General features: G+C 47.9%; 3 protein-coding genes and 2 non-coding genes across 8 annotated transcripts; 3 read left to right on the top strand and 2 right to left on the bottom strand.

Moving 5' to 3' along the window:
* Positions 1 to 2,381: 2,381 nt before the first annotated feature.
* On the bottom strand, positions 2,382 to 36,136 carry MDM4 (MDM4 regulator of p53). Of its 2 annotated transcripts, none has more exons than XM_038380366.1 (11): positions 35,915 to 36,136; positions 28,163 to 28,269; positions 23,402 to 23,476; positions 20,500 to 20,633; positions 17,836 to 17,885; positions 14,684 to 14,751; positions 13,794 to 13,893; positions 12,204 to 12,364; positions 11,183 to 11,320; positions 10,534 to 10,614; positions 2,382 to 8,648 (listed from the first exon to the last, which is right to left on the bottom strand). In XM_038380366.1, exons 2-11 carry the CDS (start codon positions 28,235 to 28,237, stop codon positions 8,094 to 8,096), a joined length of 1,437 nt encoding a protein of 478 aa, XP_038236294.1. In that variant the 5' UTR covers positions 28,238 to 28,269; positions 35,915 to 36,136; the 3' UTR covers positions 2,382 to 8,093. The 2 variants fall into 2 exon arrangements, with proteins under 2 accessions (XP_038236294.1, XP_038236296.1); XM_038380368.2 differs by having other exon boundaries at positions 13,794 to 13,890; positions 35,915 to 36,072.
* Positions 36,137 to 39,031: 2,895 nt separating this feature from the next.
* Positions 39,032 to 39,104, top strand: TRNAK-UUU. Its single transcript has one exon. It is a non-coding gene; the product is annotated as a tRNA-Lys (tRNA).
* A 250-nt stretch (positions 39,105 to 39,354) lies between these two features.
* PIK3C2B (phosphatidylinositol-4-phosphate 3-kinase catalytic subunit type 2 beta) lies at positions 39,355 to 120,073 on the top strand. 3 transcript variants are annotated; one of them, XM_038380010.2, is made up of 34 exons: positions 39,355 to 39,495; positions 43,651 to 43,943; positions 67,130 to 68,152; positions 73,464 to 73,564; positions 74,912 to 75,066; positions 76,005 to 76,125; positions 85,547 to 85,658; positions 86,539 to 86,618; positions 86,854 to 86,917; positions 91,084 to 91,230; positions 92,120 to 92,153; positions 92,675 to 92,870; positions 95,963 to 96,085; positions 99,875 to 100,042; positions 100,683 to 100,794; positions 103,573 to 103,715; positions 107,232 to 107,420; positions 108,102 to 108,195; positions 108,310 to 108,404; positions 108,652 to 108,832; positions 109,453 to 109,560; positions 110,273 to 110,365; positions 111,225 to 111,354; positions 111,846 to 111,982; positions 112,691 to 112,860; positions 113,217 to 113,373; positions 114,003 to 114,112; positions 114,374 to 114,575; positions 115,162 to 115,286; positions 115,921 to 116,038; positions 116,520 to 116,601; positions 117,002 to 117,108; positions 117,213 to 117,341; positions 117,813 to 120,073. In XM_038380010.2, the coding sequence occupies exons 3-34, from the start codon at positions 67,220 to 67,222 to the stop codon at positions 117,999 to 118,001; spliced, it is 4,905 nt and encodes a 1,634-aa protein (XP_038235938.1). In that variant the 5' UTR covers positions 39,355 to 39,495; positions 43,651 to 43,943; positions 67,130 to 67,219; the 3' UTR covers positions 118,002 to 120,073. The 3 variants fall into 3 exon arrangements, with proteins under 3 accessions (XP_038235938.1, XP_043356291.1, XP_038235942.1); XM_043500356.1 differs by lacking the exon at positions 39,355 to 39,495 and having other exon boundaries at positions 43,554 to 43,943; XM_038380014.2 differs by lacking the exons at positions 39,355 to 39,495; positions 43,651 to 43,943; positions 67,130 to 68,152; positions 73,464 to 73,564 and adding an exon at positions 74,511 to 74,742.
* Positions 39,388 to 39,460, bottom strand: TRNAK-UUU. Its single transcript has one exon. It is a non-coding gene; the product is annotated as a tRNA-Lys (tRNA).
* An 8,659-nt stretch (positions 120,074 to 128,732) lies between the features above and the next one.
* Positions 128,733 to 136,693, top strand: PPP1R15B (protein phosphatase 1 regulatory subunit 15B). The gene is made up of 2 exons (XM_038379976.2): positions 128,733 to 130,619; positions 135,718 to 136,693. The coding sequence occupies exons 1-2, from the start codon at positions 129,039 to 129,041 to the stop codon at positions 135,922 to 135,924; spliced, it is 1,788 nt and encodes a 595-aa protein (XP_038235904.1). The 5' UTR covers positions 128,733 to 129,038; the 3' UTR covers positions 135,925 to 136,693.
* Positions 136,694 to 142,314: the final 5,621 nt, after the last annotated feature.

Here is a 142,314-nt window from a genome sequence, read left to right on the forward strand (position 1 = left end):
GAACGTAGCTTATGGGGAACAGAACTGACGCAAGTTCTCTGAAATCAATTCTATCTGCCTCTGGCCAGCCTGCTCTAAACATCTGGACAGCTGTAGACATGAGGCGAGAGTGCTGCTGCACAGCTCCTCGTCAGGGAAAGCTGACAGATCTAGGGGTAACAGGTATGCTAAGGACTATTCAGGGTATTGTTTACAAGTGACAGAGATCACTGGTGGCAGGTGTGTAGGGTCCACAGTAATGGCAGAGTGAACGGGCAAGAGAACACGACACAGGCACACAGGAGAAGTGGTTAGTTGTCCAATGTGATTTGCCTGGCAAAGAGAGGTGCAGAAGCAATAGCAGATGGGAAGGGCAATTCTACTTAAGGATGGTTCCATTCTCTTTTATCACACACCGACCGGAACCCGCATGCAGAAATGTCAACGGCAGCTCTGCAAACAGGGTAAGAGCAGCGCCCCACTCTCTGTGTGCAGGTGCCAGCAATGCTGGGGGGAGTGTGCGTGTGCAGGGGGCACGTAAGAAAGAACTGAGAAGTTTCTGCCATCCTGTAAAATGACAATTTCTCTTGACCAGACATGCACATGGGGCTGTGAGGAGTCCTCCGGAGATAGGCAGGAAGGCCCCTTGCAGAGCTTGGGTTTTTATCTTCCCACTGAAGGTCCTGCTTTACGCTGCAAGCACAGGCTTATGAAATTCTTGGCAGAGTGCAGAAAAAGCTGCATTAGGTAGAAGACCGTGCAAGTGGATTGAATATGGAGATCCGGAGGCTCTCCCATGTAAATCGCTGGTTTGTGAGCACAATTACTGCTCTCCGACAGCTGTTTGGCATCTGAAATGGTTGGTGGTCATAGCCCAGTTGTTAACCAACAAGCGTTCACTAGGAAAGCATCACTGCAGAGCTCCCTTCCTGGCAACGGTCAATGACTAAATGGCAGTGTGGCATCTGAACTATATTTTTACTCCCAGGAAGTGGTCCTTTTAAGAGAAGACAGAGCACAGTACGATATGAGCAAGCTTCCACTGTCCCATCCTTGTGCTATGGCTAAAGAACTCAGTCTCCAGTTCTTTTATTCTGCCACCTTTCACCAACACCAGTTGCATTTATTTATTTTTCTTAGGGAGCTTTCCATCTGCTGTTTATTATGAAGCTGCATCTCCTTCTGGGCCAGTGACTAGTGATAAATCACCCCCATGAGTTTCTGACACAACACATATAGTTGAGAATATTTACATATATATATTAGTGCATCTGGTTAATTTGTATAGAGTTCCTCTTACTTTTCCCCTTCCCTGACACCTATCTGCCTGTCCTTAGGCTGAGCTCCTCCAACAGGGACTGTCTTTTCCTGAATGTCTGGAAAAGTACAGCAGGGAAGCTACCACAAATCATAATCATGTCACAATGAAAGCACAGTGGTGCTATTATAGCTGTGTCCATCCCAGGTTATTAGAAAGATGGGGGGGGGGGGTTAACATCTTTTATTGGACCAACTTCTGTTGTTGAGAGAGAAGCTTTCGAGTTACACAAGCTCTTTTTGAAAGCTTGTCTCTCTCCCCAACAGAAGGTGGTCCAATAAAATGTTACCTCACCCCTCCCTTGTCTCTCTACTAAACCCACATTACAGCTACCAGTGTCTATCGTTTTACCGAGTGACACTCACAGGAATAGGAGATAACCCTAATCAAGTGGACTGCATGTCCCACAAACAGTTACATTTTACTCACGCCAATGTAAATGCTACACAGGTACATACCCACATACCTCAGTGACGCCAGCTTTGCTGCACAGTTGGAAGCAGAGATTTCCTAACACTATGACTGAGTAGCTGGTGCCCTCTAGCAAGCAGCTCCCGATACCTAGTTAGGTGAAATGTACATTGCCATGCTCTATAGAGGAGTACGTTTCTTTTCAGATACCTAAGCTTCCTCCATGCCCATCCATTTACAATGGGACAGCGCTCCTAACATCTCAGGTTAGGCAAACCTCTCTCCCCATTCCATTCTGTCACAGAAGATTCAGGACCAGACTCTGATCCGAGATACACTGGTATAAATCTGGTCTAACCCCACAGTATTCAACGAAGTTACCAATTTGAGATGTCAATCTGGCCCATACCTCCTGCCCTAACCAGCAATAATCACCTCAGTTATCTAAATGGTACTCTGTACCATACAAGGCAATACAAAGTCTCAGGGTACTTTTTCTATACTTTGCTCTAGTCCAGTCCAATTGTTTCCAAGATCTTCTCATTCAGTCTCCTACAGTCACAAGCAAGTAAGTTACTCATAGGAAACAAGGTCTTGAGCTGCAGAGGATTTCTTATTGATCTGTTAAGCTGCACATGTACACACACACAAAGTGAAATAAATGAGGCTGCTATACTGGTAACAAAGGTTTTATTTAAGCTTTGCGGAAACTCAGTACAAATTAAAAACTAAACCTTCTAAGTTACCCTATCACCAGGTTTCAAATGTCAATTTTATTTTGCATGGGGAACAAACAAGTCATGAATTTACTCCAATCAAAGCATTGTAAAATAGTGCAAATACAAATAGAAGTATTTTGGTGAGCTTTATGCTACAAGTAGGGAGCATGTATGCCATAGATATTTCACTTTTCCTGGATGAAAATATATTTAGGTGCAAAACAGAGGAAGGGTGCTTAGGGGATTTAGTAAGAAATTACCTTTTGTGGAAGGGAATCCGTCTTTCTATTGTTATTCAAGAGCATAAAACATTCCTGCTACCTACACAATATTTCAGCCACCTTCAAGCACCTTCTCAGATAGGTACACGGGGTGTTGGAAGGATTCCTGCTTGCACAGCACCTTAGTTCTTATAGCACTTTATTAAGTATTATTACAGGATGACCAGATAGTAAATGTGAAAAATCGGGACAGCAGGTAGGGGGTAATACATGCCTACATAAGAAAAAGTCCCAAATATCGGGACTGTCCCTGTAATATCAGAACATCTGGTCACCCTATATTATTAGAAAGAAAGGTCATCACAAATAATTTGTAAACTGTCTGAATACAAAGAGTTAAGAATGAACGAGGAAACTGCCACCTTGAAAGCTGAATGACCATTTGGGACACAGGGGATGTATGGAAGCAGGAGGCATTTTCAAAGCAGTTGTGTTATTTTAAAATGTATTAACAGTCATTTAACATGCGTAAGATTCACCAATTATTTTTTAGTAACAGGACCTCAGGCAACTGTACTGCTTCTCATATGTTCAGCTATCCTCCCTGGCCAACGCTTTCCAGCCTGGGCTCCAAAAGGGGGCACCGCTATAAATAATCAGAGTTTCAGAGATGTTGAGTAGCTTAAAACTGACACTCAAGTGAACAAGAGATCCAGGTGTTCAACCGCTCCGAAAAATCAGGGCACTGATTTAAGGTGCCTAATTCTGGATTTAGGCGGCTAACTTTCTGGTGCCTGTATTAGCTTCCCATCTGTAAAATGCTGACTTCATTTGTAATGCGCATTGAGATCTACAGATCAAAAGAGCTATACAAGAGCTAGGTATTTTATTGAAATACTTTGGGTCCTGTCTGCAACTAAGGCATGAGAACAGACTTCCTGCTGGGAAATGTCAATAAAACGGCAGCTGTGATTGAATTAGGGCTTGTCTATACAGAAAGGTTGTACCACTCTAACTATTAAGACATATAGCTATACAACCCTCTTAGGCCTTGTCTACATGGCCACTTTACAGTGCTGAAACTTTCTCGCTCAGGGGTGTGAAAAGACACCTCCCTGAGCGCTGCAAGTTTCAGCGCTGTAATGTGGCAGTGTAGACAGTGCCCCAGCGCTGGGAGCCGCGGTTGCTACTCCCCTCATGGGGGTGGTTTTTCCTCTCTCCCAGCGCTGGTGCTGCAACTACACAGCCACGTTAAAGCACTGCTGCGGCAGCAGTTTGACGTTGGTAGTAAAGATGTACCCCTAGTGTGGACACAGTTACACTGGTGTAAGCATCAATGAGAAGGGGAATAAGCTACATCAGCCTAAGGTACCTTTATACTGGTATACCTGCATCGACACTAGGCATTACACCAGTATAACTATTTCAGGGGGAAAAAAATCATATCCTTAAGCAAAATAGTTATACTGGTAAGAAAAAGAAGCTGATGCTTCTGAAATACCACTTTTATATTTGCTACATAATAAAAATAAATCTCCAAACTGTCTAATGTTCATTGTGGCTTTCCTTTGACACAAGGGGATTTCCACTTAGACTCCTTATAACTCTTAGTCACTGAGTAGAGGCAAGTATCTCAAGCTTTGTATATATTACACATCTTAATAGGGTTTCAGTAAGGATATTATATCCCCACCTGACCCAATACATTGTACTTTCAGGCTTTTTTGATCAACATGGACTATACACTTCACAACATGTTGGGTCTGAAAACTATTCAAACAGAACACTTAACAAAATGCACTTTTTTTTGAGGCACCTGGGAAAACAAAATTCACAGTGTCCAGAAGACGTGCTTTCAGGTCTACGTCCAAGCATCCACCTTGCCGAGCGCACAAACATCCAAAGAAAGGAAAGGCAGCTAGCTGGTAACCAACAGTTCCCACTTATATACTATTGTAAGGAAACCCTGCTAAATCTATAACAGCCCAAAGGAAGGCTAAGGTGCATCAGCTTCATTTTAGTGACCCTTCAGCAAGAAAGCAACAAGTGCACTTCAGATATGGGGCCAGAACCCCCAACGGTGTAAGTCAGCATAATGCCACTGATTTCACTAGAGCTATGCTGATTTACATCAGTCGGTGAACTGGCCTGTTTGCAAAACAATATTGTGAAACTGCAATTTGGTGCACTGCAGCTTAACTTGTGATTTAAAAACAAAATTCATTCCATTTATACATGTACAGCAAACAAAAACAGACAGTAATCATCACACAGTAAAACAACATCAAGTCAATACAGCGGCAGAATCACCAACAGGTTTGGTGAGCTTTTGGCAGTGATAGCTCTGATCCCACACATCCCATCTCCTCCTACAGAAGAAGGATAAGCTTAACGTGGTTTGGGTGCTGCTGGGTTTTGTGACCCTCCCCGGCAGATGCAGACACACAGCTGGCTTGTTATGAATGGGTTGAACACATGGTAAAAACTGGACAGTCTTTTGACACAGATTTTGACTTGAGAGGGAGTGAAAAAAGGAAGGAAAAAGTTGCTGAAAGAGTATCAAGTATTTAGTGGCATGGAATGGTTCCCATTTCTGCTTAGACTTGCTCACTCATAGCTCCTGATGCACTGCTAGTCAGCTAGCACATCCAGTACTGGCGCTGTGCTGGTCAGTCTATGCCAAGTAGAAGCACTTTCTAACTAAAAGCCACTAATCAATAGGGAGAGAGGAAAAGCCTGGATTATAACCATGGAAAAGAGATCCGTTCCTCTCTCCTCCTCCCAAGGTCAAGATTAAACCAGAGGAGAGCCAATGCCCTCTCTGCATACAACATAGCTAAGAGGGTACTGATCAATCAATGCTATATATTCTCTCTTTCCTTCCCATTTGAAGCTTTGGAGATAGAGCTGCTTCAGCAGCAGTGCGCTAAGCGCTGCTCTAAGGAACCTTGTGGGGGGCCTGTACCTGCTTTGTCTCTCTACCAGGGAGATGAAGGGAGTTAGAGAGACTACAATAAAAATACTAGATCAAAAAGGAATGTCGCTAGAGAGGAAACTACAGTTCTCTGTGAATATGTAAAGCCTCCTGTAGCTTTTCAGGACCAGTTGAACTGTACACCCTCAGGAACTCTGGGCAATAAGGCTATGATGTACAGCACAAGCTGCAATGACTGGCAGTGATGGTTCAGAAGGGGGAGGCAAAATCTTCCCCAAACCACATGCTAGAGACAGGGCAAGTAATAGGAATCCCCACCCAACTTGCACTGGATAGACACTTTACAGCAGAAGGCAGGTATGTAGATCTTAACAGCTAGAGGGTAAACACCTGCTAGATCAAATAATCCACTTCTTTGGAGGAGAGCATAGTCTTCACAGCAGAAGATGCAGCACTTCAATGTGTATTCTATGGACACAGAACTATGGCTTCCCAGTGTATTGAGACGCTACACAGAATGCACATTTCTTGGTATTTAAAACAGAGAAGTGACAAAGAGTCCATCCTAGAGCTATTTTAAACAGGCCTGGACAAAGTCTTGGATAATACATTGTTGAGAGCAACCCTGTGATGGCCAAGGAGTGCTGGGCTAAATGGTACCCAACAGGTGTTGGCCATCTTTATTTTTCTAGGTTTTTATTTATTTAAAATAAGTAGGAAATAAAACAAAGGTGCTAAAAGGAGTGTGTGTTTTGAGGAGGGACGGGAGTAAGTAAATTCACTCTACATAGTGAGCTGTATTTGTGGCTCTGGCTCTACAGGAAAGAAGGGAAAGTGCAGCAGGAGAAGGGCTATATACCTGCTTTACAGCCAACTGATATGCATAGATTTATCGGGGAATGATCTAACCTGAAGGAGACCCTGCACTTGGTAAGATCGCGTGCTTCCATAGCACAGTCTCTTCCCCTTGGATCCTGCAGATGCCTCTGCACATGGTCCGAGGTCTGTGCCGCACAGTGATTCTCCACCTGCCCAGTGGAAGTTACTCAAACCCTAAGGGGTCCCCAGGGTAGCTGTGGCTGCAGGCGGGAGTCTCCGGTAGTGTGGGTCCAGTGGAATGTGAATGACTCTGATCCCCTACAGATCCCCCAGGCTTGAGGACAGGCACCCCACAGCCGTCTCCATGTGGGCAAACCCTGACCAATCTCCACAAGGGACAATAGAGGATGCTCTCTGAGGCATTCTTCACAGATTTCCAATCCCTGGAGCTCCTTCCTGCAGATGGGGGTTGAGAAAGATCTGGGCAGATACTAGGATGTGCTCTTTAAGAAAGAATTTAACAACAGTTTAAAATTACAAATTCTAGCTGAGTTCTGATGGCCAATGGACCCTCTATTGCACTGTGCAGATAAGAATACCGCAGAAGGATTCTGAGAAGCGTTAAAACCTGTAAGAAACTACATCAAATTGAAGAGGGTCCAAATGTGACTAACACCATGCAACAGAGTTCCTTAGATAAACTAGCTCTTATGTGGCACACTAAGAAGGAGGCCTTATTTTTCAAAATTGCACATTAGTAAATCTCTCCAGCACTTTAATTTCTCAAATGATCAGCCAGCTTAAAAAAGGCAGGTATGCAGTTAACACAGCTGTTGGTGTGAGGAGCTAATTATGAGCATTAGAATGCTCATATATACACACTCAACTGCTGCAAGTACACACCTCACCTAAGGGCCAAATCCTCAGCTGGTGTCAATTAGCATGGAGTTGACTGAACTATGCCAATTGACAGCAGCCAAGGAACTGGCCCCCAACACTATATCTTAATTAAAAGGGATCCAGTAAGAAAGCAAGACATGACACCTTGCTGTTGCATGATTGCTAAATCATACAGGGTTGTTTACATATTGATTAAAAGCTGGGGAGGTTTGTTTTTCATTAAGGATTTTGGGGAGTCTCTCAACCTGATCTTACAAAATACTGCAGAGAGTTAGAAGTCTTGTAACCCCCGTTCACCATTACTCTTCTGAGAGCTGATCCTTGGAGAATTCAGCATACATATATGTACACACAGACACACGCTCCTCCAACCCTGTGCTTTCTATTTTCAGGCACTGCACAGAGTTTAGCTTACTGCAGAACATACAACCAACCAGAGTTACATATTTATTCATTAACCATCTGGCTTCTGCAAGGATCAGTTATGAAAACAAGACCATCCGGGTGAAATCATCATCTCTAGACCTTGGAAAGTAAAGGATTTAGAAATTCTAAAACCCGGGGCAGATCAGTCAGGCCCTAGGAACGTAAACTGACACTAAAAACTGAACATTGTTTAATTTCATTATGGGGATTCCGCAACTTCCTTAGTCAGTTTGGGACCCCTGTTCTTTAGCTGAGTTATATGGTTAGCTTCCCTTGCAGCACCATAGACACCAACGTAAACCTTGTGGCAGCTGTCCCCTGACTAGCGACCATTTAAATCCCTGAAGCACCTTGCAGCAGCACAGCTATCCCATGAAGATTCTGATCACCATCTGGATCTGTTTCTTGCACACTGGACATGGCAATCTCCCTTTCTTCAACATTTTTGCACATTTGAAGCAAGCCACTAGGTGAGCAGACCTTCCATGGACAATATTCCCATCCCGCGGCCTCTTCTGGCATAGAAGGCAAGGATTCAACAAATTTTTTATATTCTCTTGGCATTCTACTTTTTCCTCCTTTTTGTGTTCACCAAAATGCATCTGTGGCTCCTGGTCCTTGCATTCCTGTGCCAAACCCAGGGACTCCATGGAGCTGCCAGGGTCTACATGGGACTCACAGTCCTCTGTGTACAGATCTTTGGGTCGGCAAACTGGAGCAGACACGGTCCTTCTGCAGTCTGGGACATCGATTCCCTCATCATCCTTTTTGCCTTGAATAGTATCAATGGTGGACAGAGAGAGAGAATGAGCTAGTTTGGGGCAATCAGAGTACCAGTCCTTTCGTAAGGCCCAACAGCGGTAACAGTACCGTTTGACTGGAGAGTTAAACTTCTTGCATTTGGTGCATTGCCAGCAGTCCTGAAGAATGAACGGAGTAGACAAAAACAAGAGCAAGTCAGTGCATTCTTGCTAAGGCTGCTTTCCTTTATGTGTGGGAAGCAGCAAAGAAGAGTCATCAAAAATGGCAGCGTGTCAAGGCTCCCAGATGCACGATACACAATGGCAACTTGGAGAGCCTAAGAAACATTTCACCGTGCTCATAACACCTACAGACTCACGCCCTCTGCTTAGAAGTTTACTTTGTCTTTTCCCACCTCTCAACCTTCATATCTTTGGAGGAAAGTAAAGTTCTCATTCTGTGCAGTTTATTGAAATTTAAGTGTCCCACTCTAAATTCAAGGATAAATAGCTCCTTGAATTGGTTAGAAGTGTATTTCTCAGAATCATTAATTATTTAGCATCTACTGGATCTACACAATTGATAGTGGCTTACTTGATTACCCTATATTCCAAGTGCAATGGCTACTCAAGTTTAGAGCTATAATTCAGCTGTCCTATGCCAGAGGGACAATCCGATTTGTCAAGCCAGCATAGTCTAGAAAAGCGTGCTCAAAATTTTTTTGGCTCTGCAAGCTGCAAGGAACAGTGTGACATATTTTTTCTGACATACAGCAAAACCCTCAAAAGAAAGCCTGCAAGGACTGGGGGAAAAAAGAGCACAGATGATAGAACATAGATCTGGTGTCAGTTAAGATACACTGGGAAGGATGCCTCTTGGGGAAGAGTCAAAAGGTACAATTCTTTTCCACATTGTTCAGAAACTGAAGGGGGAAATGCGGAAGAAGGATGGATCTGTAGTTCAAGTGCTAAGTAGGCTGTGAGTGACCCAGGTTCAATTCTTGCTCCACCACAAACACCTTTTGTCACCCTGCACAAGTCACTTCATCTCTCTCTGCCTCAGTTCCCCATCTGTAACATAGTGATAACAGCACTGCCCTACCTTCGTGGGGTATTGAGGATAAATACACTAACGATAGTGAGGCACCCAGATGCTACTGTGACAGGAGCCATGTGTGTAACTAACAGATTAGAGTGACAATTGGATTCTCTCTCCATCTGAGGACCACCTTGAAGCAACCAGCAGTTTAGTAGCTGGTTTGGAGCTCCCACGATACAGTGGAACTCTGATTGGAATACAAAATATTGCAGCAGCATGTTTTCTGATATGACTAACTCTGATCTGGCTATTTCACTGGCTACCGGGGACTTAGTTTATACTTCTGAATTTTCATCAAGGATAATATCCCAGATTTCCTTTCAGACTGCAATATAGACCTGGCCCTAGAAAAGTGTGCAAACACATCCATATTTACATTTTTCGTCTCTCATAACAAAACCAGGGTTTTTGGGTTTTTTTTTTCATTCTAATTAATTTAATGCTGGCTAGACAGCGCCAGACGCTGAGGGTCTGATTCCCATTTACACAATTCTGGCAGCGTAAAGAGGCCTTAGCATAACACAGAATAAAGCCCTGAATCGTCTAGCCAGGGAACAGCTACAGCATTGGCAGGTGCAAACTCTTCCACACTGCCCAGCAAAATTGCCTAAACCTGCACCTGAAGGGACTATTCTGTTGCGAGTAGTGTGTTCCATCTCCATGGCCCATTCAATGCTTGACTACTCTTCAGGCTGCCAACAAGGGGGCCATTTCGTGCCAATCCTGGTGTTAGTATTTAAACTGACACCTTTTCAAAACAAACTGGACTGAGAGACACTCCTAAACTTCATACAGTTGACTAAGCAAAGGGAATGTACTTTTTTTTTTTTTGCTACAGAGCACTTATCATGGCTTTTGAAAGGGATATAGTAAACATTCTCCTAGTACAACAAATAGTGTACATTTTAGTCAGACGAGCTGGCACAGCACACTCAGAGCATGGGATGCTGAGCTAAAGATGAATACCTCAGAGGCAGCTTCTACATCTGTGTCGTCACTTAGGCACTGAGAATCCTCGAGGTCATCAGTACACGTAACCTCAATCAACTGGGAAGAGTAAATAAGTTATTAGAATTGTATGCAAAACTCACTAATGACTTTTCTAAAATGTATTTGTGGATTTTTCTTCATCCTTCAAACATGCATGTGGGTAACTTTACTCATGTGACTGGTCTTGCTGATCATCGACACAGTTTGCAGGATCAGGCCTAAATCGTTAAACTGATTGTGCACAAAGTGCTCGCAAAAAAGTACAAGAAAAATATTTTTCAGTGCTGAAACTTAAAGTAATGGCTGTAGTAATGGTAGAGAAAAAATTCAGAAGTGTGATTTTCAGCTGATTGTGTGCCTTGAAAAATGACTTCAACGGGTCAAAACGAGCTGAGATGGAGGACTCCCAACAGCTGATACCTTCTTAGAAAAATGGTTCTAATGGACATCCCATCAAGACTATTGAGGGGGTTCCTTTATTAAGGAAGGCTTACAAAGTTGGCTGGTCATTGGACTGTCTGTTCCCAATACAGAAGCAGAACAGGAGAAGAGAAATGAATGGCAAAGGTTTGCAACATAAATTAGATCAGCTAACACAGCCGTACTGTGTATCACTAGGAGATACCTTTTTCTCACTCTCTTTCCCCACTTCTTCACAGTCCACTGTCTCCACTTTGACGGCAACATTGAATTGATCAGACGCAGATTCATTGAGGAACCACAAGTCATCAGTAGTATCTGAAACAATGGCAGTGTCTATGTCCTAGTAGAAAGGAGATGGGGGAAAATATACATGCATTAGGATATTAGTGATTCAACAGGTCTGGGTATACAGAATTCCAGTGCTCTCAACAAGAGTGAGGGGGCATAACTGCAGCCCTAATGTATGCTCTCCTCTTCTTTTATACCAGACTTCTCCCCACTCAAACTCTCTCAGCGACTCTTGGGATGACAAGCAATGCAGTAGAACACGCTGAAAAATGGAGACATTTTTCACAAGTGTCCATTTTCTGACCAGCTCTACAATTCAGTCCCCTTGTTAACAGCTGACACAGGCTAGCCAGCATGCTACATATATCTTCATTATATATTAGGTTTCAGAGTAGCAGCCTTGTTAATCTGTATTCGCAAAAAGAAAAGGAGTACTTGTGGTACCGTAGAGACTAACAAATTTATTTGAGCATAAGCTTTCGTGAGCTACAGCTCACTTCATCGGATGCAGTTCCACTGAATGCATCCGATGAAGTGAGCTGTAGCTCATGAAAGCTTATGCTCAAATAAATTTGTTAGTCTCTAAGGTGCCATAAGTACTCCTTTTCTTTTCATTATATATTAGTGACTTTTATCCCAAAGGATCCCAATGACTTTCACAGGATATATGCACACGGCACCACTGAAATACAATCAACACTTTGGCATGGAGAAGAAAACACTGGGGAGCAGGGACATTTTGTCCAGACACACCAAAGCAAACCTTGCATTCATGAAAAGACTTAACAGGGTAGACAGAAGGGAGAAGTTGCAAGTCTTGGAGAGACTCTGACCTGTGGGGAAAAAAATGACTACAGGAACGTTTACTTGACCCACACAAGAATGGATAGGAAGAGAATACACTGCATTTTTAGCTGTTTAAAGTATTCATTTACCTGGTTGGTCTGTATGTCTGTTGACCCGTTACTTCTGGACTTGTAGTTGTTTCTCAAATTTCCTAAAAACCACCATGGAAGGCCAGCTACATCCCACTCCTCAAATACCAGATCCAGTTTGGGCTTCTTGCTTTTTGAGAGGTTTTCTATTAAATCTTTGTCTGCCAAAGCCAAGTAGAATCTAGGTCATGACAGGCATATGCGGCTTGTGACACCAGCAAAAGCAGAACCCATCCAAGTCTAATACATTGTGTATTATAGGATCTTTAATTCCATACCTTTCTGCCTGAGCTAGGTTAACAAGCCCTTGGCTGTATTTATTACAGCATCACACTGGCATGTTGCACCTCCTTTACTTTTGGATGCTCATGTTGCTTAGCAGAGCAGTCATATGCATTATTTACAGGTTGCGCATATGAGCGCATGCACACAGAGTACAGCCCTGCTGATTCCCTTGAATACCACCACTACACTGCAGATTTGAAGTGACACTCCCTACAGGGAGATGCTTGTGAAACCTGGTGCACAAATAAAACTCGTACAATACACGGGGGCCAAATTTAGCTTTCGATAAACTGGGCACAGTGACACTTAAACTGATGAGTTAGATCTGGTCACACCAGGTTTGGATTTGGCCCCAGTTTCCAGCAATGAGTGCTCCTTGATTCCATGAGAAGGCTCCCAGCCAGAAACTCTTCAAAATGAAGGGAATCTGTCAGTCTTCTCACTCGTCTCACTTAGCCCACAGAATTCAACCTTTGTTGCCAAATACATGGGGGCCTCATTTCCAAAGAACTTTCACTCCAGCTCTTTATTCAGGCCTGCCATTTTGCAGGCACACACGAGGAGCACCTCTACCTGCAATCAGGTAAATATCTACCCATCCTCATTTGGGCTAACCAATAATCGAGCCTGTGAACAGAGAAGCCAGTTTTTAAACATCAGACCCTTTGATATCAGGGTGGAGTTGGGAGCAATGAGCGAAAAGGAAACAAACCCTCCATATCCCATAATACGCATGCCACTGAACTAGCAAGAAAGCCCCAAGAGACATTAAAACAAATTTTAAGAGAGGAATTTTCTAGTTATGAGGATGGATGAAAAATACAGCAAAACTTAACACTATTGTTATTCAGTTTTCTGACAGGGTCGCGGGTACTGACTGCAGACAGCTCCGTCTGTATTCCAATTAATTAGAAGATAAAATCCCCATGGAAAATAAATTGATACAAGTATAATTTCAGCATTTAAAATACCATTCTAAGATTTTTGGTGGCGTTGCTTAGTGATGGATGTCCTGTTTGGTGTTAACCTGTCATTTCCTCCAAGTGTTTGTTTATTTATGAGGCCAAGTATCCGGGCTAAAAAGCGTGTACATTATGCAATACCTACGGCAGATATTTATGGTTCTCTAAATCTTTGCACGTAAAATCATGACTTTGGAAGATTACTTTCCACAAGAGGATTTTTATTAGTCTCCCAGCATCCTACTCTGATCGGCTCCCGCCATCCAGAGTACCATGTGCAGTATTCACAAATGTGTAGGTGGGCTTGTGCTTGCCCCTCAATGTGGAAACAACTTGCACTCACCTTCGTAGTTTCCATAGTTGAGCTGTGAGGTAGACAAAGCAGGAGCACCACTTTTGTCCTCCGCTCCCTCAGTGTCAGAGCTTCCCTCTGTGCTAGTCTGCTTGAAGGAAGGTAGAAAAGACACCCATTAGCCCATCAGAGCTTATAGGGACAAGGGGATGTAGCACTTCCACTCTGAGTCACCAGCTGCAGTGCAACACCAAGGAGTTCCATAGAAGAATAAAGGTTTTTTGAGCACAACTCACAGTATTAACCTTTCCAGAAGGCTGCTATGGATCTATTATCAGCACATGAAGAGTACTTTCAACCCAGGAAAAATCTCAAGATTGGCAAGAAACCAAAAGTTGCCATCTTTAATGCAGTAATATTGTGATATTCATCCCCCACCACCCCCACACTCTAGACTGCATAGGCACTTCCCATACCAAACTGTATTAATCCCCATGTATAGGCCCAAAACAAGTTAGGACTAGACAAAGATTTTTCCCAGGTTTCCAGATTCTGCCTGGAAGCTTTCGAAAATGATCCCACTGAGCAAAACCAGTTTACGCTTTTAGGAAGTTCAATCTGTTGTTTGAAGAATGGGAGAAACAAAACAACACACACACACACACACACACTCACAAAAAAAAATCCAAACGCAGTGCAAGCTGGAGGGACTGAGGACAGGAAGTGTTACATCCCAGAGAAACGCGCCCAGAGAATGGAACTCTGTTATGAAGAGAACAGAGAAGGGTCACTCTGTCCCTGGTCTGTGGACTCCCAAGAACTTTTAAGGAAGGCGAAGACCTACCAGTCAAGCAGTAAAAAGTTCTGGCAGTCCACCATGCACAGGTACAGAGAAGGGGCCGCTCTGTACAACAAAAGAAACCACCAGGCAGTGGGTTTACCTTCAGCTGGTCTTGGCTTGGATTATCGACGCTCTGATCCTTTGCGAGAGCAAGAGTCTGTGCAGCATCTATATGGCAAGTAAAACAAAAGAAAAAACCTTCCCTGGTAATAACCATTCTCACAACACAGAGGGCCCTCAGCAAGCAACCAACGAACCAGGCTTGGCAGACAGGTGTGTAGCACTTTACAAAAGAAAGGATTCTAGTTATTTAGGCAGCTGGCCAATTCCCAGATGGCTATTACAGAGGGACTGCTTATTCCCTTGTTCTTATTATGGATGTAGAGTGCACTGGACTAGGGAAATGTCTGTGGCCACTGGGAGACCTTACCTCATTGCAGGTAAGAATCCTGACACCCCGCACATGGCCTGCCCTCCCTCTGCAAGCTGCCAGGTTGTGGGCAGGGAAGCTCAATGCAGCAGCAGAGGTGGCGATTCTAGCATGGAGCCTAGAGCAGCTCCATGCTGAAAAACAAGGCCACGAAGAAAATGCCCGATGGATACACTCTCTGTCACTGGCCACAGAGACTAGCTGTGGGGAGATGTCATTCTGAAGAAAGAAGAAACCAGACCAAATAGGGGAAGGTCCACGTCCTAGCAGACTCCTCCCTAGGCATTCACAGTCAGTGTACATGTCCTCAATACAATTTAATGCAGACAAATACACAGGCCCCAAAGGTTCATCAAAACTCCCCCACCCCCCAAAAACCTTACAGTCTAAGCTAAAAGCCAAAGCAACCAGGTTAACAAAAACGACTGTAACTAAACCGAAGATCTGTATTTTAGAAAAGGCTAAATGAGCGGAATGGCTCATAGGGACTGCTCCTGCTCCCTTTTAATTCCATGGCAACGCTGACTTCTAGGAGAGCAGGACTGGGTTTCTATGCCTGTTGTACTTCACAACACAAACAGGAAGACATAGTGAAGTGCAGTTACAGATAGAAAAGTGACTGTAAAACTACACTGCTGGATCCCATATTCTCTCCCACTTACGTCCCTATGAAATATACTCTATTTACAAGCCCATGGTTGATTTTTCTAATGCCCAACAAAGCAAATCTGAAAATCCAGCCTTTTCTTCTGCCTCTTCCATCATCATCAGCGGTAAGGATTCTGCAATCAGAGATTAGCTGATGTTGCCTAAAGCAAAAGAGACTTCAACTCACTCATCCATATTTGCTTTGGCTCCACAGTGTCAGAAGAGGAAGAATGGCTTTATGATGAAGTCTAACTCTGTCTGAACATATTATACATAGAACACACTATTCTTACAATGGTGGGAAAAACATCTTTCATATTGGAAAATGTCTCTGCCATAAATAAAAACACTGAATGTAAAATTTCAAGAAAGCAGATAGGCTGAATACGGAGATCTACTGATGAAAAGTACTACATGAGAGCTAGGTGTTATTAAGGAGATATGTTCTTATCCCACAGTAACTTTTCCTTCTATAAGTGCACTTTATAGAAGTGGCCTCAATAATTTGCAGAGTGAGGCACTGAAGCAGAAATCTGGCCGGCGAATATTGTTTGCTCTCCCCGAACATGAAGTATGAGAGGCTATGAAGTATGACAGGCAATGAAATCCTATTTCCAGTTGTCCTGTTCTAAGAAAAAATTAAATCCACAAGCACCCTTCCTAGACACTTGTGAATTCTCAATTGGGTGTACAAAATAAGGGATCTGTCTGCCAAGCTTGTTTCATTTTGTCCCCCCCCCTCTCTCTCACACACACACACACACACACACACACTGATATAACTTGGTGACCTACTCTCTTAAGAAACATTAAGCTCATGAAAGCTTATGCTCAAATAAATTTGTTAGTCTCTAAGGTGCCACAAGTACTCCTTTTCTTTTTGCGAATACAGACTAACATGACTGCTACTCTGAAACCTGTCATTATTTCCTCTGGCAAGTTTAAAAATAGTTACACCATGACCGGAATGAACAAATGCAAGCTCACCCACATGAACGCACACACACACCTCCAGCAGAGGGGAGGTTGCTAGCAGGAGAAAATGTTTCCCTAGGGTTCTTTGCTTTCCACATATGCTGCTTGTGGGTAAGCCAGGGAATCACCACCATAGAAAGTAGCACTCACACAGTTATTCTGCAGATACAGGTAGGCGGCTAGACAAGACAGTGCTCAGGCAGGTTCTCCATTACAGACGGGAATGGGTGATCTCCAGAAGCACTGATGCACACTAACCATGTCTGAAAAGCGGAAAACTACACAGTATTTGGCCACAGTTTCTGAAATGGGCTCTAAATTTGCATGCACCACTACTTGTTAGTGCAAAAAATAGACTAGGCCCCTCTGAAAACTGTGTCATGGGTATTAAACTGCTTAGAGCCTTAGGAAGTATGGCATGTGACCTCACAATTCTAACAATGCACCTTGCTAACGATTCACATGCTTGCTATTTCAGTATGAATTCTTTACTGAGTAGACGCTAACAGCTTTACTAATTGAATGGTAGATTGTGACATGGGGGAAAACAAACACAAGGGACTAGGTTAACAACAACAACAACATTTGTTTCAACTTGTGACTGAATTTCTTTTCATGTGGATGGATTTGACAGCTTTCCCCATGAGCTGACAGAGTAACAGTGATGCTGAGCAGGTAAGTCGGGTATTCAGACCTCTGACACTGGACTGGATTATTTAAGGGAATAGGTCATCATGTCAGATTTCCAATACCTCTATGCGTAGTCCTAATTAAGATCACAAAGTATAGACGCAAGCGATAGTCGGGAGCCAGGTGGAGATCACTCAACATTTTGTAGCTTAGCAAAGGTTGAGAAAAGGTTTCAGTGGGGTATTTTTAGCCAAGCCAGTTCACTCACACCTAGCATTTAACCCTGTCAGTTTCCTGGATGTGCCTCTGCATGTAAACTGTCTTCTATTTTTTGAGGTGTAGCTCCAGCCATACACTGGCAAATCAGGCAAAGGGCTAATTGGTTTCCAACCACGTGAACTGTTTGCAGACACACATGTGATTTGAATGTACTCTCAGAGTGTGTCCCCACAAAGCCTCCACAAGCAGTTTTCCACTCCAGAAACATTTCTCTTTCCTTCATGTCATTACTTACCCAAATTAAATTAACATTGTACTAAATGCACTTGGCTGTACTAGGACAAACCTACCTGTAATAGTAACAGAAGTCAGGTTCCTTTTCAGCATGTCATAAACTGGGCTGCAAGAAAAAGAGGACTCGTGAGTGCAACCACAGCAAAAAATAAGATAGCTTTTCTCATCTCTACTTTGTTCTCCCAGTTGCCCCATGCCTCCTAACATCCTTTCCATTCCAGCCACTATGCAACAACAGAAAGCTGCAAGAACCTCCTTGCTCGCAGCCAGTGCAGCTCTCTAAATGGGCAATACTGGCCAGGGGAAGGCACGGTAAGGGAAGTACTGAAACACCTTCTCCTAACGTAACTCTTATGAACCGTAATTTAAAAGTGCTCCCCTCTGGCAGAGCTCCCAAGGTGGGGAAAACATTACCAGCCCAGATTCGCCCATGGTATACAGCAGGCCTTCATCTGATATAATATATATCATCTGATATAATCACTGTGAAAAACACACTGACTTTTCCCCTCCCCTAGCCACTTCTCCCCTTTAGGAGACTGTCGGAATTATCTGAAAGATAACCTCTTCTTGGTCATTTGTTTTCATATCAAGATATGGGTCTTTTGAATTCAAAAGTTCTCGCTTAAGCAGTTGTAATCTGTCAACCCTAGTAGTCGTCTGCTGTCTTACATCAGTCATTTTGCTATCACAGAAATTGAGACACTCTATACCTTGGGGGAGTACCCTGTAATCCCCATATTCCTCACTGATATATAAATTGTAATACTGCATATAAAAGCATGCCATGTGAGGTATGAGGAGAAAGAACAATGACTTTCAGCAGATCATAACCCATCTCAGTATGTATTTCATTAGTGCATATGAAGTTATGAGATTGTGTTGTATGGTTTCAGAGTAGCAGCTGTGTTAGTCTGTATTCGCAAAAAAGAAAAGGAGTACTTGTGGCACCTTAGAGACTAACAAATTTATTTGACCATAAGCTTTCGTATGCATCCGATGAAGTGAGCTGTAGCTCACGAAAGCTTATGGTCAAATAAATTTGTTAGTCTCTAAGGTGCCACAAGTACTCCTTTTCTTTTTTGTTGTATGGTTGTCACTAAAACATGCTGTAAGTTGGGGAATCAGCAGATCCCCAGTGACAACAGCAAGGAAAAATAACCAACGCCCGGGTGGGTTTCAAACAACTATCAACAGCCATTGTCCAGCAAGGGAGCTACAATGCAATGACTCATTTGCACAAGGCGACACCAGGCCAATTGCTCAACCTTGCCTGGTGACTCAGCAATGCCCCCAGACATGCCTGGACTTGTGTTCTCCAAGCACATGGACTTAGGGTATGTCTACACTGGAAACTTCAAAGCGCTGCCGTGGGAACACTCCCACGGCAGCAATTTGAAGTGCGAGTGTGATTGCGTGCAAGCGCTGGGAGAGAGCCCTCCCAGTGCTCCTGGTAATCCACTTCCACGAGGAGATTAGCTCTCAGCCTATCTACACTAACGCTTTAAAGCGCTCAGACTTGCTGCACTCGGGGGGGGGGGGGATTTTTCACACCCCTGGACCAGCACATTAGAGCGCTATAAAATGTAAGTGTAGACATACCCTAAAGTATAAAACAGAACATAGTGGCCCCATGCTTCGCCTTTTCTCCTCCCTCCCACCTATGCTGCAACTAGCAACAAGGACACTGAGAAGACTGAAGACGCTAAGAGGAGATTGGCCCAGGTTTCAAGGGTGAAACCTGCATACTATGAACTGCAATATCCAGTGGGGTGAGAAAAACTGCTTAATCTAGATGTTGCCCAGTCTAATAGGGTTGAGAGTTTAGACTGCATGCTTATTTTCTTTTATTTTGGTAACTAACTCTGATGTTTTGCCTATCACTTATAACGTATCTCTTCTGTAGTAAATAAACTTGTGTTACTGTTTATCTTTACCAGTAAGTTTGCCTAAAGTATTTGGTAAATCTGCTCAGATTTACAAAAGCTGGTGTATATACACTTTCCATTGATGAAGTGGTGAACCAATTAAATTTGCACAGTTCGTCTTGAGCAGTGCAAGACAGTATATTCCTGAGGTACAAGGCTGGGAGCTGGGGGATTTGGCTTGTGCCTTTCTCTGTTTGATTCATGAGAGGCTCTGGGAGCATTCATCCAATCTAGCTAGGTGTGGGGCTGCACCCGGGGATCCCGTCACAGAAATGAATTCATGCCATAAGTTTAGCATTAGGCCTTCAAAAGATCAGAGATGCTGGGCTGGCAAAGAACAGGCAAAGCTTTTGACAAAACACACAAATATCTCTGCAAACGAACAAGCACGGCAAGGTAAAGTTTCCCTTCAGTAAAACCCTGAGAGATTGTGACTATGAAACTTGAGCCCTCTCCCCTACATTCAGAGAAGCGGAAGATACTGCCTCCACAGCAATCCAAGTCCCTGCTGAACTGAGAAACAAGGGACTGGGAATTACAGAAGTTAGAGCCAGAAAGACCTGTTACACCAACTAGTCCACCACCCAGACAGTGCAGAATTGTTCCTTACAATCAAATTCAGGCATGCCCAATGACACTCGAGAGCACTAACAATAAGCAGGTGGATCATCGAGGTCTCATCTACATCACAGAAAGGAATAATGTTGTAGCTGGGTCCCCTGCCTCAGCAATACCTAAGCACGGTGAACCACCCCCCCAGTGAGTACATTGCAAAGCCGCATCTCTTCCTACCTTGGATCTTTCACAGAGAAGCTCTCCAGTCCCAGCAATTCTCCCAGCTGATCCCCTCCACAATACACCATGTGCTGCTGCCGCTTATCATATAGCTGCCTCACCATTATATACTGTCCCAGATAATGCATGACCTGTGGGTAAGTAAGATAGTATTAGTTACATCTGCAGTTGATACTAAACCAGCAAGGACTCCAGGGCTTTGTGTTCCATTTCCTTCTCCCACTTTACACTTCCTTTAGCTGACATGGCACGGTGCCAGTGAAGAACCACCTCTTTATCTAGGACAGACGTCACCCTTCTACAGAGCCTTCCATCCATACATCTCAAGCACTGGAGATATTGACACTTCTACAAATGGGGAAACCGAGACACAGAGAGGTGATGTGACAATGCAACAATGTGAGACAAACAGTGAGTCAGTGGTAGAGCCAGGACTTGAATCCAGATTTCCCAAATCCCAGTAAACCACTAGGCTACACGTGTTCTATGTATCAGGGTGTACTTTGGTTATTATCTAAGCCAGGTTCATGATCCAAGCAGGTTTTTTTAAAAAAAAGTTTGGCCACAGTCACTTGGCAAGTTCTTCTGAGGAGAGGCCCTTTTGAATGTTTCAAGAAATACAATCTATAAAACACAAGTAAAGATCACATTCTATTCCCCATTTTCCCTCTGCACCATCGAAGTCTCTAGCAAGATGGTGCCACAGAGTTTCCCAAAATGAGATGCCGTTTTCTGTACTATATAAGAACCAATATTCCAGTAACTTCAAGTGCAGTTTATTTGGCTCTGGCATTTAATCAAAGCATAAGGTTCCATGTGATCCATCAAAAAAGGGAAGTGTAGTCTTGGCCAATTTACAAGAACTCCAACATCAGTATTGAATTAAATGGAAAGATTTTACCTACTGCCTTGCCTTCATTAATCCCAGCCACTTAAAATGTCAGCAAACAAAACAGAAACCTCTTGGCAGTCTCAGATTACAGCAGGGACCATGACAAGGTTGAAGTTATTTATAATCTATGCAAAGGACTCCTTCTCAGCCAAATGGAACCCAGCTGGCTGGGTCAAAGGCTCAGCTGACGTCCTACACGGTAACAACAGCTATTCAGAAGGACCCTAAGATTGTTCTCTGGTGGCAATGCAGCAGACCCATGCTACATAGTTGGTACTTCTCTGTAACCACCAAAGTGTGTCTTCAACTGTCCTCTCTCCAAAGTGGGAGGGCAAGAAAATATGGTGACAACATGAAGGAAGGCTGAAGTTAAGTGGGAGGAGTCCACTTGCTTGGCACAGGTAGAAAGCAAAGATCACAGATGCAAGATGCTTTGCATTAGAACCACACAGAAGTGCGGGGAGAAAAATCATTCCTCTGCTATAGAAAATGTCCCTTGAGGACTAAGGCCACAGAACTGGCGACAAAGAGGATATTTAGGTGAACTCAAGTTAGAATCCAAGAGGTAAACAGCTAATTGTTTATGCATAACACAAGCAGGACTAGACACCTGATTAGAAGCAAAAGAGGGCTCCCTGAACAAAGATAAATGCAACCGAAGAATTTGCTAACAGTATTTCTATTCACTCAAAAGGACTGACTACTGAAGCTGGCTGCGTTTAATATTGAAACACCCCTCCCCCCCTCATTCAAAGCATTCAACTTGTTTTTGCAAAAAAATTTAGACTCTAAATAAGTTGTTTAAATGCATAAGAGTTTAAAATAAGTCACACAGCTCTGCGGGAGTATCTGACACATTCATAATGAAAAACCGCAGCATTTAATTCTTTGCTGACAGAATATCCCTGTAAATCACAGACAGTGTCATTTTTTAAATCTTGTATACATTTTGCATTTTAATCTTAAATGAATTCACAATGTGTCTTAGGTTTAGCTGACAAGACCTTTCAAAAGAAACTTAAGAGAAAATATCAACTGAAGTACAATTTAAGAACTTTCAAGCAATGAATGATGGTAAAATAATTGCAAAGCATTTCTGACAATCTCTCAAGAGTGCAGCTATCCATTACATTTCTCCTAAAGCTGTTTCTGGATTCTCAAGATATATAATAATTTACATTAATATTTTGCACTCTTATAGGGATTGCATCAGAGGATCTTAAAGCACTTTTGTGATCCACAAGGTATTAAGGCACCTAACTCCCACTGATTTCAACAGGAATTAGGAGCCTAAACACTTTTGAGGATCTGAGCCATTATGCTCAAAAAAGTCTCCATATCCCCATATAATAAAGTAGCCCTATTTTACAGATAGAGGCACTAAGGCACAGGAGTTCAAGGACCCGATTCAGTGCCCACTGATTTCCAGGCCCTATGGTCCCAATCCTGCAAGATGATTTACCTGAATGGGTCTCAGTGGAGCCCCACTGACTTCAGTGAGGCTACACTCCCACCAATCAGCTTGCAGGAACCAGGACTCAGTGAGGATATCCTGACCACAACACAAATCTGTGGCAGAACTACTAAGAAAATCCAGCTCTCCCAATTCCTAATCCAGTGCATTTTAGCTACTAGCGTATTTTATACATAGCCTCAGGGTTATCTCTAACCTAACAGAAATTTCAGAAAAAAGCATCCGATGAAGTGAGCTGTAGCTCACGAAAGCTTATGCTCTAATAAATTTGTTAGTCTCTAAGGTGCCACAAGTACTCCTTTTCTTTTTGCTAACAGAGATTGTGTTTATACAGTATCTAGAACAATGGGGCCCTGGTCCATGATTGGGGCCCCTAGACACTACCTTAACACAAGTAATTCATAATAAAATAATTTTCCATTTTCAAGGTCCTGGATGTAAAATTCACAAGGTGGCACATTAATCATCTGTTAACTGGCCATTATTACAGCTCCTTTCTTGGTTTAACCATCAAAGTAGAGTCCTGGGCTCACCTCCTTCAATGTGAAGGTTTCACCTTGTGCACCTGCTGCTTGCAGAATCTTCAGGAGTGGCAGTTTCGGTTGTACCTAAAATACAGAACACATAGTTTTGGATTGGCTACATAATGTGGTGAGCTTCTGAGAAGAACTGTGTCCATGGGCATCAGTTACGTAGCTAATAAATGCTGGGGGTACACCTCGTGGCAAGGCTGTCATACAATCATTATAGCAAGTCCAGACAAGTGGTTCTACAGCGAGTTGTTGCCCAAGGGGGACATCGCTAGTCTTTGAGGTACCCTCCTAAGGGCTCATGACCTGCATTTGAGATATGCTTGAAGAGAAGACAATCCTGTCTGGGGCAATGAGCTTTGTGCAGCTGGACCCTTGCGTCTGTTCAGAGCCCTGCTGAAATAAATATGGGCCGACCCAAGCAGAGCTAATTGTAGGATCAGGATCTGTAACGGTAAGCTTCTCTAGTCGGAATTAAAAAAGTCAGGCAATGAAACTTCTCTACCATATTGATCCTAATACAAGATGAGCACAGCCAGTAAAGTAGGAGGCCCAACCCGGCAGACCGTAGCCAACTGCACTGTGCCATTAACTTGCATGGGATTGGTCATGTGAGCAAGGAGTGGATAATTAGTCCTTAGGTGAGGGGAATCCTAGAGGCTGATTAGCTAGACATGTGAGGAATAATGCAATGGTCACACCACTAACTTCAACTGGACCAGGTTTAAATCTGGCTCACTGAATGGGAAGAACAGAATAGGTCCCCTCAGCACAGCCCATAGGTGATGTTTGGCTATTAAAAACTTCTGAATAGAGATAAAAAAATTACAAGAAGAGGACGCAGCATATAAAAGTTTATTTTAAGGAGCATTAAAGGACTGATCCTGCATTCCCCACGGACCCCAAACTTCCACCCAATCTCTCACCAGAGTTATGAATTTTGTATTAATAGGTCACATAGTGGGGCTCTCTTGTCATGGGCGCACACTCACACAAGAAGTGTGAATATGAAGCAACTTTATGGTCGTTTCCCTTTAGTTACTTCCACACTATACACCTGAGCAAATCTCAATAGCAGATGAGACAGCTAATGTAGTACGAATGTTACAAAAAAAAAAAAAAAAAAAAAAAAGTAGTGGCCAGTTTTAGCTGTAGCTCATGAAAGCTTATGCTCAAATAAATTTGTTAGTCTCTAAGGTGCCACAAGTCCTCCTTTTCTTTTTTTGTGAATACAGATTAACACGGCTACTACACTGAAACAAGTTTTAAATAGTTATCAGTCCCCAACTGCCCTACTCAAGTCCACCCGCACAAATCCTGAAAGAGTAACATCCTAGGGAGATATGCCACAGCATAGACCAGTATCGTTCGCCACAAAACCATCAAACCTGATTGCTCAAATTAGCAACCTGATTGCTCAAATTAGTAGCTGAATGTTATGGTGTTTTAAAAATACAATCAATATTGCTACATTAAACCTTTCCCCCATTTGCCTCTTGCATCCTTCAGGACTTAATACCAGCAGGCCAGAGGGGATGGATGTAAAATGTGGCGTGTTTTGGGAGGGATATATGCAAAAGCAGTGGCATTTTTCTGAACATACATTGATTAACTTTAGGATAAAATCCTGATGTTGGATAAACACTACGTATTGCTGCATCTCCAAAGAAAAAGTCATCTGTGTGTTCAGGGAGACAGTGGCAACGTATTTGCACTCAGAACCTGGCCCTCAGCATGTAAGCTGCAGCTTTCACAATTTTAGCTCTGTCTGTCAGAGCCTTCTTCTCCCTGTCCCCTTCTCATTTCAGCGTTAACAAAACCCAATTAGGGCTACAATAATGCTAAAGCAACTACAAGTGAAGTCTTTAGAAGACTGTGGACAATTTCACCTGTCACTTCTGAAATGGCTTCATAAGGCTGGAAAAAACAGAAGTTCTGAAAAACAATGGCAGGGAACAGCTTTTTCTAGCCTGGCCTAATTATTTCTGCTCAAATAAATCAGCTGGAAGCAATTATTCTGTCAGGCTAATGTTATTTTTGAAAGAAAACAGGATTTATGGATTAAGAGAACCAATGATCTAGTCCAATCCTTTCATTAGTGGAATCTTGCTATTCCATAAGCATATAGAAGTAGGTATGAGCTCTCCGTACTCACTGTACACACATGCTCTATTCCACACTACGGATGGGTAAGAGATCATACACTGGTTAAAATACAAGCAGCAAGATGCTTCCACTGGCTGTGTGGTGGGAAGGGTTTTTGTACACAACACTCTTTACTGTTCTCAGAACACTTATCAGAGGCTTGTTCTACTAAAGCACGCCTCTGAACCTCTTTCCTGCTGTAACTGGCCCTTTATAAAAAGAAAAGGAGTACTTGTGGCACCTTAGAGACAAACAAATTTATTTGAGCATAAGCTTTCGTGAGCTACAGCTCACTTCATCGGAATGCATCCGATGAAGTGAGCTGTAGCTCACGAAAGCTTATGCTCAAATAAATTTGTTTGTCTCTAAGGTGCCACAAGTACTCCTTTTCTTTTTGCGAATACAGACTAACACGGCTGCTACTCTGAAACCTGGCCCTTTATATCTTCTCTCCAGCAAAGATGAGCTCAGCTGTGTCTAGATAGCTCAGATCTCTCCATATATACATGCAATTGCAAAAAGCCCTCGCTTCCTGAAAGGAGGGGGAGGAGGACAACTCAAAATTCCCAAGCCCACTATACCCTAGCCTCCAGGGACAGTGGGAACCACCAAGCTCCTGCCTGAGGTAAGAGGAGCTTTGTTACTTTCTGTCCCCAACTAACTGGTCAAGAACTCAGCTGCCAGACAATACTCAGGCAGGAATTCATCCCATTGTGCACACTGTTTTCAAATCTAAGAATGTATTTATCTTCGCCTTAAACTAAGCTGAGCTATCTATTCCCACATCCTTATCATTGCTAGATTCACTCTTAAAAAAACCTTTCATCTTTTAACACCAAATCAAATGGAGCAAGGAATGTCCAAACTCGTGCCACAATTCTTCTTTCCAACACCAGCCATTTTGCTAGGACATAACAAATTAAGCTCAATGAAAGTAAAAGCATGTGCCAGTATATATACAATGTTCTTATGAGCACAATTAATGCAAGTAGAAGACAGTTTTACTTCTCCAAGCTAAAGACCACTGGCATGGATTTTTCTTCATTTTAAATAACTATCTCCTCACCCTCCCCTTTGTGTGTTTAAAAAAAATTGCCTAAATTAATTTGAATATTGAAAAGAGCACCTTAGCTACCACAATGAAGCCAAATTGGAGACGAGAATGTTCGTTCATTCCATATTCCCCAAGATAATGGGTGTAGGCAGCCAATATTTCTGTACTAACATCAAAGTCTGCTTATTTATTTATAATTTTTTCAGTAGAATGAGCTGAATAAAGAAGCATGTTAATCAATTCTGCATGGGACTCAGATGGATGTTATCATTTATAAATTAAGCATATAGGGGAGTCTGAGTCCCTTCAGAGCCTAATTTACACTCACCACCCCCAGCCAGACACATGCTCTTACCAATGAAACATTCTTGTCTTGGAGAACCCACTCATCATAGTTTGTAGACTGCATTTTTCTAACCATAGCTCACACTGCAGATTTTTCTCTTTGACTGGCAGCCAACATATTGATGCAGTGCCAGTTTTCCAAATTCCCACACTCTATGCTAAAGAATTGCCACGCTGGCTTTGGATAGCTTTCCTAAAGCAGTAAGGCTATGACATATTGGCATTCATTCCACCAATGCCCTGGGAATAGATTGGTATGGGGAACAGTACATGTTCAGTGTTCACTCAAGGTAGCTCCAAGAGAGAGAGATGTTATTGGTTTTATAAACTAGGTCACACAGAGGAGTGTCTTTTCATATTCTGGGGAACTGCATAATTTAACAGTTTCATGTAGTCCAGAGTTTTTAAAAAGGAACTCTGTGTGGTCCCATGTAAGGCTAGGTCTACACTACCACTTATGTCAGCAAAATTTATATTGCTCAGAGATACGAATAGCCCACTCCCCTGAGCAACATAAATTATAAGAACGGCCCTACTGGGTCAGGCCAAAGGTCCATCCAGCCCAGTATCCTGTCTTCTGATAGTGGCCAATGCCAGGTGCCCCAGAGGGAATGAACAGAATAGGTAATCATCAAGTGATCCATCCCCTGTCGCTCATTCCCAGCTTCTGGCAAACAGAGGTTAGGGACACTGTGCCAGCATAAACGCTAGTGCACACAGTGCTATGTCAGCAGGAGAAGCTCCTGCCGACATAGCTACCAATACTCGTTGAGGGTGAATTAATTATGTTGATGGGAGAACTCTCTCATGTGGACATTGAGTGGCTACACGAGAGATCTTACAGCAGTGTAGCTGCACTAGTACAGTTGTGCCGCAGTAAGCTTGCTAATGTAGGCATAGCCTAAATAAGGTATGAAGCCTGGAAATACAAACATTATGCACTTTCCTGTGTGGCCAGTTTAACCCACCTCACTTTTCCCCCACTGTTTCAAATGTCAGTCCAATATTACCGATCTATCATCCATACCAGCAGCACTGCTAGTTAATGTTCACAAACCATTGACTTGATGGAAGACTATTCATTCCACCCTGTACGAAAGGCCACATGCCTCGAAGTCAAAGCTGCTCTAGTATGGCTTCACTGGCCTTATTTTTAACAAGGAGAGAGGAAAGCCAAGAGTGTGTGACTGGGGGAGGGTAGAGTGGGAAGGGGAGATTACCTGATTAGCTTGTCCAAGTGCGATTCTGCAGGCATTCTCAGATGCTGGATACTGTTCAGAGGTCGAAGATGTCATTTTGGCAGTGAAGTAGCTGTCTACAGTATAAACTAAAACAACAACAAGGTTATGTTTAGTAGCAAGTCAGAAGCAGCAGGTCCTGAGTTTAACCACTTCCGTTTCTTAGAAGCTTTAGGAAATCAATCTTCCCCGCATGTACATCCTAAAATGTAGCACAAAAAAAATCTAAAGTTACTGCATCAGCCCATGCAATTGTTTTATAGTTTGCCAATAAACCTGAGCAATCCAAAACCAATTCTCTCCTAGGTAAGTTAAACCCAGCTGCTCAGCTACCTAAACAGGCAGCCTTCTAAAAGCAGCTGGGACAGAAATCCTTCAGCAACCAAGAAGCAGGTCTTCAATTTGCTTTTATGAAATTTACAATTTCTGTTCACTAACCATCTCAGGCTGATCTGCACTGGTGACACTCCCACCCCTTCCCCCACCTTCACTATGCTCTAGAAAAATCTTGCTCACTGGGAGACGAATGCTAGGATAAAATATTCCCACGCTCATCTGCAAATCCCAGACAGTTCTTCTTTCTGTTGTGACCTGCCTGTTCAAAGACACAGAGTCTTCTGTGACATGTTGAGGCAAGTTCTTAATGAGTCAGAGTGGACAGTAACAGCTAAGTCACAGTTTTACCCCACTGGAAAGCCCTACAGACAACAGCAGCTTCATGAGTCAGCAAGGGCAGGTACACAGTGGGTGGAAGAACTAAATGCTAGTGATTAAACACCCACCCTTCAAATTGATGGGATCAACTTAACAAAGAGCCCCAAAGATCACTGGAGCCCCCATCCCCCTCACTCCAAATGAGACCCAAGTTCTAAACAAGTTCTATATTGCACAGATGATAAAGAAACCTGGTAGGGGAAGACTTTGACCAAAGCAACAGTTCCCTTTTTGGTGCCTTCAGACATGTATGGAGCTATGAAGTTAGACTCTGACAGCCCATCTGTTTAGGCATAGTTAGGATTATTAACGTTTACAGGAGACAAGCAAGAAGCAACTGTCCAAGGTCACTGACACACCTGGTCTCCTGAGTCCCAGTCCATACTCAACGCTTCTCCTGCTGACATAGCTTATACCGCTCGCAGAGGTGGTTTTTTTTTTTTTTTTGGTTTTTTTTTATAACACCAATAGGCATAGAGCGTCTTCACAAGACTGTACATATAGATACAGCCTCACTCTGCAATGGAGACACATACCCTTTGGCCTGGTCTACACTAAAAAGTAAACTTGATCCAGTTCAGCGGTGTGAAAAATCCACAACCCTGTAGACAATGCTAGGTCGCTGAAAGAAGGAGAGTCACAGTGTTTAAGTGTTTACATCCAGCTTCTGAGTACCATGGTTGAAAGGCATCTATCTGCAAGTGCAAAGACGCCTAAACTCTCGAAATTTAATGTCTTGCCATCTGATAATATTTTGATGAATCAGATTCAGGAACACTATTTTAAAACCTGTGCCGTCCACAAAACCAAACACTTGTCACTCCACCCTACCAACATAATAGATAGAGCCCTGCAAATCCCCGGATATCTGTGAATGCGGATAGGCACAGACCATTTTTGCGGATGGATGCAGATTCAAATTTTATTAAGATAATGTTGAAGTAAAAAGAAAACGGTACAGAGTTTAGGCATAGAAGTTTCTGGTTATCAGGGAATAAGGTACAGATTATCAAGGGGTGCGAAGTTCAGTTTAGGAGCGGGTGGCATAAGGAATACATAATCTGCAATCTCCCCGATTGGGGGTAAAAGTTTAACGGGTCAAAGTACAGACATTGAGATATGGGGGTATGCTGTCCATATAATGGACATGTTCAGGTGTGAAGTATAATGAGCGGGTACGATGATGAGGATGGATCTACCCTCATTTGGTGGGATTTAATGTTCAGTGAGTTTATGGTTCCAGTTCATATGGTCCAATGAAAAAAAAGAAGTCTCTCAGTCCCTTTCCCATGGTTGATGCACGATGTTGTACTGGCTCACACCTCCTGGTACTGTCGGTGGACGGTGATGTGTTCGATGTAGATGTCCCTGGACCATCGAATTGTGTCCGAGACCATCAGGCGCCGCATGAGCCGTACGTACCGTCGACCGATCCCGCAGGTCCGCAGCACACGCTCGTTGCAGGGGTCCCAAGCGCCCAGGGCTCCGACAATCAGGGCATCCATCTGCACCTCGTACCCTTCGCTCTCAGGGTGTCGGCCAGGGGGGCACATTTTTCCAACTTACGAGCTCGGGATTCGCGAAAGGCCGGGGTCCTGTTCTCAAAGGAGACTGTGATGTCGATGAGGATGATCTTTTTCTGGTCCTGGTCGGTGATTACCACGTCAGGTCACAACTGGCTGTCCGTCCTGGGTATGGTGGAGTTCACGGTGACCTCCCCCAGGCATGGTGCGATGGCTTTCACCAGGCGATTCTGGATGGTGTTGTGGCGCAGCTGCCAGGCTCTAGAGTAGGGCTTGCAGCTGCACAGGATGTGGTAGCTAAAGCCCTGCCAATCTGCGGACATCAGAGGGTCATTTTTGCCAATTGAGGATCAGATGCAGACAGAAAATTTGTATCCGCATAGGGTCTAATAATAGATTTTAGCAGTGCATGTGAGACTTTTGCTGTAAGGTACTAACACACACAAAAAACCCTGCTTTATCTGCTCTTGTATACACATCTTTGTAAGATGACTGCAGAACATGGTACCAGGTTACAGGCATTTGGAGGAGAGAGGGTAAGCTTTTCTACTCTACCCAGCCACAATGTATCCTCAAGGGTTTCAAGTGGTACAGCACTGATATAAAGTTATGCAACAATATGAAGTGATCTTTCATTTTGTATAACCTATGTGACTTTAAATTAGTTAATTTTTGCTGGCCTACTCTCATTTAGAGTTGCATGCTTTTTATTCTTTGCTTTGATGAAGATTTATAACATTCCTCCAAGAACCGTGAAGAGAGAGATTTTATTGCACAAGAGTTATGTAATATATTACTTACCGTAACACAGGCAGTGACACCGCATTTAAGACTTATTTGATTTAATTTTTTTTAAAGTACTGTAAGGTAAATTCAGATCTGCCATTTTTTTTTAAAAAAATCTATTTTAAGGGGTCAGAGCTTCGTTTGCAGAAGTTTTTTTTCAAGTCATGATATATCTGCCACATGGTAGGAATTTTGAGTTTATCAAGACACATGAAGGACTGCCAGTAAAGAACCAAACAAAGCTAATCTTTGATAGATAACAATAATTAAAACAAGAAGGAGTCCGGTGGCATGTTAAAGACTAACAGATTTATGTTGATATAAATAAATCTGTTAGTCTTTAACATGCCACCGGACTCCTCATTTTTTTGTGGATGCAGACTAACACGGCTACGCCTCTGATAATTAATAATTAAGATTTGCAAAAAATGATGCAACATTCTTTTATTGCAAAACCATTTTTTGGGGGGGGAGGAAGAGGGAAATCTAGATTTATTTTCAAGATGATTATTCCAATTAAAAAAAATAAAAACTGAAGCACTGGCAAATGGCTCTGCAAATCTTCCTAAATCAATCACCACCAACAGTATTTGTCACTGGTGATACATCTAGAAATCTACTGTAGACAAACATGTTTGCAGTAATCCTATCCTAATGGGCTTTTTTTCCCCTTTGAAAGCACAGGGCTGTGAGTGATTACTTTTTGTAAGTCCTTTGAGTCTCTACACTACTTGATGAACAAGAGAAATCCTAGTAAACTGATTTGGATTCAGACAGTCAAAGGGGAAAAAAAAATACATGGTACCATAATCTTTGATTGTATAACCCCGCCACCACTGTATTCTCAGAACACCTCTTTCTACAAAACAAGCAGGGACCTGTAGGGACTAAATTTATGCAAGTAGTATCAGCAAAGATCTGCTTTTTTCTCTGTCCTAAACCAAAAGCTTCTATATGCTGAAGAAATTGATCATATATATTACTGTACCTTAATATGAATTGGTGATGGGTTTCTCATTTAAGGTTTATTTTTTGCTTGTCCCTATCGTCCCTAGAATACCCTGATTACAGCCTGTAAAATAACCTTTGACACCCTACTTCATATATACGAAGTACATATATATGAAGTCAGTGGAACTTTTGCATAGGCAAGGGCTTCACTCGCAGGAAGCAGTTGCAAGATCATGGTTTTGAAGTTATTATTCGTAGTTATAGTAGCTTCTAAAAGACCCAACTGAGAGCAGAACCCCATTGTGCCAAGAGCTGTACAGACAAAAAACCCAGACAGTCCCTGCCCTGATCTATTTTCAATCCAAATAGACAAAGAGACAAGGTTGGGAGGAAAGACACACAGAGGGGAAGTGACTTGTCCACTGTCAGCACACGGCAGAGAAGTGGCCAAGCTGGGAGTAGAACCCAGGTGTCCTGACTCCCTGCTCAGTGCCCTGTCCACTAGACAGTATTTCTCAACAACCGGTCCGTGGACCAGTCCCAGCCCCTGAGATCTCCCTGACCAGTTTAGGAAGGCAGCAAGCCAGTCCCTGGTATCAAAGAGTTGAGAAACACTGCACTAGACCACACAACCTTCATACTTGCAACAACAGTAAATAGTTTCCCCCCACACTCTCATCCAAGTGAAGAATGATTTTTTTAAATTGATGTTGACCTACTCACTTGACTTGACAGAGGTCAGATAGCTAGTCAGTGGCAGAGCAAGCAGGAACCAACTAGTGGTCTCTCTGACTTACAGTCCTGTGCTTTAAACACTACATCTTGCTTCCTCCATTTTGGGGGATGGAAAACAAGGCATGCTAAGATTATCCCCATTTCTTTCACTTTTACAAGTCACATTTTAGCTGAGGGTTTTTGCAGCTACAAAATAGAGATGGTTTTCTGGGCCTGGCATTAACATTTCTATTTGCTCTGGGGTTATTTTTCTAGTATCTTTCAAAAGATGCTCAGAGGAACATGTCCCCAAAATCACTTCTTCCTTGCTCTAAGGCTCTTAATTTCTCTCCTTTTGCTATTCATAGAATATCAGGGGTGGAAGTGACCTCAGGAGGTCATATTATTTATGTCCATAACAGTATAACTCTAAAACATTTGGAGATCTGTTTTGCATAGTATCTCTTACACAAAATGTTTCAATCACCACTGAGATTTCCAAACAGAAATTTAAAATAAGGAGCAGAAAATCTAGATTTTAAAAATAGGTCCTTCTTTTATCAGGTGTGCATATCAAAGTGATCATATTTGTATCACACATGTCACATATCTTATCAGGTATAGCTTTCTAACTGATGTAACCAGTGCTGTGCCAGATGCATTCTACTAGTCATTTAACAGACATTGAAAAAGCAACTGAGGCTGAGAACCACATATGTTCCAGCAGCAGTGACATAGTAAAGGGAATCCCCATATACTGAAGTCATGGAGAACTTGACTGTAAGCAGGTACCGGTGTATTAGAGCAGAAGTTTAAGTGAGCTGTAGCTCACGAAAGCTTATGCTCAAATAAATTTGTTAGTCTCTAAGGTGCCACAAGTCCTCCTTTTCTTTTTGCGAATACAGACTAACACGGCTGCTACTCTGATACTACAAATAGATACCTTTGTTCCAATTCTAGAACAGTGTTTTAATATCAGCTTTACAATATCATAATTTCAGCAGACCAGGCTCTGCTGTATATCTGTCTGCCAGTCTAACTCCACACACACTCACCCAAAACATGGTCACTCACGCTGTCTAGACCAGAAATTTTTACTAAGAATTCCCCCAGTTCAACTTCCACCCATGCAGCTTCAGTGGGGGCAGCTCTATTGCAGGACAGTCACTGTCTAACCCTGCTCCAACCAGGTCTAGACTGAAGAGGCTAAAATGCCAGCTGAACCATCTCTGCATTAGCATTTCTACAACTGCTACCCCAAATGGGCAGTTTAAATGCTTATTTATAGACAAGTGAACTTGACTCCCTATAGGCAGCATATTAGTGAGACAAGGTGGGTATCAGGGACCAAAGGTCTTGAACCCTAATCCACAGGGTTCTCAAGAGATAAGTAGTCCTGACCTGCCACCCAGTGACCTTGGGGCTGCACAGCCAGTAATACAACACGGAAACACTAATGAATGCTAGCACAAACAAAATTAGTCCAAAATCTACACAATGTAGTAACAACACTTCACTCCCACAGATACAAAAAGGACCTCAAATCTGTCTAGAGCTCATCCTCATTTAACATCACACTCCCTACTTCCCTCCACTATCTGCCCCAACTCCCTTTCCGAAAAAGATCTGAACTTCACATTTTTCTTCCGTTAAACTCAATCTGATGTATTTAGAAGCTGCTTCATCAACCCAAGTCACAATTAACCAGACATTTGCAATACAGCTCATTTTAATGTAGCTTTTAAATAAGCCCGATGAGCATAACATCTTTTCAAAAACTCGGCACCAGGCTGGCAGTAACTGTTTCTGATGATCATTTTGGAAGATACGGACAACACTCCAGGAAGCGCAAAAAAGCACACTTTAAAAACGGACACACACACTTTACAAGATAGTTACGAAACTGCATGCTTTTCGGTCTCTTTTTTTTTTTTTTTTTTAAATCCTTACTAATCCCTTCCTAAAATGCTTCCTTGTTTTTAAGTTGCACTTAGCAGAGTGGCTAGTTCCTAAACTACAGATGGGCTTTTGCCAGCGTTCATTTCTGGGCAGGCGTGCCAGCATCCAACGTCAAAATTACGGCGCACCCGATGACGTACAAATTTGCGCGCGCCCCCGCCTTAATTTTCCCTCCTAATCAGGCAGCAACATGCTCCTATCAGCAGTTCCTCCAAAGGCTGTCAAAGGTACCAAGTCATGCTTTAGGTAACTGTTAGGCATGTGACAGCTTAGGGGGAAAAAAGGGGAAAAAAGAGAAAACGGTAACCACAGAAACACTTGCCAAGTGCTCCTTTTATTGATGGACCAGGTATAACAAACATCAGCTAACAGCAAACCATGCATCGTCAGGCAACTGTCAGAGCTCCCTAAAACTGATCGTTGGAAAAGGAATCTAACCGTATAAATATTTTAAAAAAGTGTTCAGAAACACACACTAATTTCTGAATGGCACAACTGCAGCTCTCCTGGCCCAGGCGCTATTTTCACAAAGTCGCGTTGAGTGGATCATCACTGCAAAACAAACGTCAAGCAGCAGCAGGGTGCCATCCACAGCTGTCTAACGCGAAACCAAACCTGAATGTGGGCGCTCTGGGAACCAGGATGATTCCGGCCAGAGGGGAGATTTTTCTTTGACATGAAGGGACGGATGTCCCCCACACACGCGCGCACCGCACACCCCCCCCCAAGGTGGAGCAGAAATACATCAAAGCGAAAGCCCACCACTTAAAACTTTCCATTAGCAGCAGCAGCTGTGCCAGGCTCTGCGACGGCCAGCGCCCTCTGCAAGGTGTCTCGACGGCCAGACCGGTCCAGCCCCTACACGGCCTCCCACTCCCACGGCCCTGGCCTTGCCACAACCTGCGTCCCCTGCATGCACCTATCCCCGCCGCAGGGCCTGTCTCCCAGGCGGATATCCCCGCCCCGCCCCCGCACACCTGCTGCCCCCCGCCCCCGCCTGGGCCCTCTGACCCCCAAGCCAGCAGGCTGGGAGCAGGGCCCAGGCCTCAGGGCCTCCCCGCCCCTCCAGGCAGGTCCCCGGGCTCACCCTAGCGCTGCTCCATGGGCCCCAGCTCGCCCTGCGGCCTGAGGGGGCCCTAGGCCCCCAGTTGGCTCCTCTCCTCCATCTTAGTGGGGGGCCAGGCCTCCACTTCCCCTCCCAGCCAACATGGCGGCGCGGCCACTTCCGCTGGGACTGCGTGGGGAGAGTCCTCCGGGATGGACTGCGACCATAGAGGGCACCGGAAGCCAGGCCTAGAAAGGCGGCGTCGGGGAAGCTCGGCCAGCGAGGCGCCTACGATAGAGATGGCAGGGGGCGGGGGGGAGAGAAGGCGTGTCCCAGGGCTGCTGGAGGACGGTGAGGGGGCAAGGGCACTGGGGCAGAAACCGAGCTGGAGGAAGGAAAACAACGACCAGAACTGGGCACAACTTAAGCAGTGCAGCCCGCCCTGCAGGATGTGCAGGGATCTGTGCCCCCCACAGTCCCTGTGCAAGGCAAGGCACCCCCAGTGTGTGATCAGCACCCCACACAGTCACTGAGCAATGCACCAGCAGTGTGTGATCTGTGCCCCCCCACGGCCACTGAGCAATGCAATGCATCCCCAGTGTGCGATGTGTGCCCCCCACGGCCACTGAGCAATGCAATGCATCCCCAGTGTGCAATCTGTGCCCCCCACAGCCACTGTGCAATGCAAGGCACCCCCAGTGTGTGATCAGCGCCCCACACAGTCACTGAGCAATGCAATGCACCAGCAGTGTGTGATCTGTGCCCCCCCGGGCACTGAGCAATGCAAGGCACCAGCAGTGTGTGATCTGTGCCCCCCACGGCCACTAAGCAATGCAATGCATCCCCAGTGTGCAATCTGTGCCCCCCACAGCCACTGTGCAATGCAAGGCACCCCCAGTGTGTGATCAGCGCCCCACACAGTCACTGAGCAATGCAATGCACCAGCAGTGTGTGATCTGTGCCCCATACGGTCACTGAGCAATGCAATGCACCCCCAGTATGTGATCTGTGCCCCACACAGTCACTTTGCAACGCAAGGCACCCCCAGTGTGTGATCTGTGCCCCCCACAGTCACTGAGCAATGCAATGCACCATCAGTGTGTGATCTGTGCCCCACACGGTCACTTTGCAATGCAATGCACCATCAGTGTGTGATCTGTGCCCCCCACAGCCACTGTGCAATACAAGGCACCCCCAGTGTGTGATCAGCGCCCCAAACAGTCACTGAGCAATGCAATGCATCATCAGTGTGTGATCTGTGCCCCACACGGTCACTTTGCAATGCAATGCATCCCCAGTGTGCGATGTGTGCCCCCCCCAGCCACTGTGCAATGCAATGCATCCCCAGTGTGCGATCTGTGCCCCCCACAGCCACTGTGCAATGCAAGGCACCCCCAGTATGTGATCAGCGCCCCACACAGTCACTGAGCAATGCAATGCACCAGCAGTGTGTGATCTGTGCCCCCCACAGCCACTGTGCAATGCAAGGCACCCCCAGTGTGTGATCTGTGCCCCCCACAGTCACTGAGCAATGCAATGCACCATCAGTGTGTGATCTGTGCCCCACACGGTCACTCTGCAATGCAATGCATCCCCAGTGTGTGATCTGTGCCCCCCACAGCCACTGTGCAATGCAAGGCACCCCCAGTATGTGATCAGCGCCCCACACAGTCACTGAGCAATGCAATGCACCAGCAGTGTGTGATCTGTACCCCATACTGTCACTGAGCAATGCAATGCACCAGCAGTGTGTGATCTGTGCTCCCCACAGCTACTGTGCAGTGTAAGACACCCCCAGTGTGTGATCTGTGCCCCCTACAGTCACTGTGCAATGCAATGCACCCCCAGTGTGTGATCAGTGCCCCACACGGTCACTGAGCAATGCAATGCACCATCAATGTGTGATCTGTGCCCCACACGGTCACTGAGCAATGCAATGCACCATCAGTGTGTGATCTGTGCCCCACACGGTCACTGAGCAATGCAATGCACCATCAGTGTGTGATCTGTGCCCCACACGGTCACTGAGCAATGCAATGCACCATCAGTGTGTGATCTGTGCCCCCCACAGCCACTGTGCAATGCAAGGCACCCCCAGTGTGTGATCTGTGCCCCCCCACAGTCTCTGTGCAATGCAATGCACCCATCAGTGTGTGATCTGTGCCCCATACGGTAACTGAACAATGCAATGCACCCCCAGTGTGTGATCAGTGCCCCACACGGTCACTGAGCAATGCAATGCACCATCAATGTGTGATCTGTGCCCCACACGGTCACTGAGCAATGCAATGCACCATCAGTGTGTGATCTGTGCCCCACACGGTCACTGAGCAATGCAATGCACCATCAGTGTGTGATCTGTGCCCCACACGGTCACTGAGCAATGCAATGCACCATCAGTGTGTGATCTGTGCCCCCCACAGCCACTGTGCAATGCAAGGCACCCCCAGTGTGTGATCTGTGCCCCCCCACAGCCTCTGTGCAATGCAATGCACCCATCAGTGTGTGATCTGTGCCCCATACGGTAACTGAACAATGCAATGCACCCCCAGTGTGTGATCTGTGCCCCACACGGTCACTTTGCAATGCAATGCATCCCCAGTGTGCGATCTGTGCCCCCCACAGCCACTGTGCAATGCAAGGCACCCCCAGTGTGTGATCAGCGCCCCACACAGTCACTGAGCAATGCAATGCACCAGCAGTGTGTGATCTGTGCCCCATACGGTCACTGAGCAATGCAATGCACCCCCAGTGTGTTCAGAGACCTGTGCCCTCCACAGCCACTGTGCAAAGTAATGTCCCAAAATGTGCCACCATACCCTCTGTGGACACGCAGCTTGTTCTCTCTGCACAAATCCGTTATGAATCTGACAGATCTGTCCTGACCACACACTTGAGCTACAGAGACCCCTAGATGCTCCCACTCCACGTGCAGCACAGCCGACGAGGTGGGGGCTCGCAAAGGCATTTTCGGGGACGCCGTGGGGCCCCGCCTGGCCCAGGCCACGCCTTCCCGCACAGCCTTTGCTCGGGCGAGTGGTGCCCCTCCTCGCTGCGCACAGCCGCTGCTCACGCCCCCTTTTCTCCCTCGCTTCCTTGCTCAGCCCCCGCCTCCCGCTCAGCGCTTTTAGCTCTGCCGGCGGCCCGGTGCCGCAAGGAGCCCGGATAGCTCAGTCGGCAGAGCATCAGACTTTTAATCTGAGGGTCCAGGGTTCAAGTCCCTGTTCGGGCGAGTCCCGCCAGCTTTTTTTTTTTTTCTCCCCCCCCCCCCTTCTTCCTTTATTTTTCAGTCTCTTTTCCCCCCCTGTCCCGCCTTCGCCTAACTTGTTCCTTCCGCAGCAGCCGCTGCAAAGCCCCCTCCGCCCGCAGAGAGGGGGGGGGAGCAGCGCCGGGCTCGTGCGGGGGAGGTGACGCAGGTCGCGTGCTCGGGGAAAAGACTCGCGGCGGGGGGGTTTTAAAAACGCGGCGCGCGGAGTCCGCCCCCCGCCCGCGGCTTCCTCCTGAAAAAGCTTCTACGCCCGAACAGGGACTTGAACCCTGGACCCTCAGATTAAAAGTCTGATGCTCTGCCGACTGAGCTATCCGGGCGCTCTTGTGGACAGCCTTCTTCTGCCCTATACATGGTGAGTGGCAAACACGGCCCCGCCTTGCCCCAGCCCTTCCAGGGATGCCACCCTGGGCACTGCTTCATGGCTGGCCCGCGAGAGGGCTGGGGGGACGGTGCCGCTAAAGCCTTGAGCCTGCAATGCCTTATTGGGAGGGATCCTTGCACCCACCCGACTGGCCCCCCCACTGGAAAGAAATAAGACCATGGCTGGGCTCAGGGGTCTGCCTGGCAGGATGGGGATCTAAACTGGCCCAGCGCTGGGAGGGTGAAAATTGGTGCTTACCATTCATTAACTTTAATTAACATGAAGTAATTATGGCCGTTCTAGCCTCTTCTGCATTTTCATGCCCCTTGAAAATAAGTGGGTCTAGGCACCTAGGAATCAGGTTTCAGAGTCGCAGCCGTGCTAGTCTGTGTTCGCAAAAAAGAACAACAAATTTATTTTGCTCTAATAAATTTGTGAGTCTTTAAGGTGCCACAAGTACGGCTTTTCTTTTTGCGAATACAGACTAACACGGCTGCTACTCTGAAAAAAGAACAGGAGGACTTGTGGCACCCTAGAGACTGACACATGTATTTGAGCATAAGGTTTCGTGAGCTACAGCTCACTTCATCGGAGGCCTGGTTAGTTCATCAGCATGCCTCCGATGAAGTGAGCTGTAGCTCACGAAAGCTTATGCTCAAATAAATTGGCTAGTCTCTAAAGTGCCACAAGTACTCCTTTTCTTTTTGCACCTAGGAATGACCATCTCAGCTCAGTCCAGGGGCTGTCTAGCCCAGTATCCCAACTCCAACAGTGGCCAGCACCAACTGCTCTAGAAGAAGGTGTAAGAAACCCTGCAGTGGCAGATGCAGGATAATCCCAGGAAAAGATCTCCCTAATCCCTTATGAAGATTGGTTGAAACCCTGAAATGTGAGGTTTTTTAATCTCTCCCAGAAGTCTTTGTCTGCTTTAACTTTTATAGCTGGCTGTTCTTGTCATTTGTATAACCTGTCCCCTTTTGTTAATGTCCTGATGCACTGCTCCCCACCCACCCCAGTCCTTGGTGCCTGATCCTGGGAGCCTTGGGGATGAGAAGTGCTGTATAATTGTAAAGCATCAATATACAGTTGATGATTATACAGATCTGCCTCCTAATCCAGCAACTGGTTCTATTTAAGGAGAAAGGATGGGGCCTGGCAGCTAGGGAAGGGGAGGTTTTTTTTCGTGTGATTAAATCATGAAGCATCAGTAAAGGCAGGGGGGAGCTGGCCAGCTGGAATGCCATTGGGTTTGGAGTGCCTCAGATTAGGAGACAGGGTTATTGTGAGGTGCAAGGGAACACAGTGAGGTGCCTTTGCCTGGAATCCAATCAAGTGAGTCATGGACGTTTAGTATCATTGTGGTCATACTGATGCTTTATATGTATACAGCACTTTTCTTCTCCAAAACTCCCAGAATCAGGAATCCAGGACTGGGGTGGGTGGTGAGCTGTGCACCAGGAAATTAACAAAAGGGGACATGGTATGTGGATGACAGGAACATTAGCTGGAATAATTCTCCTTTGTTTTTGTCTGGCTTCCTCCAGGCCAAATAGGGCTATCACAGGGAGCCTGGCAGAAGGAAATGAATCGAGCAAAGGAAAAATTAGACTGAATATGTGAAAGAGGAGATCTGTTACACAAAGACATCATTTCCCCAAGGGTAGGAGTGGAAGCCACATCATTTGTGATATTTCAAACTATTCTGGATAAAGTGCTAGGAAATAAACTGCAGAAAACCATCCCACCCTGGGGAAAGGACGGGTAACTAGACCATTTCTAATGGGTCTGATGTCTCCAGCATCTCTGGCCTCAGCAATAAGAATACTGACCTCGGGAGCTTTAACAGTACCATGCTATAACTAATCAGCTTCAGTGTGGTGTAGTGGGAGGGCTAAAGTCAGGCACAGATTAAGTGCTTCTTTTCCAACATTTGCATTTCTTTCCTCCAATGCAATTGTTATCTTTCTCCATTGGGGGGCAGATTTTACCAGCAATTTTTTTGGATTATTAGCTGCATGGAAGTAAACACCTTTTATTTAAAAAAGTCACTAAGGCAACGACTTGATGTGCAAACCTCAAGGTTGGGTGTAAGGTCCGGGGTATAAAATTATGACATTCACTATGGGCTTCTATGATTTAGTTTTCTCCCACACCTTTTAGAACTGTCTGTAAATGGCCTTTGTGAGGGAAAACTCTGCTGCACGGCTGGTTAGTTCATGAAAGATTCTTTCTTATGTGAAGAATCCGTCATTATTGTTAATCCCCAGAGTGCTGTAGGGTTAACATGGTGTTTGACCAAGTGCTTAAAAAGACAAGGCGGCAGATTTGCAAAAGTGCTCAGCTCCCAGTTAGGAATCTAAATCTAGTGAACAGATTTCCAAAAGGGCTCAGCAGCTCCCACTCAGAACAACAACTCAGGGTACTGTGCCCTTTTCAGAATCTTCCCATTTAGATGCCCAACTGGGAGCTGTGGTCTTTGGAGAATCTGGTCCCACTTTTGGGTGCTGAACTTTTTTGAAAATCTGAGCCAAGGTTCCAACCATTTTATTGTCTAACTAGGAGAGTGGCCCAAGTTTTAAAAGTACTGAGCCACCACAAACTCCACTGCAGTCAATGAGAGCTGCCGGTGCCTTTGAAAATCAGGCCATTGCAACTCGGGAAGGGGGGACAAAATCAAACACAAGGAGGTACAGAGGCAGCACAGATGATGAGCAGCGTGTGGGAAGGTGTCTTGGGAGACTGGAGGAGGAGCAAGGCGCTTGGAATAACCAGATGGTGATGTGCTGACCTCAACAAACCCATAAATCAAAGAGGCTTGTCACAGTAACCTCAGCTGGCCTGGTGGTGAGCTCAGTGGAATAAATGTCCAATTTGTTATGATCTCATAGGGTGAGTTTAATTCCTGATGTTTGAAATATATATTTTTGAAATTAATTTCTGGTGAAAGGTCCCAGATTGACAACCCTGGAGTAAGGCCCATCTCTTAGTAATACACACAGCATGTCCGGCACAAGCAGCTGCAAGGCAGGTATCCTCCAAGCTTCTCTATCATGTGCTTCTAGGCTCCCCAAACCTGGGAATCCTCTCTAGCTCTGAATGGCAAAGTTGGGTCTCCATGTTCTTGGCCTTGCTGCTGAGACTGAGGTTGGCAGTTTTGCCCCATGGGTACCATTCAGCTAGAACTGGACAATACTTTTATTATATGAAATTACAAATATTTATTGTAGTTTCTAACATCAGTGGGGAGCACTTTGAAAATTAGCATGATAGTTTGGACTCTAAAAATGTTGTAATTCTCCAAGCCTCAAGGGAAAAGACAGAACTTCCATCGTACCTCTGGAACGGTTGCCTGTGTGTCAGTGAAACAAAGGACAAGTGCATGTTAAATATAGGGACATAGTTTGTTCCTGAGAGACAGCAACCCACAATGTGTTATTCATGCTGCAAAATCATGCACCCTACTAAAAGCACAGATTTGTGTCACAAGGCAGGATCCTGTGCATGGTTACTGCTGAAATACAGAACAAACTGAGAGCTCTTAGTCATGTCACATAATGGAAGGTGCTCGGATACTACCGTGGTGTGGGCAATATAAGAACCTGTACAGAATGCAATAGAAAGTACACTCCACAGTGTTGCCAACTCTCACTATTTTGTCATGAGTCTCACAATATTTGGTGTTTTTCTTAAAGCCCTAGTTCCTGGATTCATGTGAATAGGTGAGAATCTCAGCTTTTATTTTTTAAAAAAATTAAGTTTAATGGATATGACCCGAGTGCACTCTAAGGGCTCAGAAACAAATGAAATGAACCCAAAACTTAAAAAAAAAAAAGATTTGTAAACTAATCTCATAATTTTTTGAGACCAGATTCATGATTTTTTAACTCTGGGGTTGACTCTAAGACCCCCATTACCCATGGAGAAGGGGGTGGGAAAGAGAGGAAGGGAGGCACTGGGCTTAGGGAGCTGATTTGCCTTTGGTTGCTTCAGGGAGCAAACAGTGTACTTGTGGCTGGCTCTTTCAAAGCAAGCTTTCAGGGTTGCAATGCTTGAGATCTCCAGGAGATGGCACATCCCTTTTCTTCTCTGCTCTATTGTCTTCCCCTGGCTGCATCGCTTTCTCTCTCTCTCTCTTTCTGTGCCTAGTTCGCTTTGCTCTGTGGGGATTTTGCAGTCTGATGGCTTCACCCCTTCCTGCCATCTACCATCCGAGGAGGGACGCTTTTCTGCATTTACTCCTTTGATTTGATCGTCCCACAGACGCACAAGCATTATTCTGGACAAGATCACACTGAGGATTTTTGGAAGAACCATCCACAGGAGGAAAAGGGGGGGGGTGTGTGTGAAAGACCCAGAGGGAGGAAGAGTAAGAGGGAGCCGCACAAAATAATACACTTGCAATATTTTCACAGCCCAGGAAATCGCAGTGCAAACATCAGGTAAGAAACTGACCAGCGGCTGCTCTCGGGAGTGGAACTGGGCTGGAGGGGGGACGTGAAATTGACTAGGAGCTGTTTGACATTGATTAGGCAGAGCCTGGGATTAACATGGGGAAGGAAATTCCCGTTTGAAAAAATGGAAACATTGAAGGTGCAGCAATACAGGGAGAAGGAAAAGGTTCTTCCACTACAGTCCCAGCCCTGGATATAATGTAGCAGCAAAAGCCAGAAGTCAGTAGCAGGTTGCTGGAGGAGGAGGGCTGTTGACTGATCCCAACTGCAGGGGAATGTTTGTGGGGGTGGAAGGCAAATCCCTGGTTTATTTTAACCTCCTTTCCTAGCTGCAGGGCGTTCTGAGATGGTTATTTCAAATAAGTGAAACCAGTTTTTATTTTAATCTCCCCCCACCTCTCCCCTTTTGGAGTAGCGGGGAGCGGGTCTTCCCGTGGATTTAACATGTGACTAAATGGCCAGGATCTCCTTGGAGACATTTGTTTTGCATTCCAGCCTCCTTCCAAGGCTCTTTTTGCTCCCAGCAGAAAGAAGGGAGACCGGGCCACAAAAAATAAATACATTTCACAACAAAGCAGAGCGGATCCTGCACCTCTTACACAAGCAGCAGTATCTTCCCCTCTGCTGTGACTTTTCCAGTTGGCAGGATTGAGAAAATGTTTCTCCCTTTGTTAAGATTTCTCTTTTTCCTACTTGCAAGCAATAAAACAAGCCTCCAAGGAGTGGGAAAATGCATGGCAGCCTTGAAAGAGGTTTAGGATTTGGGATCTGTTCCTGTACGTGATTATATTTTTTAAAAGGTGATGTGCAAACACCAGGGGAATTTGGCCCCCAGTAGGGAATTTGTAGAGTTCCACTCCTTCTTGAAGTCTCCCATTAGTTAACTACACTCGTTTCTGTGTTTATTTTCATTCTGGTCCCCTGTTGGGTGACAAGACTGTTTGTATATTACATTTAAGGGAGACATAAGGAACTTATTTATGCATTGTATGTATAGATTGCTTTATCCATAATGTATCTGTAATGTAAGCCTGGTTAAAATGATAATCAGCATAGCAAAATCCATAATGAAAGAGACACTCTTGCTTTTTTCCTTGTAAAAAAAAATCATACCTGACCTATTAAGAGAAAGTTTTGGTGCTAAATTGGATCATATACAGAGTTATTGTGATTCATTTCCTGTGCGCAGTCCAAAAAAGTCAAGCCCAGGCTCCCCCCCACACCCCCCTAGAACTGTAAACCCTAAAAATAATAGCAAAATGAAACAGGATTTTGGGAAAGCTGGATAGTGCACTAAATAATCAAATCGAATGAAAACAAAATGTTGGAACTTGACCATTAAGTGTACAGTCATCCTGAAAAAAGTTGCATTATTTTTATTAGCCAGACAATACAACAATCTGCATCAAATTATAAAGTTGCCTGTCAGCAAAGTCTTAGTGGGAGAGAGATCAAGCTCTAGATTTTCTGTTCTATTCCATGATGTCAAACTCCCCTGCTGCTCCAGATTTCTGCTGGGTTGGAGCAGGGTGTATATATGTGTTTCTCCTAACTCACAAGGGGCATAGATCAGATTCCTTGTGCTGCTCGACAGGGCTCCTGTTCTTAGCATGCATGTGTGTGTGTGTTAGATATTGCATTTTAAAAAAGAAGGCACTTGTCATGGTATTGATCATGTCACAGTAAACTGAGATGTTATCCTGCTTTTGGAATGGAATATCCTAGGCCCTGCTCTTGCAAATTCTTATGTATCTGCTTAATGGTAAGCACCAGGGTTTAATGAGGCTATTCACGTGCAGAAAGGTAAGCATGCGCTTAACTGTTTGCAGGAGCTATGCTATAGCAAGCTGATATCAGTGTGATCTGATAAATTCAGCCTTGCTTTTTAATGTCAACCGCAGTGTAGCTATTCGAGAGAGAAAAAATGTGATTGGCAAACCAGGCTTTCTAGCCCCACCAATATAACAGGGCAGATGAACACTCATTAGCCACCTTACTGTGAATGGATAATGTTAAACAGAAGGCAAAGTGGGATCAGGCAGAGCATCAGCAGAGCTTCTGGGTCCTAAAAGTATCTTCCTTTGTCCTTGTACTTCTGTGGGCAGCCAGTAGAACAGCACCCCCTGTCATGCGTTTATAGATGAATAGATCAGGTTTGTGTGTATAATATGAAAACCGGTAATGGATACATTTGTGTGTGTGTGTGTGTGTGTGTCACTGTAAGGTGTGCTCCCATCAGCTCATACATGTAGTGGGCCAGATATTCCCAGGGTGTTGTGCAGAGTTCCTGGGGCAGCAGGTAGGGGTAGGGGTAGGGGTAGGGATGGGGGCTGTCACAGTAGATAGCCAGGCAGCCTCACTCTCCTTACGGGGAGCATGGAGTATGCTAATGCACTGTACCATCTCAACAGCCGCCCCTGGTGGGATAGGCAGGGTTCTATGGGGCACTAGCTGTGAGCTAATGATCTCCCTGGCAGAAGCCCAGAGGCTGGGGGTAGTAGGGTCCTGCCCTCCTTTTGAATGAAGCCCCCTGTAATTTACCTATGTCAGCATCAGTGCATCTGGCCCTGTGTGCACATATAATACAGAGTCCCTCTAGGCCTGCTCTCCTCTCACACCAGTCTTGATCAGGAGTAACCAGTTTGAAACTGAGATGAAAATCCTCACTATTATACAAGGAGTGGGCCTGAAAGTGTTAGGAGATGGTCCCACTTACAGACCGGAAGGCGGATTTTCCTCTCATTTACCCTTGATGTCAATTGGGTATAGCTGCATCAAAGCCACGGAGTTACTGGTGTAAATGAAAGGAGAACGACCCCCCTATTGGTTTCTAGCAGCTCCCTTTGACCTGCACTTGACGCAGCATTGCTGATGCATAACAATGTGTATCCAGACCTTGGCCAGGTTGTTTGGTCTGACTTAGGCCTGGGATGTCTGAAGGCACGTGGGGATCGTGCAAGGTCCTTGCCCCTGCAGCCACCATCAAACCCAAGAGAATCATGAATGATTTAATTGTTGAGAGTTCTCCAGCTGATTTCTGCTGCAAGAATGAATGTGCCAGAGAGAGATTGACTAGCGCTGTACAAGCAGGAAATGTGCCTGAAGAAGGAGATTGGAGAACAGCTGAAAGGACTGTCTCTGTAACTGTGGTTTAAACTTGGCTTCAGCTGATTTTTCTCACACTCTTGCCATGACTAGTTCTGTCTGGGTCTAGCTGGGCCACCCAGCTTCGAAATTCACTTTCCCAGGCCCTTACCCTGGCACCGTGCTAACCACGCAAGCCTTTCCCCATGGCTGCAGAGGGGTGATGGTATTTGCAGAAACGTGGAAAGGGGTGAGGAGAGCGGAGAGGGAAGGAAGGAGTACTGGCCAACTCCTACATCACTTTCAGTGCTGCCCAGCGGTAGTTCCCCTGTGTGATGCCACAGGCTGCTCTGTGAGGTGACTCTATAACCCAGGCAGAGAGGATAAAACAATCATTTCATTGGCAATGGGCTTGTGTTACGGGGGGGGGGGGGCAAGATTTTGCAGGTACCTTTTTCTTCAAGGGATGTGGGATGCTCTATTTCGGAGAAAGAACTCCACTTGCATAAGATTCACCTTACAGGGGTGATCCAGGAGGATCCACCAGATAGTGACTTCCAATGCAAGCTCCCTTCACAGGATACATCATCCTTGCTAGAAGTGTGTAGGAAAGGATCAGACATCCAAAGGCAAGGAGGCACAGCGAGCTCCAGAGGGAAGCCAGAGAGATAGAGGTTATGTTTATAAAGGGGAGAGAATTCACTCCCATTTGTGCTCGGGGAGAGGGAGGAGCAGGCCTGAGAAGCATAAAGCACCAGCCTTCGCTTTGTGGGCTGCAGGTTCCATCCATCCTACAGCACCAAGTCTGAGTAGCCTCATTCCCAGCAGCAGACAGTAAACGCTGTCCCAGGGCCTGGTACTGGCAGAGTCAGTAACTGCAAGTGCACCAGAGTCCAGGCATGAGTCAGTCCCGTCTTGCTCAGAGCTGCCAAGGTTTCAAATGCCTTGTAGGGGAGGGAACAGTCCTGCAAGGTGCACCCAGTTTGCAGCTGCTGCTTGTGTCAGGTGAGCTCTTCTGGCTCTTCCTTGTTCCCTGTTCTTAACCGGCATCTGTTACCGCGTGGTGCTGGATCAGCTATGTAAACATACTTCTGGAGGGGGGTGTAGCCCAGATAGCTAATGCAACTGCTTGGGAGCTGCTTACAGTTCAACGGCTAATAGCCTTTCTGTCGTAAGCACCTCCTGAACATTCAAGGACTCGGCTCTATCAAAATCCAGAGGGGCTCTGAGAAGGGATACAAGACTGCTGAGGGCTGCAGAGAGTGGAAATACCATTGGGGTATGTGTATGTGTGCAGATAGCCACACGTAGATCTGATTTATTAAGAGTAATTAGGGGTAAGGGTGACTACTGATGTATCAGAACCCAGCAGCCAACGTGCTGAGCTCCTCTGACAATCTGTCCATACACATCACAATCACAGCTGAGTTGTCTTGAAAATCCCAACCTGATTTTGAGTGCTGATCACTTGAGAATCTGGCCCAGAGCTCTTTTGAGCCTCTGCCCCCCGGATGTGCCCTTTGCCCGAGGCCATGGTTGAGGGAAGGGGCCTTCCCCAGCTGTATGAAATCACATATGCCATGGAGCTACAAATCAAACTGAAACTCTTGCACAGGAAATGGAAGTGGGTGCGTTGCAGAAGGTTCCGGCTTATCGTGGGCTTTCAGACACCAAGTGGCATTGCAGCACCAGCGCACTTGAGGACAGAGATGAGAGACCACCAATGTATAGAAAACATGGAAAGGGGGAGAAGGCCCCGTTTCTGCTGATTCTAGCTAGACCTGCCCTGTGACAGATTGGACACCTTTGAGGTCTTGACCTGTCACATTGCACAATGTGCCACCAGGCTCCTGGGGCTGATGTACCCCAGTGTAAATGGAGGCTACGTAAGTTAAGGTGAAGGTCTAGGCCAGGCAAGTCACAGCTCCTCTTTTGCACTTGCTCCCTTCCTTATAAGAGTGCAGAGTCAAACTGGGAGGAAGGGAGGTGCAGAGGGAAATGGGCGTAGCCTGATCCCCATCGTACTAATGAGGGACTTGACGAATGGTCCCCTCCTCGGCACTCTCTCCTAGGCTGCAGTAACCTGATCGCTATGCAGCAGCATCTCCCTAATGCAAGTTTAGGTTTCCCCCTGCTTCCCAACCTGCTCAGTACATTGTACTTTGCACCTATCTGTGCAGCATTCTGCACCTGTGCAGCGCAGAACTGACCTTACTGGGGCTGAGTGGGTGGACAGAACATCCAACATTCCTAGGAAGCCCCACCCCACCCACCGAACAGTAGATGAGATGGCCCTCTGTCTAGAGTTACAGGTTTGAAGGCCAGAAGGGATCTTTCTGATAATCTAGTCTGACTTCCCGCATAACCCAGACCAGAGAACCTCCCGTAGTGACTCTCACATCCAGCCCACACCTTGTGATTGAGTTAGAGCATGTTTTTTGAGAAAGGCATCTTGTCTTGACTGAAAGCCTTCAAGCGATGGGGCCCGGAAGTTGTATCGTCTATTAGTTACAGGGGTAGGTGGCCTAAGCCCCCATCTGTGCTACAAAATTGAGAGACCTCGTAGTTAGAACTTAGTCGGGCCTCCCCTGAGGAGACTGACCTAAACCATGTGATGGAACCTCACAACAGCAGAAGGTGAGAGAGAGACTTGGGGCCCATATAAAAAGTGGCCGAACGTGGGGCTATATATAAATATAAACCCTGTTCCACCTGCCTAGTCACAATGCCCCCTCACTCTGCTTTCAGGCTTGTTTGGCTTTGATTACAGGGAGCTGCTCAGTTGCAAGGCCACTGGGCGATGCAGAGTCCAATCCAGATGTGCTGGAAGCTTCCCATCTCTGTCTATCCATCGCTCAGGGGTTTCCCGTCCTGTCCTCACCAGCTACCCACCTTCCCACAGCAGGATTTCCTCCCGAGGTGGAAATGCGTAGAGAAATGATTGAAGAGCCTGTGTCATCAGCAGCTCCACATCCTGCCTGCCTGATCCAGAGGGCCTCGGACTGAATTGGACTCAGCACCGCAATTCGTAGGAAACATAGTGCCTTAAAGAGGAAGAAACACATAATGCTCCAGATTGGAGGCAAACTGCTCTCTATTCCCAGGGCACCTTCCTGTCAGTGTGCATATATAGTGCAATGCAGGAGAATATCTGGATGGCTTTAGCATAGCACTGTTCCCAATGGAAAGGTCTGATCCTGCTCGATGTCAGCACCCACAGTGCCTCGTGGCTTCAGAGGGAGCTCTACACCTTGCTGTATATCACTCAAAGGCCTCCAGCTCATGGCAGGGGAGACTAAAGCCATGGGCCAAGATTTCCAAAGGGCAGCTAGTGATTTTGGGTGCTCCACCTGAGACCATTTTAAGGAGCCTGATTTTCAAGGTGCTGAGTACCTGCCCTCTGCAAATCCGGTCTGTTGTAAGGTGTCACAAGTGGGGCCCTGAAAATCCCTGGTCACTTTTGAAAAGTAGGCCAGAGTATGTAGGGCAGAGGGAAAAAGTGTCAGGGACATGGGTGAGTCAGGGGATGGCTGCTAAGGCTGGATCTATTCCGCACTTACGTGAGCCTCTGAAATGTTGTCGTTATTCATCGATTCAGAAGGTTTCCTGTAGTCCGCAGAGAGCTGTTGCCACACTGGCAATTAGCACCTAGATAGCTGCAGTGATCAGTGCTGTTTAAATAGCTCTGATAGAAACTGACATGAGGCAGGTGGCCCTGTTGCAGATCCTGTTCGTTTCACTGTTGGAGAGGGATTGTGCTGGGCAGGGCCATTAGAAATCTACAACCATGCATTCATTGATCAGTGGACACAGTCAGAATAATTGAAGCCAGAGCACTGTCCAGTACCATGGGCCTCACACACCAACTGGGGAAAAATGGTTTGTACAACTGGTCATTGGGGTGTACAAAATCTAAGTTCTATTGTATGTACCAACAGCCATCTTATGCGTTTTCAGTGTAATGGCGCTCGTCTCAGAGAAATAGCTCTGTGTAGCGAAGCCCGTTGGCAACAATCCTACTTAACCCCAGCTGCAGGCAGGCCCATCTCTGACCCAGTTTTGAGCAGGGGCTTACCACTGAGATGTTCTGGGGTGTAGCTGGCCCCGAGGGGTGGTCAGGAGGGTACGATTTGTTGGGAGGAGAGCTGCTCGGAATTTCTTTTTGCTGCCAAAAATCTGGACCGGAAGGAAAATTCTTTCCTCTCCACTGACATTTTTCTCTCACATTTTGGTGTTTTCATTGAAAACTGATTTGTATTTTTTGTTTAAAATTTTGGTTGCCAGAAGGGAAATGTTTCTATATTTGGGTTTTTGTTTTTTAAAAAATTGGAAGACTTGAAAAATGTCAGTGAAAACCCAAGAATGGACAATTTTTAGGGTGAAATTCTCCCTTTTTTCCAAGAGCCATTTTCTGTTCAATATTCGGATGGAGAATTTTTGACCAGCTCCACCCCCAAATCCTCCAGATGCTGTTTTTATTCTCCGGAGCCCCCTTCATGTAGTTCAAATCAGTCCTTATACTGGATGTTCCTTAGACTCCCTCTCTTTGCTCTCCCCATTCAGGGCCTGACCCAAAGCCCATCAATGGGAATTTTTCTTTTGCCCTCCATGGTTTTTGGGTCAGGCCCTCATTTCCTCTCTCCTTCCTGCCCCTCCCCCCGACTCCCTCTGGCTCTCTCCCTCCCACCCCATTCTCACAGTACACCTCTTTTTGAGCAAGTGGTGCAACTTTTCCATGTGTTACCAATACATAGGGTGACCAGATAGCAACTGTGAAAAAACAGGACAAGGGGTGGGGGGTAATTGGTGCCTATATAAGAAAAAGTCCCAAAGAACGGGACTATCCCTTTAAAAACGGGACATCTGGTCACCCTACCAATACATGCATCCCACTCTCGGTTGCAGATGAAATGCAGGGAGTATGTAAGCAAAGGCCGCCTGGGCACTGAGTGCTTGCCCTGCTAAACCACACTCACATTAAACTACGGGCTTGGATACATCTCTTCCTTGAAAGCTCCTGCTATTTATTTGGTTATTTCCTTGCTTGAGGGAACATTCCAGCAGGAGGTCTGTGAGCTGCTCCTAGGGTGATCAGATGTCCTGATTTTATAGGGAGAATCCCGATTTTTGAGTCTTTTTCTTATTAGGCTCCTATTATCCCCCACCCCCTGTCCCGATGTTTCACATTTGCTGTCTGGTCACTCTAGCTGCTCTGGCTGTAGCAGGTTGCTCTGTACAAGTCAGATCCCCCTCTCAAGGTGCTGTCCCTGTCTTGTGGCTTTTCCCACAGAGCTTCGTCTTTGATCCATGCTTAAGGCACCAAGCTAGGTCTCAGGAAATCTGTGGTCACTTCCTGGCTCTGCCTGTGTGACATTGGCCAGTTAGTCTTTGCTTCAGTTCCCCATTTGCAGAATGGGGAGAATTACTCTTCTTTTCTCCCAGCCTGTGTCCAGTCTGATTCTAAGCTGTGGGACAGGGACTGCTTCTTACTATGCATTTGTGCAGTGCCTAGCACAATGGGGCCCTTTTCTCAGTTGGGGTCTTTACACGCTACACCACTACTGTAATACAAATACTGTATAAATACAAAAACACTACTGTAATACAAATAAATACAAATACAAATCCACTACTAGGATCTGTCCCGCGTGAACCGAAGGTTATCTCGCATTCCCAAGCCCCAGAGATGCTGAATCAGATCCGGAGCAGGAAGGTATGGGAAATACTGCCTATGCCAAAGGAGCAAATCCCAGCAGGTTTAGCTGGGTCCTTCGCTTCGGGTACAGATGGTCGTGGATCTAAACACCCTCCGCCTTGGAGGGAGTTTGGAGCTGCTCTTTGGCCTACAGCCCCATCACTAACTCTGAGTCTCTACCACACGATAGGGTTCTCTGGCTGGTGGAGAGGCGTTGTGTTCCTGCTTGCTCTGCTCCTACGCCATTCTCCAGTTATTCATATTATAAGAGACTCTAGAGCCTGGAGCCCCGTTGTGCAAGGTGCTGTACATGCACACAGTAAGAGGCCGTCCCTGCTCTGAACAGCTTACAATCTAAATAGACGAGCCAGACCAAGGAAGCATTCCCTCTACACACACGATGTCACAGGTTAGGTACCGAGAGGTGAAGTGACTTGTCCAAGGTCACAAAGTGAGCAAGTGGCAGAGCTGGGACTAGACTGTAGCTCTGCTGCCTCCCAGCCTGGTGCTCTGTCCACTGGGCCATACTGCCTGTGAGAGGCCTGCCCTGGGAGTGACCCTTATAGATGCAGTAGTCAAGGCAGAACGCAGCCAGCGCCAAGCTGCTGGCTGGGATTGAGGCTGCACGGATGCAGTTCAGGAGGGTGTTGTAGGATGGCTGGAAGCTGGAGCCTGACGGAAAAAGCACTGGCCTTCACCTTTTTCAGGCTTGCTCCTCCCTCTGTCTGGTTATAAATGGGTGTAAATTGTCCCCTCTTTATAGGCATAGCCTCCATCTCCCTGGCTCCTACAGCCCTCCCTCCAGGGCCTGCTCTGCCTCCTTGACCTTGGACGTTTGATGCCTTCTCAGATGCTTCAAACATTTCTGCCTCTGAACAGCAGCTGTGGGAGAGGGGAAAGCCCACGTTGCACATCGCTCTGCAAGCATCCAGGGGCTCTCTCCAGACAGATGTGCCTGCATTGACTCCCCCTTCCTAACTAAGCCAACATGAGCATCATCTCCCAGTCCCTACACCAGGGCCTGTCCTTGCATCCGCTGTATGTGCTGCATCTGCTCCAGGGCTGAGCAAGGGGGGTGGGGACTCGCTAGAGAGTTCACTCTGCTGTGAATTCCCACAGACTTTCACACAATTTTCTGCTTGGTTTCCCTTGTCCCTCCCCAGAGTGGAGCAGGTGGTGCTCAGCTGCTGGGAGCGGAGCGGGCACACAGCAGGCTGTTCGCATTTGGGCTGGTTTAACCCTTAACGTGTGCAGATGCATGTCTCTGTACCAGATGGGTGACACCCATCCTCATCCCCCGCCCTCTCTGATGCTCATCTCTTTGGACAGGATTAAACTCCTCCTCCCTGGTTCTGTGCTGTCTGACCAGGAGCTGGGTTGCTTGGTAAACTGGATAATGTCACTCCGGTTGCAATCCCACCTCTGCCCTTCTGGCTTTGTTGCTATTCCAGGGATGCAGCTATGTGTTCCCCCCCACCCCCCCTCCCCTCCGTGGCATCTCCGTAATCCCCACTGGAAGGCAGACATGCCATGGCATACAATGGGATCACTAATGCAGCAGGTGCAGCTAGCAGGGTGTAAAGAAAGATCTGAAAGAGAACAAAAGTGTCTCTCCAGTCCTTTTAAAATTGTACCTGCCATTGACCTGGCCCCATGTGCTTGGATATTATAGGTAGGGAGGGAATAGAAAGTCCTGAAATAAAGAGCGTGAACACAATATCTTTGGTGGGATAACAGCTCCTAATGCTTTGTTACGATGCACCCACATTCCAACCACAGACAGCGACTATGAGGGGGGAAAGCGGCTCCTGGTTGGGCTGATTGCAAGCGAAAGGGAGCATCAGAGGAAAATCAAAGTGAACGTCAAACAGGCCATAGGTCTAAAGAAATGGGGTGATTCTGGACTGTGGTGATGGGGATTTAGAGCCATTTACCAGTAGGTCGCTGGTTTGAATCCAGGATCATGTTGGTGGCAAGCAAAATTATTTCCATCGGATAACTGTGGGGTGAGCCATCTGGAATGAGCTTGGCAGGTGTCGGTCCAATTCTCATCTTCACAACTCCCCTGCCCCCGAATTTCTAATAAGTACATTATGGAAACAAAGCCACTGCCATGGCTGCTGGCCGCGGAGGGGGCATGTCTCTCTTGGTCATTTTCCCCTGCAGTGCAAGGCGCAGGTGTATTGGCAGAGGGCAGTGTGGGGGAAGATTGCCTTGCAGCCATCTGTGCTGTATCTGAGGATAGCTAAGCAATGGTTCTCAACCAGGGGTAAGTGTACCCCTGGGATACACAGAGGTCTTCTGGGGGTACATCAACTCCTCATCTAGGTATTTGCCTAGTTTTACAACAGGCTACATAAAAAGCACTAGCGAAGTCAGTACAAACAAACATTTCATACAGACAATGACTTGTTTATACTGCTCTATATACTATACACTGCAATGTAAGTACAATATTTATATTCCAGTTGATTTATTTTGTAATTACATGGTAAAAATGAGCAGGTCAGCAATTTTGCAGTACTAGCATGCTGTGACACTTTTGTATTTTTATGTCTGATTTTGTAAGCAAGTAGTTTTTTATGTGAGGTGAAACTTGGGGGGTACGCAAGACAAATCAGATTCCAGAAAGGGGTACAGTCGTCTGGAAAGGTTGAGAGCCACTGGTCTAGAGGATGTCAGTACCCAGGGCTGCAGGCCTCTAATCAGCATGAAATGATCTCTCTGTAAATCTCCTTGCAGGACGTGTGGGAGAGGACCGACTCTTTTGAGACACCCAAGATGTAGAAAGGAAATGCTCCTGTTGGAGCGTGTGTGTGTGTGTGTGTGAGAGAGAGAGAGAGAGAGAGAGGAGTGGGGTGGGGTGTGAACTTTCTCCACCGTGTGTCTGAAAGGCCTGCTGCTCCAAGCCATAGGGCTGCCCCCTTGTGCACCACATCAGCTGTGCCAAGCGATCAGTTCAGCCATGCATAGCAAAGAGAAAAGGGGACTGGGCCTTTCTCCCCCCGCTCGGCCCCCCCTTAGATTTTCAGCATGGTTCTGTCTGCCTCACTGCCTCCCCACCAAGCCCCTCTGCCTATGGCCTTGATCAACCCTTGAGGGTATCTGCCTGTTAATTTACAGTATCATGTGTGTTAGGAGGAATCCATCTGCACGCCAGGGAATTGGGGGTGGGGTCTGGATGGTCCTCTGTGATGCGGAGCTGCATGGCCAAACATAGTTGTAGATCTGGGTGAACTATGAGCAGCGAACAGTTCATTAGACAATTCTGCAGCCCTTTTCTCCATTTGCTAATTACCTACAAACAGACTTAGGGTCAGATTTTCAAAAGGGCTCAGCCCCCCAGCAGCTCCCGCCGAGGACAATGGAGAATCCGCCCGCCCCCCTGACCCGTGTACAGCGGGAACAATGCAGGCTGCTGAGGGCTGCGCTCTTTGAAAAATCTAACCACTTGCTTTTGATGCCACGAATGGTTTATGCCGATGGGTTTCAGTCTCGGAGTCACTATTCGCTGCCTAAATCTCATGGTATGGTCTCTGCTCCCTGGATTAGACATTTCTACCAATAATAGCAACCTCCCCAGTTGCAATGGATAGGATAAAAAACAGATACCTTCATGCTTCAGGGCTAAACTGACCACTAACCAAGTGGGGTCAGGAAGAAACTTCCCATCTGGGCAGTCTATTCCCTAATACTCCATGAAGAGGTTTCATGAACAGCTGGTGCTGGGCACTATCAGAGGCAGATACTGGACTGCATGAACCATGGGCCTGATCCAGCATGGCAATGTTATGGGCCTGATCCAAAGCTTGTTGATGTTAATGGAAAGACTTCATTGGATCACTTAATCAGGTCCTATTTATGTAGCAGTCCTGTTGTGGGGAAGTTCACTTGTAATAGAAAGGCCAGTAATAATAAACACATCCCTGCCCTGTGCATTCTGTGGCAGGCCTGTAATAGGCCAGATGGGAGGGCTGAGTTTGTATTCTCTGATTGGCAGACAGTTTTCATTTTTAGGGGATCCCTTGGGCTAGAAAGGAAAAGTCTCCATTAACTGCACTTCGGCAGCAGCATCCACTTTGCTTTCAGTGCCCTTGGTTTTTGCCTCTCAACCTGTTGTTGTGTTCAGCAGAGGCTGGTGCTGGAAAGGAAATTTCCCTTCCCTTGAGCAAAAAACCGTCAAATACTTAGGTCTCTATCCTTCTCTATTAAAATCAGTGAGAGGGTTGGTTGTTTTTTCCCTTTGACTCAAATGAGATGAGGATCAAGCCCTCATTTTTCTAGTCTGGCAGCAGGTCCACTTCGTCTGAAGGATACTAAGTACGGTTATCGGCCCAGCGCTTAGGTGTGTTTCAGTTATTGTATATGAGATAATCGTAATACCTACTGCTTGCCAAGCATTTTTCATCCATAGATCTCAAAGCACATTAGTATCAATATCCCCATTGTATAGCTGGGGAAATTAGCTGTAAGCTCTTCCGGGCACGGACTGGTCCTAGCGTGATGGTGCCCCAGTGCTGAGTGGGGTGTTTGTTATGTGTTATTTTGTATTGCACTCAATCAGGGAATTGTAAGTGACACCAGTTCATTCCAGTTTAACAACCCGCTCATAAATATAAATGTTCAGTAGCTTTGAAACCTCAGTAAACATGTTATTCTTCATAATCAGCTGGTACTTAGCAAACAACTGCCTTTTATAGCATAACAAAGAGCCTTACCCCTGCTCTCCATACAGATTTTGTACTGGTAGAACTATTAGCGAGGAAGATTTTTATTTAGTTAGTTAGTTTTTTTAACTGGAATAGTTATCAGTACAGCCCCTAGGGAGGACGCAGCTACACGATTAGAAAGATGCCTCATACCAGCATAGCTCATTCCCCTTCCTGTACAGGAATAAGCTATACTGGTATATGCATTTTTATGCCAGTAGAATTGCATCCACCCTCAGGGAGTTGTATTGCTTTAACTACACCAGCGTAGTTGAAGCAGTACAACTTCTGCGTGCCGACAAGCTATGATAGACTTAGTTTAAAGCTCCAATGAGTAATTCCTCCCCACTGCCCCCACCACCCCGGTGGCCCAGAGCAGTTGCATTTGAATTGCAATAAGACTTCTAAACATGAAGGGCCAAATTCATCCTAGCTACAAATGAACAGAACTCCATTAATGTCCCTGGAGTTGCAGTAGTTCACTAGGACTGGATTTGATCCAAAATGTTTAAAACCCAAATCAACGTAAACATGTTTTACAATTTTTCAGAAGGGTTTTATTGTTATCATTGTTCAATTAAAATCCCATATGTTTGTTTTCAGACTCAGTGCTGCTGTTGAAAACCACCAAAATCCAGGCCTTGAAAGATGGGATTTTGAAACCCCACACTAAGTGTCCCATTCCTCTCCCTTTTCCTGAGCCTGATCTGTTTAACCATGTCACTTTCCAGAGGTTAAATCTACCTATGGGTCTCTTTAAAAATGCCATTGGCCACTCTGACATGGTTACACAGGAAAGTGCATTTTAAGCTCTTTTTATTGGCCTTCTGGGCTTTGAGCCTTTAGGGTTAATGTTTTCAAGATCTTCCTCACAACCAGGAGGGCTAGGAGCTCCCCTTTCCCCTAAATGATAGCTGAGATTCTCACCTAAATCACATGACTCTGGGCACTGGGGATTTAAGAGAAATACCAACTATTGCAGGAGTCATGATAAAATTGTGAGAGTTGGCAGCACTAAATTTGGAGACCTTCGACCGGGGTCCTAAGATGCTGAACTTGCAAAGCACTTGGGCGTGCGCTTAATTTTAAGCAGGCAAGTAATTCTAATGAAGCCCAATCTGACCCCTCATTGCTATGCTTTGTGGGCTCAGGGCCTTGCTCCTGTTAACAGGTTTGGTTTGTTCCACACCATCTTAATGAATATTTGCAACATGCTTTGTTCATGTGAAGAGCTGGATAGCAGCATGGGCTATTTTGTCTTTATTTCCCAGTAATCTTTGGTCAGTGAAAGTTTAGGAATAGACCCCCATGGGGCATCTCAATAACGCTGTGCTTGTACTGCTGATATGAGATTCAAATGTAGTCGTTGGGCTTGGCTCTGAGCTGCCGGATGCCAAGAGAAGGAAATGGGATTAAACTTTAACCATAAGGCGTGGGAGGGATTTCAGTGCACAGGAGTGAATTTCACCCTAAGTACCTATCCCTTCTCAGCCATGCCACAGGCCTGCATGGTAATATGCAAGCACTGGGGAGCAATTCTTTGGCAGGGGGCACAGAAAGTGTTGATTTAAAGACTCTCCTAGATCTGACGTGACCCTGACAAATGCTAGGAAATTCAAAGTCAGAAATCTAGTCCTTTATTATTATTTTTTATGGAGGAAAAAATTGTTCTTCTCTGTTCCTTTGCAGTTTGATTCCAGCTCCTTTCACTCCTAGGCTGAGACATCACCAGCCAAATTTCAGATCTATGTAATTTTTTAAATAGCTTTTTGGGAGGAGAGAGAGTTTCTGATGGAAATGCAGACGGATGCTTGCCTAACTGGCAAAGAATAAGCAAGGCAAATGACAGGCTTTTTCAGCAGAGCTGAGACTTGGAGAGAACAAATGGAAATGGGAGGTGGAAAAAGACCTATTAGATTTTCTAGTCCATCACTTTGGCAGTGCAGAACTTGCTTGAATCTCTTAGGCATTGGCTTTCCATGGGGGGCAAACAGGGGAGTTAGTGGAGGAGGAGCCAGCTCCCATGTCTAATGGAAGCCTATCTAGGGCCACCTTCTTTTAAACGATGAGATCTATCCCTATGCAGAGGGCTTTGCTCGCACAAGACTGAAGCACCACTATGCTGAACGCTTTACTGGTACTTAGGCCTCACTCTGGCCCTCTGTGCAGGGGTGAATTTCACTGGTTCATGGTTGGTTTTTGAAAGCAGCCCTCAAATACTTCATTCTGCTGTCTGTGCTTTGGAAATCTGGGGGAAAAAACAACCCCAAACCCTTCAGTTTGGGTCCATAGAAATGTTTCTGTAATTTTGAAATGTTTCATTTCATTCGATAACTTTTTATTTAGATTTTTTGGATGTTATAATTACCTTAAATTTCAAAACAAAAAGTCATTTGGAGCCAGAAGCCTGGACTGTTTCATTCTATGCATAGATTCCAGGGCCTGGAGGGACTGGTGTCATCATCTCATCAGATTCCCTGTAGAACACAGGCCAGGGGACTTGCTCAAAACAATCCCTTTTTGAACTAAATAATTCCAAACTGAAACACTTGGACAATTTCAAAATGTTTTGCAAAAACATTTTCAAGTCAAAAAATTCACCAGAACTGACCCTTTCCTGTGAAAAGTTTCGGTTTTGATGAATCGGCATTTTCGGATGAAAAACGTGGGGTCAAAAAATTCCCAACTAGCTCTGCCCCAGAGCGATGTACTGAAACGGGAGAGGAGGCCATATGTTTCTGCTGTAAGGGCAGGTGTGACTGGGTTGAACCCACCTTGTTTCTTTCAGCAGCGTCTCCTCTCTTGATTCTTTTTGTGAGATCTCACCGGGCCTGATCTGAAGGCCACTGAAGCCGCTGGGAGTTTTTTCCACAGAGTGCAGTGGGCTTTGGATCACTCGTCGCAGTTTTGTCCCATATTGCTATGCTTGTGCCAGGCGTCTTCAGATAAATACTAAGCACTGCTTTAGCTGCGGTCTGGAGGGTGACCAGGAAAGACGCTGAGGCAACCAGAACACAGATGGTGTTAGAACAATTTTTTGTGTGGCTTTTCAGTTCCCTTTATCCTCCGCTGTTGCCCACACACATGTGCATGTTGCCTTATACAGGGCTCCTGCCTCCCACAGAAAGGCAGACACTCTTACATTGATCTTACTAACCCGGCTCTTATGACTCGGCAGCAGAGGGAAGCTGCTACACAAACTATTTTAAGAAGGAATCCGTAGAAAGCCACTGGAGTCTGAGGAGCTGGGGGGTACGGTCATGGTTGTGTCACTTCCCACACGATCCTCTTTATGGCCAGGTTACTGGCTGCAGGAGGGAGTTTATTCTGCATGGGGCATGGCCTAGCTTTGTGATTTCAAGTGGATTTCTCGAGGGGTTGCTGTTCTCTCCCCTGCTTCAACACCAAGTCAAAGTGCAGGCAGTTCATCGCTGCACCTGGCTGTGACTCAGAGGACCGCTCCAGGAAAATTTTAACCCCGTCTTTCTGACCACCGTATCCCACTGTCCCCTGCATAGTCATTCACACTGTGCTTTGCTTGTAGCATATGTGCCTGATTGGTGCCACAGCCTGGGAGGAGGGCGGGCCGCATGTGTAATGAGATCATGCTTGTCCTCCAGGAGCCCTTACCTGACAACTCTACAACTATTTGCATGAAGAGACTACCTGTAGTCAGTGCTCAATTTGTAAGGAAAGAGGTGCCAGGGCTCAAGCAATTAGGTGCTGGGGCTCAAGTCATTTTTTTACATTCATAACTGATGCTGCAAGCCCAGAGGTGCTGGGGCTCTGAACTGCCAAGCCTAGAGATGCCCGGGCTCAGCCCTGGCACAAATGAGGCACTGCTGATAGTGTAACATCTCCCTCTCTGCTACACACCAATTATGATGGTTCCTTTACCTCCCCGCTCATCCAGGATACAACTGATAGTGAAAGCTGATGGAGTTTTGCCCATCTCTCATTCAGATCAGCATCCAGACTCTTGGCTGCTCATCTGACACTTCTGAGCCTGGCCCGCTTGCTGTTTCAGAAATGTTCAACTACAGTTGGCTGGGAAGATGTTTTTTTCCTGTGAAAAACAGGGACAAAACAGACTTTTTTTGGTCAACATTTTTCTTTGATTTTTTTCAGGTTTTCACCCAAAAACTCAAAAGCCGAATTGTTCTTCGCTATAAAATTAAAAAAAGGTTTCAGTTGCCAAAGCCCCAGAATGTTCAGTATTCAGGAGCTGGCAGTGGTACAACCGCGACTGGACTCCTGTGTCCAGTTCTGGTGCCCACAACTGAAGAAGGAGGTTGATAAATTGGAGAGGGGTCAGAGAAGAGCCATGAGAATGATTATAGGATTAGAAAACCTGCCTTACAGTGATGGCCTCAAAGCGCTCAATCAGTTTAGCTTAACAAAAAGAAGGTTTAAGGAGTCACTTGATTAGTCTATGAATATCTGCCTGGGGAACAAATATTTCATAATGGGCTCTTCGATCTAGTAGAGGAAAGTACAACATGAACCAGTGGTGGGAAATGGAAGCTAGACATGTTCAGACTGGAAATAAGGCATACATTTTTAACGGGGAGAGTAATTAACCATTGAAACAATTTACAAAGAGTTGTGGTGGATTCTCCCTCGCCGGCAATTTTAAAATCAAGATTGGAGGTTTTTCTAAAAGTTCTGCTCTTGGTATTATTGTGGGGCAGGTCTCTGGCCTGTGTCCTGCAGGTCAGACTATATGACCACAATGGTTCCTGCTGGCCTTGGCATCTAGGAATCTGTGATTTCGGTTTTTGACAACCCCCTCCCTCCCCAAATTGGCAACCGACTAGCTCGCTTCGCCTGTGCAGCCCACTCCCATGCTGGCAAAGGTGTTGGGGTTTCAATATCGCTGTTGTCATCGGTTCTCATTACCCACCTGATTTTGATAGACCTCTTCGGTGGCACGGCGTTACCACAGGCCTGGGCAGGCTGTGGAAACTGAACTCCGCTCTGACACCCTGAGGGGGTCCTTCCGGCTCAGGGCTGAGCCGCACAGGACAGGCCCCGCACGTCGGGGAGGCTCGCAGTACCCAAACTCTGGATAAATGACAGTTGCGGAGGCTGAATGCCCCTCGGCACCCCTTAGCTGTCCTCACAGTAGGGGTGACCTGCGAAGGGCAGCCCAGGCAGGGCTTCACAGCGGCGTTGGAGCCTCTCATGCTGTAGTCATGCGTCTGTGGGCTTCTTTGTTTAGGCCACAAGGAAGCCTGGCCAACCGGGGTCAGCTTAACGCGGTGCCGGCTGGCCACCGATAACTCAGTGGAAATCCTGCTAGAGCATCACTCACCACAGCAAGGGATCTTGTGGGGACAGGGCAGGCTTGTCTGCCACCCAGGGAAGGCTTAAGTATGTGCCCAGGAAGCTGCTTTGCTCAGTCCGCGTCCGTTGCAGGGCACTGAGAAGCAGGGTCCAGGAAGGGAAATGAGGCTGGGTGTGTGTATTTTACCTGGGAGTCTGCACATGCTCTTTCTTTTTTTTCTCCCTCTCTTTATAAGGTCTTCTCTACTTCTCTTCTTCTCTCGTCTCGGTGCACCCGCCTTCCTCATAGGACAGCACAGACGACACTGAACTGCCACCAGGACGGGTTCTCCCCGCACCCCCACACCCATTCCATTTTCTTTGCTGCAACTCTCTTCATTCCAAGCTTCCCCCTGACCAGAGTTTGCAGCGCCTGAAATTCAGACCATGTCCCCGGACTGCTCCCAAGTATCCCTGATACCTTGGGCATATGGTCGCTGCCATTGCCAGATTTCCTCTCCTCCACCTCTGGTTGCTTTTCAGGAGCTCTAAGAGGAGTACTTCCAAGATGTGACTTCACTGCTGTACTGGTGCGTCCAGAGGGAGACCTCTCCTAACCTCGCCCTCCCCGTCTGACGCAGGGTGTGAGATCATTTCAGTCACTGCTTTATATTTTTCGTTGGTTTTGTCTCCTGCTGACGTTTGGCCCCCTCTTCCCATTGCTGCTAATCGCTGGCTGGCTGGGTTTCTCTGGGCAGAGGGAGGGGTGCTGTGTTACTGCCTCCTATTCATATCCTCCAAGCTTGCCACCCACAGAACGATGGCCGCTTTGTTTCCGATGCAGACGGCAGCCAGCCCCTTTTCTCAATGCAGTCTGTTCAAGTTAAAGTGTGTGGTGCTCTGGTTGGCTATTGGGGAGCAGGCTTGGGAGCGGACCCCTCTCATTGAGAAGGGCATCCTGCACTGGAACGTTGGATCCTTTGAGCCTGATTCTCGTAGGAGTGGGTGGGTGAGATTCTGTGGCCTGCGTTGTGCAGGAGGTCGGACTAGATGATCAGAATGGTCCCTTCTGACCTTAGTATCTATGAATCTATGATTCTCTTCTTAAATCATGAGTAACTCCACTGAAGTCAATGTAGTTATACCTACTGGAAGTGAAAGGAGAATTGGGCTTCTGTTCCTCCTAGAAATCCCATCAGCCTGAAAGGAACTGACATTGTGACTCCATGATGCTGCCCTCTTCTCTTTCAGAGGGTGGGTCACATTTGCAGCAATGGAAAGCTGAGGTCCAGGTGTAAGACATGTGCATGCAATTAGCAAGATTGCACATGCAAGTGGCTCAGGTGCCTAATGCCCTACCTGCCTGTCGTCTCTGTTGTCTGATGTGTGTGTGGAATTGCATGTACATTTTTATGTGCGTGAGCTCGGAACAGGCCTTTGCTCTCTGAAGTGGAGACGCTGGTATTTGATTTTACTGAATTATGCTGCAATGAGATTTTCAAGAAAATTTTTCCTCATGACCCTGAGGAGACCCAGGGAACAAAACATCAACCCTATGGGGTATGTAGTTGTGAGAAAGTGTCTTCCATACTATGGAACCATGGATTTGGAGATGGGGACCTGCTGGGCTTGCAACTGGGGAAGCTGTAGGTGCTATTCCCTCTATGCTGGGCTTAATTAGCACCTCCAAAATGAAACTCATTGCTGTGGTGGTACACTGCGTGCCAATTTATACACAGCAGAAATGGGATGTAGTTAAAACTTGGATGATAGTGATGTAGAATGAAAACTCAGTATTGTTCCCATGCTTCTGATGGGCACATTGCAATAAGAAGGCTGTCTGTCTGTCTGTCTGTCTCCAAAGTGGTCAGGGATTGGTCTCTTTTCATATGACTTGCAGTGCTCTCTCACCCCATAATGAGCACCTGCACCTTCCAGTGGTCCCATCACCATGTCCTCGGAAAGGTGCTGGGGTGGTGTGGCAGGGACAGGGTGACACACGGGGGAATGCTCTCTCATCAGAACATGCCCATCCCATGTTACCATCCAACTATCCAGTTCCCATTGGGTGGGGTGCAGAGTGACCATCCTGTGACTCACTGGCACACCCAGCCTTGAAAACGATGGTTAGCCATGTGGCATCCCAGCAGGAAAAGGGGCATAAGATGTGCACGGATTTTATTCACTGGAGTGACTCATTCAGAGGCTCAGAGCGTTCAGTGATATGGTTTCCTATAATCCATGACAAAATAGTGTAACGTCCTAATGGTCCACGTACTCTACACCTTCATGGAAGCAGTGGAGACAGAACTCAGATCTCCTTTTCCAAAAGTACAGGGCCCTACTGCTTTCACAAACGGAGAATCTCTGTTAGCTAGCAGCAGTGTAAGGTTTATGACACACAATTGAGCATCTCTGATTCCATCCAGTAGAAGTTGTGTGGGCACACACACACATTCTCTCTCACTCACTCACACACACACTCACTCTCTCCCAGTTGTAATGTATTATCTGCTTCTCTCCATGCTCCAGAAATCAGGATAAAGGGAAAAATATCCAACTCTCCCTTTTCAAAACTGTACTAACCTACCCGCAAATGCTGTTCCTTGCAGAGCTGTGAGTGTGTGGATAAAGAGCAGCTCTATTTCATAGCAGTCTCTCTGTTAATGATCCTCTGCCTTTCCCCTTATGGAAATCAAGAGCTAGATTCCCTCAACCGGAGAGTGAAAATACTGACCTGGCTGTCAGCTCCAGGGATTAAAAAAGCCGGACGCCTGTGTCTCCTGAGGTTTGGTTTCACTCCATTCTGCTGTTTAACATCCATGTAGTTATTTATTTTGCTAAGAAAGGAAGAGGAGGTGAAATATCCTTCCTCTGAGCAACATTGTGTTGGCCAGCAGAGACCTCAGCGGTCTGCACTTCTGAGAGCAGAGCTCCAGGGCATCAGATGAGTTGGAGGAAAAGGGGAATCTGGCACCGTGCTATAGAGTTCTGTGGTCACTGTGGTTTAGATGTTTTGGGCTGGGGCCAAGAAGGAGGAAGGAGGTTTGCATCTGACTCCCCCCGCCCCGCTCTTTCGCCTCCTTCTTTCACATCTGAACTTGGGAAAGTAACTTGTGTTTTCAAGGCTCTACGATCCAAGGAGCACCTCATGCAAACTGCTCAGCAAACTTGGGAGCAGCCTGCATTAGGGATTGGCTTTGATTAGTCTTGGTTGACACAGAGCGCCGCAAGTGTGCTAGGTAGATTCCAGCCAATACAGAGCCAACAAGCTGAGATCATTCAACCTGCCCTTAAAAAAAGTGGCACTGAGTACAGCTGGGAACTGAGTGTCCAAATCCCACAGGTGGTTTTGAACAATCTCAGCCATGAGATTTCCCCCAGGCCGAAGGGTTTAGGTTAAATCTAAAGTTACAGGACAGGATTCCCTGAGTGACCGTTGTGACTTGGTAGCAATATACAGGGTGATGCAGGGGAAATTCAGGCCCACGTTGTACATCGATTATAATGACTAATAGAAACCCTGCCAACTCAGAATCTCCTGTGGCCTTGTTACGTTTCCCTTCCATTGTAACGGGTTTCTGTAACTGTGGGAGATCTGTGATTATCTAAGATGCTCAGGTAGCCTTCTACTCAGCCATTTCATCATTATTTGTATGGGGGGAGTGCGTGGGGGCCAAGTCTTCACTGCACAACAGGTGTGTTTTTACATCCAGGTAAAGAAGACCATGGCTCTGGTAGTTTTTACCTCGATGTAGCTAGTTGAAGTCACCCCTATACCCTCCATCTGGAGTTGGCCTCAGCTACCTTCGGTGAGAAAGAAACTACCTGTGCCTTGTCCCCACAGTAGGATTTTACATCGAGAGAGCGATCACAGTGTAATAACACACAGCCTGAGATCAGGCTGCCTCATGCTGGGCACTGTGCAGAGTCATGGACCGATCCTGCCCCAAGGAGCTTGCAGTGGAGATGGAAATCCATTTGCAGTGGATAACCAATAATACTTCTGTCTGAGTCAAAGTTTTGAACCCCTAGTGTTTGAGGGTTAGAATGTATTAGGCCTCTCCTCCACTCAGCAATCCCTCCATCTAGAATCAACACTATGGTTTGTGGGATCAGTTAATTTGGACAGCACTTTAGGAGGCAAGGGGAAGTGAGTGCCATTAAGTAACCCGGAGATTCTGCTTAATTCCCTTACTGCCACGGGGCAGTCAACGCTATAGGTTCCAAGACTACAGGGGCTTGATTTCCAGACGTGCTGGGTACCTGGCTGTCCCCTTGTCTCTAATCAGAGTTGTGGTTAGTACTTGTCAAAGTCAGGCTCTATATAAATGCGACATCCTTGTTATAGCTAAGCCTTCAGTGAAGCAGTAGCCAGTGTGCTGGTACGCTGACCCTGTCTTTGTTGCTCTCTCCTGCAGGTCATACTGGTGGTGCAGTATGTCTTTGTTCCTAACCCCTGAGCCCAGCAAGAAGTAGCAGCTGGTCCCTGGCACTTGTTCCCCTGAGAGATGTCTGCGACCAGAGGCAATGGAGAGCACTGGACGTCTTTGGAGTCAGTGGGGATCAGCTCGAAGGAGCTGGCTCTGGCTGAAGCCCTGCAGATGGAGTATGACGCTCTGTCCCGCCTGAGGCAGGACAAGGAGGAGAATCAGGCCAAGCAAAACACTGACCGCTCCCTCATTTCCTGGGATGACCCGGCTCTGGATTATAATAAACCTGCTGTCAGGAATGACTGCCACAGCATCAAATTAATGCGAGGTCTCTCTGGCTCGGACCCCACCCTCAACTACAACTCCCTCTCAGTTCAAGGGAGCTCGAGAGCTCCTGGCACCAACAACACTACCTCATCTGTCCCGCCACCTGAGCCGGAGAACCAGCCTTGGCTGAAGGGCCCTCTTGCCAGTGACTACTTGTACATCTTTGATGGCTCAGGGGAAGACTTCCTCAGCGAGCCACTCAACGGGACCACGGGCCAAGATGGGTCCCCCAAGAAGCTCTCCCCTCCCCCACTGCCCCCTCGCCTCTCCATCTGGAGCTCCTCTGAGGTGAATCACTCTTCCCTCAAAAGCTCCTCACTGTCCTACAAAGGGCCCCAGCCCAGAGACATCAACATGTTCTCCTCGGCACACGAGCTGGCTGATGGAAAGCTGTTGGCCCGCAGGATTTCGGAGGAAGACCCCTACGGTGCCATGGACTACGACGGCATCAATGACGCCATCACCCGCCTCAACCTGAAGTCCACCTATGACACCGATCTGCTGAGAGAGGCCACCTGGGGCTGGAAGGAAGGCAGGAGCATCTTTGAGAAGGAGACCACTGGAAAGCCAGTGGCTCGGAGCAAGACCATGCCACCCCAGGTCCCTCCCAGGACCTACGTCTCTAAATTCAGCAACCGGAAGAACGTGGCGCCCAACAAGAACTGCAGGATCTCGGTGGATCCGGTAAGAGGCTTTTGGCTTTCTCCTTAGAGGCTGGGCTGAGAGAAACAGGTGTGAATCCCACCCCAATCCTAGGCTGCTCCTATTCACAACTGCCCTTTCTAAACTTGACCTCTAGGATTCAACTGGGAGTGGGTTACACCTCCATTAGTGGCCTTACAGGGTTATTTTCATTGCATTGTACACCTGGGTCTGAGAGACCCATGCTTGTGGGCTCGATGTTTCCAAGCATGTTTGAGAGTCCACACTGCACTGTAAACCTGGGTTGGCAATTGCTGGACGCATCTCTCAGCCATGAACACATCCTTACTGCACCACTTCTGACTCGGATCTGCCACTTGACCTGCATCCACAATGCAAAATGAGTGCTTGCTGATGTTAGTCAGACTGATTTGTGTGCGGGCGGAAGGCGGGCTTGGTCTCAAACCCAAGTCAGAGCCCAGGCTTAGTGCCTAGTGTAGACATACCCGTAAAGGGCCCTCACCCCTTCCACCACCGCTTTAGAGGGGGGCTGGGCTATGTGCAAGGGAGGCCTCGCTAGAAGAACTGGAGAGAACAGAACAGAAGTGAGATCTGGCGAGTAGACCCCCAAACAGTAGGGACAGGGGGCAGGACAGGAGGTGGAGAGGAGTCCAAGCCCCGAAGGATTTGATCGGGCTCCCTTTGCAGGGGTCAATGGGGGAAGGAGGTGCTGGCTCAGCAGGGCAGGGCTCATGGCATGACTGTGAACTAGCACTGTGCACAGCTGAGGCCAGGCCTGCTGCTGGAGGATGGTCTGCTAGAATAGATAGCCAGGGAGCAGATGTAATGACAGCGAGGCAGCAAGAGCCAGGAAAGTGATGCATACCAGAGGAGCCGGGATGTGGCCTTGCACAGAGACAGCCTGACCTCCTCAGGCTTTTCTCTGCATGCAAATAATCTGTGTGTGTATCTCTCTCTCCCCTCTCTTTGTCCCCTGACTACTGTAGGGAAACCAGCTTGACTCTGGCTCCCGGTATCATTCTGTGTTGTCCAATGTGTTGTTTACTCATCTTTATTAAGGATTTCTGTGCACTGGCTCAGGCCCCTTTCCCTGGGGGCGTCAATAGGATCTCTTTCCTGAAAGCACATTGCCCAAGAGGTGCTGGATCATGAGGCTGATCAGCCTCTTGTGGCATCAGGGGAGAATAAATGCAAATCCTGTGACAGCAGCTGGTTGTGATATTGCTATGAAATGATTTGCCCGGATGCTAGAGACCTCGTGCACATTCCCCTCTTTCCAAGCCCCAATTCCCTCTCTCCTTTCAGTTCAGGCAACGTCTGGGCCTCACTGTGCAGTTCTGGGTGTGGCCACAGCCACCAAGTAAATTTGTGGGGCTAGGAAAGGCTTCTCAAACTCTTCCCTAGTGTGAACCGCAGGTAAACCAAGGGATGGTCTCATGATTCCCTCCCCCCATCACATCACCCACTTCCCTTGCCATTCCCACTTGCATAACTTTCCTGGGGCAACTACAGCCATTGCTGGCATCAGAAAGCAATAGGGGGAAGTGTTCCTGTACTTATGGCAGCTGGAAAGAAGGATGAGGAACTGGCACCTTCTGATCAACTGGGTCTTTGTAGACCCTGAGCAAAGTGCTCCGCATGCCGAAGTTTGACAAGCATTGGTCTAGGGGAGAGTCTGGTCTGAGAGTCCTTTCCCCCCATCTGCACCTGCTTTTCCCCCCACCAGGTACACCATGCTCGGTGGTGATAAACCTTTTGTCACAGAATGCCAGGATCCTTATTGTTGCAAAATTGCCATGGGGCCTTGATGGGCCATTGACCACCAGGGTTCAGAACCTTGATTTTAAGACTCAGCTGCAGGTCTCTAGCACCCAGACCTACAATGCCTTTTAAAATCTACCCAGGATCATTCGGGAATCCATCCCTATTGATTTGGGTTACTACCCCAACAAACAAAGCTTCTGACCGGGGCACTTTGGCACTGCGCGTACATTGCTGCTGGCCAGTGACCTGTTGTGACACAGACGTCTATGTCCTTCCTTGAACTGTGGCCCTGGAGATTACAACTGTTTGTGCTATTTATAAGGTCCGGGGGAAAGTCCAAGCTAAAAGTGTCCAGCAAAAGCCTTCCCCCAGCCAGGCAGGATCTGCGTCTCCAGCCCTGACTGTTCTATCTGCTCTTCCCAGTAGCGAGGCTAACAGTTTGTGAAATGTCACAAGATCCTCAGGAAAGAGACTGGAGTCTTCTTGTAAGCAGCAGTGTGACTGCTTTCCTGCCAGGGGTGGAGGAGGGTACCAAAATATCCTTTGGATCCAACCTTGCTTTCTTCCCCTGCCCTCCCCTTTAAAATATATATATTCCCGGCCCCTTCCCGGTGCTGTCCTAGCTGGATTCCTGCTGGAAAGGGGGCTGCAGTACATTCCTTCCCAAGACTCTGTGGCTGGGATATCCCCTCCACACCCCAGCACAGGGTATCAGCAGGCAGCTAATCAGGGAATGTGTGTGTGGGAGGGGGTGGGGGTGAGGATCCTTCTGAGATGTGATGCGAAGGACTATGCCTCCAGGACCCGAGGGATATAAATACAAGTAAAGTTGCTTTCTCTGTTAAGTCTTGCAGGACCCCTCTATCCTCAGTCAGTGAAAGATGCAGCTGGGGGCCGCTGGTGGGGGTTATGTAAGTCGCTCTCTGTTTAATCGGAGCCAGAAACTAATCATGAAAGAGTATTAAAATTGTCTTTAGCGGCGGTTGTCTTCTCTCCCTTTCTCTCCCTCTCTTTCGCTATTTGGTGGGTTAATTGCTCTGACAGTGAGCCCATTGTTTGCTCAGAAAGAGCGAGCGAGGCTCTGAGACCCGTGCACACACACTCACGCATGGCGCGAGACTGAGCGTGGCACTCGACAGGCTGCTGCATGCCCAGCTGGCATTCAGGAGGGAGTGGGAGAGAGATTTTAAACAGGTGGTAAGGGAATGGGGGCCGCTGCTGGAACTGAAACCCCTTTGGGGGATGTTCCTTGTGGTTCATGGTTCGAAGCACCAGGAAGTTTCTTCGTTAGCTTTTGATTTTTGGATATGCTTTGTTTCTATGGAGAGGCAACGTAGTCCAGAGGGGAGGGCACCAGGCTATTTGTGGTCTATTCGTGCCTCTGCCTTGCTGCATCACCCTGGGCAAATCACTTTGCCTCGTTCCCCCATCTTGTCTATTTAGATGATAAGTTTTTGAAAGTAGGGACTGTTTCTTATTATGTGTATGTACAACGCCTACTGTAAAGGGGCTCTGATCTTAGTTGGGGCTGCTAGGCTTTACAGTAGTACAAATACTAATATGGGACTGTGAAATAGTCACCACTAGGAAAGCGGTGGAAGCATCATTGCTTGGCTCTTTTACAAGTAGACGTAAAGATCTGCTCTAGTTCAAAGGAATGATTTAGGGGCAGTTCTCTTGCCTGTGTTATACAGGAGGTCAGACTGGATGATCACAGTGGTCTTTTCTGGCCTTGGACTCTATGAATCTATGACTAGCTGTTGTGCTGAAAATGCTCCTTGAGGAACTGTCCTGCACTGGTCAGATGGGACCTGCCAGAACTTTTCTATCCCTAGTTGCTGTGACTCTGATTCTCTTCCCCTTCTCTGTCTTTGTATTAACACGACCGTGAAAATAATTGTGAAGCCACTTGTAGCATTCACTGTACTGGTGCACAGGGTGGGATGAACTGCTTACTTCATAGGCTTATATCTGAAGTGTAAAGCCCAGTCCAAGGCTCTAGGGCACTTGGGGAGTCATCGATGGCTTTGTGCCAGCAAACTTGCCCTTTCCCAGCTGGTTGGGCTGCTGGAGACTAAACTGCCCTGCAGCACAAGTGAGAGTAGCTTGAGAACTGTTCTAACTTATGCCAGCAGTGAGCATCTCCATCCGCTGGCCAGGAGTGCTGGGGTGCTGGTCCTAGGCCAGCTGAAGATTCCCTTAAGGAAAGACAGGTTTTAATCCCCTCTATGCTGATCCAGGAACACACAGGAGCGTTTGTGAGGTCTGAGGATCTAGCCTCTTGTGTGTTAGCTACATAACTCTATGTAGTAGATGCCCTGTGTGTTCAGTAGTAATAACATTCTGCGTTTCTCTAGCATCCTCCAGCTGAGCATCTCCAAAGCCTGCGGGTGGGAGCATAGTCTTGTAGCAAAACTGAAAGACGGGCATTCCTGAGCTCCTGGGTTCCCTCCTCAGCTTGGCCACTGATTCACTGTGTGAGCTTGGCCAAGACCTATAAGCGTAGATTTTCAAGTGCCCTCAGTTTTTGGGTGCCCAACATGAGAGAACTTGGGCCTGATTTTCAGAGGTGATGGACCTGCAATGAAGCCAGTGGGAGCAGTGGGTGCTTAGCACCTCTTCAGTTCAGGCCAATGTGTCTCCAGCTGGGCACCCGAAACTAACAGGCACATTTGAAAATCCACCCTAAATGCTGTACCCAAACTACTGTCAGGAATAGAATCCAAGAGTCCTGACTCTATTTCTTGCTCCACTTTGCCCCTAGAATATATGTGAGTGGGAGCACTTTTCAGTTCCCCTCCTCCCCTGGTCACTTTTGTTTCCACTGGAAAATCGGGATAACCAGGGGGAAAAGGGATGGGTGTGGGAATACTTTTTTACTGCAAAAACCCTAGAATTTCAATACAAATGAAAATTTCCTGCAGAAACTTTAATTTTGGTTGGAAAGCCATTTTTTAAAAAAATTATACCATGAAAACATTTCAACCCACTCTAATTGCTGTACTCCTCCTTGACATGCTGCGTCTTACCTTGCTCCCTAGTCAAAGGAGAAATCCCTAGGAATTTCCATGAAATGCGTTAGCCCCTCTCTTCAGTTTGTAACAGCGATGCTCAGAGTGGAACAGTCTCGGCAAAGTGGCTGTAACACCACACCACCTTGTGTCTGGCTGGGAGATGAATTTCCCAGGCCTCTACCACTTTTGCCCGCAATCCCTCATGGGGCCAGCCAAGTTGTCCCACAATGCTCAGCGAAAGCAAGCCCAGAGTGACCAAGTGAGCTGTGGTGCTATGAACCATACGATGCGCACCCAGAAATCTTTGCATCTCTCACAACTGGATCCAGCAAAAGGGAGAGGAACCATGTCTTTGTCGCCCAACTTGAGGGTAGACTGCAATGAAGACATAGCCTATGCATGTTATGGGGGGGAAGGGAGTAAGAAGCATCCCACAATGACTTGAAAATGAACTCAGCGGAGTGGAAAATTGGAGCCCTTCCACTCCATTGGCTGCTGTTTGCATGAGCCTTGTTGCTACTATCTCTTTATCTCTTGCTCTCTTTCCCTGTTAGGTTGCCTCCCGACCGCACTCCTTAGCTAATGGCTATGAGCTGTTTGAGGTCTCCGAGGAGAGAGATGAAGAGGTGGCTGCTTTCTGCCACATGCTAGATGTGTAAGTACCTGGGAGGGATTGAGACGCGTTCAAGCTGTCAAGGGGTCTCCATTAGTTAACCTGTCCTACAGCACAGGCCATAACTCAGAGGTCTCTCAGTGCATTGGTGGCTGAAATGCCCTGGGGATTTAATTACTGTGGCTTAATTAATCTTGGGAGAAGGAAGACATGCTTTTTGTTGTCTCTGCTGTTTATGCTGCGTGGTAGCTAAGCAGTGGCGCCGAGGAAGGGTCATTCCCGGGGTGCGAGTGATGAGACAACAAGCCCATTTGTGCTGGGCTCTGATTGGAATCTTTGGCACAATTCCGTGCAGAGCGGCGCAGGGGAGGCGGGTGGGGGTGGCGCCTAGTGGTGTTTGAAAGCTATAAAAGAGGCATTCAGGGAGACAGCATAAAGATGCCCCTTTCCGCTCTCTTCAACACTTTGGGGCTGGGAGAGCTTTATAGAGGGACAGCATGGGGAGATGGTAAATATCTTCTTAACATTCAGGGCTCTCCTCCCTAACAAGGGAGATTGCCGCATGTGCATGAGGGAAGGAGGGGGAAGCAAGAGGGGGAACTAAGACCATTTAGGACTCTCTTAGGTGGATGGTTTCCCGACATAAGGAACTGAATGCACCAAGGCAAGCAAACAGAGGCCTGCTGTCTGGCTACCTGCACTATCAGTTGGTTTCAAGTATGATATCTGTGATCCCAGCTGGCCACATGCGTAGCTTAGTCATTGCCAACTGGCAATTTCCCAGAGGTGTTGCAGCCTCAGTTCTGGAGTGGGAGGTGGCTTTGCAGATTAGTTTGGAAAGGGTGTTCCATGCATAAGGAGTGGCTTGCAAGGATGCACAATGGCTCATGGGAGAAATGAAAAACAGGTGATAGAGGCAGATATCTCAGCTAGAGAGAGAGGGTGGAGTCCAAGACACACCACTCCCAAGCTACAGGCCTGAACCACTTGGAGGAAGGTGGTGCTGATGGTGACAAAGAAAGAGGGGAGCAGGAGGACTTAGCTGGCATGGGCCTGAAGAGATGGAGCTCAGTTTGGGCCAGGTCAAGCTCAGTTTGGCCATGAGACACCTGCGAGGAGATATCGAAGAGTCAGGCCGAGATGCAGCACTGCGTGGAGGGAGGCGAGTTGGAGAGAGAGCGGTAGATGGTGGGAGTCACTGGTGTCGGCCCTGTGAGCTGGTGAGATCGCTTGGAGCTAGGTTGTACAGGGAGGAGAAGAGGCCAGGAGAGAGTCCTCTGGTGCCTCTATGGAAACGGGGAGAGAGGATGGGGAGAATCCACCACACAGTGAGGGATAAAGCCCTTTGTGGGATGGGGCAGGGATCTCTAACTTCTCTTCTGCCTGCAGCTTGAGATCTGGCTACAGCACCAAGGACTATTCCCTCACCGGCTTTGTCTGGAGCATGGTCAACCTCAGTCCCGAGCACCTGGGCCACGGCATCAGCCTGAAGGTGACCGTGGTGTGCGACAGCGTGCAGGAACCGCTCACTTTCACCTGTGACTGTAAGTCCCTGCTTGGGTGGTCAATATGGTGCTATGCTGACCCCATGTCCACCTGTGAACACGGTATCCTCGTGCGGCAAGAAACCCACACCTCCGCCGGTCCCCACAGCAATGAGGGGGCTAAGATGGCTGCCATTAGCAGCTAAAGCGGTGGTGTCTTCTGCCTCGTCCTACAAATTCATCTTCCAGCTCCTATGGGACAGACATGATCCTGGTGACAGTGGCTCTTCTCCCAGAGGAGAGCGTGTCTGTGTTGCTCCCATGGGCAGATATGTGCTAGAGATGGGGCCCCCGCATCTAAACCCTGGGTTCTGAATTTCTCAGTGTCCCCCTGTGATGGACAGCACCAAATGCTGAGTCCGAGAAGGCCAGAGGGGGTTTGAGATCCAGGTGCAGATGTCTCAGCTCGTTTTCACTCCCCATCACTGCATGTGCACCAAGGTCTCTGGTCCTCTTTTGGATGTGGGGATACGACTAAGGCAGGATAAGCCTTCAATTACAGGGCTGATCCGAAGCCCACTGAAGTTAATAGGAGTGTCGCCACTGACTTGTGGCCCAATCAGCACGCAGCTGCGGCCCATGTGACATCTTCAGGGCCATACGAGTATTATATATATTGTGTGGATGTGGCCCACATAACACACAGAGAGCTGCATATGCAGTTTGCAATGATAAACAGGTTGAGAACCACTGCCCTAGGTGGTGGCTTGCTGCATGGGTTAGACGCTGCCCGGTGTCTCGCCATGCAGGAATGGGGGAATTGTGGAGGCAGCGTGCACTTCCTCACGTGACTCCACCTCCAGCCGGGCGCAGAGAGGGATTGTGGGGAGCAGAGTCTCAGTCACTGATCAGAGAGAAGCAGATGGGATGGGGAGCCCCAGAGAATCGTGGCCTGAGGCTCTCACCCTGCTGGGTTTGTTCCCTCCCCACGCCCACAGGCTCCTCCACAGTGGACCTGCTCATCTACCAGACACTGTGCTACACGTACGACGAGCTGCTCGGCATTGATGTGAACGACTTCGTGCTCAAGCTCTGTGGCCTGGAGGAGTTCTTGCAAAAGTGAGTGAGCAAGCAGTGGCCAGCCGGCCACACGTAGGGACCTCAGCAAGCCTGCCCTGGTGCACCCAGAACACTCCCTGGTGTCCGGGGGAGCGGTGGGTGGTAGAGAGCTGTTGAATCCTTGCTGTGCTAGGGGCAGGGAAAGGGGAGCGAGCCTCCAAACATCTTCCTCTGTCCCCTCTTTCATTTGTCCTTCCTTTCATGTTCCTTTGCACGTTCACATGACAAGCCCTGTGGTTGCTCTTGAGCCCAGCCCCTCCCACTTTCCCTGGGGCAGTGCGTCACCTGAATAGGTCGGGGCTGTGCGACAGCTGGGTTTATCAGAACACAAGTCAGGAGTCCCCTGGATTATTCCGTTTCCTGCCTCCCAACATCACTGGGGACTCTCCTGCCAAGAAAGGCAAGAGCCTTATCCTCTTGCTGCCGGATATAAGTAACTCCCCTTGACCCCATGCGCTGGGGAGCTCACGTTTGGAGAATATGAGAGTGGCCAAGAAAAGCTCTTGAAATACTTATAAAAATACTGATGATACTCTGCAAAGTGGCTGGGGCAGGCAATCAAGTTGAGAGCTTAATTTTTGGTATTCATTTTTAAGTGGCTGGCAAAGGGCTACCAGCTGGAGCCAGCTGAACAGGGTACAAAGAAATTTGAAGGGGGAAGGGGATTTTGAAAAAGGTTTGCCAAATTTTCCTGCTGACAATGTTTTGTTTTTATGATGAAAACCCCCAAATGTGCTGGTGCTTCCTCCCAGTTGGGAAGCTGAAAAATGTCAAACAAAATGCAACTTTTTGTTTAAAGAAGAAGAATCCTTGGAGGGGAAATTTTAATGGAATATGTTTGCCCAGCTGTGGTGTGAGCCTGTTTAACCTTTGTGGAAGGCCTGGGACACCTGAAACGATCCCAAAGCCTCCCTCTTCATTAGAGACGAGGGCCCACAAAAAAATAGAGGCCAGCAAAACACGTGGACAAATAAAGTGTAGGGGTGGGTCTGAGGTAAAACGAAAGGGGGGACCAGTGGGGATTGAGGAACAAAGAGATTGTAAGTTCTTTGGGCAGGGACCGTCTGTTCTGTATTTTTACAGCACCTAGCACAATGGGGCCTGGTCTATGACTGGGTTTCCTAGGTGCTACAGCAACACAGGTAATAAATAATCCTGTGGGGAAAGGTGACATGGTGACTGACATCTTCTGCATAGCCACAGGACAAGTGTGAATGCAAGATTTCCCATGGTGCCCTGTGACGTGTCTCACCCGGTGGGACCACGTCTAGGAGGGAAGAGATTTTGTTCAGTCTCCATGGCTCGTTCTGTCCTTCTTGGGGTAGCTAGTTAGTTCTAGTGGCTAGTTTTTGTGATGTGGACACATATCCTTTGGGAACTAGACTGAGACCCACCTTCTTGATTTCACATGGGCCACCAAACAGCCTGCAGGTACTAGCCTGAGCTGGTAGTGAAAGCCTTCTTGCCCCCGAGCCATCTGCGGTCTCCCACTTTGGCTTTTTCCTTTACTAACTCTCATTTTGCTCCTGTGTGTTCCTAGCATCCCTAGCAAAACAAGGATGCTCAGGGGGACACTGGAGCACTGGCTGGCCAGTGACTGAGGTCACCCCTCTTGTCATTCATAACCATTAAGCGTCAGTCTCTCCATGACGGAGTTACTCACAGTTGGGACTTTAAAGTTGGCTTTAGTTTTGCTTCTTCAGAGCTTGTGGCCCAGTAACGATGCCGGAGAATGCGAGCTGGCAAGCGAAACCCCCTATTATCCTGGCTGGGCTGTCAGTGAACAGACTTTTAAACCACATGGAGTCCTCAGCAGAGGATGGCTTGGAGCGTGCAAGAGACCAGATCCAAGGGAATAAACCACCCAGACCAGTTTGCTGTCCAGCATAGAAAGCAATAAAAGCTTTCTAGTCTCAGGGCTACTTCCTGTTCCTCTGCAGCCCTGGCAGGCTGTACCGTAGCTTTAACCACAGGCTGGCTTTCTCTGCAGTAGTGGAGGGAAGAGTCTGTATATAAATGGCTTAGAGAGCGAAGTCTCAGGTTTGGCATTACTAGACTCCCTGAAACTATAGGTTTTAGCCCAGCAGGGGCAGCTCCGCCTTTCATATTTCCCAGGTAGAAGGGTTGAGTACTACTGAGGTCCTTGACTGCTGCACATGGGCATTAAAGATCGCCTGGTGTTTTTTGTTATTGCAGCTGTTTGCCCTGATGCAAACTTCCCCACCCTGCTTTTTGACATTGCCTCCACCCCAGAGGTTGTTGCATTTCATGGGTGGAGGACATTTTTTTCTGTATTAAGCTATCTGTAAAGCTCCTTAGGATGAAAGATGTTCTCTGGGTGCAAAATCATACTGATGTAACATACATGGTCATATGGGCAAATAAAGTATCTCCTGGTAATTACATACAATAAACGAGAACAAGCTGCCCTAAGGACCTGACTCTGCTTCAACAAAGTCATTGGGAGCTTTGCTATTGACTTGACTGGCCACAGAATTAGGCCCTAAAGGGGCAGTTGGGAAGTCTCCTTGTGCAGGGGCATCTCTTGGTTGGCTCCATTCCAGCCATTCCCCACCCTCTGCAGAAAGGGCGTGATTAGGATTGGACACGGGGTGAAGCCGTGCTCCTTGTGCGCCAGCAAATCTTGCCTGGCTGGCAGAATGGCCCTAGTTGCTGCAGCCCTTTAAAGCAGCCCTTCGTCTTAGAATCACCTTTGCCCTCTTTTCCATCTGCCCTGAGCTCATGCGTGGCTGAGGAATCAGCCCAATATCTTAGAAAGGGCCGTGTGCAAACCATATATATTAAATAGCCATATTTACCAAAGCAAATAGAAATATGACCTATATAGAAAATCTCTTTGGATGATTGCCATTGCAACTGCAGTGGATTGCTGGAAATGCCTCTCTCCAGGCAGAGTTTGGCCAGCCTTGAGGGGAAAACTTGCCAGTTGAGAACTGACAAGATCATTCCAGCCTCCGAGCTAAGAGACCAAGACGAGCTGCAAATTCCCCTCATTAGCCGCTGGGCTTTTTCTACTGATGCTGTCAGCGTCAGCAGAAAAATTGTCTTCCTTTGTGTATAATGAGCCTTAACCAGAAGCAGCCTCCCTCTGAAAAAGTAATTTACATCAGATGAGGGAATGATGCTCCCGACTTGTCATCTGCAGGCTCCTCTGGGACTTTTTTTTTTTTTCTTAAAAGGATCTAGTGTACGATTACAAAGAGAGAAGACAGCTTTTCTCTCATCCTTGCATCCAAAGCACAAACTGACTGCAGAGGGTGGCAGAGAAAGGCGATGTTGAAATTTTTTGCATAGGCACAAGAGGATGTCTGATGTCAGGTTTGCTTCAGGGAGGGAGGAAAGCTGGTCTTGTGGTTAAGGCACTGAGCTGGAACTCAGGAGAGCGGGATTCCAATCCTGGCTCTGACACAGACGCACTCCCTGTGTAACCTTGGGCAAGTCACTTCATCCCTCTCTGTACTTCAGTTCCCTATCTATAAAAGAGGTTGTAATATTTTCTTTCTCCTACCCATTGTCTGTTTAGATTGTGAACTCTTCAAGACAGGGACTGTATCTTATGTGTATGTACAGCACCTAGCACCATGGGGAGCTGATCTCGGCCCAGGCATGTTGAGGCTAGAGGAATACAAATAAGTCCTTTTTTCCAGCTATCTAATCGACATGCCCAGCTCATCACTGCGAGTCTTTGCATGCATTTGGCAACGACACGTCTCGTCTTTGCTATGGGCTGTGTCCCCTCTTGGCAGGGAACAGCACGTCTTGGGGATAGAGCAAAGATGTTCCCCATCATCCCCCCCCATACCCCCACACACACACTGAAAGGTCCATAATGAGCTAGGGTGGGAATGCTGTGGTCTATCTCACTGGTCTCCTGGAAAGACCTTGGAGGAAGGCCCATGAACAAAGCCACATTGTTTCTGATCCCCCTGCCCCTCCTTCTCTAAATACAGTAGACGCCAGGAGTGCTCAAAGCCTCCCCTAGCTGTTTTGGCCAACCAGGCTGCTCAGCAATCAGAAAACATCCTACACTGACATGTCAGTTTCTGGAATCTCTGGGCTCGATTCTTCTCTCACTGACGCCCAGTGCAAAGCAGGAGCAAGTCCACTGAAGTCAGTGGAGCTGTACTGGTGTAGACAAAAGGGACATAGAGCCCACAGTGTTCAGTGGGAGGGAAGGGTGCCTAGCTGAAGACTGAAGTCCCTTCTCCAGCAGATATAACATAAGCTTCCCCTGCTCCGGCCTCACCAACGTCCTTTGCCCCTGATCCGGAGAGATGAGAGGGGAACTCCTTCTCCACGGCCTGTTCAAACTTTGCCACTTTCAATGGTGGCTTTTGTGAAGGAGGCACCAGGCTGACCGAGACTCGGCAAACTCACTTCACTCCCGTCAGCACTCACCAGTGCTCGGTTGGAGTCAGTGATACTGAACCAAAAGGCCCCATAACCATTAGCCCCTTCACTATGCTAGATATAGGCTGTGCTGAAATCCATACCTAGTTACCATGCTGGATGCCCCAAAAATGCCTAGATTAGATGGCAGATTTGTCGTCAGGCTGCTGCAAACATGCAGAGCCTGTGACTATTTCTGGTCCTATGCTACTAAGTAACTATCTATCTAAAATTCTTTTATGAGCCCCATTACTATAGCATCTGAGCACTTCAGAATCTTCAGTGTATTTGTCCTGCCCCTCTGAGGAAGGGCAGGGTAATCATGCCTTTTCTATAGGTGGGGAACGGAGGCACAAAGAGGCTAAGTGACTTGCCCAAAGTCACACAGGGACTCAGTGGCAGAGCTGGGTATTGACCCACGATCTATAGAGTCCCAGGGTCATGCCCGAACCACTGGACCACCCTTCCTTCCTAACTAGTTTCTATTTTTTTTGTCATCAACAACCTGTTGAAATAATAACACACAAACCAGAACCCAGTGTGCTACCAATGTGCTAGCTCCCCCGATGGGTCTGCAGTTAATTAACAAGCTGTTCACAAAGCCACACACACACACCAGTTACCAGGGTGTCCAGTCCCCTACACCAAGGCAGCACTAAGTATTATCTAGCCCGTGCCTGACAGGTGTTTGTCTAACCTGCTCTTAAAAACCTCCAAGGACAGAGATTCCACAGCCTCCCTAGGCAATCTGTTCCACTGCTTAACTACCCTGACCATTAGGAAGTTTTTTCGACGGTCTAACCTAAATCTGCTTTGCTGCAATTTAAGCCCATCACTTGTTATCCAGTCCTCAGTGGTTAAGGAGAACAATTTATCACCCTCCCCTTATAACAACCTTTTACGTACTTGAAGACTGTTATCATGTTCCCCCCCAATCTTCTCTTCTCCAGACTAATCAAATTCAATTTTTTCAGTCTTTCCTCATAAATAATGTTTTCTAGACCTTTAATCATTTTGTTTCTCACCTCTTGACTTTGTCCAATTTGTCCACATCTTTCCCAAAGTGTGGTGCCCAGAACGGGACACAGCACTCCAGTGGAGGCCTTATGAGGACTGTGTAGAGTGGAAGAATTACTTCTTGTGTCTTGCTTACAACACTCCTGCTAATACATCCTAGAATGACATTCACTTTTTCTGCAACAGCGTTACACTGTTGACTCATATTTAGTTTTTGATCCACAATCACCCCCACATCCTTTTCTGCAGTACTCTTTATTAGTACTCTTTAGGATTCTTCATTTGCCATTTCCCATTTTGTATTTGTGCAATTGATTATTCCTTCATAAGCGGAGTACTTTGCATTTGTCCTTGTTGATTTTCATCCTGTTTATTTCAGACCATTCCTTGAGTTTGTCAAGACCATTTTGAATTCTAATTCAGTCCTCAAAAGCATTTGCAACCCCTCCCAGCTTGGTATAGCCCACAAACTTTATAAGTGTACTCTCTATGCCATTATCCAAATCATTGATGCTAGAACCAGACCTAGCACAGATATGTCCTTCCAGCTTGCCTGTGAAACATTGACAACTGCTCTCTGATTATGGTTTTCCAGCCAGTTGGAACCTTACAGTAGTTTCATCTAAGTTGTATTTCCCTAGTTTGTTTATGAGAAGGTCATGTGAGACAGTATCAAAAGCCTTACTAAAATTGAGATATATCACATCTACTGCTTCCCTCTTATCCACAAGGCTTGTTACACCGTTAAAGAAGGAAATTAGGTTGGTTTGACATGATTTATTCTTGACAAATCGATATTGACTGTTCCTTATCACCATATTATCTTTTAGGTGCTTACAAATTGATTGTTTGATTATTTGCTCCATTATCTTTCTGGGCAGCAAAGTTAAGCTGACTGGTCTATGATTTTATAGTTAGGTAGTATATTTGCCCTTTTCCAGTCCTCTGGGATCTCTCCTGTCCACCACGAGTTCTCAGAGATAATCTCTTATGGCTCCAAGATCTCTTTAGCCAGTTCCTTAAGTATTCTAGGATGTATTTCACAAGGCCCTGCTGACTTGAAGACATCTAACTTGTCTAAGTAATTCTTAACTTGTTCTTTCCTGATTTTAGACTCAGATCCTACCTCATTTACACTGATGTTAGTTATCTGATCTCCGCTAACCTTTTTGGTGAAAACGGAATCAACCAATGATCTATTGTTGTAGGGCAGAGTGCAGGCAAGAGGTATGTTGGAAGTGCTGAGGATGTGGAGAAAATCAGAGAACCTGAATTAAAAATCCTCTTACTATGACCAGAGTCTGGGCACTTCTGCCCCAGCGACCCCACTCGCAACCCCCCTCCAGGCCTTGGGATATCACTGTGTACTTCATCCCACCACCTCAAAGTCCCACCTCTTCCCCACTCCTGACCTTGCCTGGTTATGTTATGGTAGTTGCACCAGCTGTGTGTGGGGTGCAGGTCAGGATGCAGGCTGTGCTGAGATAAGAACCAGCCATTCCTGCTGGAGCAGCCTGGGAGAGGCAGGGCTTCCTGCTGCAGCTTCCCCCCACTCCTGCATTGTTCCCTCTGTCAGAGGAGTTTGAGGCAAGGGCCAGCCCAGCTCGGTCTCTGGTTCCCATTCATTTTAATAGGAACTGGGCATCCGTGTTCCCTGCGCAGCTCTGAAAGCCTCAGCGTAAAACTTTGAAAGGAGCTGGGACACGATCCTCCTGCTCCCATCCCATCTGTAGCTCTGTTCCCTGTTCTCTGAGTGCCATATTTTCATCTCCCAGCATGCTGTCCCCAGCCCCCCTTGGTCTGTACCAGCACTGCCCCCATGTGCTTCCATCTCTCCTACTCCACATTCCTTCCTACACCCTGCTATTTCCAGGCCATCCTGCCCGTGAGCTTGCAGGTGTTTTAACTCTGTCTCCCCTTCCCTGGGCACCTTGCACTCTGCTTTCGAGGGGCACCAGTGAAAGCCGTGCTAAGTGATTCTCTGCTGCAGCTGACAGAGAGAGATTCTGTATTGCAAGCTGCCTCCAGAGCACTTCAGCTCCTGTCGCTTCCAGATAAGGCCCTACAGACGGCCAGGCTGGACCCAGAGTTTGGTTTTACCTGAGTTTGGTCTTTACTGAGTTTGTACATGACAGTCGCCACTTGGGCTTCTTGTCTCGTAGGGCTTTGCCCAGCCTCCACAGTAAGTTAGTGAAAGCTCCAGGCTGCTCTTATTTATGCTGTGCATCCCTTGGCTGCCCATGTGTAACCAAGAATGAGGCCGAGACACCCTGGTAGCTAGGTTCTTCTTCACCCCTGCTGCATTCCCATGGTGTATATTAACTGGGAAATCTCCCCTTTTCACCCTCTCAGCATGGCACTCTTGAGCGATGGCCCATTTTTCAGTGGGTGAGGAGCTGAGAGGGCAAGTGCCTCAATAATAACTTTCTAGAACTTAAAAAGAAAAGGAGTACTTGTGGCACCTTAGAGACTAACAAATTTATTAGAGCATAAGCTTTCGTGAGCTACAGCTCACTTCATCGGATGCATTTGGTGGAAAAAACAGAGGGGAGATTGATATACACACACAGAGAACATGAAACAATGGGTTTATCATACACACTGTAAGGATCACTTAAGATAAGCCATCACCAGCAGCAGGGGGGGGGAAAGGAGGAAAACCTTTCATGGTGACAAGCAAGGTAGGCTATTTCCAGCAGTTAACAAGAATATCTGAGGAACAGAGGAGGGTGGGGTGGGGGGGAGAAATAACATGGGGAAATAGTTTTACTTTGTGTAATGACTCATCCATTCCCAGTCTCTATTCAAGCCTAAGTTAATTGTATCCAGTTTGCAAATTAATTCCAATTCAGCAGTCTCTCATTGGAGTCTGTTTTTGAAGCTTTTTTGTTGAAGGATAGCCACTCTTAGGTCTGTAATCGAGTGACCGGAGAGATTGAAGTGTTCTCCAACTGGTTTTTGAATGTTATAATTCTTGACGTCTGATTTGTGTCCATTCATTCTTTTACGTAGAGACTGTCCAGTTTGACCAATGTACATGGCAGAGGGGCATTGCTGGCACATGATGGCATATATCACATTGGTAGATGTGCAGGTGAATGAGCCTCTGATAGTGTGGCTGATGTGATTAGGCCCTATGATGGTGTTCCCTGAATAGATATGTGGACAGAGTTGGCAACGGGCTTTGTTGCAAGAATAGGTTCCTGGGTTAGTGGTTCTGTTGTGTGGTGTGTGGTTGCTGGTGAGTATTTGCTTCAGATTGGGGGGCTGTCTGTAAGCAAGGACTGGCCTGTCTCCCAAGATCTGTGAGAGTGAGACTTTACAAAAACTAGACAAGCCATTTACAACACACACTTTGCTTCTCTACAAAAGAAAAAGGACACTAAGCTATCTAAACTACTATATGCCACAAGGGGCCACAACAGTGGTTCCCGTAACCCACCCAGCAATATTGTTAACCTATCCAACTATACTCTTAGCCCAGCAGAAGAATCTATCCTATCTCGGGGCCTCTCCTTTTGCCCCTCCACCCCCACGAACATGATACAGTTCTGTGGTGACCTAGAATCCTATTTTCGACGTCTCCGACTCAAGGAATATTTCCAACACACCTCTGACCAACGTATTAACCCACAGAGACCTTCCTACCAACACTACAAAAAGAAGGATTCTGGGTGGACTCCTCCTGAAGATCGAAACAGCAGCCTGGACTTCTACGGGGGGGGGGGGGCGAAGGGAGGGAACTGAGGCACTGGGTGTGTGTGGAGGGGGGTGGAGTGACTTGCCCAAGTTTAGCCAGCCGGGCATTGGCAGGGCTGGAGTTAAAACCCAGCCACTCCTGCTCCCCAGTGCTATGCTCCATCTGCTAGAGGCCCAGAAGATCCTTATCAAAGCGGAGGTCTTGAATTTCCAGGCCTTTCCCTTCTGAAGCCTGTGCCACAGGTTAGAGTGGGGCCTCGGGTCACAGTTGTCTTTTTTTTGTTCATCCTTCCAGCAAACACGCCCTGGGCAGCCACGAATACATCCAGCACTGCAGGAAGTTTGACATCGACATCCGGCTGCAGCTGATGAAGAGGAAGGCAGTGTGCAGCGACCTTGCCAGGACGGTGAGCAGCTGCTCTCGAGGGGGAACTGAGAATGCACTGAACTGATGCATGCTGTTCCCACTACTTGGTGCATTGATCTCCACTGCTATCAGGGCAGGGATGGGGAGGGCCACCAGCTATCCTGGGGCAGCTGATTTGGGGGGACAAGGCTAATTCTGTGTCGCCCTGCAAATTGTTGCCTCACCAGCTCCCTTCCAGCGGGTTCAGTTCTGCGGCTGCTTGCCACCTCGACCCCTGCCCACCACGAGCTAAAAGTTCCTTGCTCCCTGCCTTTCCCACTGCAACCAGGACTTCCTTTGGGACAGCTTCTAAACTCCAGCAATTCATCCTTTAATCCTTCCCAAATGCAGAGAGATTTGCTAGGCATGGCTCTACAGAGAAAGCCATGAATGTAAGAGATGGAAAAGACCCATTCAATATATCTAGTCTATCCCCTGCCCAGTGTGAGATTGTTCCTTGCATCTGCCCACGCTAGTTCTAAATGTACCAAGCAATGGGGCTCTGGGGGTACTACTCCATAGCCCTGCAGATCTTGGTGTCAGGAAACGTTCCCCTATTATTGTCAGCATAGGTTGTCCCTTCCATTAATTTAATCACAACACTCTCGGCTAGAACCTGTTGGCCCTCCTCAGTGATCCCACCGAACCCAAGAGCCCTACACGCGTCTCAACAGACATGGAGCTAGCAGCTGAGATCTTCAAAGATACTTACTGTTCAGTGGGAAGTTGATATCTCAAATGACTTCAGTGACTTTGCAGATGTCAGCCAGAGTCTTTCATGTATCAGCATAGAGCGCTACTAGGTACAGCCAGCATCCCTGACCAGGAGGGGTTAACGCTAGCAGATCAGATGCACCTGAACAGGTCTCTGTCTCCTACAGGTGAACGATGACCAGAGCCCTTCCACGCTCAACCACTACATTCACCTGCAGGAGAGGCCAATCAAGCAGACCATCAGCAGGTAAAGAGGAAGGGAGAGGTGGTGATGTGAGGTGTACAACTCCCATTGGGGGTGTGGGGGGGTGCTGAGCAGGAGGGTGGAGGAAAATAAATGGATCCAGGCAACAAGGCACTTGCATGCCATTTGCGTGAGAGGGATGGGCTGTCCCGTGAGAAATGGTGCAGAGGCACCTCCATCGCTATGTCTCATGCTCCCTCTGTCTGTGCTGAGTTCTTTCCTATCTCCTCCAATCCAGGCAGGCCCTGAGTCTCCTCTTCGACACCTTCCACAATGAGGTTGACACCTTCCTAGCAGCCGAGGTGAGTGTGGCTTGCCTGGGACAGGATGGGCCCTGTACTTGGACCCACAGAGCACAGCAATTTAACAGTTGGGAGTGAGGGGCATGACTGGACTTGTCTACACACAGAAGTTGCTCCAATTTAACTTAAATCAGCTGTATAAACAATTTTAGCGGAGCCAGTGCAAACCCCAGTGTGGACAAGCTTATTAGATTACACCTGGTGTATAGCAGTTTAGCTTGCACTTGTAAACTGGGCCTCGTCAACATGAGAAAGTTGCACCTGCTTAATTTAAATGGGTTTTTAATCTGATTTCATTGAATCCATGCACACGGCTGTGTGGACACACATTTCTGCTTAAGGGGGTTTATTGTAGTTAAGCTAAACCAAAATAAACCACTCTTAAACTGATCTAAGCTCAGGTCCATGCTTGGAAGACTTCGCTGGTATAGCTACATCAGTATAATATACCGGCAAAGTGCTCCTAGGCCATGTCTACACTCTGGGGACTACAGCTAGAGCCATAGCTATGCCAGCATAACCCTACATTGTGACACAGCCAACAGGAGTTTTTCCGTCACTGTAGGAACTCCACCTCCCTGAACGATGGTAGCTAGGTTGACACAAGTGTTCTTCCGTCAGCATAGCTGTGTCCACGTTAGGGGTTAGGTTTCAGAATAGCAGCCGTGTTAGTCTGTATTCGCAAAAAGAAAAGGAGTACTTGTGGCACCTTAGAGACTAACAAATTTGTTAGAGCATAAGCTTTCGTGAGCTACAGCTCACTTCATCGGATGCATTTGGTGGAAAAAACAGAGGGGAGATTGATATACACACACAGAGAACATGAAACAATGGGTTTATCATACACACTGTAAGGAGAGTGATCACTTAAGATAAGCCATCACCAGCAGCGGGGGGGGGGAGGGAGGGGAAGGAGGAAAACCTTTCATGGTGACAAGCAAGGTAGGCTATTTCCAGCAGTTAAGAATATCTGAGGAACATTGGTCAAACTGGACAGTCTCTACGTAAAAGAATGAATGGAAACAAATCAGACGTCAAGAATTATAACATTCAAAAACCAGTTGGAGAACACTTCAATCTCTCCGGTCACTCGATTACAGTCCTAAGAGTGGCTATCCTTCAACAAAAAAGCTTCAAAAACAGACTCCAACGAGAGACTGCTGAATTGGAATTAATTTGCAAACTGGATACAATTAACTTAGGCTTGAATAGAGACTGGGATGGATGAGTCATTACACAAAGTAAAACTATTTCCCCATGACAGGTTTCAGAGTAGCAGCCGTGTTAGTCTGTATTCGCAAAAAGAAAAGGAGTACTTGTGGCACCTTAGAGACTAACAAATTTATTAGAGCATAAGCTTTCGTGAGCTACAGCTCACTTCATCGGATGCATTTGGTGGAAAAAACAGAGGAGAGATTTATATACACACACAGAGAACATGAAACAATGGGTTTATCATACACACTGTAAGGAGAGTGATTTCCCTATGTTATTTCTCCCCCCCACCCCACCCCATCCCCCACTGTTCCTCAGATATTCTTGTTAACTGCTGGAAATAGCCTACCTTCTTGTCACCATGAAAGGTTTTCCTCCTTTCCCCCCCTGCTGCTGGTGATGGCTTATCTTAAGTGATCACCCTCCTTACAGTGTGTATGATAAACCCATTGTTTCATGTTCTCTGTCTGTGTATATCAATCTCCCCTCTGTTTTTCCACCAAATGCATCCGATGAAGTGAGCTGTAGCTCACGAAAGCTTATGCTCTAATAAATTTGTTAGTCTTTAAGGTGCCACAAGTACTCTTTTTTTTTTGTTAGGGGTTAGATCACCATAGCTATATCAGGCACGGATGTGGATATTTCACATCCCTGACCCATGTAGTTATGTTGACCTATATTTTAAGTGTAGACCAGGCCCCTGTGTGGATAGAGCTTATACCAGCAAAATTGCACAGCTGTGTCAGTCACAGAACACATCTTCTCCCACCCCTGACCAACACAGTGGTGCCAGGAAAAGTTTGTAGAGTAGATCTGGTTTCAGAGTATCCACACACACAGTTGCAACAGCTCAACTAAATCAGTTTAAAACCACACCGTTAGTTAATCCAGTGCAATTTGTGTCTGAAGACCAGAGTTGCGAGTGTGATTGGACTCCACAATGCCAGTCTTAGTGCTTCTAACAATACTTTGCCACTCCATAGCACCTTTCATCTACAGGTCTCAGAGCACCCTTCATATGTGGGTCAGTGTTCTCCCCGTTCTACAGAGATGGAAAGGGACTGGCCAAAGAGAGTGGGGCCAGAGCCCAGATCTCCTGACTTCCAATCTTTACTCTCACCACTAGGGAACGCTGATTCCTGTAATGAAGGTCCCATGGGGCTTTCTGGTTTTGGGGTGGAGGGTTATTTAGTTACTTCATTTTCAGTCCTGTCCTCTGGGACCCGGTGCATGTCTGCCAGTCACCCACATGCAGGTTTTTCCTGCTAAACCCTAGGGCCAATAAGCTTCTCTTGTTTTCACTAGGCATGGCCACGCCTGTAAAAGGATTGCTGACCTGATCCTGAACCTGAACCTTCTCTGCCTTATTTCATATTATGTTGACTCTCTACTTCCTCATTCCAGTCAGGGATCCCTCATCAGAGCCAGTGCTCACCAGTTTTCCAGCCCACAGGAGGCTGAAATAAGTCTAGAAGAGTGATCCCCACCTAGGGGTTAGAGCAGAGAACTGAGCGTCAGGACTCCTGGGTTCTTTTATGTTTTTGCCACTGACTCCCCTCAGGCAAGTCGTTTCACCTCCCTGTGCCTTGGTTCCCCATCTATAAGATGAAGATAGAACTTACCTAACTGCTGGGATGGCTGTGAGAGTTAAGTCATTAATTATTGTAAAGTGCTTTGAGGTCCCACGACGGAAGGAGCTGTAGAATGTGTATAATTACTGTGATCCAAAACAAAAGCTGACCCTTTATTCTTGGTCATTAATTTTTATACAGTCTTTAATCCATAGTGCTCAGCTTGGGAACCTCAGTGTTAGACCATGCCACCTCCATTTCAATAAGTGTAGGTATCCGCTCCCTAACCAGTCCAAAATCAGTCCTGAGAATCAAGTCTCAAGCCAAACAGATTAAAGAGTGCTGAGAGTTCCACCTCCCTGTGACATTGGGACCTGGGGAACGAGCCATAGCCTTGCTTAGCTGATGAGGTATGGCCACTGGATCTCTTGCACGTGACCGGGCGAGGAAGAGCCTCAAGCTCCCGTGGGATTCGGTGGAGCAGATGGTGCTCTCCCATCGCCAAGCCCACACGCCGAAGGTGCCAGGATCCTGCCTGCTTAACAGCAGGCCTGCTCCCAGCCAGGAAAGCCAAGTCTGCAGAGACTCAAGGACTTACGATGAACTACGAGGCGACAGATACTGGGCTGGGAACTTGCTCAGCAGTGGCTGTGTCTTTCCTTTGGGGGTGTCCTGTTGGAGGGGACACGAGAATGCAGGTGCAGATGGGCACCTACAGGGCATTATTCCCTGTTGCATGTGACTTTCTTTAGGTACCACAGAGTCTCCTCTTTTGCCCTGCCCTCTCCTGGCACCTTCTGGCTACATGTACCTCCTGAGGGTGGAGGGGGTACAGAAACGGGGGACAGGGCAAAGCTCAAGTGTCCAGCACAGTGCAGAGATCGGAAAGGGTCTCATTCGCCCCACCCCAGCTCTGGTTTTGGTAGCTGGGATGCAGAAGCATGGGCAGCAATTTGCCATGGGACCCTCCTCTCCACCTCTTCTGGGCAGGTCCAGACCAGGAACTCCTCGGCTTTCCATCCACTCCCTTCCTTCTGGGCTACTACTTTATCTCAGGCATAATCCCTCTGCGCTCAGCCTCCTTGCTACCACTCACCTGGCCCAAGAGAGAGAGAGGTCTGTCTCTCCCAGGATGCCTGGGTAGAGCTGCGACTGGCTGGATGCTACCCCTGGAGTCAGATAGAATGTGCTGTGGTGGGACAGAGGTGGTTAAAATGCAGGCGTCCTTGGGCCAGAGTTCCAGTGGATCTCCTTATGGCCCCTGCTGTATGTCCATAAGATAGCTATCCTGTCAGCATACCTCAGCAATGGTGGTAAGGTGAAGCCATCTGGCTGCGTCACCGCACTGTGCAGTAAGCCTCTTCCTGCCTTCCCTTTCAGGGAGACTTCCAGCTGAAAGCCGACCGGGTGATCCAGTCCGTCATGGCCATTTGCAATGCCCTGGCTGCTGTGGAGTCTCAGGAAATCACTGGAGCCCTGAACCAGCTGCCAGCCTGCCCTTCTCGCATGCAGCCCAAAATCCAGAAGGTAAGAAGCCAAGACCCAGAAACTCCTCAGCAGGGGGCTGAGATTGGAGGAAAGGGGTGAAATTAAAGGAAACTGAGGCTAAGCATTAGCGGTGTGTGTGAGCCGGGGTGGAGCTTCTTGCTGGGGAGATCTTTCTAGGTTGTAGAATAATCTCCCTGAGGAAGGGTGGGAGCCTCATCTCTTGAGTCTGGCAAAGCCCTACATAACAGACAGGACAGTGGGGAGCAGTCCTTCTGTGGGCTGGCTTCATAGGGCTTGATCCAAAGTCAGCAGGAGTCCTTCAGTGGACACTGGATTGGGCCCATAGATTTCAAAGCCAGCAAGGCTGTGATTGGCTACCATGAGCTAGTGATCAGGATCCCCCTGACCTCTTATGTAGCCCAAGGCCAGAGAGTGTCACCTAGTGATTCCCGCCACTGCAGACGTCATTCTTTCCTGCTACAAAACTGAATGCCTCTGAGCCTCAAAGCTCGCCCCTGGACTGGACTGTATCTCCTATGCAGAGATCCGGTCTCATTTTAAGGACTCCCAAGAGCTGGTTAATCTAACAGTGAAGAGCCCATATGTGAGAACCCAGCTTCCCAGACTGGAGAGGGCATCTACTCACATTTAGGTAGCATAGTGGGTGCAAAGGAAGGGAATCTGGCCCCTTTTCATCCATTTTTATCCCCCCCTCGCCAACATACCACATGTAAAATTCCTGAACAGCTAAGACCGTGCAACTGCCTTCGTTGTATTTCCTTGCTTGCTGCAGCTTGAGTGGCAGGGAATGGAAAGGCTCTGGGAGGCTGTTACATAAAGTAGCTGGCTTGGACAATTGCTTCCAGCTGTGTCTGAGGGCACTGGAATAACCTTAACATTGCTCTTCTGGTTTCTTTTTCCTCGACAGGATCCAAATGTTCTGACCGTGAGGGAAAATCGGGGTAATTTCTCTTCTCCGCTCTTTCTGTTGCAGAGTTCTTGGTGCTGTTGATCTTCAGACCCTTTCCCCCTATTTAGAGAGGGACCAACTTTAAAAAAAAAAACTTTTTTAGATGGAAAAATGGCCTTTTGAGGGAGGGGATTTATCACTTTTTCTCTGTTTCCAGAGAAAAAGCTTAGAGCATAAGCTTTCCTCTTTTTCTTCAGTTTCCAGGGGTTTTATGCCCCCAGCTTGTTCCCCCTGAAAAAGATCCACATGCAGAGTCCCATTGGCTTGAAATAACTTAATCAGCCCCCTAAAGCTTCCCACAATGTGCTTGAGCCCCTAGGCAGGTCACTGTGCAGGGTGTGAATAGGGCATGGCCATCTGTAGCAGGATAGAGGCAACCGCAGCATCCATCATGGGCTGGCAGTACTGGAGACTTCCCCACCAAGGCCCAGCGTGGGGGAAGGGGAGATGGGGGGGGGGAAGGCTGCGTTTCAGAGCATCCCTGTTTCATGCCTCATCTGCGCTCCCTTACAGAGAAGGTCGTGGAGACCTTGACGGCCGCCATCTTGGATCTGGTGGAGCTTTACTGCAACACTTTCAATGCAGACTTCCAGACGGCGGTGCATGGAAACAGGAAGCACCACCTGAGCCAGGAGGCCTGTCTCCTCACTTGTCCCCTCTCCTTCACGGTCTACGCCACGCACCGCATCCCTATCACCTGGGCAGCAAGGTACGAGGGCTTAGCCGCGTATCCACGCTGGGCGGTGACGGTTGATTGGGGTAGATCCCTGCCCTGGAGCCTGGCTCCTTATCTGGAGTGACATCTCAGGATACCCCTTCACCCTGTCTGCTCTGCGGCTGCCTAGCCCATGGGGTCTCTCCCCGGAGTTCAAAGGCATGTTCAGTGTATGGAATCCCGCCCTCATTCTAAGGCTCTCTGCCCTGCCTTAGTCTGACAAAGAGCATCGGGGCTGATTGCCCCCAATCCCTGTCACCCTCTCGCCGCCTCTAGGCTGGGATCCTACAGGCAGCATTGGGAAGAGTCTGCAGCAGGGCTGGGAGGGGACAAGGCATGAACTGGGGCGGCACGGCACGCTTTTAGCATCCTTTACGAGGACACTCGGTCCTCATGTTCCAGGGCATCACTAGCTGAGGTCAGGGAGACATCTCCCTTTGCGGTGGAGTATGGGTACCTCACGCCAGAGGTTAGCACAACTTCCTCTGGACCTTCTGGCAAAGGCCACTCTTAGGTCCAGAAGCTCTACTGATTGGCTCTGTTCCACACCCCACGCCCAGCTTAGGCATTACTGAGTCGTGTGGATACCTGGCTGCAATGAACATATAATGTATGTCTACCTCCTCCCCTCAGCCCTTCCATGCCATGTTACTCTCATCCCTGTGTGGTGAGATGTGTACAGAGCTCCAGCTGGACCATAGAATTCAGAGCTGGTAAAGGCCTATATAGGCTCATAGTCCATCCCTCACAGCCCTGGCAGGGCTGCAGAGAGCGCCCTGATGAGGGGTGTATCAGAGCCAGTGGGCTCTTGGGTATAGACAGGTCAGAGACAGAATTGGAGCTGGCTGAGGGGTTCGTTCCTAGCTGGAAAGGCTGCAGCAGCAGTTAGTTAGTTCACTGAATGGTTGTCTCATCCCTGCCATAATCTAGAAGCAAAAAGAGACCTTCCCCTCCCTACCTGCATGGCCCATAATGATAATACAGAATACGCCAGGAATATGGGCCCTGGCCGGATCAAAACTTGGGATACCAGAGGCCCCGGAAATTCAGCCCCGTTGGGTGCTAGAGGAAGCGCTGGCAGGGAGCTGAGCATTCCCTCTTGCCGCAGGGAGAGGAGTCAGAGAGAGGGGCTTGAAAGAGGCTGCGGAGAGCGAGTGGCGCCGGCGCGGGGGCCTGGTGCAGCTGAGCTCTGCAGCACTCTCCGTAGCCCAGCCCAGCCCCGTTTGCACAGGCTGCGCTGGAATGCGCTAGGAGAGCTCATTGCAGCAGGCTCCCCCCAGCTCCTGCCTGCTGCAGCCCTAGAGACTGTGACAGATGGGCCCGTTCTCAGCGCGGGCTTGGGCCCTGGCGGCCACTGGCTGTCTGGGCTTTTTATCCTGGCTGGATAAGGGGACAATGAGACGTGTGTGGTGTGTGGGGAGGGCTGAGGGGGGGTGAAGGGGATGCTCCTTTGTTAGCTGTCTGGGCTTGGATGTGTGTGTTTCACCCAACGTAGGGAGGATGCCCATTGGTAAACCACGCTCCTGGCTATGGCTGGCCGCCTTACAGAGCTCTGCAGCTTCAGCAACACGAGCCCGCGAAGGGGGTGGCATCAGGGGTAGGAGGCAGCAGCAGTAGTAGCAGCCGCCCCTCCAGGGACCCCTTGCCTTTGTCCCGTCCTTAATGTATTCCAGTTGGTGATTGACTCCAAACAAAGGAAGTAGCCTGGGAAATCCAGGCATCCTCTGACCTTTGTTACCCCCCGGCCCTCCCTGGATCCACGCTCAGCACCTGTCACATGGCCGTGTCCTTCTGGGAGACCCCCATGTGATGGCATTCTGTGGCATATGTCAATCTGGCTGTGTGGAAGGAGTTGGGCCTTCTCTCGGTAGCTTCCACCCCTTTCCCAAAGGGATAACAGTCTGGGAGAAAGATCCCACGGCTGATCTGGAGAGGCGATGGAGAAAAGGGGATAAAATTCCCCCCCCCCCCCCGAGCTGAAATGTTCTGGGGAGGGGAATGGGCTAAGAGGAGACATGGAGTTTGTGCTCAGATTCAGCTGCCTCCTCCGCGGAGAGTCGTGCGTCTGATCTCAGGGCAGATGAACCAGTTTGGGTTACAGTAAGATTGCCACGAATCTTGGCCTGAAATTCCAGCCTTGCTGGCCACTCAAATCTGAGAAACGTTTGTTCAGTGTCACTCCTCCCCTCCCAACCCCAGTGTCTTGCATTATCTTGGAGGTGCCCGCGCCTCTGGATTCCAGCCGCAGACCACAGCAGTGGACCCCCAGGCAGCATTGTTGATCCTTCTGGGTAGACTCCAGAAATCTGGTGGGGGAAGCTGTCCTCCCCAAATCTCTGAGCCCCTGAGTTTCTTGGACCCACGGACCACATTCTGGGGCAACTGATTTCCATGGAGCATTGCACCAGCTGAGAATTTGGCCCCAGAACTGGGCTAAGGATCCAAGGCCTGGTTCTCCCCTTGCCTCATAGCTGGTGGTATTACTTACCCTATGCAAAGCAAGCACCAAACCCTACAGCAATGTAAGTGAGTGGAGAAAGTCTGACCTGGTAGCATTTAAAGACCCGAGGTGCATGGTAGTGGGGAATCGAGTCTGGAGGGAGACTTATCCAGATCTCTGAATCTTCATCCGAGCTCAGTCCACGGCTTGTCCAATCCCATTGGGGCCCCTAGAAAGATGTCAGGTGCATTTGAACGGCTTTGGCTTACCTGTCACCTGCTGGATTTGGAATAAACCAAGCCATTTCCCCCGCACACTGCTCCTGCTTTGGGTGCCGCTAGGAGACGGGAGGAGGGAAAGGGGCAGGGAGGAGAGAAGGAAGGAAGAGATGAGGAGAGGGAGATGGAAATGGGAGCAGGTCAATGTGCACTATGGAACTTTTAGTGTGCGATAGCAGGGTCCACATGGCCTGTTAGTGCGTGGCAAGCTAATGTGCTGTAGATTCACACCCAGCTTACAGTGCACCAGTTGTCCATGTAGACGCACTCACAGTGACTGGAGAAAAGCGGAGGTGAGGCCCCTTTGTTTCTTTGCTATAAGTTGCAGGCATGTCTTGACCTCTCCGCTTTATTTTCTCCTGTTGCAGTTACGAGGACTTTTACCTCTCCTGCTCCCTCACCCATGGCGGCAAGGAGCTCTGCAGCCCCCTGCAGACCAGAAAGGCTCATGTGTACAAGTACCTCTTCCACCTCATCATCTGGGACCAGCAGTAAGGCAGCTCCCTGCTTAGCTCTCACCTGCTTCCCTTGGCCTCTGGTGGGGAGGGGAGAAGACGGACACCCAACAGGCCGGGTGTCCTGTTGAAGCGGGGCTGGATGCAGTCTGCCAAGGACTGAATGCGGATGGCTAGGCGATTATGGCAGAGGCAGAGCTGAACCCGTGGAAAGAGATGGGGAGAAGGGGAAGCTAGGGAGAACCGGCTGCACCCTTCGGTCCTACCTCCATTCTTGCTCAGTGCCCCATCAGATCCCGCCGGGGAATGAGAACTGGATTCACAGAGTTCCCTTGTAACACTCCCTTCCAGGGAGCGATGGCATTTCAGGTGTCCTCACAGCACGAAACATGAACAGCACTTGGGGCTTCAGTCTTCTGTTGGAGGGAAATGCTGCCAGTGTAATAGAGCACCAGAAGCTTTGTAATGAGTACCCAGGGAGATAGCCGTGGGGTGGGTCAAGCCCAAGTCATATACCAACCACTTGTTCCCCCGGAACTCAGGGGCTTCTGAGGAAATGGGCCCAGTACCCACACTGCAGCCTGGTCTAGTCTGGAAAACCAGAAGCCCAGGGGAATGAGGTTTTGTTCCATGAGCTTGTCTACAGGGGGAAGTTACCAGCAAAACGATATCAGTATAATTCTACTGCTATAGTTGTACTGTATAATCCTCGCCAGGAGTAACACTGGTATAATCACAGCAGTATAATTATACCACCATAGTTCCCCCGGGAGACAAGCACCATCTCTACAATACAGTTATCACCCCGGGGCTCTTCTGGAACCGTTGCTGGCTGATGATAGTCAGCCCAACTCCTCGCTGTTGGGGTGAATGTAGCTCTGGAACAACAGGGGCAAGTGCCAACCCCACCCTCAGCAGAGCAGACAGAGGGGGTGCAGCTTTGCCAAATAGCTCAGGGCCAGATGTCCCAGGGCTCAGCACCCAGCAGCTCCCTTTGGGACCTTTGTGGCCAGATTATATGGTAAGATTTTTGGAAAAATGTGGCCCTTAGTATCTACACCACCCACCCTCAACCCTGGGGTGTTCTCTACGGGTGACTCTAACACAGCATGAGCTTCAGCTTCCTCCCAAAGCCCAGCTATTCCATGGACTCCCCTGCATGGTTAGTTGGTCTGTCATCTCCCACCACTCCTCCTTCTTGCTCCTAGCTCCCAGAGACACACCTGGCCCCAATTATAGCCTGGTTGGAGATAATTGGACCCACCTGCCAGCATGTCTAAGCATGACCCTAAAGCAGTGCTGGGTTTTTGCAATGGCACCCAGGGTGATTCAGAAGACAAGCCCTGCAGGGACTAAGGAGATGTAGTATGTAGAATTTTAAGATAAAGCCAGTGGGAGCATCTGAGGTCCTGGTGAAATAACTTCTGAGGGGTGTCAGATTCCCTGGTAGAACTAAGTGCTCCCTGCTTCACCTCTTGCTGGTGGGTCTTCTCCTTTAACCCTGTGTGCAGGGGCTGTTTGTTCTGGGGGCTCTAGCTGTTCCAGAGAAAGGGGATCTGATCTAAAACCCTAAAAATAGCCCTAGCAGCTGAGAGGGCATGTGAACTAAGCCCGCAAAGGGGAGGGAAAAGGGATAATTTTAGAAGGAACCCATCCCCTGAGAAGGACCCAGGGAGAGAGACACAGCAGTGCTGGCATGGAGCGGTGTTGTTAGATGACTCCCTTTGTGTGGATCTTTGCCCCCTGAAAGCTGCATGTTCAGAGGGGTTAACGCCCAGGTTGCATGGGCTGGGCTCTGAGGCACCTCCCTGGGTCCCCTTTGCTGGCTGCACGAGGGACCTCAGCCATGGGAGTCAGCTGCTTCAGCCAGCATTGCCCTCTTGGTAGCTATGAAACTGCTTTGGTCTGGCACACTCCTGGGCTCTGCTAGCCCTGCAGGATTGGCTCCAAGACCCCTGGGGGCACCGTCCTTTAAGGTGACTGCATGGGCTGGGCAAACAAGCTGGGACGAGGTTAGTGTGTCTGTGTGGGTCTGTGTCCTCTCCCCCCACCCTATCTCCCTTGCTGGGAAGCTTTGGAGCAGCACTGGCAGACTCCAGAGGGAGGTGTGTCCAGTCCTGCAGGTGGTGGCCCCACCAGAACTTGGCATGGGAGCAGGATGGAGGAGGAAAGAAGGGGAGGGGTTGGGGAGAAGTAAAATGTGATCATCTGAGCCCTGGTGTGAGGAAAGCTCCCCAGAGCTGATGTCTCAGTCCCCTAGGACCAGGTGAAATCCTCCAGCATGCAATCTGACAAGACAGGTGGGCTGGTAGACCTTCCTTATAGAATACATTTGCTCCCTCCATTGACGCCTATGGGGTATCTATAGTGATCAGCCCTTTCTGGTAGGGCCTGCGGGGCTTCCCCTATAGAAGATCAACTGAGCTCATCCAGCTCTTCTATGCTCTTCCCAATCCCCTGCAGGATCTAAAGGAATCCCCTATAGAGCGGGAACCCACCCCCTTCTTTCCTCTATAGACCAAAGAGGTAGTAGGGACCATGGCCACCCAGCTGCTTCCTCCATAGGATCCATGGCCATCTCCCTCCCAACACTCCCCCCTTGCAGAGGGTGGTTTGAATGCTCCTAGACCCATTCCTTCTCCTAGGTAAAGGTTCTCTCCCCTGGCAGCGGCATGTGTAACTGTTGGCCCGCTGCTCTAACTTTCATGGCAGTTCTTGCTGTTGACCTTCCCTGTGCGGTGCTGAGGAGCAATGCTGATCGGGCAGGAGTGTATCTGATCCCCAATGTCCCAGTGAACAGTGGGAGAGCAGCCGCGCTCTCTCCGAACAGATCTGCCTTCCACCCTGCCTCATCTCCATGTTACTTCAAAGCTCTTCTAGAACCCACTCCTTCCACTGGTGGGTCCTGTTCCTGTGGGCAACCTCTGTTGGACTAGCCTAGGATCAGGAGTCGGGATCTCTTGTATGACCTGGGGCAGGTCTCAGCCACACACTCTGCCTCAGTTTCCCTGTCTGCACAATGGAGATCCCAGGCGTGTTGTGAGGATCGGTACATTGGGCCATCATCAGCTGGTGTGAACTAGCACAGCTCCGTTCAAGTCAATGGCACTGCAGTGACTTCAACCAGCTGGGGGTCTGACCTGTGCATTGGTATGAGGTGCTCAGACATGACCGTAATGGGGCAGGAGGCAGCACATAAGCACCTAGATACATAGTGGGGAAACCATTTGGTCAGATCTGGGGTCTCTGGTTCTGAGCGGGGGCTGGAAATTCCCTCACCAGCCCCTGGGTTCAGTACCAAAAGGCACCGATGCCTGAACTCCCCTGAATTTCAGTGGCTGCAGAGGTTGCTCTGCAGTCTTAGGGTTGGGCCCTACAATCTGTAGCAGTTCACTGAAGTGCAAGCCCTGTCCAGACTGGGGAAAGGCAGCTCCTTCTCTGGAGGGCCTGGTGTTGCTGAGGGTACATCTGCACAGCAACTGGGGGGTGCTTCCCAGTCTGGGTAGACAAATGCATTCGCTCTGCTCGAGCTTGCGCCCTGAAGTACGTACCCAGGGGGCCGGGTGGGTTTGTACTCAGCTGGCTAGCCTGCACTGCTGCCCATGCCACCATGGACCCACTGGGTATTTTTAGCACATTCGCTTGAGTGGAGCTAGGGCGTCTGTCTGTCTGCCTGCACTAGGAAGCACCCTCCCAGGCTGGGATGTGCTACCAGGAGCAGTATGCTGATATAACGAACAATGAGCCCCTTGACTATGAGAAGAGGGATCCCCTGGCTGTGAAGCCAAGGCTTTGACTTGCAGCTCCCTGGGTGATTTCTTCTAGGATCTGCTTTCCGATCCAAGTGAACCGGCTACCGCGGGAGACACTGCTGAGCGCCACACTCTATGCTGTGCCCATCCCGCCTCCGGGGAGCTCCTCTGAGACCAACAAGCAGCGGCGGGTCCCCGAGGCTCTGGGCTGGGTCACCACCCCGCTCTTCAACTTCAGGCAGTACGTGCACCCTCCCTGTCCCCATCCCCTCGGCAAGGGGCTGGGCACAAAGGATATATTGGAGGGTGGTTACCAAATGCACCGACTCAGCTGGGATACCAAACCCAGGGGATCTCCTGGTGCCCGTGCCCCACCCGCCTGGCACCAAGGTCGCTGAGTTGGCCCTTGTGTCAGGCTTGTTGCTGAGCATGGCAGCAGCTGTCAAACTCAACCCACTATGGGCTGCTCCCATCCTGGAGGGGCTCTGCAATGAAGCCACCTGTACTCAGGAAACCAACTTCCCCTGGGTCCTCTCCTTGTTCTTAGCCTCAACAAAGCAGGTTCTAATGCCCAAGGCTGTAGATTCATAGATGCAAAGGCCAGAAGGGACCACTGTCATTATCTAGTCTGACTTCCTGTGTAACCCAGGCCAGAGACCTGCCCCACAATAATTCCTAGAGGAAGTCATTCAGAAGAACATCCAATATCGATTTAAAAATTGCCGGTGATGGAGAATCCACCCCAACCCTTTGTAAATGGTTTAAAATGTACACCTTATTTCCCATCTGCTTTGTTTAGCTTCAACTTCCAGCCATTGGATGGTGCTCTACCTTTCTCTGCTAGGGACGGTCATAACACCCTATCCCCTTCCTTTCTCCAGGGTCTTGACGTGTGGGCGGAAGCTCCTGGGCTTGTGGCCAGCAACTCAGGACAACTCCAGTGCCAGGTCGAGTGCCCCCAACTTCAACCAGCCTGACAGCGTTATCCTGCAGGTGAGTGCCTGACTCTCTGGGCCAAAAATCTTCCAAATGGGACTCTGGGTTTTGGATCCCTCAGTTTTGGGGGACTCAGCTGGAGCTGCCCTGGGCCTCGTTCTCGGAGGCAGCTGCGCATTGGAATCAGGTAGAGCTGGCAGGGCTCAGCACTCGCCTCTGCAAACCAGGCCCAAGGGGTCTCAAGCTGGACATCCTCCCATCTCTGGACACTCTTGAAAACTCCTGTCTTGACATGCGCTGGGCTCGGTGTGAAACCTGGGGTGGATGCTGTGGGGGCCGGTCTCTTCTTTGCTTGTCCCAAAGGCCTGGTCAGGGACCTGGAGGTGGTGGCCCAATCACAGGGTGGGCTAGGAAGTAGATGCTATGCTCTGGGCTTCTGCCAAATCAATAGTCGGATACAAAACATAACTATGTCACCTGTGATAGGAGCCGCCAACCTACTAGCTCATCATCCGTGGGGAAAAAAAACCTCTTGGCAGGTCCATAGATGTTCTGTATTTTCCCCTGGGCTGTTCCCTTTCCTCTTCCCCCCCCCCCCCCCCCCAGCTCGTGTCTGCATTCCCTCCACCCTCGACTGTGCCTCTCTTTCCTGTGAGTGCTGGCAAGGATTCGGCTGAGCGCTCAGAGGCAAAACCAGCCTTGCACACAAAGCGCCAGCTGTGGAGCGGAGCAGAGGGGAAGGAGGCAGCTTTGGAAGACCAATATTCCAGCTGGGATGGATTGAGAATCTCCTCCCTGGGGGTTGCTGGGGCTGGCCTTAAAGGGGGAGGATTGCAGTGCAAATAGCACTCAGCCCTGCCTTCTCTCTGCTCTGTCTGTCCTTACTGCTCGGTCTTTCCTCTCTCTCTTGCTCCAGTGTCCAAGCCACTGGGGCTTCCCCAAAGCCATTGGCAAATCCATCACAGTTTCAACTGAAAATCAGCCTGGGTGGGTGGGTAGAGGGTCCTGCGTGACCTGTCAGTGAAGGTGCCTGCCTTGGCTGTAGCATGTTCCTGCTTTGCCCCGTCGGCTCCTCTTGCAGATAGGAGGAATGGCAGGGTGAGGCTGCAGCTTTCCAGGGCTGGGGAAGCTTGACCTCCTCTTCCTCCCTGAGGAAGGATCAGAATGGAAACTTGCCCAGTTTATCCCAGCTTGGTCTTGGGGTGAACCAGCGTTCAGTGCAAGAAGGGAATGTGTTAGAGCCACAGCAGACGATGGCCCAGCTGTGAAAGTGGGACTCTTCCCCCAAACCCTTCCGGGCCAGGAGGGAGAGGATCCCCCCGCAGGAGCCTCTCCTTACCCTGACGGAGCCCAACAGGCAATGGCAGTGTTACCTGGGGTTTTCAGCACCCCCAACAGGGGCAACGTAACTATTTCACTCCAGGCAGTGTAAGGAATAAATCAACAGGAACACAGCACTTCCCTTTGATAAGATTCATGCAAGTCAGTGTGTTTTCACTGCAGTTCATTAGATTTAAGCACACACAGATATAAGCAATAGGTTTAGAACATCCGGAATGGTCGCGAGTAATTAACAGCAGGTTCACAGTGGCCACCCCCCAGGGAAAAAGGGTGTCAGGGAAAATGTCTCTCAAGATGGCTTCAGGGGACTGCTCCCAAGTACACTCTATTCACTAATCTTTTATAACTAATGTCTACAAAACACACAGGTCATAATGACTCCTACTATGTCGTCACTTTTATAACTTTCAATAAACTTTTCATATCGGAGGCATCTAGAATCAAGGTTTTCCAACCACCAAGGTTTTGAGTCTCAGTTGTTTACTTGTCTGTCCCCTCCTCCTATTCTGATGAGCAGAAACTGCCAGCTCGATGTGACCTTGCTTCTGAGAGCTTGTCTCCAAATTAACCCTTCACAATGTGGTGTTCTATTTCATTACTTCAGGGTGGCTGAATGCACATAATATAGTTGCAATTAACTGGCTTGCATTCTGGGGTATACGCACCCCTCAAATCCAGGGCAATGTCTTAGCACAGCAGAGGGGTGAGAGGATTGGCCCTCCATCTCAATGCACCAGCCGGTCACTAGCCAAGCAGCCGGGACTCTGTGTCTGGTCACGCCAATCAGATGGGGACAGCCTGCTGTGCGTCCTTGTGTGCCCCTCACCCGCCTGTGGCATCCAGAACATGCAAGGGAGAGGAATCAGTTGCTCTGTTGGATCCAGAGTAGGGAATGCTGGGAGTGGCAGGGACCGAGTCAGCTGGCCTGGCTAGCTGGGCTCCAGACTGAGAGACTGCGCAGAGCGGGGTGAGCTGTGCGTCTCTTTTCTCACAAGTCCTTGTTCCTAATGGCCCTTAGTGCACCTGGCCTGGAAGTTTCCCAACACTTCCCAGTTCATGGCTCACTGAGTCGGTAGGGCCTGGAAGTGAGGCGAGCACAAGGGCAATCCCGCCCCTGTCGGCTTCACGTTCCCCTCTGGGAGGGCCCCATGTGTGACGAGTTTCACAGCCTTAGTAATGAGCGTTGCAATGGCCAGTTGAGAGAATACATAGCAATTGCACAGCACATGGGGCTGCAGGAAACCTGGGCCCCCCATCTGCCTCAAAGCAGAAGCAAAGGGCGAGGGGGTGTCGGCCTTCCCAGAATCCCACCTGCCTTGGGGGAGCAGTAACGTGAGGTGGGGGATGCAGGTATCCTGAGAACACCATGTGCCTTGGGGTCAGTAATATGAGGCAAGAGCATCCCGAGTGTCCCAGGTGCCCTTGAGGAGGACAGTAGCATCTTAACAGAGCCTTCTGGGTGACCTCTGACCCACTCTTCCTCCCGCCGTGCAGATCGATTTCCCAACCTCTGCCTTCAACGTGACGTTCACGAGCCCACCGGCTGCCGAGTTCAGCCCCAAGTACGAGTTCCGCAGCTTGGGCAAGGAGGACCAGCGCAAGCTGAAGGAGGTGATGCAGAAGGAATCGTTGTACTGGTGAGAGGCCGTGCCCGTGTGGGGGGGACGCACATACCACAGGGATGACACACGGGGAGGCGAGACCTCAGCCGAGATGCTGTCTCCAGCTCACCTGTCCTGGACTGTAGCTCGCCAGTGGGCACTGCACAAAGAAGCAGTCACATGTGGATATCCGTGACTGGGGGGCCAGCTGGGGTGGCTGGATCCCCATTGGGGTTTGTCCTCAGAAGTCTGTCTGTGGGAGGAGGGGTCTCTTGGGTCCTGATTGAGAAGCTGAAGGCAACAGAAAAACTCCCTCTGCCTTAATAGCCTTTGGATCAGGGTCTGTGGCCAGGCAGGTTTGTGACTCTCGGGCCAGCCCGATCTCACACTCTCCCCCCCCATCCCCACCCTGCACACATGTGCTGCCCCCCATTCTCCCTGTCTGAAGGCAGCTGTTTGCAGGCTGCTCATCTGTCCTTCCCCTGAGCTCCCCAGCCTCGTGCTCTGGCAGATCGCTGAGAGGGAAGAAACTGCCTTCTCCAGATGCGTGTACAAGGAAGGTGTCTCCAGCCATCTCTCCTCCTCACCCCCGCTTCCCCCCTTGCCCAGAGGCCCATGCCTCTACATCACAGACATGTCTATAAACAGGAAGGATCAGGTGTCGCCGGCCACATACAAGGCAGCTCACTGCAGGCTGAGATCACTCCTAGGGCATGATCCCGACCAGCAGGGCAGGGAGAGGGGGGCAGTATCTGTACCTCTTCTCTAATGGACAGTGGGAAATGGAAAGGTCCCAGGGGACCTGGTAGGGCCCAGTGTCTTAGAGCCAGGCTGGGAAGAACCAGCAAGCAACGTTCTCCCTCTGTCAGTCATCCCCACACATGGCTCCACAGGGCATCCATACCTCCTGCCAGGCTGCCCTGCATGTGCCCACTGAAGCGAGGAGGTCCATCCCCAATCTAAGGTTCATTACATCCCCTGTCTCATATGGCACCTGGCCCACCTCTCCCTCCTTCTCCTCCAGTTCTCCATCTCTAAGCACCACAGAGCCCTGGCACCCCCCCACCACATCTCATCTCTCCTGCTCCCCTCAGTCCCTATGGTTTTGGGGAGCTGACTCTTCCCCAAGCTCAGGGGCCGTTCTGCATCCTCGCTCCCTCCCCATAGTCTCATGTAGGCATGTACCCCTGGCTCCTGCCCCTGCCTTTGTGTGCCCTCTATAATAGCTCCACCCCCTAAGGCCAAATCCAGAACACAGGCACATCCCAGTCACCAGGTGCGATATCTGCCCCACAGCCACACGCTCTGCTGCTGGGGCAGAGCGCACCCCCTGCTGGCACCCACAGGCAACAAACTCTCTGCCAGCTGCTCCTGTGCTGGGCACAGCATCTGCTTCAGCGTTGTTCTTCGGAATGATCCTTATGACCATCGCTGTGCCGGGTGCTCTGCAAACAGAGAGGTGCTCACAGAGCTTCTGGGCTAAGCAAGGCCTGTGAGAGGTGGGCAGGGGAGGCAAGCGAGAGACTAGGGAGCTGGGAGCAGCTGGGGCAGGGTGGGGTTTGGAGACATTAGAGGGGAAGAGGCAGCAGAACTTGATATTGGTGCTGGGAGGAGGAGACCGAGACAATTGTCTTGGAAGAGAGAAGTAGGAGGGTGAGGAGTTAAGTTCTGCAGAGACTGTTCTACCTGCACCACGTTCCCCAGCTGTGGGGTGGATTGGGCCGTAGTGCAGGGACGAGCTTCCCAGAGCAGCCGGGTCCAGAAGAGCAATAAAAAGCCAGAAGTGGGCAAGCATGGCCCAGCTCAATCCTCCATCTTCGTCACTCCTAGCTGGGGCTGTGGATCTGGGCCCCAAACCCACAGGCAGCACTTCCTGCCCCATCCCCTGCAAAACACCCCCGGAGTCCCAACTCCAGGTGGCATTGGGCGCTCCCCCTCTGGCAGAAGAGAAAGACAGAGGCTCAGCAGAGAACAGGTGGAGGGCTGGACGTGGGGCATTCGAGCCCACTCCTGCTGGCCGGAATATGCTGCCAGCCAGGTACGTTCCAGTCTCGGACCGAGTGGGAATAAGGGGCCTTGCTGTCCCTGTTCCTTTGCCAGCTGATCCAGGCCACGTGGTCGCCCCACACACGCTGCAGCTGTTGGCTTGAAACGGGACACTTCCTAGAGGAACAGGGCGCAGTGCTGGGAACTGGCAGAAGGCACCCAGCCCTTCCTGGCATTGTGCTCTGGGAGGGCAGAGCCCGGCCCGCCTGCTCCACAGCTCGTCAGGTTCATTGCCAGGGTGGGTCGTTCCCACCTTCTCCTACGCAGGCCACGCTTTCGCTTTCCTTTGCCTTTGTTTGTTTGGGGCCAGCTCTGGAGTCATCGTGAAAGGGAGTGTCTGGGAATGGACCTAGCCCTGAGCTCCCCCCTACAGGCTCTGCTGATGCACCCCAGTGCCAACCCCCAGCCTGCCCTATTGCCGCTCTTAGCTCTCCGGAGCTGGCAGTCACATCGGACTGTGCACTGGTCTGTGATGTGGAGAAATGTCCACTAGGCACGCAGGTTATGTCTACCAGCTAGCTTGGGTAACAGAGCGCTGAAGCACGGTCTGTACAATCCTGCCTGCAGCTGTGGAAAATTACTCAGGTGTCCAAAGCCCACGCTGCTGCAGCTTCACTGCTCCGGGACCCGAGCTACATCGAATCTAGCTCAGGTAAATCTACGAGAGCTGCAAGCGCACTCCATGATTGTAGTCGAGACACACCTTAAGTTGAGACCTGCCAAACTCATTTCACTGGGGCCACAATGCACTAGTGCCTCTCTAAGATCCAGGTCCAGGAGCAAGGGATTGTCACTCCCTGCAGTCACTGGAATGGAAAATCGTGTTCAGCCCAGGGGCTCCAGGCTGCTACGCTGCTGATCGGGATTTTCAGGGGGAGAGAATGGAGGGGGTTTGAAATTCCTCTTGCCTCACCTTCCTCAATTTCAATGCAAGCTGAAAATCAGCTGAGATGTGTCCAGAGGAATCAATGTCACTTGCCTCCGCCCGGCCAGCTGACCCCCTGAATCTCTCAGGCTTAAGGTGAAAGGGTTTATGCTGCTTGATCAGGACTTGATCCAGCTGCCTTCCTCAGAAAATGGGATTGATTCAGAAGCCACTAAGCCGCATGGGTCCCAGGATAGCAGAGAGACAAGGTGGGTGAGGGAATATCTTTTATTGGACCAGTTTCCATTGGTGAAAGCAACAAGCTGCCGGTCTTCTCTTAGGCAGCCCTACCCAGTTCTAGTAACAGGAGCCAAAGTGGCTGTCCCGGGGTTGACTTTCCTGCTCTCTTGTGGCCACTCAGAGCACTGACCCTTTTATTTCTTGTCCAGCTCCTGAGATTCCTAGAGCCAGACTCTGTTCCCAGTAACCCCAGTGTCAAGCCCTGTCTTTAGGGCTCTTTGACCCTGCGCAAGTCACTCCCCCTCTCCAGGCCTCAGGGCCCCTGTACGTACAGCAGGGATGGAAACGCGCTGCTCTTCCAGGGGAGTGAGGTCTGTGTCTTGTGACCTTTGCTGCCCTAGGCTGACGGACGCCGACCGGAAGAGACTGTGGGAGAAGCGCTATTACTGCCACGAGCAGCCTGGATCACTGCCTCTGCTGCTCACCAGTGCCCCCAGCTGGGAGTGGGCCTGCCTGCCTGACATCTACGCCCTGCTGAAGCAATGGACTTACATGAACCACCAGGATGCCCTTGGGCTCTTGCATGCAACGTAAGCCACTGCCTGGGGAATCCGTCCTGGCGGGGGGGTGGACGTGCAGTGGGCAGAGACCATTCCTTTTCCTCGCCCCAGCCACTCACTGGGGCCTGTGGCTTCTGCCTCTCAGCCAATCGCCGCATTACGATGCATCCAAATCCTACGAACATCTGAACCCCCCCAAACAATCCTAAAGCTGTGCTGTGTCAGCCTGGAGGGGCGAGGGAGGAACGGGGCTTGGAGGGACGTGGGGCACGGGCGGGGCATGTGTGGCACATGGGTTTAGAATCTTTGCCCACAGGTTGGGCATGGGGGAGGTGGACACAGACTGGCAATTGCCTACTAGTGTTCTCTTTCATATTGCAGCCACGACCCACTGCCTGGTCGTGAGCACAATAGGGGAGCTGGGGGAACTGATCCAACAGGAACCCTCCCAGAAAATAAGAGGGTGCATAAGAGGAGCAGGAGACTTTCTGGAGACAGGCCAAGCATCTCCGTTCCCATGTTTTGTGGCATTCCCAGTGGGATGCTGTGCTTTGCCTAGCACCTCCACAATACGCCCACGAGAGGCTGTGATGGCAGCAGCAGACCCTCTGCAGGGACCCCAGTGGTCCTGTCTGCAGGCAGCTGGGCTGGGTTCCTCTGCAGAGAGCCTGCTGTGACCTCCTTCCAGTGATGCGGGGCTTGTGGCTGTAGGTTCCCGGATCAGGAGGTGAGGAGGACAGCTGTACACTGGATCGACTCCCTGTCGGACGCAGAGCTGCTGGATTACCTGCCGCAGCTGGTGCAGGTGAGTCACCAAGTCATTCGGCCCAATGTGCACAGCATGGCCTATGGTTAGGGCCAGGCCCGTCCATCTGTCCTGCCTGCTGATGGAGAAATGTCCTTGCTTCTCTCCTCCCAGGCCCTGAAGTATGAGTGCTACCTGGACAGCCCCCTCGTGCGGTTCCTTATGAAGCGAGCCATCTGTGACCTGAGAATCACCCACTACTTCTTCTGGTAATGCGGCTGCTGCAGCCTTTGGGAGGGGTCTGTGTTCAGCTGGGGCCGGCCAAAGCGATGGGACGTGCCTGGGGAGTGGGCATCCCATCATTTAACATTACCAGCCATGACTTGTCCCCCATCTTAGCCTGTGAGGTTCAAGCCCCAGCTCCCCACCCTGGAGTTCCTGCACCGGGGAGAGTAGGAATGAGAGGGGTTGGGGGCCCCTTGTCCTGACCTCTCCATGCTGCCCTCTTCCCCCCAGGCTGCTGAAGGACGGACTCAAGGATTCCCAGTTCAGCATCCGCTACCAGTACCTGCTGGCGGCCCTGCTCTGCTGCTGTGGCAAAGGCCTGCGAGAGGAGTTCGACCGGCAGTGCTGCCTGGTCAACACCCTGGCCAAGCTGGCCCAGCAGGTTCGGGAGGCCGCTCCGTCCTCGCGACAGGTTGGTGCTTAGCTCTGGGAGGGGCATGAGAGGCAGGGGGGGTCCGACTGAACGCTGCTTGCTTTGCTTACAGACAGCATTCCTCTGTCTGCAGGGAGCAGGCCAAGAGCGCTGGCTGTCAGGGGACCTCCCACCTGCCCCAGTTCCCACCTCGCCCAGTGGGAGGCGCTGTCAGGAGCCATGCAGGAGTGCTGGCTGCAGCCCCACCCTTCCGGAGTTGCTGAAGGGCCGTGGGATAGGAGCGTTGTTCCCACTTTTCCTCCAACTCCCATCCCCCATTGAGGGACCTTCCATACCCCACACGTGTGCCGACCCAACCTCCTCACCCATAATTCCTTGAGGTCACGGGCACCTCCCTCCAGTTGAGGGTGACCAGGCAGGCCTGCCTAGCACTGCTCCTTCAGGGGTCACTGAGCAAGGCAGGGTTCCCAGGCATGGTGCATCCGCACTGCAGCTGGAGAGCGAGAAGCTGCTGTTGGGAAGGGATTGCAGAGCTGCAGCTCCCCCTCAGCCAGTCGATCCCTTCGGGGGGTGTTGGTGCTGGAGTGGGTTGCTGGCAGGGCTGTGGGTGGGGATGTGCGTGCGAGGCTGTGACCCACCCGTCCCCACGTCTCCGGCAGGCCATTCTCCGAGACGGGCTGGTCAACGTGAAACAGTTCTTCAGCGCCAATGGCTCCTGCCGCCTGCCGCTTAGCCCCAGCCTGCTGGTGAAGGGGATTGTGCCCAGGGTGAGTGACTGAGCCGGGCAAGAAGGGAATCAGGACCCGGGCTGCTGGTCCACCTGCTGTAGTAGGGCTAATTCCCCCAGGGGCACAGAATGCCAAGACAATGGATTCTAATGAGGAGACCTTTTGCATTGTCCATCCATCAGCTCTTCCCTCTAATCTACGTATCCCACAAAGAGCACCCGTATCTGCCTGTGTACCTCGGACCCATGTGCTTCTGACCACCAGCCCTGTGTCTCCTCTCCACCTGCCCCAACGCTCCAGATTGGCTCCTGATCTGCACCCCATCCCCATGCACCCACCCGCACCTGCCTCAATGCGGTGTGTCCAGCTCTCTGCCTCCCCCGAGCTGCAATGCCTGTCTAGCTGAACCTCGGCATGGGTTTGGGGACGTGAGTCAAATGCCTCCAAGGACCTTGCGTGAGCTAGGCAGAGAGAAGCCTGGTGACTGGCTAGTGCATAAATCCCCTGGCCCAGGTGTTGGGCCTGGTGGCTCTACGCATCACAAATAGCCAGGGCCCAGAGGTGGTGATCCCTGCAAGGGGCAGGTTGATTAATGCTGCTGTCCTATTGACAGGCAATTGACCAGAGGGGGCCTGTGTCCCCCAGCAGACTGAGATCATAACCCTAAGATGCTCAGGCCTGCAGCAATGTTCATATCCCCAGGTAGCTCTGTTTCTTCCTGACAGTCTCCTTCTTCCCTCCCTGGCGGCAGGACTGCTCCTATTTCAACTCCAACGCCGTGCCCCTGAAGCTCTCCTTCCAGAACGTGGATGCCCTCGGGGAGAACATCCGCGTTATCTTTAAGGTGAGCCCTGCTGCTGCTGCTGTTTATCTGGCTGGCTCTGTGTCTGCACCTCTGGCACCCAGTTCTGATCAAACAGCCATTGCTGAGGCTTCTGGTTCAAAGTGCGGAGGAGTTCATTGCAGAGCATTAGCCAGTGGGACACTTCCCCCTCTCTGGCTGCTCCCATCCCTGCAGCAGCTGAGAGACCAGGTGCTTGTCAAACAAAACGTGAGCAAAGGTCTCCGAACTGTGTTGGGAACCAGCTCCACTGAAAGCCATGGCTGCGTGACAGATCCTAGTTCCCCTAGAAATGCCCTCACTAAATAGCAAGATGGGGGGGGGCGCCCTCTGGATGCCATCAACGGAAGGCACTTGAGTCCGGTTCTTCACCCAAAAGTCCATGCCACAGAAGTCGACGGTTTAAAAAGCCAATTGGATCATGTAGCTCATGGGCAGTGTCGTTCCCTACAATCTATTCCCCCAGGCTGGTGCTCAGTCCCGCTTTCAGTGTCCCAAGTGAGGAGGCTTTCAACCCTTCCCTATTCTACAGTCTAGACCTGACTGTTGGCACCTCTCCCTGATGTTCCCACTTGCTCAGCTCCCACAGAATCGCATCTGTCCCCCAAAAAAGTGAACCCCCTTTAGCCCCGGACACATGGTGGAAGAGACCGGTCCTGCATTCATGAATTGTGGGGTTTGTGAAGGCTTTGCTGAGCAGGAGCAGAACTGGCAGTGCCCTCTTTAAATCTGAGAAGAGCCTCTGTGGGGAGGGTGCGAGATCGCCCCTGGGAGAGGGAACCCCAGAGAGGGAATAGTGAGCTGTTGCCTTCATGGAAACACCCCAGTTGTGACCATGCACCTTCCCTCCTGTGACTGCCAGTGTGGAGACGACCTCCGGCAGGACATGCTGACGCTGCAGATGATCCGGATTATGAATAAGATCTGGGTGCAGGAGGGGCTGGACATGCGCATGGTCATCTTCCGCTGCTTCTCCACTGGCCGGGGCCGGGGTAAGTCGAAGCCCGGGTGTGACTGTTTCCCGCTTCCCTCCCAGGAGTTCTCTTCAGGTGTTGCTGCTCCTCTGGGGCTGTGATGCTCTCAGCATGGGGACACTGTAGGGAATCCAGTGGCTGCAGAGCCAGGAAGAACAGCGCACAAACCCAGCCACCGTCCCTTTGGGTATGTCTGTGCTGCCACCAGAGGGAGATGCCGCGGAAGACTCTTACAGCCTGATTTTCAGAGGTGGATTTTGGTCAGTGTAGCTGCAGACATTCAGTCCTTCTGAAAATCAGGCCCAAAGTGCCTCAAGTCAGGCTCTCAAATGAAGGCATGTAGATCGGTGACGGCTGGCCCGAATGCTGACCTCTCAGGGGGCTGCTGAGACCTTGGGGACCCAGGCTGGGATCTCTCTGCACCACCTGGGGCAGGGGGAGGGTTTGAACAGACAGAGCGAGTGGCGATTCTGGGTGCTGACCCTTGTACCTGCTGCCTCCCTTTCCAGGCATGGTGGAGATGATCCCCAATGCAGAGACTCTGCGCAAGATCCAGGTGGAGCATGGGGTGACGGGCTCCTTCAAGGATCGCCCCCTGGCAGACTGGCTGCAGAAGCACAACCCCACGGAGGATGAGTACGAGAAGGTAGTGACGTGGGAGTGCAGCGGGGTGACTTTGGAATGGAAAGGGCCCGTACAAATCCCTCTATAGGGAAGGGAGCAGGGGTCCAAGGGAAGCAAATAGCCTCTGCAGTTTGGGATGATGCACAAACGAATGCGCCTTCCAATATGCTTAACTTCTTGTAAGCCTTCCACATAAACAATGGCTGACAGAAGCACCCCTGAGCCTGGCTCGGGCATGGCGCTCGGCTTTGTTTAGGCCCTTCAGTAAGTGAACTTGATCTTGATCTTTTGCATAAAGCAAGCCAGCCAGATGCACCTGTGCTCCTGGATTGTGCCTGCATCTAAGGACAAGCTGGACGGATGGTCTAGATATACTTGGTCCTGACTCGGTGCAGGGGCCTGAACTCGATGGCTTTTTGAGGTCCCTTCCAGCCCTGCGTTTCTGTGATTCTATACCCACAGATTTGTTTCTATGTAGGACCTACAGCAAGAGTGCAAGGTTTTTTTGGTTTTTTTTTTAATGCTTTGTTACTTAAAACAAGTTCCTGGTGAAGGCGGGTGGGGAGCTGAGCAGCATTAAGTGCCCCCCTCCACCTCACGGACCAAGCTTGCTCCTGAGAGTGAGGGACTAAACATTCCCATGCTCTCTCCCCTTCTTCTCAATTCCTTTTTGAAATCTCTCTCCCTCTCTTCTCCTCTCACCTGCTTTAACCCCTTCTCCCTCTCCCAGGCGGTGGAGAACTTCATCTACTCATGCGCCGGGTGCTGCGTGGCCACCTATGTGCTGGGGATCTGCGACCGGCACAACGACAACATCATGCTCAAAACCACCGGCCACGTGTTCCACATTGACTTCGGCAGGTTCCTGGGCCATGCCCAGATGTTTGGCAACATCAAAAGGTGGGTGTCACCCATAGGCGCCTGGCAGAGGGATGACACCTACAATCCCATTGTATTGCACGCTGGAGCAGAACCTAGCCCTGGCTCCCTTGACCAAATATCTTCTCCCTGCAGCTGTTGTGCTGGGGACGGCCGTGTTTCTGTGAGACTACAGGTCTACAGTTTGTACTGTAGATACAGTTTGGAAGGTCTGCTGTACAGCTGTCAGGGAGCCTGGCTGTTCCCAGCTGGATCAGGGTGTGTTGTGATGGATGCAGGACAGACTGGAGTGGCTATCTGTTCCATTTCCCATGGTCGACCCCTCTGCTCCACACCCTGTGCTGATCTGGGCATGCGTGTCTCTTTCTCTGGTGCAGGGACCGGGCCCCGTTCGTCTTCACCTCGGACATGGCCTATGTCATTAATGGTGGTGACAAGCCCTCCAGCCGCTTCCATGACTTTGTGGATCTCTGCTGCCAGGCGTACAACCTGATCCGCAAGCACACCCACCTCTTCCTCAACCTGCTGGGTCTGGTGAGAACACGGCAGGGTTGCCCTGGTCCAGGCACCGCGGCGGCTTTGCTCTCGCTGGGCCTCATTACCAAAGGATCTCCAAAGAGCAGGCCACCCTCCGTGCCCAGGCCTTGAGATGCCTCCCGCCCTCAGTGCTGGGAAATTCCCTTCCCCCTTTGAGTCTGCAACTGCCCCTTGACCTCTCTGGTTCGGTCCCCTACCCTGGGCTCTTGGGTCCCATCTGACAGCGCTATGAAAGCAGCATGCTCCACCTTGGGGGGAGGCATGTGCTTAGTGTCACGCAAGCGCCCTTCGGGCTGTCTGAAGTGTGGCAATGACAGCCTGATCATACGGAGCTCACTCAGCCGTCCTCACCCATATGGGTGACTTGGATCCAGGCCGACACACCCAGTGCTGGGCTGGGTTCGCTAAGCACATCTCATGGGGTGTGGATGTAACTTATGGGGAGAAGGTCCCCGTCCCTCTCCACTGGAGGAGACTTCAGTGAGGATGCTGGACAGGCCACTTTGACCCACCCCTGGGCCATGTTTAGCGTAGAGGCCCCAGGATCAGCTGGTCCATCTCTCTCTCTCCCTGCTCCTTCCCCACCTCTGGGTGCCTGGCACTGACCTGGCTGCCCTGCTCCCCAGATGCTGTCCTGTGGTATCCCGGAGCTCTCCGACCTCGAGGACCTCAAGTATGTCTACGACGCCCTGAGGCCGCAGGACTCCGAGGCTGACGCCACCACCTATTTCACCAGGTAAAAGGGTGCACCTGGTGCTGGGCGACAGATGGGGAAGGAGGCGCCCCTCTGTCACCAGGGAGAGATGGAAGGGCCTTCAGTGCTGTGCATCCCACTCCTAAGAAAGGATCCAGGCTCTTTGTGTCTCAGCATCCCTGTTGAGGGGCCTTTGAGCACTCAGGAGAGTTTAGGGGCCAGGGGTGCCAAGAATGGCAGCTGCCTTTGGACCAGGATGGCATACCCCCTCTCTCACTGAGACACTGCCCTCCCTCATTGCAGGTTGATTGAGTCTAGCCTGGGCAGCGTGGCCACCAAGCTCAACTTCTTCATCCACAACCTGGCGCAGATGAAGTTCACAGGCTCGGACACCCGCCCTGTGCTTTCCTTCGCCCCCCGCATGCATACGCTCAAGACAGCCGGACGGATCCGCGACGTCTTCCTTTGCCGCCACGAGAAAGTCTTCAACCCCAGCAAAGGCTATGTGAGCGCTGCAGCTCTGCTTCTTCCGGACACGTGCCAGGGGGAGATGAGAGATGTGGGAGAGGGATTCTGTGCTGGGGGGTGGGTTTGGAGGAAGGCACGGTCTACTGCCATTCAGTGGAGTCCCAGGGGCAGAGAGACAAACCAAATTAAGGCTGCTGCAGCGTTTTCCTGATTCTGGCTTCGCTAGGAACATTTAGTGGTTTAGAGGGGGCAAACCCAGTTCTCTGGAGGAAGGGAAATGTGGGACCTATCAGTGGATGGCTGCCCTCACACTGTATGATGTGGTCTCTCCACTTACCCTTCCATGAGGCCTTCAAAGGTGACTTGACTTGAATGTCTGCCTCCCTTCAGACGCATGTTCCTGAAAACTTTCCCCAGCCTTTAACTGGTTCTGAAGTGATGCCAAAAGAAACCATTTAACCTCTGTCTGATTTTCAAACTTCTTGCATTTCAGTGCATGCACGGTGGGTCTGATTCTGAGCTAATCTGGATGTCAGTTGGGCTACTCCTGATCTGTCCTGGTAATAAGTTAGATCAGACTCAGGCATGCAAGCGGTAACAGGCTCTGCCTCCCTGTCTTGCAGACGTATGTCGTGAAGGTGCAGCGGGAGAGCCCCTGCGAGGTCACCTATGTCCAGCGTACCTTTGAGGAGTTCCAGGAGCTGCACAACAAGCTACGCCTCATCTTCCCCTCCTCCCACCTGCCCAGGTAGCCCTGCTGCCCCTCCTCTCTTCATCAGCACCGCTTCTTGTCCCACCCCCAGAGAAAAGGGGCTGGCTACTCTGCAGCCGGTTTGGGGCTTGGTTCATCTCTGGGCTGGTACATGCTGGGAGGAGGGGACGCATCACCCTTGCTGGCTTTGCCTGCCACCGGGCAGCACCCACGAGGACAAGTCTCTCCCTGTGTGTTTTTTTTTTTCCCCCTATGCTGCTTCCGGGCTTCCCCTGACCACTGTAACTTGACTCAGCCCACTACAGCTGTCCCTGGCTCAAGACAGCACCCACCCAGACTGAGCCCTTCTTGATTCTCTTGGTGCTGAGAGACACCAGCTATTCTTGGCTTTAGGGCTCTCCCATCCTGCCAGTATTCCCTGCCCACCCATCCTCCACTTTTTGCTGGCAGCACCTGTCCAGATTGGCCTGGAAAGTCCTCTAGATTCTGTTGCTGAGAAACAATCGACTCGGCACCATTGTGGTGTGATGTGCCTCAGACCAACACTTGCTGCCTCTGGCAAGAGCAGTTTGCTTAGGGGCACTACTGCTTCAGCAGTGCATTCTGTTGCCCTCGATTTGCTTGCTAACTGTTGTCTCTCTCTCTCTCCTGCACACACACAACTGGTCAGTTTTCCCAGTAGGTTTGTGATCGGCCGGTCACGAGGCGAGGCAATGGCCGACAGGAGGAAAGAGGAGCTGAATGGCTACATCTGGCATCTGATCCACTCAGCCCCAGAGGTGGCTGAGGTAAGATTCTCTTCTCAGCGCCTCTCATTCTACGGTGGAGAAGGGATCTAACATACACGGCTTAACAGATAACACTCCCTCCTAGAACTTATCTAGTAAGTATAGCAAGTGACTAAGGGAAAGGATTCCTGGGCCCTTCTCCAGACTGTGTTAGTGAGAAGTGGGCAAGTCACATCTCTGTGCCTCAGTTTCCCCATCTGTAAAATGGGGACAGGAACATGAGCTTTGATCCCAGGGAGCTTGCAAGTCTTAACTTAATTCCAGTTTGTAAAGTTCTTTGAAGATCAGACACGCCATCAAAGTGGTGAGTTGTTCCTCTGGCTTGAGATTCTGGAGGATGGAAGGTACTATATTAATAACTGATGGTGGAGTTATATATCTTGCTTTGAAATTTGCAGGACATGCTTACGGATGGAGAAAAGAGGGCCTGTTACCTCTGTTGTGTAATACAAGCCAGACTTGTGCTATTCTTGCCTTGCAGTGTGATCTTGTCTATACGTTCTTCCACCCACTCCCGCGGGATGAGAAGGCTGCAGGCACCAATCCAGCTCCAAAGGCCGCAGGTATCACTATTCATTGTGTTTGGTACTTCTAGTCTGGTATGGAGGCCAATATCAGGCATGTCAAAGGGAAGGTGTAACACACCCACACAATGTACCTGTATTGTGCTGTACTAAACCATAGCGGTAGATTCTTTCCTGACCCCTTGATGGAGCAGGAGAATGAGGGTCGAAGTAGTGGTTACCTAAAGAGAAAACGGCCTCTCCAGGGGATTCCATAGTGGCGATGTTGGGTATTCAGAAGCACGACTTTTACGCTTCTTCCTAAGAAGCTGGCGTGTGGTTTCGATTTGCTGCTGCACCACTGTGTTGCTGCTCGGTTTCTGACCTGTGCTGGCCTCTGTAGCTCACCCCCTGTGCTGGTAGGCACCGCGCCCTATCTCTGTCCTTTGCCTCTTTCCAGATGCCACGTGGTCTCGGCCCATCGGGAAGGTGGGAGGGGAGGTGAAGCTCTCCATCTCTTACAAGAACAACAAGCTCTTCATCATGGTGATGCACATCCGAGGCCTGGTAGGTGCCTGTATCCCAGCAGCAGCTGTGGCTGCTGCGCAGCTCTGTCTGTATCCTGGTGCTGTGGAAATGATTGGGGGTTTTTTGGTCTCTCCCTCTTGTAGCAGCCTCTCCAGGATGGGAATGACCCTGACCCTTACGTCAAGATCTATCTCTTGCCTGACCCCCAGAAAACCACCAAGAGAAAAACCAAAGTGGCTCGGAAAACCTGCAACCCCACTTACAATGAAATGGTACCGTCCAATTCCCTTTGACCCTCATATAGGGCTCATGGAAAGAGCATTCAACTGTGATGGGGTTAGGTTAGGTCTCGGACCAGCTAAGTGGATCTTTATCATCTTTCTCGGACGAGGGTGGAATCCAGTTGCCTGCCACTACTAGTGCACTGGCTGGATTGCTTGGGTCAGTAGGGGTCAAAAATTGCTGCTGACTGAGGAACATTCAGCAATTTGTCAAATGAGCTAGTGTCTCAGACCAGTTTCCAGGGAAAAGGGCCCATCTCCTATCTGGTCCTCTCAGCGGAGAGGCCAAGCACTGAATGGCTTATGGAGAATGAGCTACACTTTCCCTCCAGAGCATGGTTGTGGCACAGTAATGGGGCAGCAGTAGGGACTCCCCATTCCGTAACCGAGAACTTCCTTCTCCAGGCTGCCTAAGTACCGTGTTCTGACCGGTAAGGGCCTTCTCCATTCTCTGTCTTGCAGCTCATCTATGACGGGATTCCCAAAGGAGACCTTCAGCAGCGGGAACTGCACCTGAGCGTCCTGAGCGAGGAGAGCTTCTGGGAGAACATCCTTCTCGGGGAGGTCTGCATTAAGCTACGGGACCTGGACCTGACCCAAGAGAAGATGGGCTGGTTTGAGCTGGGCTCCAGGAGCCAAGGGACCATGTGAGGAGAACAACAGCGGTGGCAGTGTCTTTGGAACCACGTCAGTCCTGCAGTGCTAGTGCTAGGCCGTGGGAATGGGTGCGAGTCCCAGGAGTTGTATCCTGGATCCAGGTGGATTTTGTTTTCTGCAAGCAGGAGCTAGATACATACCCTCTCTCTGCAGATGAAGATGTTCATTTTTTGGGGTGTTTTTTTGTTACATTTTCCCTGTAGAAACTGGGAACTCAACATCGCAATAGGAAATCCTATTGTGACTTCAAAAGGCTGCAGTCGATTTTTTTTTTTTTTTAAGTTTACCTTGTGTCAAGGGAGCAACAATGAGGGAGGGGGAAATATCGGGGACACTTTTTTTTTTCTTTGAGATTTTTATTTTTAAAAAATAATGAAAAGTAATTTGTGTCCAGATGGGACATGAGGCTTTGATGAGAAGAGACTTGTGGGTGTGGAGGGAGGAGGGATACTTAATCAGTAAGGTTCTTATTGGATTGTCCCTAGGGAGTTTGTTTTAAAAGAATGTATATATCCATAGGAACTTCTGGGGGTGGGGGAGACCTAAAGGCCACAAGCAGCGGATAAGCCCTCCTTTTCTCTGGGTTAGGAGGTGGTGTGCTAGGATCCAAGCTGCCTCCTCTGTCCATCTCAGAGAATTTGCTTCCAAAGGAGAGCTGTATAATTTGTACATGTGTAGAGCCTTCTGTTCTGGATTCCTGCCAGAGAGCATGCAAGTCTGTGAACCTTGCTCCTGGGGAATGACTGTCAGGGTTGATTATCTCCCCTGCCCCCTGCAAAAACTCCAGCAATATTCACTTCAGTTCCAGCTGTGCTTCACTCCCCAAGGCCCTTTACTCTGGCCTTGTGGCGATGTTGGATATTCAGAAGCACGACTTTTACCATACTTTGCTGTCCATGTTTTTCTTTCCCCGCCGTCCTCTGCTCACTAGATTGAATTGTTCCAAGAGAGAAGCAGCAGCAGAGACTTTGCGAGGGGCTGGGCTAAGTCTTAGGGGTAGAGGCAGTCAAATCTTGGAAGTGGGAGATGATCTTATCCCTCCTTCAGGTGACTTCTGGAAATTGCTCCTCGGAGCTTGAGATTCTACATGAAGGAGCTGGTCACTTGGAGCTCCACCCCTTTGTACCAAATGGGGTGGGGCTTGTGCAATGCCAATCTGCCCCTTTGGGAAGGGTGGGGCTTGCTGACTGATCAGCTAAAGAATTACGCTGGTATTGAGCACCGATGCCATTTCTACTGAGACTTTTCCACACCTGGCAGGTGGAGGAGAAGGAGCCACTGGTGGTCACGCAAAGAGCAGAGAGGCTCTGCTCTTCCTCTCGTCAGCCTTTCAGGGGAGAGAAACGTTTGTAGAAGATATGATTTTTTTGTTTGTTTTTGTTACATTCATATTGTGTGTGTCTGTGTAGAGGGGAAAGGAAATACCCCCTTCTTAACCTTTTTTGGTTTTTAAAGATCTAATTCCCATTGTAAAAATGATTTTAAAGGATGCCTGTTTCCACTTGGTGTCAGAGAGGGGAGACCAGGCGAGAGGGCTCCGTCCATGGGGCAGGCAGGATAGTGGGGTTGCCCTAAACTGCAGAGTGCAAGAGCTCAGGCGCCTCCCACCCCAAGCAGCTGTCTTCCTCCCCTGTCCCCTCTTCTCTCCTCCCGAGGTGTCAATGGTGCTTTGTTTACAGTGAGAAGTCCGTAAACAGATGAAACGTTTCTCAGGATCGAGAATATGAACTTATCTTTATATTAAAAGTTTTAAATATTGTATCTAATAGGTGAATGGGTTTAAATAAGCTGGGGCTGAGGAAAGGATCCCCCCCTCCATGCCATGCTATTCACTAGTTGCAGATGTGTCAGGGGGTGGCATCTCTGAACCTCCACTGGTGGGTTTGGGAGAGGTGCATTAAGGAGATGACCTCGAACGTAGCCAAGTTCTTCCGTCAGCACTCCTTCCCCCACAACTTGTGTTGGGGTGCGGTTCGGGATCCTGAAGAGGCACCTTTCAGATACCTGTATCTCGTTCAGTTGTAAAATAGTGGCATTAAAATAAAAGGAAATGAAATGCAATGGAAGAACGTGTGGCGTCATGAATACCCAAAGCCAGCGTCACAAGCGTGGACCTGCCCACTGAGCGGCAATCTCGGCATTTCAGAATCAAACCGGTGAGGCTGCTACTCTATGATGGTGGCTGTGCTGCACTCCAGCCCAGCTAAGGGTGGGCAGACACTATATCTCCCCCTGTTTCTGGGAAACACTGGAGAATGGGAATGAGATATGGAGCCTTTTGCCTCTATGACATCAAATCCCGACCAGGTCAGAAGTGAGTGAAACTAGATACCAAGTGATGGCTACCTACTTGCCTTTGTGAAATGATTTTGGTGGATCTCAGCCCACTTTCGCAGGGAGATGACCCTATCACAGAACTGCCATTGCTGTTCGCTCTCTTGCTTGCAATCTCAGCAGAGAGGCCAAGGACTGAAGGCCCCTTTTCATCCCTCTAAGTCAGAGTTGAGGCACACTGATGGGGCCCGGAGATGGGATCTTGCCCTGTGGCTGTTTTGTCTGTCATAAAGAGAGGATTTCAGTCCCCTTAGCTGTCAAACCAGCGCTCACTAACGCTAAATCAAAATGTAAAAGGGGTCTAAAGAAACCATATTAAAAGAGAGAAGATGAAAACCTAACATAGGGCATGGAGCAGAGGAGGAAAAAGTAAACCACTCTCATCGAGAAATGGGAGTTCGTTCACAATATCCATTCCTTGTGAGCGTGTTGGGTGGAGAATGGAAAGGCCAGCACAGGCTTCTGCGCTTACTGAGGCGGCTTTATTATTGTCCGATGCTGTTGCTACAGCAACACACAATCCACATTACAAACATACTTAGTTCTTAAACTACCACCTGTAATTACAACTGCCAAGGGGCTGCATCAGTCATAGCTACAGCATGTGCCCATGCGTAACTGGAATGCCTGGAATGCGCAGGAACCTTTTTGCTGTTACCATGATGCCAGTCTGGGATGCATGTTAGCTGCCACAGGGAGGCTGGGGCTGAGGATGGCTGTTCCTTAGGTTGGGCTTGCAGGAGTGTGAACTGCAAGATACTGTTAACAGATTTAATCCTTTGAGGGAAGTGAGACAGCAAATTAACCCTTAGAGGCTCAAGGCCTGATGGTGTACTTCCACACCAACTATCCGTCCTCCTACGCCTTCATTTGTCTGGAAAAAAACAAGGTTTAAATTAATTCTGCACCTCAGGCTGAGTCTGTCAGGTTATGTCTATGATTAAGCAGAGAGTGCCACTAGCAGAGCGGAGCAATGTGGATTACGAAGCGTGCACTTGCATGCAAGGAGCTGAAAGAAGCTGAGCAAACAGAGAATGCAATGTAATAGTTTAATTGGGTCTTTTTTTCTCCTCGCATACCTAAGAAACAATGATTGCTGGGTTAATGATGTTCTCCAGCCTACCTATTGCTAAATGCTGGCTTTGGAGTGACCTGAATGCCTCACCCTTACTAAATGAATATTTTGAAGGGTAGAATTTCTTAATTAGCGGTTACAATTTTAATGAATACACAGCTCAACATTAGCAGCTCCCTACACTACAGCTGACACGAGGATTATTAATGCTCCGGATGGTCACTTATTTGGTAAAATAAGGAAATTAACTGGCTATTTCCTGTCCACCTGGACTTGTTGTGTCAATATTGGAATTTTCAATGTAACTGCCTGTCTTTCAGTTGGCTCACTAACAAAAATTAAACATGTCATCCCAGTCAGTATGAGTTTTATTAGGGAAATTATGGTAATACATATTTTACTATGTCTGTGTGAGGATAAACAAAGAGACTATTCTTTCCGTAGGAGTAGCAGGGCAGTCTCTCCACTAGTGCAGCTACGCAACGTTCAGTTTCAGCAGGGACAGTTTTGTCCTTGAAAATACACCAGAAGCTTAAGAGGAAGAGCTAACGAGAACCATCTCTCGGCATATTTTACCTGTGGAACTATAGCTGCTTTATCATGCACCTGAGCTATAAATAAGTATCATCCTTTGTTTTATAAACAGGGAAATCGAGGCAGAGAGCGTTTCAGGCCTAAATTTTCAAAAGTAGTTACTCAGTTTGGTACCTTAATTTCTAGGTGCTCAATGTGAGATGGCTTCGGCCTGATTTTCAGAGATGCTGAGCACCCACTAGTCCAGCTAATGTCAGCGGGAGCTGCATATGGTTGGTACCTCCAAAAATAATTTGGGCACCCAAAATTAGTGGACTCTGTTGATACTGTGTGTAGAAAGAATGAGCCTAAGACATGAGGCCTTGTATAAGGGGCCTGATGTAAGGCCTAAGGCCTGAACTAAAGTCAGGCCGTGCCAATATAAAGCAAAGTGAGCAAAAGTCAAGCTGTGAGCGGAAGCCAGGCCCTGCCGCATACATAAACTTAGCAAGAATAGGGCTGGAGTTGCAAAAACACAACATATTCACATAAACCCATTCCAGGAGGGTAGCACCAGAACATACAGGGTTATGTGTGAACGCATTCTCCAAAGACGATACAAGGACACACTGACCCTTCTTAAAGATAATGTCAGGATGACAAAGTGATGACTACAGATGTTTTGATCTAACTTACATGTACAAGATAAAGGGTGGTAACTAATCACCTCCGAGGGGCAATAAGTAACTTGTTCGTATCAGTGTATAAAAGGGGTCACAGAGTCTGTGTCTTTGTCCGAATGAGGGGGGAATGGAAAGTCCTGCCATTCACTGAGCTGCATCCATTGTCATAGGCATACATGTCCTAGTATAACTGTAGACACTGATCCAGGGAGCAAGGACTGTGCTTCGTGGCCAATAAACCTAGTGAGTACCTTCACTACAGAAACGGAGTCTGTGGTCTTTTGGGCAGTTCAACTGGAGCCTGCTGTACGAACTATCTGGCCTGAGCCAGTAAAGCACGCACAGAGAACACAAATGCAGGCAATGACTGACTACACTGGTGACCCTGACCGCTGATCTGGTATCAGAGTAGCAGCTGTGTTAGTCTGTATTCACAAAAAGAAAAGGAGTACTTGTGGCACCTTAGAGACTAACAAATTTATTAGAGCATAAGCTTTCGTGAGCTACAGCACACTAATAAATGCATCCGATGAAGTGAGCTGTAGCTCACGAAAGCTTATGCTCTAATAAATTTGTTAGTCTCTAAGGTGCCACAAGTACTCCTTTTCTTTTTGATCTGGTATGTAAGTGAGCTGTCCTTTGTAGGAATCACGATCTAACCTGGCAGAAAGCTACGAGCTAGGGAACCCTCTTAATCCCTCCTTGCAAATCCTTACAGAGTTTAATAAGGTATGGACGCTGCACTGGGTTGCCAGCAAAGAAGGTCCATATGAATTTTAAAAAGCTAGTGGGGAAGAAACATGGAATGGAATCTGTAAGCCTAGGGCAGAGACTGTAGCCTTGAAAAACAAGTGTAAGAAATGTAGAATATTGCAAACTATGGCATTGGCTGTTAAATGGTTAAGACAACACACAACAAAATTGGCAGGCCAAACAACAGAAACAAAGACAGAGTTAAAAGAAGCAAGAGAAGCCACAGAACCCTGGAATGCTTCCACTCTCCTAGCGGGGTGGCAAGCAGGCCAGAGGCCGCAAGCACAGGAACAGAATAAACCATTGGAAACAGCTGTAAAGAATCTGCAAAAAAGAGAAGCGCGTCCCTTGTTATAAATACTGGTAGTCAACAACGGGCTTCAGGTACCTATATAGTGCCTGAAGAATGGGGACAGAAATGGAAAAAGGTGGCCATAGCAAAATTAAAAAATGAAACAGAGACCACCACATTGGAACCACTACCGTATGATACAAGCCAGGTTCTGGTAAAACTGAAACAGAGACCTAGACTGGTGCCTGTCACAACGGGAAAAGTAAGTGCACAGGAGGGAGAAGTAGCAAATAATACTTTCACTGGATTGGTAAATCAGATAAAGGAAAAAATGGAACAGTTCACAGAACACATTAGGAGACAGGAGCTGTGACTTAATCTCAGGGGGTGAATAAAGAATTTCAAAGTGAAAAACTGAGATTGAGTGGTTTAACAGCTAGAATTGATGTGTTAACACATGAAGATGCCCCAAAACAATTAACTGTAGCATACAAAGGTGCTCCTGCATCTGGCGTGCAGACAAAAGCAACAGACACTGGGGGGACAAATTCAGGGTTCACAAGAATAAGTAATGACCCCATCTCTCCTCTTAGAGCCAGGATAAAAACAAGGAGTGTGGGCTGCCAACGGCTTTCACCCACGGAGCCCTACTCTTTGCTCAGAGCTAATAATATAACCTTATTTCTCAAATATTTGTACATACTGGTTAAGTTTTCCTTTATATCCTTTCTCAGTTTGCTAAACTCACTGCTGCTGCTGCCTGTATTCTAAGATAACTTGATAGAGTTAATCTCTCTTGGCTCAGGTATCCCTCCCTTCCTAGGCTGCTCTTCCCTCGCTTTTCCCTGCCTCTCCTCACTTCTGCTCTCCCTCTTTGTTTTAAAAGTTACAGTTTCTACAGAACCTCCCAAAAGATAAAGCAACTGCAAACAAACCAAAAACAGCAAACGTGCAAAGAGAAAACAAGGTCAAACCTTTAAATAAATCCAATACATTAATTATTTTTACCCTTCAGGAATGCAACAGCTGGAAATACTCCTAACTTTCTTAAATATATGGTTGCCTAGCAACAGAAATTCAGACTCCACTTCTAATCCTAACCACGCTCTATTTGAAACATGAGCTTTCCTTATTTCCATATAGCAGAGTTTTTAAATAAAGTAATGAAAAATAACGGAAAATGCCTGACGTTACTAAATTAATACAACAAAGGGGGGAAATAACAATATGAATTTTTAATAAATTTTTATTAAAAGATTCAATACAAAGATAATAAATAACTTGTTTATTTAAATGTTTAACCCTTCTGTTTACTTGTCTGTTTTTTAACCTGCATTGCTTTAGTAACTGAAGTTTTAATGCCTTATCTTGTACAGTTATAAATAGAATTCTGGTGCCATTTGCTTTTAATTGTAAGTTTGTCCTGTTCAGTATGTCATGTATGTTGTCCTGTGATGTACGTTGTTTGTGTCACATAACTACTTTTTTTTTTGTTTTTATTTTGTTGCAACAAAAGTCAGTTAAACTTCTTTTTAACAGAAGTAGTGCCACACTATTTTAATATTGTGGTTGGGATATAAACATAATATTATTATTAATACCAATTATTATTTTTTGCAAAGTTCAAAAAGGTCTCAGTTATAAATATATGGACATATATTTCTGCCTTAACAAATAATGCAATTGCACCCCCCCCCCAAAAAATACCCTCTTATGAATCACAAAGTTTTGGTTTTTTTTAAAGAAAAAATGTAAGGGGAAACCTCAACATTAAGGTAACGGTAATATTAACAAAATGTCAATTTCTTGTTTGGGTTTTTATAAACTTGTTTTCACTTTTAAATATAGTTATAAGAATATTTGTTTAAAAATAACAGCTCACTTCATCGGATGCATTACTGTATTGCTGTAGCTCACGAAAGCTTATGCTCAAATAAATTTGTTAGTCTCTAAGGTGCCACAAGTCCTCCTTTTCTTTTTGCGAATACAGATTAACACGGCTGCTACTCTGAAACCTGTGGTAACTGTAATTGCCCTAATAGGACTGTGTTGCTAAGTAGCAAAGTAAAAGGGCCAGACTACAACACCAGATTGGAAAAGGATTCTTATGCTTGGATATGAGGCGGTGTCATCCGTACACATACAGACTGTGCATATATACCTATATATACTACAAATATTTTAAAATAAAATATATAAAAAACTATAAAATATCATATATTTTAATTATTTGGGGGTGCCCCCAAGGCTCAATCATAAAACTACATTCCTCAGTCATAGTCCCGGGCCTAACAATCCCTGGCCCACCCTAAAGAACTAAAAACAATTGGTGCCAGAACACCCCGATACAGGGTTATAGTGTAAACGCACACTCTGAAGATGATACAAGGAAACACTGACCCCTCTTAAGACAAGGTCAGGATGATGAATAGAGATGTTTTCACTGAACCTACATGTACGAGGTAGAGGGGCAATATGTAACTCGTTTGTATCACTGTATAAAAGAGCGGTCACAGGGTCCGTGTCTTTGTCCTGCCAAGGGCCGGGGAGAATGGAAAGTCTCCCCATTCACTGAGCCACATCCATTGTCACAGGCATACATGTCCTAGTGTAACTGTAGACACTGATCCGGGGAGCTTGGACCATACTTCGTGGCCAATGAACCTGGCCAAGTGCCTTCGTTACAGAAACAGAGTCTGTGGTCTTTTGGGCCATTCAATCGGAGTCTGTTGTATAGGCTAACTGGCCTGTGCATGCAGAGAGAGCACACATGCAGTCAATGACTGACTACACTGTGGACCTCAATGGATGGTGCAAGAACAACTAGTAGTGGTGAACAGAACCCAGTGATCCTAATCTCTAGTCCCTTGTTCTAATCAGTGGGCTTAAGACTAGGGAGAGCTGGCCCGCTGAGTGTCCTCAGGCAAATCACTTAACGCTCCATGCCTCAGTTTCCCCATCTGTAAAATGGGAAAAACAATATTGATGTCCTTTGTAAAACACTTTGAGATCTACTGCTAGATAAGAGCAGGACTTTATTATTATTAATTATTACTATTATTAGTCCACATTCAACCTTAAGTCTCTGATTACCATTTGCAGTTTCTGCTGCATATCTTCTCATGTGAAAAAGATCTTCATGCACCCAATCAGTTCCAGGCTTCCCATTTCTTCCTCAAGCTCAGAGACTTCTCAATGTCACTGTCTTTCTATTAAAAATTTGCTCTTTTACATCTGCAACCTCTGCCCCTTGGAACCAAAGTCTCCTGGTGCTTCACTAAACAGTTTATCCTTGTATACAATATTTTCTGCTTTACATAAGACACCCTATTCCAGTCTTAGGATGACTATGATAGACCAAATAGCCAATTAAATAAGCTGCAATGAAGTTATCTGCTCCTTTCCCAGATTTCTTCACTTTTACTTTTAACCAGCTATGTCCTAAAAGGGTGAGTGAGTGGGGTGGACCTTTGGCAACTTACTCACCCTAATCTCCGTGACCTTGGTGAATGTGCCCTTTGATAATGTAGTTACCAGTCTCTTATCACTGTTTGCAGAGCAGCCTCACCCTATGCCAGCTGATAACAGTACCTACCACAGGCTTTTTTCCCCACACTTGCTATTTCGTTTCATAATTGTTCTTTGCCTCTTAGCCATGTCTAAAAATAAAGGAGTCAGTAGACTTACGATAAAAGATTAAAAGGACTAAATTAAGACAACCTGGCCAAACTGCAGAATATGGGTTCCGGGTGGAGGTTCTCATAAGTCTAAGAGGAGTTGCAAAACACTAAGATACCAGGACAGTACAAGGGGTGTAATTAGAAATGCGATAAAATTAAAAGGAAAATTTAAGATGGATATTAGGAATAATGGCCTCATTGTCTCTGGAACAAACTCCCCAAGAAAGAAGAAGAGGAACGTCTTGTCGTTTGGAATCTCTAAACTGAGAGGGCAGAATGGATTGCAGGATACAATGCAGATTCTGTTTACCAGTCTGTTCTGCAGTGCAGCCTCTAGGACAGTGTTTCCCTGCCTGTGTGGCTGCCCCTCCATGAGAGCAAGGATGCTGCAACAAGATGTAGGAAAGGTACCCACCCACTCCTACCACCAATGTTTTGCTCCACTGCCATATCCTCTAAGGCAGAGCTGCTGTAACATACTAGCTGATCCCTATTGCAGCCAGGGCTTTGTCAGACATCTAGTAGGGTGGCAGCAAGAAGAAGGCCTGCGGAAATGAAATAATACTCTTCATGAAGTATTAAATCCATGGTCACTGGTGGAGAAGCCCCTGCAGGGGTAAGCCAATGGAGTAGCTGCCAGTATGGAGGTCAGGGAGTTGAGGGTAGCAAGGGCCTTGGAAACCTGGGCTCAGGGGAACATAGGGGGTGAACATATAGGAAGACCCTGCCTACAGCAGCAGCTACCTGCAGCCCCCATTACTGGCTGCAGGGGAAGGAACCCCAGTCCTCGCTCTGGAGCCTGCAGCTGGGGATGGGAAGTTGAGTGCTAGGCCCTGCTTTTTGAGGGGGGTTCCCAGGAGCACAGGGAACCCCAGCTCAGTGGGACAGGGCCCTGCTATGGGAAGCCAAGCTGGGCCCGGAGCAGGAGTGGTCAGCGCCACAGCGGTGCCTCGCCATCCCTGCTGCCCCCAAGGCAAGGGGGCGTTGTGGAGCGGGGGGGAAGGCACGGGGAGCTGGCACTTTGCAGAGCAGCCCCCGGGGAACCAGAGGCAGGTGGAGCCTGGGGGGGGAGGAAATCTGGGATGCAGCCAGGAGGCGCTGGAGGCAGGACAGCAGGAGGGGTGCAGTTCCCCCAGGGCGTCCAGAGGGGGCGCTGCCGTGCAACAGGCTCCGCAAGGCCTTGCGTGACGGGCGGTGGCTGTGCAGCGCATGCGCTCTTCCCCCTTTCTCCTCCGCGGCTGATGCAATTCTCCGGCAGGGTGCGGGCGGTACCTCGGGCGGGCGGCAGCTCGGGTGGGCGGTGGCAATCCAGCCGGGAACCAATCACAGGCTGGGGGCGGTGACGCAGTTGCCCGGATGTTGCGGGACGGCCCCGCCCGCTCTTCCCTCTGCGACTGCCTGGGCCCTGTCAGGTCAATGGGAGTTGGCCGCGGGCGCGCGCCTCACAGGCTCGTGTGCGTCTCGCGCCGGGTGGGCGGTTTAACCGTCGCTCTCGCGGCTCCGACGCCATTTTGCTCTCGCTGCTTCAGGCGAGGCGGCCGGCCGGGCTGGCCTGAGGGGACTGCCGGCCCGCTGCACTATGGAGCCCTGCCCGAGAGGAGACCGCAACGCCGCTAGGAGATCCCGAGCTTCCGCAGGCAGCAGCTGGATTCCGGCGCCGGAGAAGCGGCCGGGCCGCAGGGAGCGCTGAGGAGCCCCGCTATGGAGCCGAGGAAGCGGGAGCAGGCGAGCCCCGGGCTCGGCCAGGCCAGCTCCTGGTTAGGACTCACCTGGCTGAAGCCCGGCCCCTGTCCCCCGGCTCCAGACGTCGCGGCCCAGCCCCAGCTCAGCGCCCCCTTTTCCTGGCTGCGGCTCTTCTCGCAGCTGCTTTCCCCGCTGCCCGGGCTCCTCCACCGGCTGCTGCCCGGCCAGGGGCTGAGCAGCGCCCTGTGCCCCGCGGCGGGGGAGCCTCCCGCGGGGGCATCTCAGGCCGCGAATCTTCTGCTGCTGTCCGAGGCCAGCGCCTCACTGAGTTGGGCCGACGGGCAGCTGCACGGCGCCCCGGAGATGCCCCGGAAGAGTAGCCTGGAGCCTGCCCAGCCGCTGTGGGGAGCTGGGCTGGTGCGGAGCGGCCTGGCCCCGCTCAGTGTCCGGCAAGTGGACCTGGTCTCCTACATGCTGGGCCCCGGCGGCAGTCTGGGGTCCGGCTACGGCCAAGCCTGCTTCACCGACAACAGCCACCTGCCCCAGCCCTTGAGCGCCGAGCTCCCCGCGGACGGCTGGCGGGGACCCCCATCGCGGGAGGGGCTGCCGGAAATCCAGCACCTCCGCACCAAGCGCCTGGAGTTCCTCCAGCAGCAGCAGCTGGCGACTAATTGCTTGGCCGTGCCTGACCCGGACCATGGCTACCACAGCCTGGAGGAGGAACAGCAGCACAGGGGGAACAGCCGAGAGGATCTAAAGCAGCAGGGTGATGGCTGGGAGCTGAGAGGCCCTGAGGAACTGCCTGAGCACAGCATAGTGGGGCAAGCTGGAGACAGCCCCTTGGAGCAGGAAGTATGGCGTCCTGAGAAGGAGGCAACTGAGGAAGCGCCCATCTCGGAAGAGGATGAAGATGAGGATTCCGATAGAGAGCAAGACCTGCCGGTGTCATCCAGGCCTGCCTGTGCTAACAAACTGATAGACTACATTATCAGGGGCAGTTCCAGTGGAGAGGAAAGTTCAGAGAGTGAGGAAGACTGGGATGGGGATGATGATGATGACGATGATGGGTTTGATAGCGAGGGGTCCCCCTCAGATTCAGACTCTACTAGCCAGGATAGTGAGAGCCAGCACCTCTGGAACTCCTTCTGCAGTTTGGATCCTTACAACCCTCAGAACTTTACAGCTGCCATTCGAACTGCTGTTAATTCAGAGAAGGTTTTGTCTGGTGAGTCATATGTAGAGGAGGATTCTTCATGGGCCGAAAGCCTTCCTGGCTCTCCTGCCCTCGGTTCTGAAGAGGATGATGAATGGGAGTGTAATAGTGCAGATGAGGAAGATAATTTGAAACTTTGGAACTCATTCTGTAACTCAGATGATCCCTATAACCCTTTCAATTTCAAGGCACCATTTCAAACTGCAAAAAAGAAAGGGAAGCCTGACTTAGAAGGAGCATCAGGGCTGTGTTTGGTCAGCTCTCAGTGCAATCTCTTATTCACCTGCCAGGTGCAGCTAGTGGAGAACCATAACTGTGGGGTCACAGATATTGTGCAGCATGGCATTCTTTTTGGAGAGAAACATACATGTACCAAGAGAAAAAAGGTATATTTCATATTCATGTACTTATGTACTGGTAATGTGGTACAGTTGAACCTTAGAGTTAACACCTTTGGAGTGGAGGTTATTCATAACTCTGAAATGTTCATACCTCTGAACAAAACGTTATTCTTTCAAAAGTTTACAACTGAACATTGACTTAATATAGCTTTGAAACTTTACTGTGCTGAAGAAAAATGCTGCTTTTACATCTTAAGTTAAATGAAACAAGCACAAAGTTTTCTTACCTTGTCAAATCTTTTTTTAAACTTGCCCTTTATTTTGTTACTAGCTTCTGTTTAACACTGTGTATGCTTTTTTGGTCTCTGCTGCTGCCTGATTGTGTACTTCCGGTTCCAAATGAGGTGTGTGGTTGAGCAGTCAGTTAGTGTTCTGAACTGAGGTTCTGCTTTAGTGCCTAGGCACCTCACTCAGGATCAGGGGTCCATTGCTTAGGACAATAGGTGAACACAATAGGAGATATTCTGGCCCTTTTGAAGTCAGTGGTGGCAGGACTCTTACACATAGCAAGAGATGGTCCCTCCCCCAACAAGCTTAGAAGCTAATTGCTCGATTAGTATTTGAGTGTACATCACTGTTTGCCATTTTATCAAAAACTTGATGTGTTGGTATGATGTGAGTTAAAGTTTTGTTTCCGTAATCCTCTGAGTTCTGGAATTTAACTTTTATTTTAAAGCAGGGTTTCCTTGCACTTTATGCATTCTGATGCTGTCTACTGTTTGTTTTTCTTCTGACAGCATCTGGAAGCATTAATGATTTAGTAAAGATTCCCTGTTTTCTTTTAATCTTTCCTTAACAAAAAAAATTTTATGTGACATACAAATGTTTGTATTTGTGTCAGGCCCATATTTGCATTTTATAAATTACCCAGAAATTCTCTTCAGATTGTAGCCAAGTAACTGTATTAGACTAGTCTTTGTAAGAGCACATAGTCATTTTAATTGTACTTCTCATGCAGTGGGAGGAAACTGTTTAATACTATAAAAAGAAAAGGAGTACTTGCGGCACCTTATGCTCAAATAAATTTGTTAGTCTAAGCTTTAGTGAGCTACAGCTCACTTCATCGGATACATTCAGTGGAAAATACAGTGGGGAGTTTTATATAAGTCTTTTAAAAATGCATCATAACACTTCTTCTATTGAGTTTAAATGATAGAAACAATTCTTACTAGTGAGACTGAAGTATCCTTATAGTAATCCAAGGAATTAGTTAAAATATTTTAACACAATAGTTCTAAATACATATAGACAAGTGTGGAGATCTGTGTATGGGTTCACTGGTTTTGCTACCAAATCTCTGAGGAGTCGGCTTACTAGATGGATGTTGATCTTGTGTACTAGGTGAGTTTGAAGGAGCCCCTAATGGTATGTCAACACTCGAATAAAAGACCCAAGGCAGAGCTGTGGCTTACTCTGGCTTGGCTGGGGTCATCTCAGGTCCCAAAGCTCTGGCTCCTGTCTGAGCCTGAACACTTACTTAGCAATTTGACAGTCAGCTGACCTGGGGCAGGCACTGGTGAATTGTTGTGAAGATGAATTTCCCTACAGTCACTTGGGGTACATGTGTATATGTCAAAAATCCAGGTCTCTTAGGATTTCACTGAAAATTCCCACTTCATCATTTGAAACTCTTCAAATTAGGTATAACTGCATTTTTAAAAAATTAGCAGAGTTGCAGCAACAAATTAACATTAAAAACTTAAAATGCAAATTTAACACTGAATAGCTTTTCATTCTGTTTTGTGGAAACAGTGAAGACATGAGACTGAAAAAAAATTCTAGAAAGTGACTCATTTTAGAAGCAACCATTTGATGCGAAGTGCACATCATGTAATGTTGAAAGTATACGTAACACTTCATAATGGACAATGTTTTAGACAAAGGTCGGACTCTCACCTGAAGGGTTTAGTTTTAAAGTGTATGCACATATACTGCATAGCACATGCACATACAAAGTGGCTAGTGGATATTGCAGCTTTTCATATAGTAGCAACTTTTAGTTTCAGTATAGTTATGTGCGAATCAACTCCAGTAGATAATTACTTTCTGTTCTTGGATTATACTTTATTTTTTTGGCTTTGTGTAGGCATTCTAAAGAGCCACATAGTGCACTTATATAAAGGTTCCTATACTTATTCTTTTAACTTCAGTATCTTGCTGCATGTCAGATGAAGGCTTTTAAAAACATTTTATTGGGGTGCATGAAACTTGAATTTTTAGGACCACCTTTCTATTTCACTTGTTTGCAGTGGTAATTTAGATACAGTAATTTTCAAACCCTTTACGTAACCCTTCCTAGTAACAGTGAATGGACAATGATCTGTATGCAATATCTAGCTTGATATTACAAAAGTTGTTAATTGTACCCAAGGGCATGTCGTAGACTGATGTAAAGGGGATGAAATTAGTAGGCCACAAAGGGAGAGGCTGATGTAACTATCCAGTTTATTTGAAAGCAGATATTTAATTAGGTATGGCTGGTCTATTACCCAAAGATTGCTAAAAAGTGACAGGATTTTAGTCAAGACTATATTGTGCAAATCAACCTTGAATAATTTAACATACAATATTGTGTTCATTTTCCTGTTCAAGTTTTAAAAACTTGAAGACCCTTTAATTTATAGGGGAACAGGGTATCTGTTGTTAACACACTATGTTGAATTAACTAAGGACTTGACTTCCAATGGGGAATTAAAGCTAAAACGGAGTTTCTGGACTAGTTTTAAGACTGACTCTTTTGGATCAGTCCTTGTATGATCCCTTTGATAAATACCCAGTAGGTCACTATGTAGAAGCTTTATCTTCCTCACTGCCAGTGCTCAAAGTGTACACAGGGGTGGGGTGAGGGTGGCAGTGGTAACTGAAACCTCCTGGAAGTAGTCTTGAAGTGTAAAACTAAGGCTTGTGCACACTGGGGATTTCAATCTTTGGCACCATCAGAGTAAATGCCCAGTGTAAGGCAAAGCTGCAGCCTGCACCAGTGTGCTTTACTCCTGTTTCAAGCAGGGATAAGTGCATATAGCCTCTTTGCCTGTTTGAACTGGGATAACTCCCTAGTGTAGCTATGCTGGAGGCTGCCACTGATGGCTGTTCCTGTTACGAAGTATGTAATTTTAAGAGGTACAAAAAATTATTCTAGGCAATTTCTGCATTTACATTACTTTAACCTGCAATTGGCAAAAGGCTGGATGACTTTGATGTTGTAAATGAAGTGCTTCTTGGCTGAGTGGCTAGCTTTTAAAAAAATGTAAGCAAGTTTATACAGCTTAAGTTAACCTTCTCCTATAAAATGTTAAGGAAATTCTAACAGACTCACATTGCCCCTCTCGTGGTTTTATTTGAGTACAGAATCCATTTGCATTGGAAATGCCTTTCTCTAGATGCTGGCACCAAAGGTGGTGCCTTTTTTTAAGTTATAAAAGCTATTTTCCTCTTGAAGGATTCCATAGTAACTATGTCAGTCAAACATTTTTGGGGGACGGAGGGGGAGGAGAGAGATGCAAAGAACAGCTTCTCAGTGAGAATGTTTTGCAGAATATAAGGGCATATCTACACTTACAGCACTGCAGTGACACAGCTGCAGCGCCTAGAGCTTCTCCCACTGGCATATAGGTACTGCACGTGCCTGAGAGGTGGTAACTTTTCTCCATGGGAGAAGCCCTTCCATCATTGTAGCATTGTCAGCATTGGGAGTTAGGTCGGTATAACTGTTTCACTTGGGGATGTGGATTTGCAACACCTGAGTAATGTCGTTATACTGACATAAGTTTGTAGTGTAGACCAGGGCTAATTGTTCAAAGTGGAGTGTTTCCAAGAAACTGGAATTAATACTTGTTCTGAACATTGCTATGGGATCTTTAATGACAAACAGTCAGGGCTTCAGGTTTAAATTGCATCTGAAAGACTGACCGTAGCAAAACGAAAAGGTACATAATTAGATACTGTATGTTGAGTTTAAAGTACAGTATGGCATTCACTTTATCCTATTAATAGCTTAGATCAGAAGGATAATACAGTAGTTAAAACTTTAAAATAGTATTAGGCTAGGTGATGAGCTAATCCTGTGATTCCAAATATTTTGTTTGAATTTTAAATGTAACGAAAATGTTGTATAACCATTATGGAAGGGGATACTGCCTCTGTTTTAGTAGCATGCCTGTCAAAGGTTTGGTCTTAGCTTTAAAGATGTATTTATTTGCTGCATCATGAAGCTTAGGGTTGTGACATTTGAAAATACCATTACTGTAATTTCAAAACTCTGTTCATGGTATTTAAATAGACATGCTGAATTTGCTGCGAGTCCTAAATAACTGATGTGTTGTCCTAGCCATGTAGCTATGAGTGCCACTTAAGTTTAAAAACTGTATGACATCCTCTCCTCCATATTGACGTGGGGCTTTTGTTTACACTGTGGTACCCATACAGTCTATTCAGAACAGTATACAACTTAAATAAGCTTCAGGAACTAAGTTCTCCTGTTTTTACCTTTGTAAAGAGAAAGTTAAATACACCCATTTAAAAACGGGCATGTTACAACCTTGTGTTATAATCAAATGTTAGTGTAAAGACTCAGACTGCACAAGTCAGTCAACATTGAATTACGTTTTCATTAGGTTTTTTGGAATAGCTCTTAATTTAAGAGCCCTCATGGCAAAATATGGTAACAGTAACTGCAAATACTAATTAAGAATGAGATTGCTTTGCGTAAATGATTGTCCAGTGCTTTAATACAGTGGTTCTCAACCAGGGGTCCGGAGTGCCCTGGGGGCCCATGAGCAGGTTTCAGGGGGTCTGCCGAGTAGGGCCAGCATTAGACTTGCTGGGGCCGAGGGTAGAAAGCCAAAGCCCCACCACAAGGAGCTGAAGCCCAAACCTGAGGAACTTAGCTTCACGGGGCCCTGGGTGGCATGGGGCCCTGGTCAGTTGCCCTGCTTGCTATCCCCTAATGCTGGTCCTGGTTTTTATATGGAGAAAAACAGTTGTGGCACATATGGGCCATGGAGGTTTTTATAGCATGTTGGGGGGGAGGGCCTCAGAATAAGGTGGAGCACTCCTGCTTTAATAAATATCTTATCTCTTATAGGTAACATTCCTTGAAGAAGTTACTGAGTATTATGTAAGCAGTGAAGAAGATCGGAAAGGACCTTGGGAAGAACTTGCACGGGATGGATGCAGGTTCCAGAAACGAATTCAAGAAACAGAAGATGCTATTGGATACTGCTTAACCATAGAACATAGACAGAGGATATTTAATAGACTCCAGGAAATATACACCCCTACTTCCATATAACACAACCCAATATAACATGAATTCAGATACAACGCAGTAAAGCAGCGCTCTGGAGGGCGGGGCCGCGCACTCTGGTGGATTAGCACGTCCGTGTGTCTGGCTCTGACATGCAGCTCTGAGCGGCGTGTTAAGGAGGCTGGGCCGGGGTAGAGGGGTTGGATAAGGGGCAGAGGGTCTCGGGGGGTGGTCAGGAAGCAGGGGGGGGTTGGATGGTTTGCAGGTTCTGGGGGCAGGGCGGTCAGGGGATGGGGAATGGGGGCATTGTATAGGGCATGAAGTCCCGGGGGGGCTGTCGGGTTGGGGGTGTGGATAGGGGGTGGGGCAGTCGGGACAGGAAGCGGGGGGTTGGGTGGGGGTGGGGTCCTGGGAGTGATTAGGGATGGGGCGGGTCTCTGGAGGGGGTGATCGGGACAAGGAGCAGGGGGGCTTAGATAGGGGGGGTTTCTGGAGGGGTTAGTCAAGGGACAAGGAGCAGGGGGGGTTGGATGGGTCGGGGTTCTGAGAGGTCAGTCGGGGTGGGAAGTGACTATTAATAACGGAAATGCTCGAGGCCAAAGCAAGTTTGATATAATGCAGTTTCGCCTATAACACGGTAAGATTTTTTGGCTCCTGAGGAACGCGTTATATCGGGGTAGAGGTGTATTACCAAATGTTTGATGTTTTCTAGCCCCCTAAATTTGGTACCCTACTGTTCCTATAACAGGGAGCTAAGCATAACTTTAATACTGCTTCCAAATATAATGATCAGCCAATAAAATATACCTAATTATGTCCAGTTTTGATATGGAAACAAAAAATACCTTCTTCAACTTGAAGAATAAGAGTGGTGTAATTGTATTGCTCTTAAAGCAGTTTGTATCTCAACTGTTTAGGTAAAATACAGTCCATAAATGCCTTTTGTACACACCATCTGTCGCTACTACCGATTGGATGGTTTAGTGAGGTCCTCGGATTGGCCCTGTCAGGGTCAGTCATGGCCCTGGTGGAGTGCCGAGAAGATGGTCAAACTTGACTATCTAGGGGAAGTAAAAGTTGTAACCAGGTTTCCATAGGTGAACTTAATGAAGGGTCATTAATGCGGTGTGCAGGGAGCGACAGGACTGGGCTGGGCAACTGACCCTGGACCGGGGGGGGGGGTGGAATTCAATGCAGGTGTGTGGCTGGGATGGTGCACGAGGGGAGGGAAAAAGTCACTGGCCCCAGTCATGTCTGCCTCCCAGGCATGCTGGGAACAGAGTGAAACCCTGGATCCCTGGGAGAGGGCAAGGCCATAGCAGCACTTTCTCAGCGGGCCTTCTGGGCCGATGCCCCCCGAGGTCACGCAGAGCTGGCTGGTGGGTGCCAGGCTCCACTCCGTGTGCTGTCAGTCGCTGCCTGCCTACCCCATAGGTTGGAAGCGGCAAGGGAGAGTACCACAAGGGATTGGAACAGTTTCCCTCAGCCAGGAGCCAAGTACCTAGCGTGCTCTGAGCTTTGTGGCCCAGGGAAGACAGTGGTTCAAAGACTTGTGCGGCCCAAAGACTTGTGTGGGCTGAGGTGGCCCATGGCCACCCATGGGGGGGGGAGGGGGACTGCTGAGGAGGGAAGGACATCTGAGGATGCCCATGCCACCCACCCCTATCCCCCCTGGTCCATGAGAAGCCCAGGAGGGAGAAGGGCTACCCTGCTTCTCTCTCTGCTGTGTCTCTGTGTGCCTCCGTCTGCCATATGTAGGAGAAGAGTGGCTATGAAGTTGGAATTTTGCACTTTTGAAAAAACAAGAATCTGAAATATTTATAGGGTTCAAAACCCAATGATTACAGTTCTGATTTAAAGTTTGAATTGGTAGTTGCAGCAGTTCAGTTGTCTGTCATTTTCCCAACTTCTTTTGGTATTTTTCCTGCTAATTGTATTAGTTAACAGTGCTTGGTCTCCTTCTCAAGAATTCAGTTTTGCTTATCAGGTTTTTTCTTTGTTACATAACACTTTCGATAATGTGTGTATTTAAATATTTTGATCTAAAGCTGGATTTCAGGAGAACTGAAAACTACCAGTGCTGCTGCTGCTGTTGTTTTTTCTAAATATAAAATTCTTGCCTAGTACTTATCAAAGCTAGTTGTGCAGTAGGTCCAGGTTCTTTCAGAACTCTGGAAAGCTGTTACTCTGATCAGTATATGCAACATGTAGTACATGTACTGATGTTGAGGGTGACAGTCTGAGCCTAGACTGTATCATGAGCAGGCAGCTGCCGGTTATGCTTTAGTTTTCACTTTAACAGCTTGTGGCAGTTGACCTGCAAAGGACAGTGAAAAGTGGAATTCTACATCGGGTTCTTGGTCTTTTGAACCAACTCATCAAGCTCTAAAGCTACATCCAAGTACATACATTCTTTACAGAAAATAAGTATTAATACCACCCTGCATCAGCACCTCCACTTCAGGGATGGTATAAAACCATATACATGGAAACTGACAGTTAAGATGTCTCCAGTTGAAGAAAAATGCATTCTTTAGTCGTGTTCTAAGTTTGATTTCATCCGGAAGCTGTTTATTCTTTTAAACTAGTAGTAGTCTTTCTTTATTTGAATGAAGTTGAATATTGCTCAAAAAGACAGTAAGATATACTGTCTTCCTGTAAAATTAAAGGTCTATCTTTATAGTAGAGCTTGTCTGATAAACTTGAATAGCCATAAAATTGGCTATACAAAAACTATACCCCAACCTTGTTTTGGGTTTTTTTAATCCCTATTGAGCAAGCATGAATTGGATTGCCTTTTCCTGCAAATTGTCTTAAATTAGTGTGTCCTGGTGAAATCCTTTTGAATCTTTTGGCATTTCAGCTTCTAGCAATTTAAGAAATGATTTCAGGTCAAATTTAAACCCAGAATTAGGTTATGTAAAAACTTACAAAACATAAAGCTAGTAGAACTGCTTCCATGATTTAAAAAAAAAAAAAATTCCAATGGCAAAAACACTTAAAACACCAGTTTCCCTACAGTGCTTGCGAGCCAAACGGTGTGATAGTGAGAGGAAGGATGGTCTTGTGGTTAAAGCACATGAGATCCCATTCTTTTCTCAGCTCTGCCAGTCTCCCTCTAGGTTCGGACAAGTCACTTTTTGGTCTTGATTTTCTCTGTAAAATTAAGAATGCTCCCTTACCTCAAAGGGTTGTGTGAGGTTTTAATTCATTAGTATTTGTTAGTGTTGTGAGATCATGTGAAAGACAGCATTATAGGAATATAAATATTGACTCAATGGGGAAAGAGCTAGAAAGGAGCTCAAAAGTGAAGCTGACTAGTGGGTTTTCATTGTCCCTAATTAAGTAAAATTAGACTAAAATTCTATCGGTTTTAATTCTAAATTTTTAATGTAAGCAATCTGTTTAAATTTCAACCTCCCAGCATCTCAGTCTTTTCCATAAATCTTCATCATAGCAATAAACATAGTTTTCATTGAGGTACATATCTGCATAGGTAAGCACTTCGAACTAAAATTGCTGTTCCCTTCAAAGTATCAGGTGCAAAATGAAAAGAAGGGCATTCTGGCACTAACCTCTCAGCTGTAGAAATGTAAAAATAAAATCCCTAAACAAAAGCAAACCAATTTTAGTAGTCTTTTCTCTTTCCTTTCCCTACAACATATCTTAAAATGGTAATGAAGGCTGTGGAAGGCTGTTTTTTGTATGTATAAGTGTTTCACTTAAGAACACCTGTTAATTTTAAACTTTAAATCAAAGCTGTAATTATCAGATTTTATTTTTATATAATTTTAGAGAGGTGAAGTTAGAAGCCTGACAACCTTCTAAATTGGATTTATACAGATTTTAATTGATTTGATTGTATCCAATTTGTTGGGTTTTTATATCTAATGTTATATTTCTGTATATAATTATTCAGAACTAATGTGTAAATTGAAATAAAGATATTTGCAAGATAGTGCCAAGTTGTTTGTCTTTGAAGGATAGTGTATGAGGGGTGGAACTGCAAACCAGAGTCTGCTAAACATCTATATGTAACTTGTACCCTTGTTTCAGACAGTAGCTGTGGTCCAGTAAAAAAACTATAAATGTGTATAGAATTCTGATGTGCAGCTGTTGTAAAAGAGAAATACAGTGCTTTGTTTTCCTTTAACAAGCTTGTTTTATTTGATATGTGAGCAGTTTTGTGCTGTTATTTCTTAAACTAAGCTGCTATGGGCTTGATCAGAGGTTGGAGAGATCTTAAGGAAAACAAAGTGATGTAAAAGTGACATTGCTGATTCAGAAGTTGTCACTCTTAACTCTGACCCAATAGCTCTGTGTGGTGGTAAAGGATCCTCTGTAGCTCAAATGTCTACCTTTTGGCCAAAATATAAAGTTTAGGGTCCAGGCTACATGCAGTCAAGATCTTGTGTCCCTTTTTGGAACAGTAGGGTTTTAAGCTTGATCAGATTTCCATTTGGATAATACATTTTGTCTGCTGAAATTCTCCTTGTAGTTGACGCTGGATGTAATATACATACATGCTTCCCTTGTCAAGATGTGTAGTATTATGCTGTTAGACAGCTGTTGTGTTTTAATAGTGAAGTGAATATATATAGATTAAAGTATCTCGGGATCTTCCAAAAAAAAAACAAAACACAACTTGCTCTCCCCCCTCCTTCCATGGAATTTATTACTTGTGTTGTTTCATGAGCTAAACATCTAATGCTGCTTTAAATTAGAATCACTTATAATATTTTCCATGTGTGCTTTCTGGCATCACTGTCTAAATTTTTCATTTTCTTCTGTATGCGTTTCAGCAGCTGTAATACACCACTAATGTGTGGTGATTGGTACAGAACAGCAGGCGCACAGATCCAGAAGGTGGCTAGATTCAGTGGAGACCTAATCCATGGTACTACCAGCCCATGTCACTGATTTTTTTTCCCCTTCCAAAAGATGGTGTATCCATTTTATGCAAACGTGCTCATGATTCCAAATTTCTTGTAGATCAAGGAAAAATATTTTGTTACACATAAAATGGGAGCCAGTTGACAATGTTATGAAAACGTGCTGGGGGGGAGGGGAAGGGAGGAGAAGGGGGCATGATGCACGACAATGAAATGCTGTATTCAAATGTACAATGTGTTTTTTAGGTAAGTGTTCATGAAGGTGGCAGTGCAAAAATCACAACTGTACAACTGCTGTTTTCTTAAAAGGGCAACAGAGGTCACTGTTGGCAGCAGAATAGAATACACAAAATCAGGTGATGCAACTACTGTGTAAATCATAGGTTTCAGAGTAGCAGCTGTGTTAGTCTGTATTCGCAAAAAGAAAAGGAGTACTTGTGGCACCTTAGAGACTAATAAATTTGTTAGTCTCTAAGGTGCCACAAGTACTCCTTTTCTTTTTGTGTAAATCATGCATCAGATTTGGGACTTCTACTATTGAGTGAATGGAAGCGTTACTACTTAAGTCAATTGAATTAAGAGGTTCCCATCTTGAATATAGAATGCAAAATTGGTCAATATAGCATAGGAAGGATCAAATTGTTTTGAAGAAGCAACATCATAGGATGCTAAAGATAGTAGGTCTGAAAAATTTGCAGAGAGGAGTGGTTTAAAAAAAAAGTTGAGTTTATGCTCATTAGTAAAATTATCTGAAGGATTAATATGACTGTTTCCGATGTTTGTATTAAAGGCTTCAAATAACTACCATTTTTTTGCATTATCTCCTATAAAGAGGGAAGTGAACCCTCACTGATCCATGCAAAGAGTAATAATATTCATTTGGAATGCTTTATGAGGGAAATGCAAAACCAAAGAGTAGAAATAAATTGAGGAAGCAGATTTCAGTGCCTGGAAGAGGACAAGCCTGGCAAAGCAGGAACATGGTATTACAGTACAAGTAAAAACTGTTTCAAGATGTCTTGCGTTATCAGTTACCTCATTGCTCTTCCTGTTAAGAGCATAATCTATTGGTATGTAATGTCTCTTGGTAAGCAGATCTCTTAATATTGTAGATTAGTATTTGCTGCTGTTGCAGCTGTATGGGTGTAATAACCATTTTAATCTTTGTGCACTTTTCAGTTATTGGAGAACTGGCAGGTGTGAATAGGGAGATGGGGCAGGTCTGTGTAAACTGGAGCTTTAAGTAGGCAGATGGTGCTCTGTGCTTCATTGCCATCTTGTGGTCAGTTCTATTCTTTGAGTGCCTCCGTTTTTAGTAAACATGGCCTGCTTGGAGCTCATGTCGTCTGGTGCTGTTGGTACTTTCCCTGCCAGGCCCTGCAGTCTGCCGACAATGGAACCTTCAGTATAAAGCCTTGATGGACATTCAGACAATTGCACTGCTCAATTGGCTGACCATTTCTAACAGCAGACTGCCATTATGACTGCTTCAGGGGGGCTTGGTGCTTTTGGAAAACAGACCTTTCAATGGTGGTTCTAGAGG

Source organism: Dermochelys coriacea, chromosome 21, assembly GCF_009764565.3.
Source record: "Dermochelys coriacea isolate rDerCor1 chromosome 21, rDerCor1.pri.v4, whole genome shotgun sequence".
Lineage (NCBI taxonomy): Eukaryota > Metazoa > Chordata > Testudines > Dermochelyidae > Dermochelys > Dermochelys coriacea.

Excerpts from the sequence above, each read along its gene's own strand:
- MDM4 (XM_038380366.1), bottom strand. The coding sequence starts at position 28,237 with ATGACATCTTCGACCTCTGAACAGTATCCAGCATCTGAGAATGCCTGC. Across the intron at positions 23,477-28,162 it reads CACTTGGACAAGCTAATCAG|GTACAACCGAAACTGCCACT; the intron begins GTAATCTCCCCT and ends TCTGTATTTTAG. Across the intron at positions 17,886-20,499 it reads TTCTCTGTGAAAGATCCAAG|CCCAGTTTATGACATGCTGA; the intron begins GTAGGAAGAGAT and ends TTTTTCTTGCAG.
- PIK3C2B (XM_038380010.2), top strand. The coding sequence starts at position 67,220 with ATGTCTGCGACCAGAGGCAATGGAGAGCACTGGACGTCTTTGGAGTCA. Across the intron at positions 108,833-109,452 it reads CCGCTCCGTCCTCGCGACAG|GCCATTCTCCGAGACGGGCT; the intron begins GTTGGTGCTTAG and ends CGTCTCCGGCAG. Across the intron at positions 114,576-115,161 it reads TCAACCCCAGCAAAGGCTAT|ACGTATGTCGTGAAGGTGCA; the intron begins GTGAGCGCTGCA and ends CCTGTCTTGCAG.
- PPP1R15B (XM_038379976.2), top strand. The coding sequence starts at position 129,039 with ATGGAGCCGAGGAAGCGGGAGCAGGCGAGCCCCGGGCTCGGCCAGGCC. Across the intron at positions 130,620-135,717 it reads CATGTACCAAGAGAAAAAAG|GTAACATTCCTTGAAGAAGT; the intron begins GTATATTTCATA and ends TATCTCTTATAG.